Source organism: Bombina bombina, chromosome 1 (genome assembly GCF_027579735.1).
Source record: "Bombina bombina isolate aBomBom1 chromosome 1, aBomBom1.pri, whole genome shotgun sequence".
Taxonomy (NCBI): Eukaryota; Metazoa; Chordata; class Amphibia; order Anura; family Bombinatoridae; genus Bombina; species Bombina bombina.
In genome coordinates, this window is record NC_069499.1 from 783,457,276 (window position 1) to 783,601,454 (window position 144,179).

The following is a 144,179-nucleotide window of genomic DNA, read 5'->3' on the forward strand; positions in this document are numbered from 1 at the left end:
GTGCAAACATAAATTTAGTTTCCCCTTAGGAATCAATGGGGCTGCGTTACGGAGCTTTACACTGCTTTTTTGCAGGTGTTAGACTTTTTTTCAGCTGGCTCTCCCCATTGATGTCTATGGGGAAAATCGTGAACAAGCATGTAAAACCAGCTCACCGCGGCTTTCAGCAGCGCTGGTATTGGAGTGCAGTATGGAGCTCAATTTTGCTCTACGCTCACTTCTTGCCTCATAACACCAGGTTTATGAAAACCTGTAATACCAGTGCTGTAGGGAAGTGAGCGGTGACAATAACATGCAAGTAAGTACCACACCCGTCATACCGCAAAACTCGCATCTAGCCATTTGTTTATTATGTATGTATATATATATATATATATATATATATATATATATATTGTGTGTAAGGGATACACCTTATTTATTTATACAATTATATACTGTTGTTAGTCACTGGTATTCTGGCAATTATTTGGTTGCCATGAATACTGGTTTTGGCGCAATTTATTGCACTGTTTGATGGGAGGGGGTTATGTTGCTTAAAAGTCACAATTTTCATTTGCACTGTGTTTGGTCTGAGGAAGGGGTCTGCGAACCCCGAAACGTCACCACATAATAAATAACTAATATTTTTGCCTAAATCCAGCGATTGCAGTCCTTGATTGAAGAAACATATATATATATATATATATATATATAAAACACACTCCCAAAAAGTGAATACACCCTCCTGGGACATCAGCCTGGGTGCAAAAATGAAATAGATATGGAAGCAAACAAATGGACTCTCAGGTCTTCTTTGTAGTGGGTCAACAAAAATGTATTGATGTTTCGGGGTTCACACAGACCCCTTCATCAGATGAAGGGGTCTCTGTGAACCCCGAAACATCAATACATTTTTGTTGAGCCACTACAAAGAAGACCTGAGAGTGCATTTGTTTGCTTATATATATATATATATATATATATATATATATATATATATATATATATATATATATATATATATATATATATATATATATATATATGCTGTATATATTTTTAACTATGCATTAACTGTAAATATTTCACATTTCAATTTTCTGTACAAAGCAGAATATGTGTAATCTATCCTTATATCTTATATGCTTATTAATGGAACCTAAAAGTAGTTTTGTATAATTTTTAATACCTTTCCATTACAATACTGTAAACAGAAAGGTAACATTTGTTGTTTAAAATAACTCTAGACTAGTATTTGTATTTTAGAACACAAAAAATGTACATATATATATATATATATATATATATATATATATATATATATATATATATATATATATATATATATATATATATATATATATATATATATATATATAGGCTTCTGGATATATTTTTAACTTGAATAGCTAAACAAACCAGTTCTAAATGACTGCACAGTTATCAAATGTGATCCCTTCTTATTATAATTAAACAGCTGTCCTAACTAAATCATGGCCGGAGGGATTGGAGCTTCTGGGTTAATACTAAGCAATATTCCTTCTATGAAATGTTTTCTTTCAGAATCACAGAAATAGACTATTATACCATAAAGGTACATTTCTCTCATTGCAATTCCTTGACCAGAAAAGTCAGATATACATTTAAATTATTGTCTTAATTCACACAACAGAGCTAATAAAACAAACGCAAATATAATTGTAGCAAATGCAACAAATCGTATTATTTTATTTCACTATAACCTCAGGCTGACTGTGCTAATAATGCATATATTATTATATTATGAACTTCAACGTCATTATATTAATTAACAAGCGATCATTTGTATACCTTCTATTGATATGCTGGCATTTTGTATTACAACTATTTTATAAGTTGTTCTCACATATCTATCTTGGCCTAATTTATTTTCTTCTTTTATTATATTGTTATATTTTCAGCAATATATATCATCTATCTATCTATCTATCTATCTATCTATCTATCTATCTATCTACTCCAGCCTGCCCACTAGGTTCCAACAATGACCTGCTCCTCGCATCTTTGATTATCACCTCTTCTCATGCTAGACTGCAGTACTTCTCTCATGCTTCAACTACCCTCTGGGCCCTCAATTTTTTGTTTTCTAAAATACAAATACTGTATTTGTTTATCAAGATTTATCTTCTCTCTTACTTGTTTTTTTGTTTTTTTTTTATCATGGATTTATTTAAAATAATTGTACCCATGGACATCAGCGGATGACCCATAAACACACGTACAGCCAAGCGCAGTATGTGGCACAAATATGAATGATAAAAATACACTATTATGCAATCAAAAGCCTGTAACACCAAGACAGATGTCTACATTCAAAGGAGCATGTTGCATACTAGAAAACACAAAAATCGTAACAGTCCCATTGTACAAAGTTACGTTACCAGTGCTGAGTCCGGGCAATTTTCTGTTAATCCAGTAAGAGAACTATGTGTATGCATCAGCTGTGTGTACAAGTAGGGCAAGTGTCAACTCACAGTATCCCATTGGTAGGAAGGGACATGCCTCCTGATGTGCATGCTTCAACATGTGCTACAAAGTTTACCATATATATGGAGTGTACTACGGACTTCAAAAGGCAAAATGTAGCAAAGAGAGCTGTGTGCAACTATGATGTGTAAAGTAGATGGCCTGGCATGTGTCAGACGTAATACGCTGTAGCGAGTAATGCAAGCGTACCGAACACAGCATCTCATTGGTGAGGAAGGACACACCTCCTAGAGTGAGTGAGTTCGGAATGAGTAATGTTATGTACAAACCAATAAGGGCACAGAAATTGCCTAAATATGACTTGTAAAAATGTGTGTTGCTAATCGGACTAGCTGCATAGGTATACTCTATCATGAGTAGCAGGTACCTGCGTGCAGAAGAGTGCAACAGTAATCAAACACGTTGAAAGCATAGATGTTAAAGAAGTAACATAATGTCAACAATGCACAGGGAAGTTCCATCCAATACTATAAATTGCCTCCTATGATAAACAATGAAATATAGACCGCTAATATATATATATATATATATATATATATATATATATATATATATATATATGTATATATATATATATATATATATGTATATATATATATGTATATATATATATATATATATATATGTATATATATATATATATATATGTATATATATATATATGTATATATGTATATATATATATATATATATATATATATATATATATATATATATATATATATATATATATATATATATATATATATATATATATATATATATATATATATATATATATATATATATATATATATATATATATATATATGTATATATATATATATATATATATATATATATATATATATACATCATGAGAACAAAAGTACTAAACAAATCGAGCTTAATAACATCAGTAATAAAAAAAAGACGGATTGCAAGGGAATCAACAGTATAAAACCAAACTCTGTAAGGAGCCTAACTGTGTTTCCATAAGGGATACTATGACAGGTAGCTGAAACAACAGGGCCATTAGAAGAGGACATAGCTAAGGACAAAAATAGTCTATGTACCGTAGTAACCTTATATGTAATTCATATATGCCAAGGGGCAAAGTCTTATTACCAAACTAGTGTCATTAATCTAGAGTGCTTTTGAAAGGTGGTAGGCCATTACAGATAGTAATTCCAATCAATGCCCATATTGAGCTCTTTGGGGTGTATGGTATCGAGTTTGTAGATCCATTCAGTTTCCCTTTGTAATAAACATTTTTCTATGTCACCACCTCTTCTTAGAGGTGGAATGTGACCAATGATCATAAATCTAAGGTCTTTCACCGTATGTCCATACTCCAAAAAATGTCTCGCAACAGGTTGGTCACTCTCGCCTTTGTCAATGGCTGTCCGTATTGCACTACGGTGATTGGCCATGTGTTTTTTTATGTCTTCTGAAGTCTTGCCAATGTAAAAGAGGCCACAAATACAGCTCAACATATAGATAACGTATTTCGTGGAACAGGTGTCTGAAGTTGACCCATTGTAGCAAGCAGTTGTATGTAATGCAACTAGGACACTTAAATGTGCCCAATCATGTAGACAAGGTTCTAGTGTCAGTGCTTTAGCTTCTGACTGGGTCAGTGATCATCAGAACATCCCTGAGGTTCCTTCCCCGGTTGAATCCAATCTTTGGTGGCCCGTGTTCTTTATAGGGTAGTTATTCATCTGATTTTACTATATCCCAATGTTCTCTAAGGGTCACTCCCAAGGAACTGGTTTTGGGGGTGTACATGGTGATAAAATTGGCCATCTGTGGTTTCGCCACTGTCACATCACTGGAGAGGGGTCCCTTCAACCCTAGACACTGCAATTCTTAATCTCGATATTGTTTCATTGTCATTCCCCCTGGCTGCAAATCTCAGTTTCATCTCATCCAATTGTTGTCCACATCGTACCCCAGAGGTGTTGTTGCGTACCACTCGGGAGCATTTGTGCTTTGGTTATAGCCTGAATGAGAGACCATGGGTGGCAACTTGTGGCATGAAGTATGGAGTTTCGGTAAGTCTCCTTTTTGTAGAGAGTGGTCCCCAGTGCTGTTCCATCCTTGAAAATCCTGAGATTGAGGAAATCAACCTGCTGGCTACTTGATATAACTTTGAGTTTGACAGGTCCTGTAGAAGTATTAAGGGTACTGGTCCAATCCTTCAGTGTTTCTTCTGTGCCACTCCAAATCAGCAGAATGTCATTGATGTAGCGTTTGTAAAAGAAGACCTGTGTATGTTCATAGACCTTGAAAATCCTCTCCTCAATGTGCTCCATGAACAAATTGGCAAATGCCGGTTCCATGTTTGAGCCCATGGCTGTTCCTGTTAGTTGGATGTAAAATCCCTTCTCAAATTTAAAGTAGTTACGTTTGAGGCATACTGTGACCAATTCAAGGATGAACTCAGGTGGTGGTACTATGTAGGGATACCTGCTCAGACATTCAGACACAACATTAATGCCCATCTGATGTGGGATGATGGTGTACAGGCTAGTGACATCTATACTAGCCAAGACTTTGTCAGGTCCAATGTCTGTGATCCAAGAAAGAATCTGTGCGAGTGCAAAGGAGTCACAAAGGTATGATTGCATATTCAGGACAAAAGGTTGTAATAGGTAGTCAATATAGGTAGCAACCGCTTGCAGCAATGATCCCTGAGCAGAGACATAACACGATGGCACCGCCTTTATCAGGTAGGCATATGACGATAGATGTATCATCTGTTAGGGATTTATGGCTGCCCAGTCTTCAGATATCATGTTGTTCCTAAATCTCAGGACACTGGTGTCCAAGGCTTTCTGTTTTGCAATCCTAGTAAAAGTATGTATACTAGGATTGGTACTAAGGGGATCAAATGTGCTGGGTTTCTTAAACAAGTGTCCTTTATCTGCAATTGCCTTCTCCTGGAAAAAATCTCCCAATTTCAGCTGTCTATGAAATGTCATGGTATCGATAAAGGTGTTAAAGTTATTAGGGGTAGTGGTGGGGACAAATGATAGTCCTCTATTGAGGATCTTATGTTCCTGGTCACTCAAGATATGTTGGCTGAGGTTCACTGCTACATCCTCCTCCGCCTTGGATGGAATGGGGGTCTTCTTCCATAAGCCCCCTCCCCTCCTGGTGTGTGGTCTCTGCCTCTCCCACTTGCGACTGACCTGGAAGTAATGCCTAAAAAAGGCTGGGGTGTATTGGTTCTTTGGGTTCCCTGTCTCTGATGCTCCATACAATCAGTGTCAGACCATGAGATGGTGTCTACTGTGTTTAGATGTCGGTTAGTGTAGACCCTCTGTCTTCTCTGGCATCTTGGTTGGTAATAAGCTTGTTCCTCTGGTCCCAGAGTCCACCTGTACAGTTTCTTATCTTTGTAGTCATTAGTTACATATCCCAGTTTTTTGTTTTTGAATGCAATCAATGCATTGTTCTATTCCTTCAATTATGTGGAAATTCTCTCTGTCCAGTTCTCAGTATTGTCCTGTATTAGAAAACCACCCTTCAGTCAGTGTAATATCCACCTTGATCTTTTGCAATAGGCTCCTAACCTCTTCCTCAAAATTAAATGTAAAGCTACCATTTATCAAAATAGATGAGATATTAAAATATTAGCAACACTTTTTGATGCTGATTTCTTACACGTCAGGATATATACATAAAGTAATGATATAGTTTGAATCTACTGAGTCTTCTGAAAAAAAGATATATAATATGTGTAGTGTAATGCACGTGGGATAGTCTTCTATCAGACTAAACTCGGTTAGTAGTCTTGTTATCCCGGCATCAAGCCGGAATGATAGGGAATATCCCAGAGCAGAGAAAGTTAGTAAGATGAGGAGGACGGCACTCACCACAAGCAGGACAGTCCCCAGCGGCAACAGCAGAGCAGTCCAAGGAGAATCACTAGAATGGTCAGACAGGCAGGAATTGGCAACAGTAAAGCAGTCCAAGGGCAAACCACTAGAATGGTCAGGCAGGCAGGGTTTGGCAACTGTAAAGCAGTCCAAGGGCACACTACTAGAATGGTCAGGCAGTCAGGGTTAGGCATCAAAGGGGCAATCCAGAACAACAGGGGTTAAACAGGCAGAGTAGTCAGACAGGCAGGGTTTAGCAGCAGTATATCAATCCAGCAATTTAGGGGTTAAACAGGCAGAGTAGTCAGACAGGCAAAGTTCAGCAGCAGTATATCAATCCAGCAATTCAGGGGTATAACAGGCAGAGAAGTAAGACAGGCAGGGTTCAACAATACATAAAGGCAATACAGAGTAACAATCTATAATACCCAGTAGAACACAAAGTAACACCTATACTTGGGCAGTGATAGATCATTATTGAGCGACTTACATAGGCGCAGGATTTGCACCAGAGGAATCTGAACCTGCATCTGAGAGAGAGGAGGTTGCGGACCCGACACAGCCTTTGGCAACCAGTAGGGAAGGAGACGCCGTGCCCCTAGCAAAGGCTAGAGCGGCGCTGCGTGACATGTAGGTTTCCCAATGAAAAATGACCTACAGTGGGGTTTAAATGAGAGCAGCATCCAAAAACTACACAACGGCTCAACACAGGGGTGGAAATGTTTCAGCAGTTAAAGGGTTAATTTTCTATCTTTTAAAGCTGTCTAGAGTTATGTATTTATCCTTTGTTCTTTTGTAGTGGATATTAAAATCGACTGATATAATTAAAGGAGCAGGACAGTAATATAAGGTAATGCTACAAATCTAGAAACATAGAAAAATGGGGTTTATGACAATCTTTGGCTTGATTTCAACAGATACGAATTTCTTAATGTTGGCTGATAATGGGGTCTATTCCCTTCCTTCTGCTTTTGTTTTCTTTTTATATATGTAAAATAAGAATGGACATTTTCTTGTTACCAATGCGCTCACATTCTTTCCTAGTCAAAAACTGCCAAGCAGGGTGCTATCAATGAGATTTAAACGCCATTTTACCACAATTTCATCCTGAACAACTGATAATGGATGTCGATCACCAAAAACCAAGTTGAATTATTGGGTTTAATGATGTCAATGTTTGTGTTTGGTATTTGGCTAGGGTTGTGTTTATGATAAGTGTCAAATAAACAGAAAAGCATTTTTTATTTTTTTTTTACATTTATTTTAAAATTATTTTTAAAGCTTTTTATTTGTTGAAAAAACCTAGTTTTCTGTTTTAGCAATTTATATCATCTTCTATATAGGGATTTTTAAAGTTCTCACACAAATGATAAAACCGCTGAGTGATGAGGTTTAATTAATTTAGACGATATATTCAAACATGCATCTAAAATTGTGTCTGTGGCCATTTTAGAGTGTATTGCACATGCGTAAAATAATAAAATGATTCCAAAACTCACAAATGAGTCAAAAAAGGACATTATTAAACTTTACCAATACCCCTTGACTGCAGAATTTGATGCGTCCATTATTTTGTTGATATAAAGTTCAACACCCATGGTCAGATGAATTGTGATTGCTGATGTTGATGCCATCCATGCATTGTATGGGTAAATTTTCTGATATCTACTCATATACATTACAATTCTTTTCTATCTTTTAAATAGTGTTATTGTTTGGATTGTGATGGCTCTGATAATGAAAAGGCATATCTGGTGACAAAAAACATCCAATAAACTTGATTGGAACCAAACCCATTGTCTGTGTTTTTTCCAGTGATCACAATCACAAACTGCATTTATCATTAATACCCCTCAGCAAGAAATCATTATTTCCTGAAAACTTCAAGAATCATTGTTTGCCTCATTAATTTCCTTATCCAAACACATAATGGCAAGGATTAAGGACAAACAGAATGATGAACAGGGGGGGGTTTAGTGATTACATCACACGTTGAATAGCCTCTATGTTGTTTGATCCAGTTTAATAGTGTTAAATAATGGTATTAGGTTACATTTGCGTATTATAGTGGCTTGGTGGGTTATTGATTATACTTTTTTATTATTGTAAAAGAGTGTATTATTAATGTTTTACTTTATTTTCTTGAGTAGACAGTGTTTGTACTGTATATGTTTGGTGATGTTGCTTCCTAAGTTTATACTGATCTATCTACAGTGCCCTCCTCTAATATTGGCATCTTTGTTAAATATATGTGTGGCACAATTATTGGCACCCTTTTAGTTAATACTTTGTGCTACCTCCCTATGCCAAGATAACAGCTCTGAGTCTTCTCCTATAATGCCTGATGAGGTTGGAGAACACATGGCAAGAGATCTGAGACCATTCCTCTATACAGAATATCTCCAGATTCTTCAGATTTTGAGGTCAATGCTGGTAGGTTCAAGTCAGGGGATTGGGATGGCCATGGCAGGACCTTGATTTTGTGGTCAGTAAACCATTTTTGTGTTAATTTTGATGTATGTTTTGTATCATCTGCTGGAAGATCCAATCATGGCCTATTTTAAGCTTTCTGGCAGAGGCATTCAGAAGATGTATTTTTTTTTTATAAACCTGTGTTGTGTTTTCATTCATTTTATATCCATGAAAGCAGAGTGTTTTTGTGTATTTATAACAAAAAGATCAAAATGTTAAACAATAAATACACATTTCACATCCTTCTTTGCTCATATTTACCAAGGGTGCCAATTTTGGGTGGCGGACACTGTATCTATCTAAGAAGACATTTTTCAAGGTCACCATTCTGCAAATAGAATGATGAAGAAAACTCCACAGAGAACCACACATTTATAAAAAGTCCTTTATTAAAGCATCTTAGAAATCTCATGAAATAAATGCAAGGGGAACTCAACCTGTGCTCATCACTCAGCAAAGCAAATTCACTTTTCAATATTAATGCACTCACCTGTCAATTAGACAACAAGTTTAGATTGTATACAATAATCATGGTAATAAATTGGTTTGAATTAATAAAATTAGATTATATTGCAAAAAGTAGTTATTGTCAATAATTGGCTATAAAAATACATTGTTTGCTTTATTCCATTTATTTTAAACATAAGTAGATATGGTTGTTAGAGGGTTAGTAAAATGAGGTTTATGATTGATTGCAGTGACTGTAATATGTAAGATAGCATTGAATATTTGTAATATTAATACCTTTTTATTCTGATTTTTCCCAAAACAGTCAGATACATTTTATTTATTTAGATCTTTGAAAAAATGGATTTTTGTGACATATGAAATACAATGATCCATGATGGTGAAGGAGAATAGGAAATAAGCAATGTTTGCAAAGATCTGTAGTGATATATTTTTGTCTCAATTTTACAGATTTATCTCTATGTGATTACATAATTTATTAACTTGTAATCAGTGATGTGACTGATTATATCATCTATGATACCTTGTCTGATAAAAGATACCTTTACAAGATTTGGTTGTGCTGGGAGTCATAGCGCTTAACTTGCAGTGAAGGGTTTCACTGTTTATTAAGGAATAATTGAAGTTTGGGGTATTTGAACTAGGGTATTATAAGAGATACCCTGCACATAGCTGGTCTTTCTACGGGGCTTGTTTTTTCAATGGCATGGTTATGTTTTTTTACAGTGGGAGGTCACCTTTACTTTTAAGTAACAATGACACTATTATCTATTTAACATAGGTCCAATGTCATAGCAACTGGGGTCATAGTGACTAACTGTTGAGTCAATGCAGAAACTAATTTAGTCACTAAAATGGAGCTGTATAAAAAAAATGCAGCTACTTTTTTTACCTTGTTAATCTATTCTAATGTATTGCATGGATCTTATTCTGATTTCATCAAGAATTTAACATTCAGTTAACCAAGGTCATATGAAAAATCAATAAATGGAAGTATATTTTATTTGGTCACGAAACACATGGCCAATGTTTTTTTGTACTGTCATGTTAGATCTAAAATATAAATACAGTATCTTACAAAAGTGAGTACACTCCTCACATTTTTGTAAATATTTTATTATATCTTTTCATGTGACAACACTGAAAAAATGACACTTTGCTACAATGTAAAGTAGTGAGTGTACAGCCTGTATAACAGTGTATCAGCTAGATTACGAGTTGTGCGTTATGAGTGAAAAAGCATTGTTATGGCTCTTTTTCCACTTCCGCTGGTATTAAATGTGTTGTAGGTATAGCTGTACCGCACACCTTTTTGGCCGTCACGCAACGTAAGTACCTCACTTTTTAAAAAGTCCTTTTTCAACGGGACCTCCACAGCGCCGGTATTATGAGTTTTGCATGGAAGGCCAAAAAAGTGAGCGGTACAGCCTATAACTACAAGACCCGTGCCGCCATCTAAAGTCAGTAGTTATGAGTTTTACGTTACAAATCTGTACCATAAAACTCATAACTAAAGTGTTACAAAGTAAACTAGCACCCATAAACTACCTATTAACCCTTAAACCGAGGCCCTCCCGCATCACAAATACTAAAATAAAATTATTAACCCCTAATCTGCCGCTCCGGACATCGCCGCCACTATAATAAACATATTAACCCGTAACCCGCTGCACTCCCGCATTGCAAACACTAGTTAAATATTATTAACCCCTAATCTGCTGCCCTCAATGTTGTCGCCACCTACATACACTTATTAACCCCTAAATGATAGCAAGAGAATGAAACAAATTAGATAACAGAAGTAAATTAGAAAGTTGTTTAAAATTGTATTCTCTATCATCTGGAAGAAAAAAATTGGGTTTCATGTCCCTTTAAAATAAATACACATTTACCTGTAAAATAAAACCTAACCTGTCTTACAGTAAAACCTAACATTACACTAAAATTAAAAAAAATTACATTAATCAAATATAATTAACTAAATTACAAAAAATAAACACTAAATTACACAAAATAAAATAAGAAATTATCAAATATTTAAACTAATTACTCCTAATCTAATAGCCCTATCAAAATAAAAAGCCGCCGAAAATAATAAAACCCCTAGCCTAAACTAAACTGCCAATAGCCCTTAAAAGGGCCTTTTGCAGGGCATTGCCCTAAATATATCAGCTCTTTTACCTGTCAAATAAAAATACAAACATCCCCCCCAACAGTAAAACCCACCACTCACACAACCAACCCCCCCAAATAAAATTCTATCTAAAAAACCTAAGCTACCCTTTGCCCTGAAAAGTGCATTTGGATGGGCATCGCCCTTAAAAGGACATTCAGCTCTTTTACATTGCCCAAACCCCCTAAGCTAAAAATAAAACCCACCCAATAAACCCTTAATAAAACCTAACACTAACCAATTTTGAATGACCGGACATCCATCCGCATCCAGCTGGCGAAGTCCTCATCCAAGTGGCAAGAAGTATTCAACGAAGCCAGGAGAAGTCTTCATCCAAGCGGCAAGAAGTCATCATCCAGGCGGGTAGAAGTCTTCATCCAGATGGAATCTTCTATCTTCATCCTTCAGCCGTACACTGAAGGTTCCCTGGCTGATAGAATTCTATCAGCCAATAGCAATTAAAGGGTAAAAAATCCTATTGGCTGATGCAATCAGCCAATAGGATTGAGCTTTAATCCTATTGGCTGATCCAATCAGCCAATAGGATTGAGCTCACATTCTATTGGCTGATTGGAACATTCTCTGAGGATCTGAAAAAAAGAATTGTTGCTCTACATAAAGATGACCTAGGCTATAAGAAGACTGCCAAGCTCCTGAAACTGAGCTGCAGCACAGGGGGCAAGACCATACAGTGGTTTCACAGGACAGGTTCTACTAAGAACAGGCCTTGCCATGGTCAACAAAAAACAAACATGCTCAGCATCATATCCAGAGGTTGTCTTTGGGAAATAGAGTGCTGTCAGCATTGCTGCAAGGCTTGAAGGGGTGGGGGGGGGGTCAGCCTGTCAGTGCTCAGACCATACGCCGCACACTGCATGAAATTGGTATGCATGGCTGTCATCCCAGAAGGAAGCCTCTTCTAAAGATGATGCACAAGAAAGCCTGCAGTTTGCTGAAGACAAGCAGACTAAGGACATGGATTACTGAAACCATATCCTGTGGTCCGATGAGACCAAGATAAACTTATTTGGTTCAGATGGTGTCAAGCGTGTGTGGGGGCAACCAGGTGAGAAATACAAAGACAAGTTTGTCTTGCCTACAGTCAAGCATGGTTGTGGGGGTGTCATGGTCTGGGCCTGCATGAGTGCTGCCAGCACTGGGGAGCTACAGTTCATTGAGGGAACCATAAATGCCAATATGTACTGTAACATACTGAAGCAGAGCATGATCCCCTCCCTTCAGAGACTGGGTCGCAGGGCAGTATTCCAACATGTTAGCGACCCCAAACACACCTCCAAGACGAACACTGCCTTGCTAAAGAAGCTGAGGGTAAAGGTAATGGACTGGCCAAGCATGTCTCCACACCTAAACCCTATTGAGCATCTGTGGGGCATCCTGTAAACGGAATGTGGGGGAGCACAAGGTCTCTAGCATCCACCAGCACTGTGATGTCGTCAGTGGCAACCTTTGAAGCTCTGATGAACTTCATGCCCAAAAGGGTTAAGGCAGTGATGGAAAATAATGGTGGCGACACAAAATATTGACACTTTGGGCCCAATTTTGACATTTCCTATTAGGGGTGTACTCACTTTTATTACTAACGGTTTAGACATTAATGGCTGTCTGTTGAGTTATTTTTAGGGGACATTAAATATACACTGTTAAACAGGCTGTACACTCACTACTTTACATTGTATCAAAGTGTAATTTCTTTATTGTTGTCACATGAAAAGTTATATAACATATTTACAAAAATGTGAGGGGTGTACTCACTTTTGTGAGATACTGTATATTATTTCTAATTTTTTTCATAAGAATTATATCACACCATCATTGTACTTTTAGATTAACGTGAAATTACTAACGGTGCAGACCTAATGAACTCTATAAACTCTTAGAAGGATTGTAGTGGTTAATCTATTCACGTGTGAAGTACTTTTGCAGGATGTACTCAATAGTCTGTGAATGAGTCACAATTAATATTACATTAAGGTAAAATGTGAATAATAGAATTAATGGACCCTTTCCCTCATGTCCAGATACAAATATGATATAGATAATACTCTGATAACTTTAAAAGCACTAACATTAATAAAAAAAGCTTGAATAAAAAGACACTCGGATAAAAAAAAAAAAAAAATAAAGGAAAAAAATAAAGCTATAAAAAAAAATAGAAGCCAAAATATACAGTGGCAAAACTAAAAATGAGATTCTGTGTCAATAATAAATTCCAACATTATAGTAAACTCTTTTCTGTCTGTCATTGTGGTTTCTGCTGCAAATATTATTGATTTCTGGCTGCTCATTCGTAAAGAATGTTAAAATAAAGTACATAAGAAAAAAAAAATTCTGTTTATTTCTAGAAAAATGCGTCATTAGCCAGCTGCATGTAATGAATGACCTGTTTGTAAAAATTAAATACTACAAAAATACTGCAACAGTTTTATTGTTTAAAAGGTCAATTAAAGGAATATTATAGCAATCCTTTCATTGTTTCTAAAAGAGGGAATTTCAAAATAAATGTATTTTTTTTATTTTTTTGCCCAGCCAATCAAATCTGATACAGCAGCATAACATTAGTTTTAAATATTAGATCCCCCCAACTCCTAATTTACAGGCTCACTAAAATATGTCTATTTGCCCCCCAAAAATATAGTATAGTTTTTGTCACCATGGCGTAACTAAGATTGGTATTACCAATAAATATGAAATAATTACTGCTTATTATTATATTTATCCAGGAAAGATTTAGATGGTTTGATGTGTAAAGTGGTAAAGAATACCGAGATTGACTTAAAGATCAACTGAATACATCCAATAAATTCAGAACCCAATGTACAACCATTAAAACTACCCAATTCATTATAATTAAAGGGTTATGTGCTGCTTTTAAACATATAGATGCACAGAACTACTACAGAGAAGTGTTTTAGCACGGATATATTGTGTTTCTGTGCACTGGGTGGATGCACATTACAATGAAAGTGCTTTATGAGCATACTTGAAATAAATTGAATAGTTACATATCTATTTATTGTCTAGAGTGTTCTTTTTGATATTTCTGTAACAAAACTACAGAAGTAAACATTAGTCCCAAAATGTTGTACCCAACCTTAATCCATGAGTTTGTTCCTTGACAGAACCCACCAGGCTGATTATCAATTAACTTGATACAGCTAAGAGGCAGGTGATGATGGCACAGAAAGTAAGAGGTCAGACAAGCCAGTGGTCAAACACAGGTGACATGTTGAGGTGCAATTAGCTCATCCAAAATCAAAGTAACAATTAAGGCACAGCCTAGAAGCAAACACAGGTCGGTAAGAATAATCAGAGGTTCGGAAAGAATAAGAGCTGTCAATGTACAGGCAAAAAGTCAAAAAGAATCTCATGAAATCCAGCCAAAGTAACATTGCCCTCAGACAGCACCAAGTCTATACTAGGCCATAATATACAGGGAGTGCAGAATTATTAGGCAAGTTGTATTTTTGAGGATTAATTTTATTATTGAACAACAACCATGTTCTCAATGAACCCAAAAAACTCATTAATATCAAAGCTGAATATTTTTGGAAGTAGTTTTTAGTTTGTTTTTAGTTTTAGCTATTTTAGGGGGATATCTGTGTGTGCAGGTGACTATTACTGTGCATAATTATTAGGCAACTTAACAAAAAACAAATATATACCCATTTCAATTATTTATTTTTACCAGTGAAACCAATATAACATCTCAACATTCACAAATATACATTTCTGACATTCAAAAACAAAACAAAAACAAATCAGTGACCAATATAGCCACCTTTCTTTGCAAGGACACTCAAAAGCCTGCCATCCATGGATTCTGTCAGTGTTTTGATCTGTTCACCATCAACATTGCGTGCAGCAGCAACCACAGCCTCCCAGACACTGTTCAGAGAGGTGTACTGTTTTTCCTCCTTGTAAATCTCCAATTTGATGTTGGACCACAGGTTCTCAATGGGGTTCAGATCAGGTGAACAAGGAGGCCATGTCATTAGATTTTCTTCTTTTATACCCTTTCTTGCCAGCCACGCTGTGGAGTACTTGGACGCGTGTGATGGAGCATTGTCCTGCATGAAAATCATGTTTTTCTTGAAGGATACAGACTTCTTCCTGTACCACTGCTTGAAGAAGGTGTCTTCCAGAAACTGGCAGTAGGACTGGGAGTTGAGCTTGACTCCATCCTCAACCCGAAAAGGCCCCACAAGCTCATCTTTGATGATACCAGCCCAAACCAGTACTCCACCTCCACCTTGCTGGCGTCTGAGTCGGACTGGAGCTCTCTGCCCTTTACCAATCCAGCCACGGGCCCATCCATCTGGCCCATCAAGACTCACTCTCATTTCATCAGTCCATAAAACCTTAGAAAAATCAGTCTTGAGATATTTCTTGGCCCAGTCTTGACATTTCAGCTTGTGTGTCTTGTTCAGTGGTGGTCGTCTTTCAGCCTTTCTTACCTTGGCCATGTCTCTGAGTATTGCACACCTTGTGCTTTTGGGCACTCCAGTGATGTTGCAGCTCTGAAATATGGCCAAACTGGTGGCAAGTGGCATCTTGGCAGCTGCACGCTTGACTTTTCTCAGTTCATGGGCAGTTATTTTGCGCCTTGGTTTTTCCACACGCTTCTTGCAACCCTGTTGACTATTTTGAATGAAATGATTGATTGTTCGATGATCACGCTTCAGAAGCTTTGCAATTTTAAGAGTGCTGCATCCCTCTGCAAGATATCTCACTATTTTTGACTTTTCTGAGCCTGTCAAGTCCTTCTTTTGACCCATTTTGCCAAAGGAAAGGAAGTTGCCTAATAATTATGCACACCTGATATAGGGTGTTGATGTCATTAGACCACACCCCTTCTCATTACAGAGATGCACATCACCTAATATGCTTAATTGGTAGTAGGCTTTCGAGCCTATACAGCTTGGAGTAAGACAACATGCATAAAGAGGATGATGTGGTCAAAATACTCATTTGCCTAATAATTCTGCACTCCTTGTAATGTGATGGGACATTTTATATGAAAAGGAACATAAAATATTTTAGTGTCAATCTCAATGCAACTTATAAATAGAATGGTGATGCAAGGATCCATGACTAATTAACAATAATAAAAACAATGTATTTTAAGATTGAGAACTAAGGATATAGTGTGCAAATGTAATCTGTAATTAGACTCAATCTAAAAAGACAATATTACTGTACAAAATAATCCAGATAATTGAAGAGAAATACAAACAATAAAAAATAATTAATCACAAGGTTATTTGCAGAACTAGAAAAAGTTCAGAGAAGGGCCACAAAGCTAATAAGGGGATTGGAGAAATTAACCTATGAGGAGAGGCTAGCCAAACTGGGTCTGTTTTTCTTTAGAAAAAAGGCGCTTGAGAGGTGACATGATTACTTTATATAAATATATTCAAGGCCCATATACAGAGATGGCAGAAGCTCTGTTTATTCCAAGAAAATTGTTTCTGACAAGAGGTCATAATTTAAGGTTGGAGGAAAGGAGATTTAATCTCCTGCAACGGAAACGTTTTTTCACTGTAAGAGCAATACAATTGTGGAACACATTACCAAAGGAGGTAGTGAATGCCAATACCATAGATACATTTAAAAATAGTCTGGATAAATTTCTGTATATAAACAAAATTCATGGATATGATTGCTAGTATTAAATGGGTCACATTTTAATGGGGTTATTTAAGCTTAACTGGAGCTTTTTGAAAGTATTTTAGATTTGTATAGGTTGAACTTGATGGACTTCAGTCTTTTTTCAACCTTATCTACTATGTTACTATGTTACTATGTTATAAACTTAAGATGATGTATGCGTGAAAACTAAAAACGCTCACAGCCCTCCTGTGGCTTGGTAAGTCCAAAGTGCAAAGTGCAAGTGAAAAGCTTTCCAATAGTTTTGAAACTAGAATATTCAAAAATCATCCAAAAATATATATATATACATATATCGATAATCAAATAAAAAGTGTTTGATGTGCAAAAATAAAAAGAAACTTCCAAAATAAGTCCAAAAACACAAAAACAAGAAGTGTAAAAATCCAATGTGTTACCAAATGATGTGTCACCAAAAAAACGTCAAGTGTATTATGTGATGATCAAATAAAAAATATATAAAACATTTTATTATTGCAAAAATGGGCGAATCTTCAAATCCTGTAATTAAAAGAAAATAACATAGCACAGTATTGTTTTAAATAAAATCACAAATGATTGAAAAAGAGCTCACCATATATCTGCCAACGCGTTTCGGCCCACTGTGGGGCCTTTTTCAAGACTAAGGTATGGTTGTGAGTGTGCTCTTAAATACACCTATTTGGCCTATCACAGTGTACAAATTTTGGCGCCATTCATTTGGATTGATACCGAAAGTAATATGCCGGTTTGTGTGTCATTTTTGACCCGGATATATATTTACCGTTATTTGTGTAACAGTTCATTCCCTGGGTATGTGTCAGGATTTTCTACTGGCATTTCCCTGAGTTTGTGTCAGGATTTCCCACTAGCATTTCGTATATCTAGGTGTTAGAGTTGTACCTCATCCTTTAATATCGGGGGTTGATATGTTGCAAACGGATGTTGTTTGTTTCGTCAAACCGGAAGTTGTGGCCGGAAGTGGCTAGTTTCGTCAAACCGGAAGTAAGTTTGTTACGCACTTCCGGTTATTGACAAACGAGACATATGTATATACCGGTCCTAGAATGGGGTTCAGGGATTTCAGCAATTGTTATACATAAAGTCATCAACAGATCTATTATGGTTTATACCGGAATCACTAAATATTTGAGATAGGGAAACGATCATATGTATCCAATTAGGTATTAATAGTAAGAGATTGTTATAATGTGGAATTCTTATATCCACTTAAAATTATTGGCTATGTCAGTAGGTTGTATTCACAATGAATCCCTAATTCTGTAAAGGTTTCTTACATATTGTGTTGTTACCTTTTGTAACATAGAATTAGAGGGGTCATTGTATAATTCCTTAGTAGTATACATTCCTGACATAGTCTTTACAAGTGGCAAAATAAATCATAGAAAGGTTAGTATATGTATACTTTTATAAGAGGTCTCCATCTGTAAAGTGCCTATCGAAATATGATTAAGAGAATGGGTAAGAACATACAAATCAAAATGCATTAGATATAGAAAACCTATAAATCAATTATATTGATATCTAAACAACCTTATATTTAGAAAGGAAAAACAAAGAACGTTAAGGATTGCGTGGTTCAATGTACAGTGCAAGTAGAGTAAAATAAAGTAAAATAAAATAAAGTCAAGTAATATCGACATAAAATGAGGAATCATTTTATATTGGTCATGTGACTAGTTGTTGTGTATATACTGGAGTTATTCATGGATATCTATATGTATCTAACTCACCTCTTAATTGTCGAAGGTGATGTATATATATTTTTGTAATAGCATCAGATCTCTCTGTTGGTTTCTGTCTAGCTGTACTCCATATGTTATTTAGAGTGTATGAGATGTTGATTGCTCCATCTGTGGTTCATATAGATCTTTCTGAATAACATAAATTAAAAACCTATTATTATTAACAGTTGATTAAACTCAAAAACTGTATTAGCACTGTTACCGTTGATTGGGGGATTAAATGAGAATTAATTCAACTATAATTCCTTCTTATACATTAATAAGTCATTTTAATAGTATTGCTCCTTTTTGTGATGCTGATTGCTAATTGTTAGTGGTTCAATTATGTCTCAATTAGAGGATTTGTTATTGGTTGTTCAGTTATGTATCAGTTGGAAGAGGGTTATGTAGAAGAACATTGTCATCTGAAATTCAACAGATGGGAAAGGTCTTCCTTATTATTGAGACTCTTGGGATAGAGGCAGTCTAGTTCGAATAACCATTTGGATTCTGTTATGAGTAGTTTTTGATCATAGTCGCCCCCCCTCCAGTTGGGTTTAACTAACTGGATCCCAAAGTAGCTAAAATCTTTTAGACTGCCCTTATGGTAAGTGGAAAAATGGCTATACAAAGATGTTTCGGTGTTACCATGCTCGATCTGAAGTATGTGCTCTCGGATTCTATCCCTCAAACATCTTGATGTTTGGCCGACATATTGTAAGCCATAGCTGCATTGTACCACATATATAACACCTTTACTGCTGCATCTAATCAAATCTTTGATTTCATGTTTGATGTTAGAATTGTGTGATGAGAAGTGTTTGATCTTTAAACCTCTCTTACACGCCTTGCAGCTAGGGCAAGGGAAAAAACCTTTGGTGGTTCTTCCAAACACATCTTTTATTCTGGTTGATTTCACACGTGGAATGCTTGGAGAAAGAATTCTTTTTAGGTTTTCAGTTTTCCGATAAATGAATTTCGTTTTTTCAGCCAATGTCTCTCCTATAACATCATCATTTTTTAACAGGTGCCAATGTTTTTCTATAATTTTTTCTATTAGCCTTCTGTTTTCGCTGTATTGAGTAATAAATGCGACGTTTATGGATGTGTCCTCATTAGTGTTCTTTGTTTTCTTATTTTTGTATCTCAGGAGATCTTTCCTGTCTTTTCCCCTAACTTCTTCGATGTCTTTGTTCAATTTGTCTTTTTCATAACCTCTATTCAAGAAGCGTGTTTTCAGTACTATTGCCTGTTCTTCCCATTGGTTTATATCTGAACAATTTTTCTTCAGTCTGAGTAACTGGCCTTTAGGTATGTTCTGTTTCCATTTCAGGTGATGGCAGCTGTTGCTGTGTATGTAATTGTTACAATCCACAGGTTTAAAAAAGGTTGAGGTCTTCAATTTGCCATTCTCAATCTCTATTTTTAAATCTAGAAACGTTATCTCTGTACTGCTAATCTCGTAAGTAAAATATAGATTGCAGATATTGTTGTTCATGACCCTGATGGTATGTTCTAGATCTTCTTTCGAGCCCTTCCATATCATGAGAATATCATCAATATATCTATGGTATGCGACCAGGTCCATGCCTGCTGGGCAAGAATCCCAAAAGATTAGCTCCCATCTACCCATATATAGGTTTGCATAGCTAGGCGCGAACCTGGTCCCCATGGCGGTGCCACATAGTTGCCTGTAATATTTCCCATCGTGATAAAAGTAGTTGTGGGACAGTATGTAGCTAATACTATCCAGTATAAACCTTTTCTGTGGATCTGGTACAGTTGGATCTTTCTGTAAAAAATACTCTACAGCTTCTATACCTCCCTCGTGTGGTATGCTGGTATAGAGGGAGGTTACGTCGCACGTGACTAGAAGATAACCCTCTGCCCATTCCATATCTTCTAAGATGTTGAGTATCTGGGTAGAGTCTCGTATATATGATGGTAAGCCGGTCACATATTTCTGTAGGTTTTTATCCAGGTATTCGGACAAATTGCTTGAGAGAGATCCAATTCCGGAAATAATCGGTCTTCCCGGGGGGGTTGTGGAGTGATTTATGGATCGCGGGGAGGTAGTAGAATACGGGGGTGATGGAGTGTTCGACCTTTATGTATCTAAATTCTTTGCAATTTAGAATTCCCTTGTTGTTTGCTTCACCCAAGATCCAATCCAATTCCTTCTTATAATCCACCACCGGGTTATTTCTAAGAACCTCATAGGTTTCCTTCTCCGATAGGATCCTATTACACTCATGATCGTAGTCCTCTTTGTTTAGGATTACTATGCCACCTCCCTTGTCGGCAGGTTTGATGACAAGGCCCTTGTTGCTTTCTAGGGCTTTTATAGTTTGTAGTTGAGATTTGGACAGATTGTGTTTATATTTGTCCAACTTATTGTGATTGATGTTCCTTAGATCGTTACATACAACAGTCTTGAAGGATTCTATTGCATTACCCTTGCTAGTTGTCGGGTAAAAAGTTTATCTAGGCTTTAGGTCGGAGTGGAGATACATATCTGTGTTTGGTTGTGTGCTATTCCTTATTGTCGTAGTTCTTTGATCATACTCAAGGGGTAATTTCATGACATGTCGTTTTAGCGTAAGCTTTCTAAAAAATTCTTTCACATTAATGAATGTATCAAATTTATTAAGACCCTTGGATGGGGCAAAAGAGAAACCATAACTTAGAACTGATTGTTCTTTGTCTGTTAGGTTTGTTGTACTCAGATTGTAGATCCCCTTGTTTGAGACTTCCTTGTCCAGTGATTTAGAGTGATCTCTTTTCTTGTTTATGTTTAGTCTCCTTCCACCTCTGTTCCCTCTGTGGTTTTTCTTTTTTCCATTGGGATCTGTAGATCGTCAGTGTTTGAGTTTTTCCTTTTTGTAGATGTCCTGTCTAGCTCCTTGGTGGTTATATGATGCACCTCTAAAAAAGGATGCTCAGAGGTGGAAGCTGATGCAACATCATTGGTGCTCCGATTTGTGCCCTTGTTTTCAGGGTTTGATTGCGGTGTAGCCCGATTGGGTATTGCATCCATTGGTCTCTCTCTGTGTGATTGTGATGTACTGTTATATCCTTGGTGGTGTCTGTTGTTATAGTTACCACCAGCATTGTGGTTCTGATTACCATAGGCCTGATGTTGTTGAGGTCTGTATTGATTCTTTGGAGTTGATGGTTCTCCATTGAATCGTTCATTTGGATGTCTTCCATAGTATTGTTGATTATAGTTGTTACCATATGTGGGTCTCTTGTGATGGTTCCAGCTTGGGGACTGATTATTGCCATATATAAACCTGTTGTTGGCATTCCATCGTGGGGATTGTACATTTTCTCTTGGATTGAATGATCTATCAGCGATTTCATTCTGCCAATATGGTTCCTGGCTTCTATTAGTATGTCTGAACCTCTCTTGGTAATTTCTTCTTCTGTCCCCTTCCCATCCATAATCTTGTCTGGAGAATTGATGTCCCTTCCACTGGACTCTGTTGTTTTTCCTGTGTATATAGTTATAATTATCTGTTCCCCATCTATGGTTATAATTTGATGGTCTATAGTTGTATTGGTTATAATTCTCTTTTTGTGATGGTACAAGTGTTGTCTCTAATTTGATCATTTGGTTTGGGTCTGTTTTTTTTGTATGTTACCTTAGTCAACTCCCCTTCACTGTTGGGTGGTCTTAGGTTTGAGTTATCTGTTGCTGGGTTATCAGTTTTGTGGTCAGTTATGTTATTAGTCTCATTGTTTCTCATAATGTTTAGTTCCCTATTCAGTTTTTGCTTTTCTTGTTAGTGATGTCTTCCCTGATTTTAGTTACCTTCTTGTCTGGATTATCTTTTTTGTCCAGAATCTCTTTGGTTTCTAAGATAAGACCATCTGGACCAATTAGATAGTCTTCATTCTTTTTAATTTCTATGTCTACTTGTTTAAGTATAGACTCCCTATGTGCAATGATTGCTTGCATCAGTGACTTAGATGCCGATACAAGTATATCTGACCATTTCGAGATGAAATCTGGATCATCTGATTGGAAGGCACACTCTTTTTTTATGATTAGCCCTTTGGGGATAAGGTTTAGCTGTAAGCATTTTCTGAGGAATGTAATTTCAGCTTTATATTTAACTTCTTGAATCAATAATTTCTCTAAATTTTTGAATATAGATACATAGTCTACCGTTCCTGAACTGTTACAGTTATCTTTTGTTAAGGTGTCATTGATATCTAATGTGATATCTTTTCTCATAGAGTAGGTTATGTTAAACATCTTTAGATTGTGTGTCAAACAAATATAAATGGAAACTTTTAGCAAGGCAAGGTCTATAGTTAGGATAAGAGTATAGATATGTTTGATAGGTATATGTAAAAAGTATATCAATGTTACATATGTTTAAAAGGTTATAGCATAACTTATTTAATAATATAAATTAAAACAGATAAGTATATAAAATATAAAACAACTTTACTACAATCTATTGCATGGATCCATGACTAATTAACAATAATAAAAACAAAGTATTTTAAGATTGAGAACTAAGGATATAGTGTGCAAATGTAATCTGTAATTAGACTCAATCTAAAAAGACAATATTACTGTACAAAATAATCCAGATAATTGAAGAGAAATACAAACAATAAAAAATAATTAATCACAAGGTTATAAACTTAAGATGATGTATGCGTGAAAACTAAAAACGCTCACAGCCCTCCTGTGGCTTGGTAAGTCCAAAGTGCAAAGTGCAAGTGATAACGTTCTGTGAAAAGGTTTCCAATAGTTTTGAAACTAGAATATCCAAAAAATATATATATATATCGATAATCAAATCAAAAGTGTTTGATGTGCAAAAATAAAAAGAAACTTCCAAAATAAGTCCAAAAACACAAAAACAAGAAGTGTAAAAATCCAATGTGTTATCAAATGATGTGTCACCAAAAAAACGTCAAGTGTATTATGTGATGATCAAATAAAAAATATATAAAAAATTTAATTATTGCAAAAATGGGCGAATATTCAAATCCTGTAATTAAAAGAAAATAACATAGCACAGTATTGTTTTAAATAAAATCACAAATGATTGAAATAGAGCTCACCATATATCTGCCAATGCGTTTTGGTCCACTGTGGGGCCTTTTTCAAGACTAAGGTATGGTTGTGGTGAGTGTGCTCTTAAATACACCTATTTGGCCTATCACTGTGTACAAATTTTGGTGCCATTCTTTATTTTACTCTACTTGAACTGTATATTGAACCACGCAATCCTTAACGTTCTTTGTTTTTCATTTCTAAATATAAGGTTGTTTAGATATCAATATAATTGATTTATATGTTTTCTATATCTAATGCATTTTGATTTGTATGTTCTTACCCATTCTCTTAATCATATTTCGATAGGCACTTTACAGATAGAGACCTCTTATAAAAGTATACATATACTAACCTATCTATGGTTTATTTTGCCACTTGTAAAGACTATGTCAGGAATGTATACTACTAAGGAATTATACAATGACCCCTCTAATTCTATGTTACAAAAGGTAACATCACAATATGTAAGAAACCTTTACAGAATTAGGGATTCATGGTGAATACAACCTACTGACATAGCCAATAATTTTAAGTGGATATAAGAATTAATTATATACATTATAACAATCTCTTACTATTAATACCTAATTGGATACATATGATCGTTTCCCTATCTCAAATATATAGTGATTCTGGTATAAACCATAATAGATCTGTTGATGACTTTATGTATAACAATTGCTGAAATCCCTGAACCCCATTCTAGGACCGGTATATACATATGTTTCATTTGTCAATAACCGGAAGTGCGTAACAAACTTACTTCTGGTTTGACGAAATTAGCCACTTCCGGCCACAACTTCCGGTTTGACGAAACAAACAACATCCGGTTGCAACATATCAACCCCCGATATTAAAGGATGAGGTACAATTCTAACACCTAGATATACGAAATGCTAGTGGGAAATCCTGACACAAACTCAGGGAAATGCCAGTAGAAAATCCTGACACATACCCAGTTAATGAACTGTTACACAAATAACGGTAAATATATATCCGGGTCAAAAATGACACACAAACCGGCATACTACTTCAGGTATCAATCCAAACGAATGGCGCCAAAATTTGTACACTGTGATAGGCCAAATAGGTGTATTTAAGAGCACACTCACCACAACCATACCTTAGTCTTGATAAAGGCCCCACAGTGGGCCGAAACGCGTTGGCAGATATATGGTGAGCTCTATTTCAATCATTTGTGATTTTATTTAAAACAATACTGTGCTATGTTATTTTCTTTTAATTACAGGATTTGAAGATTCGCCCATTTTTGCAATAATAACATTTTTTATATATTTTTTATTTGATCATCACATAATACACTTGACGTTTTTTTGGTGACACATCATTTGATAATACATTGGATTTTTACACTTCTTGTTTTTGTGTTTTTGGACTTATTTTGGAAGTTTCTTTTTATTTTTGCACATCAAACATTTTTGATTTGATTATCGATATATATATTTATTTTTTTTTGATGATTTTTGGATATTCTAGTTTCAAAACTATTGGAAACCTTATCACAGAACGTTATCACTTGCACTTTGCACTTTGGACTTACCAAGCCACAGGAGGGCTGTGAGCATTTTTAGTTTTCACGCATACATCATCTTAAGTTTATAACCTTGTGATTAATTATTTTTTATTGTTTGTATTTCTCTTCAATTATCTGGATTATTTTGTACAGTAATATTGTCTTTTTAGATTGAGTCTAATTACAGATTACATTTGCACACTATATCCTTAGTTCTCAATCTTAAAATACATTGTATTTATTATTGTTAATTAGTCATGGATCCATGCAATAGATTGTAGTAAAGTTGTTTTATATTTTATATACTTATCTGTTTTAATTTATATTATTAAATAAGCTATGCTATAACCTTTTAAACATATGTAACATTGATATACTTTTTACATATACCTATCAAACATATCTATACTCTTATCCTAACTATAGACCTTGCATTGCTGGCGCTCCTTCAGATTATTATTTTGTTAATTTCACACTTTGTGGGCAGCTAGGGGCCCATCCTGTTAAGGAGCCACAGGTCCATTTCAGCACTGTTTGATATCCATATCCATCTAGAATGGTGATGCAAGCACAGAACATTTTTATAGAATGACAGAAAAGTTGAAACAAAGCTTTTCATTCAGTTGACCCACTCCACCTTCATTTACGTGTTATATTTAAAGGAAGCATCCTAAGGAACTAATACATTTTAAGAAGTAGCATATAGACTAACCACAGTAAGTCCAGCCCCTACTGTGACCACTTTAGGTTACTTATGAAGCATTTTACAGAATAGTGGGGCAGCATGCATAAGCTTAACATGCAGAGTAGGGACAAACAGAGTGATGAAATAGTGAATATTATGGCACAGAGATGGAGGCAGCTTCAACCCTCAACAAACACCTTGATATTGAAGGGCGGATTGCACAGATAGTTGCATCAGTTGATGACTCTCCAGATTATGGACCCAATAAAAGTGAGCCCTTATAAGTGAGCAACAACAAATATGCTGGCCCAGATGGGTGTATCTGAATTGCAACTGGTTCAGGGGTAACAAGGACATCAGCGGGCTACTTAGATTTTTTGTTTAAACATCTGGGTCCCTTCATTTTTTTGGATAGTAAGCATGAGGTTACACTTTTGTCGAGATCTAGCAGATTATGCTGATATTTTATATTGCTACTGGATCATCCACCATACAGGCAGTAACAGGAGGATCTCTGGCTAATTTTATAAGCACTAATTGCTACTGCAATATCGTGTTAGCAATAACCATCCACTTATAGAGACCTATTAATCAAGACGTCAACTATGCTGCATTCGCCAGCACTAATACGCTTGCCTAACATCGCCGCCGCAGACCTGAATATGATCTCCATATTTATTAAAAAAGCCATCAAAAAGCCACGCACCAAGTACGGTGGCAATGAGCAGTGGATTGTTGTTAACTAGCAGTCATCGATCTCGCTGCTATTCGGCTTTTTACCAACTTTATTTATACCCTGTCACTAAACACTGCCACCTTACTAAAATTATTAACCACTATCCTGCTTCTCCCAGACCCCACCGCAACTTTAATAATGCTATTAACCCCTATCCTGCCGCTCCCAGGCCCCACCGCAACTAAATAAAAGTATTAACCCCTATCCCACCACTCCCAGACCCCACCGCCACTAAATACATGTATTAAACAATAAAACCAGAACCCCCTCACAGTCGTGTGTTCTCAAAGTGTGACTGATGCCCGTTGTGCTGCTGTGCCGTAATGTGCAACCCTAGATAACATATGCATGCGGTGTCAGACCCGGCTGACAAGTGTCCCTTTATAACAAATTATGCATTGCTTTGGTAATTCCAGGTATGCACTCAGTAACCACAATATCCCCCTCACCTCTCTTCGTCCGGTCCTAGGGACAACTTTGGCCACATCCGGTTAGGACGCCAGTGCCATCAGCGGTAATCCCCGGTTCTATCTTGTAGTATACCGGTCTCCTTCATCCGGCCACTTCTGCTGACCCTCCTCAGACTCGTTCCGAGGTGGGGGGCATGGTTGGCATGTGTGCGTGTTCCTTGCACTCCAACTTCCGGTAGGGGCTTGCGGTTTGATTGGCAGCTGCACGGACCAATCCAGCAAATGATGCGCCAGGTAAGGGCTGTCTGGGACCTTTAGCTCAGATGAGCCGTGCTCAACATCCGTAGGTCAAAATCCACAACAAAAAAGAAAGAATTGGATGGAGCACCAACAATTAAAATGTCATATTCTTTATTTGAAAATCCTTAAAACAGAGAAAGGATTAAAAAGGATAACAAGATGGTATGTCCTAAAAAGAGTCAGCTCATACAGCTGACATGTTTCGGCTAGATGCCGTTCTCAAAACTGCTAACCTGTGTGGGTTTAGTCCCACCCTTAAAAACACAGTACATGACTCTTATTGGACAGTAGTAAATCGCACTGTTTAACACATTCAGTGCACATTAACCCTTGAAAGTTGCCTATTTGCATGTAAGTAGAGTATAATGTCGATCTGTATCCTGGCCAGAACATTAACACTCTTATTTATTCAGCACACCCTGTAGTCTATGTAACTAACTAAGTCGGTGGACACTCATTTAAGATAACTTCATTTACTGGACCATGGACTCTTACTAGCAATGACATACTAATAAATTTGGAAAATAGTTCGTGTGGCTCACTCATCATATGTAGGGAATTACTAGCCTGAACCACTTATTAACTATATATCTAATGATCACTATGCTCAAAATTGTTTTAATCAGTGGTTATCTGCTATTTTCCTTGTGAAGTATTACTCCTCCAACCTTTACAGACACTGAGCTTCTTACGCTGTACTCTAAACTTATTTTTTTGGGGGGGGGCATAGTTACTCTAGTTCTGCAGTAACCTCCCTTGTATGTCTAGCTATAGTCTTCACATATTTCAGATTATAAAGAATTTAACCATAATACTGTGGTGACCTGGAATATAAACACTCGAATAGTGTAGCAGATCCAAACAAAGGGAGCTATCTTAGCAAAATTCTAGAGACCAATTTCCTGGACAATGAGCAAATCAGTCAGTCCAAACTGTAATGAAAGTTGAATACCCCTGACACATGTTATATAAATATATAACCGTTGTTACTAGTGTCACTAGGACAGTAGTCAAGAAGTGTAAACTACTACTTGCACTTAGTGGAATACCAAGTATGGATATTAGTAAATATTGGATACAGATGTAGTGTGTTACATCACCGATTGTAGTAACCACCTGCTACTCCCAATAGTTAATTAGGTCATACATTGAGTTCAGACCTTGGGGGTGTCTCGTTTTTAACGTGAAGATCCAAAAGATCTCCCGTTTGGCTAGCAGTCTATCACTATCACCCCCCTCGGTGGTGTAAGCACCTTCTCAATGCATGTCCAGCGGAAGGTATCTGCACTTTTCCCATGAACATTAGCAAAATGCTGGACCAAGGGAGTGCTTGCTTTTCCTATCCTGATGCTAGAGAGGTGCTCCCTGATACGAGACCTAACCTCCCTTGTAGTGAGGCCCACATATTGTACTCTGCAAATTTCACAGGAGGCAAGATATATTGTGTACGTTGATCTGCAATTCAAACACATATTCTTAGTGAATACCTCCCGTGTAACTAATGAAATAAACTGGCTTCCTGTCTGTACCTTCGCACAAGCAACACACTCCCTATTATGGCATTTGAACATCCCTTTTTGGGTAAGCCAAGAAGATTCCTGTACTTCATTTTTGCTGATTTTTGTCGGCGCTACTAAGTTACCTAAGGTTTTATTCCGCCTGTAGGAGAAGTGGCATGACTTGAACGACAGGTCTGCCAAGGGATGAACTCTACTTTGTCACTGACTATTCGGAACAGTACACACAAATTTGTGATGTAATCAAAAAGCACTTACCAATGCTTAAGGCTGACGAGGGTTTGGCAGACCTGTCGTTCAAGTCATGCCACTTCTCCTACAGGCGGAATAAAACCTTAGGTAACTTAGTAGCGCCGACAAAAATCAGCAAAAATGAAGTACAGGAATCTTCTTGGCTTACCCAAAAAGGGATGTTCAAATGCCATAATAGGGAGTGTGTTGCTTGCGAGAAGGTACAGACAGGAAGCCAGTTTATTTCATTGGTTACATGGGAGGTAATCACTAAGAATATGTGTTTGAATTGCAGATCAACGTACACAATATATCTTGCCTCCTGTGAAATTTGCAGAGTACAATATGTGGGCCTCACTACAAGGGAGGTAAGGTCTCGTATCAGGGAGCACATCTCTAGCATCAGGATAGGAAAAGCAAGCACTCCCTTGGTCCAGCATTTTGCTAATGTTCATGGGAAAAGTGCAGATACCTTCCGCTGGACATGCATTGAGAAGGTGCTTACACCACCAAGGGGGGTGATAGAGATAGACTGCTAGCCAAACGGGAGATCTTTTGGATCTTCACGTTAAAAACGAGACACCCCAAGGTCTGAACTCAATGTATGACCTAATTAACTATTGGGAGTAACAGGTGGTTACTACAATTGGTGATGTAACACACTACATTTGTATCCAATATTTACTAATATCCATACTTGGTATTCCACTAAGTGCAAGTAGTAGTTTACACTTCTTGACTACTGTCCTAGTGACACTAGTAACAACGGTTATATATTTATATAACACGTGTCAGGGGTATTCAACTTCCATTACGGTTTGGACTGACTGATTTGCTCATTGTCCAGGAAATTGGTCTCTAGAATTTTGCTAAGATAGCTCCCTTTGTTTGGATCTGCTACACTATTCGAGTGTTTATATTCCAGGTCACCACAGTATTACGGTTAAATTCTTTATAATCTGAAATATGTGAAGACTATAGCTAGACATACAAGGGAGGTTACTGCAGAACTAGAGTAACTATGCCCCCCCCAAAAAAAATAAGTTTAGAGTACAGCGTAAGAAGCTCAGTGTCTGTAAAGGTTGGAGGAGTAATACCTCACAAGGAAAATAGCAGATAACCACTGATTAAAACAATTTTGAGCATAGTGATCATTAGATATATAGTTAATAAGTGGTTCAGGCTAGTAATTCCCTACATATGATGAGTGAGCCGCACAAACTATTTTCCAAATTTATTAGTATGTCATTGCTAGTAAGAGTCCATGGTCCAGTAAATGAAGTTATCTTAAATGAGTGTCCACCGACTTAGTTAGTTACATAGACTACAGGGTGTGCTGAATAAATAAGAGTGTTAATGTTCTGGCCAGGATACAGATCGACATTATACTCTACTTACATGCAAATAGGCAACTTTCAAGGGTTAATGTGCACTGAATGTGTTAAACAGTGGGATTTACTACTGTCCAATAAGAGTCATGTACTGTGTTTTTAAGGGTGGGACTAAACCCACACAGGTTAGCAGCTTTGAGAACGGCATCTAGCCGAAACATGTCAGCTGTATGAGCTGACTCTTTTTAGGACATACCATCCTGCTATCCTTTTTAATCCTTTCTCTGTTTTAAGGATTTTCAAATAAAGAATATGACATTTTAATTGTTTGTGCTCCATCCAATTCTTTCCTTTTAACCAATAAAACCCCTGGCCTCCCACATCACTACCACTTACTAAACCTATTAACCCCTAAACTGCCAACCCCCCACATCGCCATAAACTAAATTAAGCTATTAACCCCTAAACCTAACAACCCGCTAACTTTACATTAAAATTACCTCATGCCTATCTTATAATAAATTAAAACTTACCTGTAGAATTAAATTAAACTATATTAAACTATTAATTAACCTACCCTAACTATTATACTAAAATTACATTAAACTATATTAAACTATTAATTAACCTACACTAATTATTATACTAAAATTACATTAAACTATATTAAACTATTAATTAACCTACCCTAACTATTATACTAAAATTACATTAAACTATATTAAACTATTAATTAATCTACCCTAACTATTATACTAAAATTACATTAAAATACCAATTAAATTAACTATATTACATATTTAAAAACCTAACCCTACTCAAATTATTGAAATCTACAATTAAAAATGACTAAATTACGGGGGCGGAGCCGGCCAGCAATCCTGATGGTCGCATCAAGTTAGAGCGCCGACAAACATCCGCTCTAATGGGCAATAAATAACATATAATCGCTCAGAACTGGGATATGCCCTACTAGATATCACTTAAGAAAGTTGGATAAACGTCAGACACTGGAGAAAAGAGATCCATATGACCGAAAAAACGGAATTAGACGAAGTCTGAATACGGCCTGTAGCAGAAGGACGACGCAGCACAGAGTGAGCCACGCTATCAGCACACACGCCGCGGTGAGTCATTACATAGAGGCACTAGCTAACAAGCCGGAGACACAGCTTGTTTATAAACCTCCTGAGAAGATCATTACTTCAAGACCCTGCAGACCGGCTAAATTATGGACCTAAGGTAAAACGTCATACATATAAAAAGAGACTGCGCCATACACATATCACCGGGCTATTAAGACTGAGCAGGCCCTATATAACAGCCCTATAAGGCGCTTTGCTTCTACATGTGACCACTCATTGTTCGGGCTGATATTCATACCAACCTGAACAGAAAAGGCCTTAGAGTATTTGAAAGTGTGCAATACAGGATTATACAGCGTGAAAATCGTGCGGCCTATCAATTTCTAAATACTGCGGGACAGAAAACGATCCCTTATATCAAACTGCATAGATCCTAGACTTAAGATGGCCTCAAAGAGTAAAACCAAAGGAGATAAGCTTTTAAAGGGGCATACAAACACTGGAGGCAAATTGAATGCCTATTTCAAGAGCCATGACACTTCTCTGAATACAGAGCCTGACCTACATCTCTCTGACCCTACAGAACACACCTCACAAGCTCCTACATCAATAGAGGATAAGACACCTATAACACGCTCAGATCTAAAAGCTCTATCCACTAAAGCGGACCTCTCTAGTATAATGCAACAAGTGAGTAAAGCTATAAAAGATGGTCTTGCAGAAGTTAAGAGAGATATTAGGGAGCTGGGTGACAGAGTATTGGAGTTAGAAGACCAAATGGAGGAGACAAATAAAGCCTCAGATAATACTACACAAGCTTTTCATTTTCAATCCGAAGCCATTGAACGTTTACAGATCCAAATGGAAGACCTTGATAACAGAGGCCGAAGGCAGAACCTTCGGATTCGAGGCATACCAGAAAAAATTCTACCACAACAACTACCCTCTTACTTACAAAATTTGTTCAAGTTTTTATTAGATCCTGAAAAAGAACCTATTGCCTTGGACAGAGCCCACAGAGCCCTAAGGCCAAAACCCCCAGACAGCATGCCACCACGGGATGTAATTCTGTGCTGTCACAAGTTTAAGGATAAAGAAAACCTTTTACAAGCATCCAGGAAGAAATCCCCACTTTATTTTGGCGAAGATGCCATTCAGATCTATCCTGACCTTAGCCCGATCACCTTGGCCAAACGTAAGGAAGCCAGATATTTAACTTTACATTTACAAGATCTTGGAATAGCATACCGATGGGGCTTCCCTTTTGCCATCAAGGTCCTGAAGGACAAAAAAACATTTGTATACCGAAACCCAGATGATTTGGAACAGTTCTGCAGGCAGCTGAATATTGCACCACCATCTCTACCCAAGCTGACAGAGACCTCAGGAAAAGGAGGCCAAGAGAGATCTTCATCACCTAAACCACAAAGAAGAAGCTGGTCAACTAGACCCACAAAGAGGAGAAACACAATGGCGTCAGACTCCCCTGCAAGATCATCGGACATAACATGACAAAAATGACAGTAACTCTTAACTCCTTTTCTCTTTTTGATATCTTTGCTCTGCTAAAGGGCATTATATAGAGATTATCCAGCTTTCTACCAGCAAACCCAGTCAAATGAGTCTTATATCATTGTTTGACATGTTTGAAAAATAAATAATTTGTACCCAAAATAGAGTGGACAGGCACAACCATCAGCCTACTTTCCCCCACCCACTCACTGTTTAGTTAGAACTACAGACCTAGTTTATCTCTGTCTATAATCCTATGATGAGTAATTTTAGGAATGTTAGTAAGGTATTCCTTTTGTTTGATTGTTTTTGTTTGTCTTTTATACTGATTGACTGTAATTTCATAACTAACACTGTTGGTTTTTTATTTCAGAATCCAGGTTGTCTTTTATTACTTGAAACATCGATACCTCTCTATAGCTCTATCAAAACACTAAGACCCCGGGGGATACCTCCGAACTCCATGTCTTCCCTACTCTCAGGTGAGACGAAATTGACTGACACTTACCGCCCCCCATGACCATGACAGTCCCATGAATTCAGATTATTTCACAAAATGTGAAGGGCCTCAATTCCCCAAATAAGCGGTCTGTTGCTCTTAAACACTTTGCCGTCCACTCTCATTCTATTATCTTTTTACAAGAGACCCACTTTATTGCAGGTGCAGAGCCTTCTCTAACTTCAAAAGACTTCCCCACAAACTACCATAACGCATACCACGCCAAGAAGCAGGGTGTTAGCATACTACTCCATAAACTCCTCCATTTCCAGCTACATAACAAAATCACAGACACAGAGGGACGGATCCTTATTCTCACAGGTCTCCTGTTTAACAAACCAATCACTCTAGTTAACATCTATGCCCCACTTAGTCGTAGACAAAAAAATTTCCAAAAAGTTCTCTCCCTGGTCTTAGAACACAAGAAAGGTCTGGTTGTGATGGGAGGGGACCTTAACACTGTACTAGACCCAATCATGGACTCGTCTACAAAACACGGACAGGCGAAATCTAGAGCACCGAACACAACCCTATCATGTATAAAAGAACTGGGCCTTATAGACACCTGGCGCATACAGCATCCAACACAATACAACTATACCTTTTATTCACATCCCTGGGCAACATACACCCGAATTGATTACCTATTTATTGACAGACATCACTTATCCCTCCTGAGGGACTCAGATATTCGACCTACGGCGTGGTCTGACCACTCAGCGGTATATTTAGAGTTAGACTGGCCCGAGATTCCAACAATTCCCTACACCTGGAGATTAGAGGACTCACTCCTTCATTACCCCCCAACACAAGAAACACTACAAAAAGCATTGACTGAATATTTCCAATTTAACTGTACTAGTGACTCACTTCCGGGAACTATCTGGGAGGCACACAAGGCGTTCATCAGAGGGGAATGTATAAAGCAAAGAGCTAAAATGAAAAAGCAATATCGCTCCTCAGTGACTAATTTAACGACACAGTTATACACACTAGAGGCACAACACAAGAATAACCCATCAAATAAAACACTTCTATCACAGACAACTAAAATTAGACAGGATATAAACACTATTCTTTCTAAAGAGGCACAGAGAAAGGCCCTAGCATTGAAAAAAAAATATTTCTTTGAAGGTAATAGAGCAGGACCCAGATTAGCCAGATTACTTAACCAACAAACCACAAAATCCCACATCCACGAATTAGTGACACCAGCGGGCCAACATCTCATTGAAAGCAGAGAAATAGCAGAACAATTCAAAAGTTATTATTCAGAGTTATATAATCTACCATCAGATAAATCCCCAAACAGGCTGACTGAGCTCCAGACATACATAAAAGAGGCCAACCTCCCGAAAATACAGACGACATTAAAAGAAAATTTTGAGGCACCTATCTCACTACATGAAATCCTCTCAGTGATTGCTAAACTACCCTCTGGGAAGAGCCCAGGCCCAGATGGGTTCACTAACATTTACTATAAAACATTTAGAACCTCCCTGGCCCCGCACCTTCTAAACCTATTTAAAACTATAGATTATGGGAAAGTGCTTCCTAGAGAAATGCAACAAGCCCATATTTCAGTTATCCTAAAACAGGGGAAAACACCATCAGATACTAAAAGTTACAGACCTATATCACTTTTAAATGCGGACCTTAAAATTCTAGGCAAGATCTTAGCTAAAAGACTGAACAGGTTGCTAGAAGATATTATCCATACAGACCAGGTTGGGTTTGTACCCCATAGGGAGGCCAGGGATAATACCATAAGAGCCCTGACCCTTATGTCCTACTCCAAACACTATAAGGTGCCGACGGTCTTCTTGGCAACAGATGCCGAGAAGGCCTTCGACAGGCTAGATTGGTAGTTCCTCAAAGACACACTTATTGAGATAGGGATAGGGCACCGAATGTGCAACAGAATATTCAGTCTTTATGCCCACCCCATAGCAAAAGTCAAAACTAATGGTATATTGTCCCACCCTTTTACAATTAAAAACGGCACAAGGCAGGGATGCCCCCATCCCCCCTCCTATTCATACTTACCATGGAGGTCATGGCCGCCCACATACGTAACAACCACACCATAAAAGGTATAGAAATTGGCCCACATAGCTTTAAAGTAGCACTTTACGCGGACGATGTCCTCTTTACTGTTACAGATCCGGCCCAATCCTTGAAAGAAATTATGCTTGAGCTCAACAAATTTGGGAGGTTCTCCAATTTTGCTGTAAACACGACTAAATCAGAATTACTAAACATATCCCTTAGACGAGAAGAATTTTCTAAATTAGCAGAGATCTGCCCACTTGCACTCAAAACAGACGCTATAAAATACCTGGGTATTTTCCTGTCCCCAAACTCTACCACTCTCTTTAAAAAGAACTTTGAAGCCCTCATGTTATCAACTCAGAAAGACCTAAACACTTGGGCGACAAAACCTTTGTCCTGGTGGGGCAAAATACAATGTATAAAAATGACAACCCTCCCAAGAATCCTATATACGCTACAAGCCCTACCTATAGCCTTACCAGGCTGGTTCCCTCTGAGACTTCAGAACCATATAAATAGATTCATATGGGGTAATTGCAAACCACGAATAAATAAAGCTACACTATACAGGCCTACTTCAACGGGAGGCTTAGGCCTGCCGGACATACGGCTATACTTAGACGCAATAGTACTCCAGAGAGTCTACGATTGGCATAACACATCAGGACACAAAGCTTGGATTTCCATTGACTCTCAAATATTGAAAGTGCCATTTGTGGGAGCCCTTTGTTGGGTCCCTAAACCCTTAAGACCCTTGCAATGCACAACACTCCCGATACACCAACACTTCTTTGACTCATGGGAAACAATCGAACACAAAAGAAGGGACATCTCTGGACCTAGATCTCCCCTTTTTCCTATCCCATTAAATGCAGAACTAACGGGTGGGTTGGACAGAAACTTTCAGAGAAAAACGGAATGGGGATATACCACTCCTTTAAAAGAGTTTGTTCGAGAGGGGAAACTCATACGTAGAGAAGAAATGCGGGAAGTAGCACAGGGGGCATACTATCCATGGCTAAAGTATAGTCAACTCACACACTTTGTCAATACAACACCATTTCAAACAGACTATCTAAGGCAATTGACCCCTTTTGAGAACATCTGCTCGGCCAATACACCGATACCACACTCACTTTCCAAAATACGTAGTATATTACAGACTCATATGAAGACAGAACTACCTGCTTATACTAACAACTGGCATAAGGAACTTGGAACCACTTTAAGCGGGGAGGAATGGGGGGGCATATTCCAAAACACGAAAAAGTCCGCAACCTCTCCGAAACTCCTTGAATTAAATTTTAAAGTGCTCACATGCTGGTATTTGACTCCAGCGAGATTACGCTCTATTTACCCATCCTCCAGCGATCAATGTTGGAGAGGTTGCAAAAAGAGAGGCAGTTATCTACACATGTGGTGGGACTGCAAGCTATTAACACAATTATGGCAATTTATGGAAACTCATTTTAGGAAAGGGTTAATCAAAGACCTCCGCCTGACACCCCATATTACCCTTCTGAATAGACTTCCCCAAATACCATGTAGACTTAGAAGACAACTGCTACAAATTGGTATTAATGAAGCTAAAGCTCTAATAGCTTTACACTGGAAAATGCCCATATCCCTGACAGGACAGATGTGGCTAGCAAAAGTAAACGAACTGTTAGGCCTAGAAGAATTTGGATACTTAAAAAGAATGAGACTAGACTTTTTCCAGAATGTGAGATTCCTCTGGGAAGACTCATTACCCCCAACTGAACATTAACTCACACTGGTCCTCATGCAACTTCCCTTTGACTGACTTTTAGACATGGAGTCGGGGGATCCCCTCGGCAAGGTAAGATTTATGAGGAACATATCCTACACAGGTTCATTAGCAACATATCCCTGAATTTGGGTGACACTTTAGAGATTATTTCATATTGAGCTATACAACCCGGACTTTAATAAATTTAGTATAAAGAAACACTAACTATTCCCAACGCAAAGATGATGAAAATGATCAGTAATGTTTAGTTTTGTTTTTGTTATTTTATTTGTTTTGTTGTGTGTTATTTACAGATATATATGCCTGCATCCCATATTGAGATTTACTTCTTTACATGAATGCACAGATTGTAATATGTAAACCTTTACGGTGAGTGCACCGTTGTTTGTGACTTTTTCTTTATGTGCTTTTGATCAATAAATGATGGAAAAAAAAAAAAGACTAAATTACAAAAAATAAAAAACACTAAGTTACAAAAAAAAACAAAACCACAGTATCAAAAATAAAAAACAATTACACCTAATCTAATAGCCCTATCAAAATAAAAAAAGCCCCCCCCCAAATAAAAAAACCCTAGCCTACAGTAAACTACCAATGGCCCTTAAAGGGGCCTTTTGCGGGGCATTGCCTCAAAGAAATCAGTTCTTTAACCTGTAAAAAAAAATACAAACACCCCCCTAACAGTAAAACCCACCACCCACACAACTCCCCATTGCCCTGAAAAGGGTATTTGTATAGGCATTGCCCTTACAAGGGCATTTAGCTCTTTTATTGCCCAGACCCTACTCTAAAAATAAAACCCACCCAATAAACCCTTAATAAATCCTAACCTCCGACGATCCACTTACAGTTTTTGAAGACCGGACATCCATCCACATCCAAGCGGCAGAAGTCCTCATCGAAGCTGGAAGACGTCTTCATCCAGATGACATCTTCTATCTTCATCCATCCGGCACAGAGCGATCCATCTTTAAGACATCCAGCGCGGAGCATCCTCTTCTTATGATGGTCAACGTAGTATGAAGTTTCCCTTTAAGGTACGTCATCCAATATGGTGTCCCTTACATTCTATCAGCCAATAGGAATTAAAGGGGAAAAAATCCTATTGGCTGTTGCAATTAGCCAATAGGATTGAGCTTTCATCCTATTAGCTGATCCAATCAGCCAATAGGATTGAGCTCACATTCTATTGGCTGATTGGAACAGCCAATAGAATGAGAGCTCAATCGTATTGGCTGATTGGATCAGCCAATAGGATTGAAGCTCAATCCTATTAGCTTATTGCATCAGCCAATAGGATTTTTTACCCTTTAATGCCGATTGGCTGATAGAATTCTATCAGCCAATCGGAATTCAAGGGACGCCATCTTGGATGACGTAATTTAAAGGAAACTTCATTCTTCAATAGCCATCGAAAGAAGAGGATGCTCTGCACTGGATGTCTTGAAGATGGAGCCGCTCTGCGTTGGAAGGATGAAGATAGAAGATGCCGTCTGGATGAAGACTTCTGCCCGCCTTGAGGACGACTTCTTGTCGCTTGGATGAAGACTTCTCCTGGATTCGTTGAGGACTTCGTGCCGCTTGGATGAAGACTTCTCCCGGCTGGATGAGGATGGATGTCCAGTCTTCAAAAACTGTAAGTGGATCTTCGGGGGTTAGTGTTAGGTTTAAAGGGACATTAAACACTTGACTGCAAAAAATCATTTAAACTAACTTCTACTGAATAATAATAAAAAACCGAGTACAGCTCTTTATGCTGTAGCTTCAGCTTACACAAAATATTTCAAGAAAATTGTTTCTAATAGTATACATATCCAGGGCTTGATGCAGCTATGTATGCCGCCATATTTTACCAGCACAGGAGCAGGGTCGGCTCCAAGGGGGGGCATTGGGGGGCAATGCCCAACCAAATGGAATGCTGTGCCCCCTCAAAAAATATTGATATGATTATACGCTTGAAAAATAATAAATAAAATAATGAATTTTTATGTAATGATGCATAGCTAAATCTAATCTACAAAATGACCAGTACCTGAAAACCTAGTATCCTCACTGCTATTGCAAACAAAGGGGTTAATTGCATGAGGGGGGGTTGGGATGCATGGCTGTTTAGGGGACATGATTAAGATTTGAGAATGAGTTTAAGGGTTTTGGATCATGGTGATTAAGGGGTGAGTTGTTTTTAAGGAGCTATTGTACTGGGGGTCTGAATTTTAAAGGCTCTGTTTTAGTGCACTGCATAGGATTTAGACTTCATTCTTTTACCTAGTGATTAAGCACATATTCTCCAAATGTTAATAGTGGGGGATAAGCCAGCCAGAAGCTACACTTTCCTGCAGAATATGTAGGTCTGCTCTTATTTTGACTCTCATACATGCTTTGTAAATGTGTGCCCCCTCGTGAAAAAAAAATGCCCCTTCGTTCTGGAGCCGTCCCTGCACAGGAGTCACATGACACGCTTTTGATACTGTATCTCAATATAATGTATGCATTAAAAAAGCACAGCAGCAGCACTCAATATTATGCAGACAGAGCTTGTGCTGCAGTTTCGTTACTGAAATAAAACATTTTATTATTATGCTTTTCTATGTAAAAAAAGCTTACTTTTCAAACATTACCACTCTGACATTCCTAAGTGTGCACTGTAAATGCACGGCACTCGGCAGGGTTATAAATGTAAATCTGACAAGCTCCGGTCTGGAGAGGGGCCGAGGGGGGAGAGAGAGCTGAGAGACTCCAGTCCATGGGAGAAAAGACTGAATAACTCATGCTGTAAATACTTTTTCCTGGTGATTTGTTCAATACAATTTTTAGTTTTATTTTCATACATCTACATTACAAATATACATATATTACTGTAAATTTGTAATGTAGATGTATGAAAATAAAATATTGTATTGAACAAATCTCCAGGAAAAAGTATTTGCCTCATGAGTTATTCAGTCTTTTCTCCCACGGACTGGAGTCTCTCTGCTCTCTCTCCCCCCTCGGCCCCTCCCTCTCCAGACCGGAGACCGGAGCTTGTCAGATTTACATTTATAACCCTGTCAGAGTGGTAATGTTTGAAAAGTAAGCTTTTTTTTTACATAGAAAAGCATAATAATAAAATATTTTATTTCAGTAACTAAACTGCAGCACAAGCTCTGTCTGCATAATATTGAGTGCTGCTGCTGCTGTGTTTCCTATGCATGTATACATTATAGGGAGATATGAAGTGCGTGCCATGTGACTCTGTATTGAGTCACATGACTGTTGTGCCCCAGTGTAACGTGCGTTCTAATATGGCACCTTACATGGGACAATCAAGCACCTTATTAGCATTCATCTACAAATCAATTATTTTCAACACTTTGGGGTAAGCTGAACAAATAAAGCAGACAGTAGTGGTTACTTGATTTGAATTCATAAGAAAACATTCTTTTAAATTATTTTTATCAGGTGTTAAGTGTCCCTTTAAGGGTTTATTGGGTGGGTTTTATTTTTAGATTAGGGACTTTGGGCACCGTAAAAGAGTTAAATGCCCTTTTAAGGGCAATGCCCATCCAAATTACCTTTTCAGGGCAATGGGGAGCTTAGGTTTTTTAGGTAGGTTTTTATTTGGGGGGGTTGGTTGTGTGGGTGGTGGGTTTTACTGTTGTGGGGTTGTTTGTATTATTTTTTATAGGTAAAAGAGCTGATTTCTTTGGGGCAATGCCCCGCAAAAGGCCCTTTTAAGGGCCATTGGCAGTTTAATGTAGGCTAGGGTATTTTTTATTTTGGGGGGGCTTTTTTATTTTGATAGGGCTATTAGATTAGGTGTAATTAGTTTAAATATTTTATACTTTCTTTTTTATTTTGTGTGATTTAGTGTTTATTATTTTTTGTAATTTAGATAAATGTTTTTAGTTTTTATTTAATTTCTTTAATTTTAGTGTAATGGTAGGTTTTAGTGTAAGACAGGTTAGGTTTTATTTTACAGGTAACTTTGTATTTATTTTAACTAAGTAGTCTGCCTAGTTAAAATAAATACAAACTTACCTGTGAAATAAAAATAAAACCTAAGATAGCTACAATGTAACTATTAGTTATATTGTAGCTACCTTAGGTATTATTTTACAGGTAAGTATTTATATAGTTTTAAATAGGAATAATTTAGGTATTAATTGAAATTTTAATTTGGACTTATTTTAATTATGTTAAAGTTAGTGGGTGTTAGGGTTACGGTAGGCTTAGGGTTAGACTTAGGGTTAGGTTTATTGGTTAATAACTTTAGTATAGTGGCAGCGACATTGGGGGCAGAAGATTAGGGGTTAATAAGTGTAGTTAGCTGGCGGCAATTTTGGGGGTAGCAGATTAGGGGTTAATAACAGTAATGTAGGTTGCGGCGATGTTAGAGACAGCAGATTAGGGGTTAATAAGTGTATGTAGGTGGCAACGCCATTGGGGGCAGCAGATTAGGGGTTAATAATATTTAACTAATGTTTATGATGCGGGAGTGCAGCAGTTTAGGGGTTAATATGTTTATTATAGTGGTGGCGATGTCCGGAGTGGCAGATTAGGGGTTAATAATTTTATTTTAGTGTTCGTAATGTGGGAGGCCCTCGGTTTAGTGGTTAATAGGTAGTTTATGGGTGTTAGTGTACTTTGTAACACTTTAGTTATGAGTTTTATGCTACAGCTCTGTAACGTAAAACCCATAACTACTGACTTTTAGATGACGGTATGGATCTTGTTGTTATAGGCTGTACCGCTCACTTTTTGGCTGGACAGGCAAACTCGTAATACCGGCGCTATGGAGGTCCCATTGAAAAAAGGACTTTTTGAAAGGTGTAGTAGTTACGTTGCGTGACGGGCAAAAAAGTGTGCGGTACAGCTGTACCTACAAGACTCGTAATACCGGGGGGGGTAGGGAAAAAGCAGCGTTATACTAATAACGCAAAACTCGTAATCTAGCCGCATGTTATTAATATAAAACATGTTTGTTACAGGGCGGTCATCATAAGTTCTCAATGTTATACTTGTAATATTGAGACCGCCCTGTAACAAACATGTTATATATTAATAACACATTTGTTACAGTATGGTCACAATATAATAAGTATAACAAGTTCAGAACAGTGAGGACTGATATCGTCAATAAATAAATAAAACTTGAAAGTTGTGGCTACTGTCTTCTAAGAAATATTAATATCATGGACACAAAATCTTCTTTAAAAAAAAAAGAAGAAAAAAACCATGCCATTTTTAAAATCACACAACATAATTAAATAAATATTATATCATTATACAATCAAATACATATAAATAAAATATTTTATACACACATATAATAAATCCAGAATCCCCCAGCTCCTAGTTTATTTACATTATTGATGGGTTAGTTTAACTATTGTATTATAACAATAGAGGCTGAGCTTCGGTTGACACGTACATTGTAATGCCAAACAATACTGTCTAAAGTGATCATTTTCATTACACATTCAATGTAGGTGGCAATGCAGCTTTAGAATCATTGCCAGTATCAGAGAAGCATCACACCACAGAGATGTGTAATAAAATCACTCTCATGAGACTGCCTTCAAACACTAATTTCAGCCCTTTTGTAAATTTCACAGGAAATCTCGATCCCGCAACAGACTCCTTTTGAATATATTGCTACTTAAATGATGCTTCAATCATGCAGGCTATCTTATGCTGTGTAAGCACATTGTTATTCAAACATTGCCTTAATAAAGAAATGTATGATAACCTAATTGTACCTTTAAAAAAAAAAAAATAACATTACTAAAAAAACACCCGCTAAAAAAAAAAAAACATTAGAAAGAATTAAAAAAAAAGTCTAACATTACAGAAAATAAAAAAGTAATTACAAAAAAAAAAATATCCTTTTCTACTACCCCCACAAAAAACACCCAAAAATAAAAAATAAACCCTATTATAAAACTAAACTAACAATAGCCCTTAAAATGACCTTTTGTAGGGCATTGCCCTAAAGAGATCAAGCTCTTTTAAAAAAAAACATTGAACCCTCTAACATTACACCCCCCCCAAAAAAAAAACTAACTTAAAAATCCTAAACTACAGGGGGCGGAGTCTAGCCACGCTGGAAGATGGCTGATAGTTAGAAGGGCTCCCATCTCCCAAACCGTCAAAAAGCAATTTCTGAGAGCAGGATTTCCCTACCCTTCTTCCCTCTACCTCTGCACGCAAGCTAAATGTGCCCCTGACCTACCGGATCACTTTCCTGACAGATTGGATCAACAGTGGACTTGCTTACAAACGGAGGCCTACTACGGAGTGAAAATTGCTTACTGAGAGGAGAAAGCATTGCACCTGCCGCCATCAGATGACACTGTAGATCCGCTGCACTCCCGACCTGTCTGCTAGTAGCGGATCCGTTCCGCCAGACGAGCCATCAGTCTTGTGGGACATCCCGAGGCAGCTGATACTTGGAGCTGCAGCCATGATAACGAGGCGGTCAGGTAACGCCATACACGCTAACCACGTGGGGGCTATACATTTCACTAAGCCACACAATATAAAACCGCAGCCTTTTGAATGTTGGGGAACTGCGATTGAAAGCTTAGGCAATTAGACAAAGCTTTTGCTACTGCCCTGATCTAGGATGCTGACACTTATAACTGGTCTATATCACTATATTATCTAGGTCCCCAAAGCTGGCACATAACATTATGGTGCAGGAGGCCGTTACATTCCCACATGTACTATTCCATCCCCTCAAGCCCTGATCCTAATCCCAATATCTGTGCAAATTATAAGTGAATAATTTACTGGTATATCGGGAAAGGGAGTTAGGAGACAAAATCTTGTGGCCACTACACTGCAGAAACCAAGGTGTAGATTTACAGACAAATAAGCGACTCCACAGTGTTACAAGTGACTGATGTGCATAGTGGCTCTTAAAGTGTGAGCTTATTACAAGATAGAGGGAAAGTGATTTGGATACTAACTGGCCTTTTCATCTGGGTCAGACTTTGCTTTTATAAATAGAGTACATAGGGTGATGCCTTGCAAGAGGCAGAATAAGGGTGTGTGAAGAACGTGCCCGCAAAAACCCTCACTCAGTACCTCAAACCCCGCGAGACGCCTAATATCTCACCTGAGATGGAGTCTGTGTTTACACCCGCAGAACAGTCAGACTCAGCACAACCCAAGGACTCTGACATTAGCTCCTTCATAACTAAGAAAGACATTTCACACCTTTCTTCTAAGGACGATATCAAAGTCGTTTTGCACGAAATACGAACTCTCTTTGGAGACCTTAGAAAAGATCTAGGAGCAATAGATAAAAGAGTCTCCTCTCTGGAAACAAAACAATCAACTATAGTAGCAGAAATTCACTCCATTTCATCATCCACTCAAAGGCATGACAGAAAGATGCAAGAGTTATCTGAGAAAATGGAAGACTTGGAAAATCGCTGTCACCGAAATAATTTGAGGATAAGAGGAGTATCTGAGTCTATTCACCCCCCTGCGATTGAGGGATACCTTCAGGCCCTTTTTAGGGTGATTAAAAATAACCCCTCAGGAGAAGAGATTCAAATAGAAAGAGCTCATAGGGCTCTGAGAGCTAAACCACCTCCTAAGACTCCTCCACGCGACATAATTGTTAAATTCCTCAGATTCAAAGATAGAGAAGATCTTTTGCGATGTGCGAGAGAGAAAAACCCAATTTTACATGCTGGCGAAGAAATTCAACTTTTCTCGGATTTGTCTCCTATAACTCTGCAGAAAAGAAGGGATTTATCCCACATCACATCTATCCTGAAAAACAACAAAGTTCCATACCGATGGGGCTTCCCAGTCTTTTTGATTGCCACCCGCAATAACAAGACAGCAATATTTAAACCGGACTCAGACCCTATCCTCTTCTATAAAGAATTATCCCTGCCGTGTATGGATGACGGTGGCTCCTCCCCACATGACTCTACAGAAGGGACTACCAGCAGAGTGAATATGCCCCTTGGCAACTTACATACCTGAATACCTGCCCTTGCAGGACTCAGATTAGCTCGCTTCGAGATGATCCACACTTCTTTTCTGGCTGTTTTATCAAGATATGAGTTATAAAGAGGGGCCTAAGGGTCCTACCTAGTCACACAACATCAAGATCATAAACTGTGTAACTATAAGGACTAAGAATTGACTACAAATTATCCTGCTTACACAGAAAAAGTATCCTTTCATATAATTAAAACTTAGTTTTCATTTTTTTCTTCATAATAGTTTATAAGCATAGGTTGAATGTTATACATGCTTTTTGTTACATGTTATCTGGTTACAAGAGTTTTCTTCCAATTAGAACGAGTTTAACTCACTCTAAATCTAATATCACTAGTCATTACGGTTTATTCCAGTAGATAACATTGACTACTCTGTTGAAATTGTACTCCTGGACCTATACCGATTTATCTCAAAACGAAAGGTTAAGAAGTACACTTGTGAGGTCCTGACTTATTTATCGTTAGCCTCTCAGATGATTATATAAGTAATGTCTTAGAGTTATATAATTATAATGCATTTTCTATAGCATTGTTCTGTGTTTTATTTTTCTTTCTGCAATAGAGTTCTGACTTTAAGGGTAACCGTTAACAATGTCTTTTTGAAATCCCTAAGAAAACCATCATGCCAGGAGAGTGAGTACCCCAATTAGCCTAAAGATTCACCCCCTTTAATTGTATCTTTGGTCCAGCAATGGATCTACAAATAAACATTTTATAACTAAATGCCTATTTCCACGACAATCAGACAAGTTGAAGTTTTTTATATTAATTATTTCCTCTGCTCTTTACTCCCAGACACTTCCCTCCCCACCCCCCTTCTTTCCCCTCCCCCTCTTGTATCCCCTCTTGGGAACGGGCCTTCTAACTGCTCCCTACTCCTTCCTCCCCTTCTCCTTCCTCCCCTTCCCTTCTCCCCCCTCCTCATGACCCTCCCTGCTCTCGGGAGTCAAATTGATTTATTCTGTTTTATATATATTCCTTGCCGGTGAGAGAGATACTTCTCCCCCTTTGAATTCTCTCACACAAACTTTTCGCCCTGAAATAGATTTGTACTAACACAAATACATTTCTTCTTCTTTTTTCTTTTCTTCTTATTCCTCTCTTCTTTCCTCTTTACTGTTCTAATCGACCTTCTCGCTCTTCTTCTCTGGAACCTTTTCTAAGCCCCAGTAAGTAACTTTTTGCTTTTACCTCCCCCTCCCCCCTCTTTTTTTTTAATTTTTTTTTTATTTTCCTCTTCCCTATCCGGCATCTCTCATAACTGACACAATGCCGATGAGACTTAGTAGATTCCAAGAACACGCCTTCAGGCTAACATCCATTAATGTAAAGGGACTTAATAGCCCAGGCAAACGATCTATAGTGCTAAACGAGTTGAATAAACTTAGTAGTCATGCAAGAAACCCACTTTAGGAGGGGAAGGGAGCCCCGGTGGTCCCCATTACTTTATCCAATATCTTGCTTTGCCTCGGGAGCAAGTAAAAGAGGGGGTGTGGGGATACTAGTGCACAAATCACTACCGATACAAATAGCAACCACACTCAAAGACCCAGAGGGTCGCTATGTATTATTAGTCGGCCTACTCTTTGGGCAACATATTACACTCCTTAATATCTATGCACCAAATCTCAACCAAAGTAGTTTCATTAAAAAAGTCACAAACTTACTCCTGGACCATGCTAAAGGGGTAATATTTATGGCGGGTGATTTTAACGTAGCACTCGACCCATTGATTGATACCTCTAGAGGCACCACCAACGTCCCCAAGGCCACTATCAAAAAGATTAGGGGCTCCTTGTCTGCAGTCTCACTACATGACACCTGGAGATCCTTAAACCCTAGGGGAAAGGACTACACTTTGTACTCTGCCCCTCACGACTGCTACACTCGAATAGACTACATATTCTCAGACTCCAGTGGCCTCTCTTTAATCACCCAATGCGACGTAGGAAATATCACATGGTCGGACCACGCCCCTGTCACCTGTTCTATCTCTTGGCCAGACCTCCCCATAATTTCTAGGACTTGGAAGCTAGATGACGCCCTCCTTGACAACCCCCTTATATTTGATGAACTGAGGACAAACTTAACTGAATATTTTACACTCAACGATAATTCCACCTCCTCACCCATAATAGAATGGGAAGCCCATAAAACAGTAATGAGGGGATTGTTAATTAAACACAAAGCAAACATAAACAGAAAATCAAGAGAACTTTATGCAAATTTGCTCTCAAAAATTGACAAACTTGAAACTCGTCATAAAGCCGATTTAAATAATCATTCTATCAGACAAGACCTTATCCAAGCAAGGTTGGACCTTAAGCAGTACCTAACCGAAACTTATCAATGAAACGCCCTTCATCTTAGGCAATATTACTATGAGGGGGGCAATAAGCCTGGTAAGATCCTAGAGAGAGGGCTACGCAGGAAGCAACTCTCAACGTACACCCACTCACTACTGACGAAAGACGGCTGGACGGTCCACGACAGTAAACTTATAGCCTCCACCTTTAGAGAGTTCTATAATTCACTATACAACATAGACAAACCAGACACCCAATCAAAACTCCAGGAAACGCTAACACAAACTGTAGATAACACTGATGACTATTTTAAAGACTTGAACCTTCCTGTCCTAAACAGGGAAGCTGTGTCCCATCTGGAGTCACCCATAACGATAGAGGAAATAGCTCAGGCAATAAAAAATACCCCTCCTGGTAAGAGTCCTGGCCCGGACAGCTTCTCCTCTAGATACTATAAGAAGTTCAAAGATATTCTGTCCCCTCCCCTCCTCAAGATTTTCAATGGGTTAAGGAGTAATCCTCACCTGTCCAAATCTCTCTTAGAGGCACACATCTCAGTCATCCCCAAACCTGGAAAACCTACTACGAAACCAGAGAATTATCGACCTATTTCATTAATAAACAATGATATGAAACTGTTAGCCAAGATCTTGGCCACTAGGTTAAATAAATTCTTACCTGAGCTTATTGATAAAGACCAGGTTGGTTTTGTGCCCGGGTGGGAAACTCGGGACAATACCATCAAAGTAATCCAATTAATTAATCATGCGCAAGCCACAAAAACCCCCATGGTCCTTTTGGGAACAGACGCGGAAAAGGCCTTTGATAGGGTCAAGTGGTCCTTCCTACGACGAACCATGGTAGAGATGGGATTCCCAGAACCTTACTTGAACATGACCATGGCACTTTACTCGTTTCCAAATGCCAGGATTAGAATTAATGGTACCCTCTCTGACTCCTTTACTATAAGCAACGGCACAAGGCAGGGGTGCCCCCTGTCCCCATTGCTCTTTGCTATCTCTATGGAGGTACTGGCACAAAAAGTTAGAGGTAATGAGGGAATAAAAGGACTAACTGTGGGAAATAAAGAACACCAACAAGCACTGTTTGCAGACGATGCCCTTTTCACCCTTACTAATGCTGCAATATCTATCCCGGAGTTGCTAGCAGAATTAGAACAATATGGTAAGGTATCAAATTTTAAATGGAACATAACTAAATCTGAATTAATGAACATAGGGACTCCCTCTGATGTGATCCAACACCTTAGAATCGAATATACTATCCCTATAGCAAGGGATAAATTGAAATATCTAGGTATATTCCTAACCCCCTCCCCACAGGACCTATTTAGACATAACTACAATAAAGTAAAGGATGACATTGTACGAGACCTTTCAGGGTGGAGAAACAAACACATATCATGGCTCGGTAGGATAGGGGTTTTAAAAATGAACGCACTCCCAAGACTCTTATATCTTCTGCAGACAGTACCCATAGCTCTTCCAAAGGGCTACATAAATCAGATCCAGAGAGCATTTGAGCAGTTCATTTGGGGAGGTTCTAAACCGAGAATACCAAAAAAAACTATGTACCTTCCTAGAGAGCGAGGTGGACTGGGGGTTCCCAACCTAATGGCATACAAACAGGCTATAACGTTACAGCACATTACTGAGTGGTCTCATAACGCTGACAATAAAGCATGGGTACACATGGACAGGCAAATTTTTAAAGTAAACAACGTTGCATCCCTAGCTTGGACCCCTACTCATAAAAGACCCAAAATACTGCAGCGATACCATATCGCAGCAGATACTCTGTCAGATTGGGACAGAATCATAGCATCAACCACACATATTTCCTCGATTCCTGCCCCACTCTCTTCCACTTGTTGAGCATGTAGACCTTCCTTACAGATATAAGAGCTCATATGTCAAAAAGCCCTATAGTCTTAAAATAGGCTCTATTCATTTTGCCACTGAAAATGGCATTTTCAAGTCTCAAGCCGCCTTAGCAGAGGCTCATGAGGAGATTTTCTCCTCCTGGATACATTATCACCAATTAAGACACTGTGTATCCTGCCACAAACAAAAGAAAGACCTAGGTAGAACTACTACAGATTTTGAGAAACTATGTATCCAGGGAACACCCCCCACACATCTAATCTCCAAATTATATAAAAATCTGAATAACCCCAGATACCTCTACTCTCCCATCTTATGTTTACACCTGGAGCCGGGATCTCGGGCTGGACCCGGATGTTGAATCCTGGACTAGGGCCTTCTACCTAACTAAAAAATCCTCTGTGTCAGCAGTAGTGCATGAAATCCACTTAAAGCTCTCATGCCGTTGGTATCTCACCCCCTCACGTCTCCACAAAATATTCCCTACACTCAGCAGTACTTGCTGGAGGGGCTGCGGTGAAGAAGGCTCTCTTCTTCACATTTGGTGGTCTTGCCCCAAATTGGAGGAATTTTGGAGAAACACATTTCTAGCAATCTCTGACATAATATTTACCCAAATTCTCCCAAGTCCAGAAGCTATCCTATTTCTTTCTATACCCAAACTGATAGAATTGGGGAAACAGCCACTACTACTAATTATGATCACAGCAGCCAAAAAACTTATTCCCAAACATTGGAAATCTCAAACGTTGCCCACTCTTGAAGAGTGGAGATCTATGGTCTCTGACCTGTTAACCATGGAACGCTATCATTACCTTAAAACACATAAACTGGACGTTTACGAAATGATGAGAGCAATCTGGAACAAAACAATTTGAAACGTCAAAACTATAAAATCCTACCCCTCAGCCACCCCTTGATCTCCTCCCCCTCCCTATATTACCCTTTCCTTACCCTCTCACCCCCCTTCCTATAACTCTCTCCCTCTGTTTTTTTTTTTTTTTTTCCCCACCCCTCTCTTTTGTTCTCCTTATCCTATCTCATTCTCAGCTCTGATCTCTGACTTTTTCTTTCTTCCTACTTTTTAAATGTAGCATCGGTATTCGACATTAGAAACATAACAGTCATTAATAAAACACTAGATTGTTAAGGGAAAGTTAAACCCTGTAATTTCTGTTGATTTTATATGGCATCTCTCCCTTGCCCTTCTTTATATTTGTCTGATGATGACAACACTTACATTGTTTCTGTTTATATAGATATATATTGTTGCACAACCTATATGATTTGCTTTGAACAGTAATATATATGACAAACTGTGTGTAACGATTTTATATGTTGTTATTCTGACTAATTATTCAATTAAAAAATATTAAAAAAAAAAAAAAATTCCTAAACTACAAAGTGGCCTGAAAGGGGCATTCAGCTCTTTTGCTGCCTATAAAAAAAAACTATTCTTAGAACCCCCCCCAAAAAAAAAAACCCAACTAAATAACACTAACCCCATAAAGGTACTCACCGATGATTATGATGGTGGCGGCAGTCCATCTTTATCCAGGTGGCGGTCCATCTTCATCGGAAGTGGTGGCGGCAGTGGTCCTCATCTTCTGATCTTGAGCACAGAGCTCCTCTTCATGCGGTCTCTAGTGTTAGTTTTTCTTTATTTTTATTTTTTTAAGAATATGGTTTTTGTATGGGCAGCACAAGAGTTGAATGCCCTTTTAAACACTGGAGAGCACATGAAGAGGAGCTCCGTGTTCAAGATCAGAAGATGAGGACCACTGCCACCACCACCTCTGCCTGGTTGTAGATGGACCACCGCCTGGATGAAGATGGACCACTGCGCCATCATCATCATTGGTGAATACCTTTATGGGGTAAGTGTTAGATCTTTTTTTTTTTTTGGGGGGGGGGGTATTAATATTATTTTTTTTATGGGAATCAAAAGAGCTAAATGTCCTTTTAATGGCAATGATCATCCAAAGGGCAATTTTTAACTTATGTTTATTTAAGATAGTTTTTTTTTTTTATATTATTTTGGGGGGTGGGGGTATAATGTTAGAGGGGTTATTTTTTTAAAAAATAGAGCTTAATCACTTTAGGGCAATGCACTGCAAAAGGCTTATAAGTTTTGTGCTACGGTGCGGTAAGGCTATACCACTGAAAAATTGGCCATTGCACGTGGAATGGCAGGTCTCCCGTATTACAAGTTGCTGCAGTATAGCTATACCACAAGCATTTTAGCCTGTAACGCAACAATCCATTCCGCAGATAAAAAATGACTTTTGAGTTGTGGGATTTTCATACCGCTGTATTACAGGTTTTGCGGTCCGCCTTAAATGCTTACGTTATGGTCTATACCGCCGCAATCCATTCCGCAATCTGAGACCAGTAGTTATGGACTTTGCAAAACAAAAATGTTTCACAAAACTCAAAACTAAATTGTTACAAAGTACACTAACACCAATAAACTACCTATTAACCCCTAAACTGTCACCCTACCACATAGCAAATACTATATAAAATCTATTAACCCCTAATCCGCCTCCCACCCACATCGCCAACACTATAAAAATGTATTAACCCCTAAACTGCCAGCCCCCCACATTGCTACTACTATAATAAAGTTATTAACCCCTAAACCGCCAGCCCCCACATCGCTAATACTAAACTAAACTTATCAACCCCTAACCCCCCCCCCACATCGCAAATCACTAAATTAAACTATTAACTCCTAAACAATTTACAATATAACTATTATTATTATTATTATACTTTATTTGTAAAGCGCCAACATATTCCGCAGCGCTGTCTATGGGTACAATTCATTCAAATAAAACAATGAAAACACAGGAGGTGAGGACTGCAAGATTGAGAAAGATGTTAAGAGTTAAAATGAGGGAAATGTTAGGTAGGTGAAATTAATTTATTACTGAGTTGGGTGGTAGGCTTCTCTGAACAAAAAAAGTCTTCAGGGAGCATTTAAAAGAATAAAGATTAGGGGAATGCCTGACAGGACGACAAAGAGTGTTCCAGAGGGTAGCATGAGAGCTGCTTAAATCCTATTGGCTGTCCAAATCAGACAATAGGATTTAAGCAGCTTTCATCCTATTGGCTGATTTTAAATTTTCAGCCAATAGGAAAGTAACAGTACCCCAATATAAAAGGGGTACCTTGCATTCAAGCTTCAGTGTGCGGCGGTCAATTACATGGAGAGGACGTTCCGGGCTGGATGTCACGCCAGTACTGGACAGCTCTGCTCCCCGCGGATGAAGACTTCTCGCTGCCTGGATCCAGATGGATGAATGCGCCTTTAGGGGTAATGGGTAGCTTAGGTTTTTTTTAGACTTAGGTTTTTTTATTATTAATCTTATTTTTTTTAATTTCACAGGTAAGTTTTTATTTATTTAAAGATAGTTATATTGTAAATGTAATTTAAAGTTAGGGGGGTGTTAGGTTTAGGGGTTAATAGTTTAATTTAGTGATTTGAGATGTGGGGGCAGCGGTTTAGGGGTTAATGGGTTTAGTTTAGTATTTTTGATGTGGGGGCTGGCAGTTTAGGGGTTAATAGCTTTATATAGTGTTGGCGATGTGGGTGGGTGGCAGTTTAAGGGTTAATCATTTTATCATAGTAGTAGCGAAGTGGGGGGCGGCGGTTTAGGGGTTAATAGGTCTATTTAGTGTCAGCGATGTCGGGGGCGGCGGTTTAGGGGTTAATAGGTTTATTTAGGGGGTTAGCGATGTGGGTGTGCTGCATATTAGGGGTTAATAAGTTTATTTAGTCTCTGCGATGTCAGGGGGGCGGTGGATTAGGGGTATTTAGACTAGGGGTTTCTGTTAGTTTGTTAGGTTTTAACATAACTTTTTTTTTCCCATAGACATCAATGGGGATTGCGTTACTTTGATCGCTAACTCCGCGATCGCAGGTTTTAGTTTTTTTCTAACACTTTCTCCCTATTGATGTCTATAGGGGAAAGTGTGCACGAGCACGTAAAGTCATGCCTTGGGTTTTGTGCAGTATGGAGCTTAACGCACCATACTGCACAACAAAAGAAGGTTTTGGGTTAACTTGTAATGGCAACCCTATGGAAAGTGCTATAACGCTCATTTGTTTGCGTTATTTATGCAACTGGTAAAGCACAAAACTTGTAATCTTGGCCATTGGTAATTTAGTCTTAGAACAGTTTTTTTCCGTATAGGATTAAATATTTTATTTTTTTGTAATTATTTTTTATTTTCTGTTAATGTTAGGGTATTTTTTATTTTCTTTAATGTTAGGGTTTTTTAGTGGTTACAAGTTTAATGATGTCCTTTGCGATGTGGGGGATGGCAGTTTTGGGGTTATTCATTTATTTATATAGTTTGTGTTGTGGGGGTTGTGGCGGATTAGGTGTTAGTAGTTTATTTAGATACTTTGTGATGCAGGGGTGTGGCAGTTTAGGGGTTAAGAGTGTAGTGGTGACTTTTCAGGGGGCTATATGATGGTTTAGGGGTTATTAGACTAGGGGCTAGTTAGCGCTCCACTTGTAATCTAGCCCTATATGTTTTCTATCAACCATCCTGCCTAAGGATGGGTGATGTAAAGAGGAAGTAACTGAGTAGTTTGTTGCCATGTGATATGTGAGTTTAGAAATTATTTTATCATGTATGGGGTATGTAGTAATATATTATAACATTATATTTTTTTGCTGTGTATGTATTAGTAATAATGTGTAGAGTTATAATGTTTAGATATATAAGATCTGAATTATCATATGTTTGTCAGATGTGCCTTTTTTCTAAGGAGAGCAGCATATCTCATAAATAATTTGTAAATAAACTCTGCAGCCTTATTCTCATAATGGGGTTATTTCTAGGGATGGGCGAATGTTTCTAAAAATTCAAAATTGAAAACAAATTTTGATACATTCGTTCGTTCGAATCGAATTCCAAATGTTTATATAACATTCTAACATTCTATTTTCGAATTTTCGTTTTCAAATTTTTCAATAAAATTCGAAAATATTCGTTCGAATAATAGAATGTTTAGCTATGTATTCATTCAATTTCGAAATGTAATATTTGAATTTGAATGTGACATTCGAATTTGAAATAGTATTTCTACACTACAACTGTGTTTAATAAATGTAATATTCGAATTTCAATGCTACATTCGAATTTGAAATAGTATTTCTAGTCTAATACTATGTTTTAAATGTGAAATTCGATTTGAATGTGACATTCGAATTCAAAATAGTATTTCTAGTCTAATACTGTGTTTTATAAATGTAAAATTCTAATTCGAATGCGACATTCGATTTGAATGTTGTATTCGATTAGAATGTGACATTCAAAATAGTGTTTCTAGTCTACAATTGTATTTTATAAATGTAATATTCGAATTCGAATGTGATATATTCGAATGTCACATTTGAATTCGAATGTGACATTCGAAAACTGTAAATAACATTCGAAAATCGAATTTTTAAGAATATTCGTTCTTATCAACATTCTATTATGTAAATCGAATTTCTACAATAACATTCGTTCTAACATTCGAATTCGGATATAAACACATTCGCCCATCCCTAGTTGTTTCCTTCATTGGTCAAATATAGAACGGTATTTTTACAGGGCAATCGAAAAACATCATAATGAATGTAACAAATTTGGTGGGCTCTAATAAATATTCATATACATATATTATTTGTACATTATGAATTAATATTTATATACACATTTAGATTATATTTATGTACATATTTACATCTAGGTGTACATTCTCTGTGATCTTTTGTTTTATTTAAATATATAATATTTAATTTAGATCCATGTATACATTTAGAACTAGGTATACACTCTTGGTGATGTGTTATTTTTTTGTTATATACCCTAATATATTTTTATAATTTGATATTATTTATATTATTAATATTTTTATATATATATATGTTTTCTATTTATATATATATATTTTTTTCACTTAGTCTAATTCTTAGTTGGCCCAGATTAGAGACTGCCAAATTTGTCACCTCATGATCTACAGAAGCATGGACAATGTGACTGGTGTGACTATGTATTGGAAGCTAAAGTTATAAGAGTGCCAAACTGGCTAGTGTATGTGTACAGGAAATAAACAGTTAGACAAAATGGCTGAAAACAAATGCACTAATATACCTGACAAGTGTGTACAATGTATAGAATGTGAAAGCCTATTTAAAGCATATCAACATATTTATTAGAACCAAATCATATAAATTAAAATTCTGAAAGTTAACAAAAATCAGAATCAGCTGAAAGTTATACTAAATAAATACTGTGATAAATAATGTGTTAAAGGTACAAGACTGGGAGTCCACAAAAAGAAAAATCAATCAATAAATTAATTAATATATGGTATGAAAGTGTCCAGAAAAATAGCCTAAAAAAGATATAGGGTACCTAGGTGATTACTAATGTGTACATGTGAAAAAAGCAAAAAATAAAAATAGTGTTCCTTGTAGTTATAATCCTAGTGTCCAGAGAAGTGATGAAAGTTCCCTTAAACCTTAAAGGGACACTGAACCCAAATTTTTTTATTTTGTGATTCAGATAGAGCATGGGATTTTAAGCAACTTTCTAATTTACTCCTATTATCAAATTTTCTTCATTCTCTTGGTATCTTTATTTGAAATGCAAGAATGTAAGTTTAGATGCCAACCCATTTTTGGTGAACAACCTGGGTTGTTCTTGCTGATTGGTGGATAAATTCATCCACCAATAATAAAGTGCTGTCCAGAGGTCTGAACCAAAAAAAAAAGCTTAGATACATTATTTTTCAAATAAAGATGGCAAAAGAACAAATAAAAATTGATAATAGGAGTAAACTAGAAAGTTGCTTAAAATTGCATGCTCTATCTGAACCACAAAAGAAAAAATGTGGGTTCAGTGTCCCTTTAACTCTTAGTCATGGTGTGACTATGTATCCCACAATCCTTTAAACTAGAACTGGCAATTACTATTTTTACCAAACCAGAATTGATGTTGCTTACCCAACGTGACATCATAACACTGCCAAATGGTAGAATCGTCATTTGAAACAATGTTTTTATTGCATACATTTACATTACAGATAAATAACGGTCAGGCATTAACAGTGATAGCTTTGGCACCTTTGCTCTAGCATGTTTTAAGGATGCAAAGTTTTGAACCCAAATAGTTCCTTTATTGGTCAATAACTGACTCAGCAGATGTTAGTCTTGAGAAAAGCCTTCATTTGGGTTCAAAAAGTGTTGACCACTAAGGACTATCTGCGCAAGTTCTTTTCATTTGCAATCATACACTTGACACAATTTTAGGCAATCCAGTAAGCCTTCATTTTTATTTTGAGGTTATTTTTTAATCTAGCATTCTGCACTATCAATCTTGTTTTAGGTACTACTGATATAACCCATCAGAGATATGGATACTATTACTTTTTTTTTTCTTTTTGGATTGTTTATTTGGATTTTTTTTATGGGCACTGTGATATCTGGACAGTAATAATATATGTGCATATTTCCATATTTTAACCTTTGTTTATATTATGCTTTTGATGTATATTTTATATATGCTAATACATTTATGTATCAGTTAATTGATTTTACTTTTGTACCACAAATCATGTTCTCATTGAATCCTTCAGATGCTCCCTTTCCAATTTTGTTGAATATGGATTGACCCGTATTCCCTGCTCGCTTTTATTATTGCACAAGCAATAACTTGTGCACTCATGCCCCCTGCTCTTGCACAACTAATTGTATGAGAGCAGGGATCCTCAATAGTCCTGGTTGGATATGACCTGGATTATTTAACTTTGCTATCCGTGAGAAATAAGAGGTTAACAAACTGATAATGTTTTAAAATTTGGCTAAACAGAATATCCTAATTAATTATTCTTGAATAACACAAAATAACTTTTGTTTCTGTGATTAATAATTTGTCTGAAACATATTTTTTTTTTACCTGTGCACATATCTACAGTGCACAATTTTCCAAAAGAAGTAATCTAAATGTTCCAGCCAAGATTAATTCTGATCTAATTGCAATTTTATAAACTAATATGATTAAGGTGATACATTCAAGAAGTGTAAAAATGTTGAGAATGATCACTGCATTTTGCTTATGCCCTGTAAGCGTTTCATGATGGAGGTAAAAAAATAATAATGTAAAAATACAGTAGTTTCAATGTGGGTTGTTTTCTATTGGTCTAAAACTGTGTTTATAGATTCATCAAATAGGTCAATATAATTTATAGGGAGTTTACAGTCAAGCTAATTATATTTTAACAGCAGAATCAATATACAATTTGCATATATATTAAGATTATTACATTCTTGGTATGTGAGGAAGAGACATTTGATGCCTTGTTAGCTAGCTCCTCTTTGGTATTCCCAATTATTTTGCAACATATAAAGGACAATATGAAAAATAGGTAATCAACATAAATTAGCACCATTTGGGCAGCCAATTATAGCTACAGTCTGCTAGTTTAATAAATCTTAATATCTACTAAAAAGCATTAAGTTAAGATGATGGCTTAAAATCTAATTACAAAACGGCATACAACTGCTTAGGAGTGGCTTTCCTCAAAAAGTATCTCATCGTCTTCTAATGTGATCACATTAGAAAATAAAAACCCTTTAATATTGAATTCTGCTTTCTTTACTCACAGCAGTCAGTACAACCAAATCAGAAATATTAAGAATTATAGTATATTTTTTTTACAAAAGTAAGCATATACAAGTTGATATCACTGAGTATAAGTAAGAAAAAAAAATATAATAAGACAGAATACGTCTATGTAACTAGTTTCTTTGGTGTCAACAGTGTATATCTGACACTACATCATAATATCATTATACAAGTATTTGCAATGAGGTACTGAGAGGGGTCACTGAGTGTCAGATCTTTCTACAAACCCCCACTAAAATCCTTCTGTGTGTTGGGAGCATTGCAGTTATAAATTGGTGCATACTGGGACCAGTGAAGGTGTAGCCATAGTTAGGAGTAATGTTTCATTGAATGATGAGTCACAGTTAGGATTTATGACAACATAATAGGAAGAAGTTATTAATAATTATCATAGAGGGCTGTGTCACAAAAGGTTTAGGGATAATTGTAGTGGATAAAAAGTTATGGGGGGTTAAATGCAGTGGAGGAAGGAAGATTAGCTAGTGAAAACTGCATTGGAGCAGGTCATGGAGAGAGTTTATGGGATTGGAAAGAAGTTATGGTTAGGGTTACTTGTCAGTGCAGCTAATGTACTGTCACTAAATAATAGCAATTTGAGTATGATACAGGCACTAATTTGGAGCTCGCAAGAAAACCCTTTTGAGATTCGATTATTTAATCTCATCTCCTCTATTAACATCTAAAAAATACTGTGAATACATAGTCACATTTTTAAACATCTATGGATAAAAATCATCTAAAACAACCAACAAATTTGCAAATAGAATATTCTGCCATGTATTGGAAAGAGCAGCATCTACCCGCATGGACAGTATTTTTTTTACCTGAAAAAGGACCAGATTAAGTTGAGAGCTAAATTATCGTGTGCCCGCAAATGGACAAATTTGCCTGTTTGCGGGCAAAAATTTGCTGGTTATTGCTTTCGCAAGCTCGTGGTGGTAGCAATTCGCCCTCAGAAAAATAACTAGAGATTCAATCTCTGGTTAATTTTCTACAGGTGCCCTAAATGCTCTGACGGCATCAGAACAAGGCTCACATTGGAGCCTACGAATGTGTGCTCTCATGAGTGCAATGCTTGGCAGCAATGCAAACGCGAGTTGCATTGCTGTTAACATTGGCGTGCGCTGGTATTACACAGTGGAGCACAAAAATTGCATTCATGAAAGCAATATTTAGCGCGCCACTTGTAATCTGGCCCAAAGTGTTAAAGGTACAGTCAATTCAAAATTAAACATTCATAATGCAGATCATGTAATTTCAAACATTTCCAGGGCTGGTCTGATTTCCCACTCCCTGCATGTGACTTAATTAGGACTGAGAGAAAATTTACAGGAGTTGTTATGATATTCTATTTAAATTTGTCAATATTTAAAACAAATATTATTTAAAGATTTGTTTATAAATCTGTATCCAATTTAGACAAATACCTGCTCATTAGGGCATTTTTAGGGGAACTATAGAACACCTCTCAGGTAAGTTACAGTTTAATAATACATTAAAAAAAACTTAATATGTGTGCAAGTTATCCACAAACCCTCCAGCTTATATAGTTTCAATATTTATGTACTAGTTTCACTGTTGTATTGTAACAAAAAGAGGTTGAGTTTTGGTTGACACATATAAATTGTTTCGTCATTCAATACATTCTAAATGAATAATTTACATTACACCTTCAATGCAATGATGATGCTGCTTTAAAATTCCACCAGTGTAAGAGAACCATTGCCTCTCACAGAGAAGTATAGTAAAATACATCTTGACAGAACTGAATTCAAACACTGATTTCAGCCCTGTATAAAATTTCAGAGCAATAAGGATCCCTTTATAAAATAGCGATATTGTAACAATGCGTTTATTATTAGTGTCTAAAGGAATTAAACAAGGTTTTCTAAATTTTTAAAGTAAGGCTTTGAGCATTTGGTCACACTGTCTTGCCAGTAGCCTACACAAACATGTAGTATATGCAATGTCAACAGTTTATTAGCATTTTGATATTTTATTGAATATCGCCTAGATTTAGAGTTTTGCGTTAGAAGGGGTGCGTTAGCTACGCGTGTTTTTTTTCCCTCGCACCTTTTAAACAACGCTGGTATTTAGAGTTCTCAGAAGGGCTGCATTAGGCTCCAAAAAGGGAGCGTACAGGCATATTTACCGCCACAGCAACTCTCAATACCAGCGTTGCTTACGGATGCGGCCAGCTTAAAAAACGTGCTCGTGCACGATTCCCCCATAGGAAACAATGGGGCAGTTTGAGCTGGAAAAAACCTAACACCTGAAAAAAGCAGCGTTCAGCTCCTAACGCAGCCCCATTGTTTCCTATGGGGAAACACTTCCTAAGTCTGCACCTAAAACCCTAACATGTACCCCGAGTCTAAACACCCCTAACCTTACACTTATTAACCCCTAATCTGCTGCCCCCGCTATCGTTGACTCCTGCATATTATTTTTAACCCCTAATCTGCCGCTTCGTACACCGACGCAACCTACGTTATCCCTATGTACCCCTAATCTGCTGCCTCTAACACCGCCGACCACTATATTACATTTATTAACCCCAAATCTGCCGCCCCCAACGTCGCCGCCACCTACCTACAATTATTAACCCCTAATATGCCGACCGGACCTCACCGCTACTATAATAAATGTATTAACCCCTAATCCGCCTCACTCCCGCCTCAAAAACCCTATAATAAATAGTATTAACCCCTAATCTGCCCTCCCTAACATCGCCGATACCTAACTTCAAGTATTAACCCCTAATCTGCTGACTGGACCTCGCCCCTACTCTAATAAATGTATTAACCCCTAAAGCTAAGTCTAACCCTAACACTAACACCCCCCTAAGTTAAATATAATTTAAATCTAACGAAATAAAATAATTCTTATTAAATAAAATAATCCTATTTAAAGCTAAATACTTACCTGTAAAATAAACCCTAATATAGCTACAATATAAATAATAATTATATTGTAGCTATTGTAGGATTAATATTTATTTTACAGGCAACTTTGTATTTATTTTAACCAGGTACAATAGCTATTAAATAGTTAATAACTATTTAATAGTTACCTAGTTAAAATAATTACAAAATTACCTGTAAAATAAATCCTAACCTAAGTTACAATTAAACCTAACACTACACTATCAATAAATTAATTAAATAAACTGTCTACAATTATCTACAATTAAATCAACTAAACTAAATTACAAAAAAAAACAAACACTAAATTACAAAAAAAAACCCCACTAAATTACAAAAAATAAAAAAAGATTACAAGAATTTTAAACTAATTACACCTACTCTAAGCCCCCTAAAAAAATAACAAAGCCCCCCAAAATAAAAAAATGCCCTACCCTATTCTAAAATAAATATTTTACAGCTCTTTTACCTTACCAGCCCTTAAAAGTGCCTTTTGCGGGGCATGCCCCAAAGAAAACAGCTCTTTTGCCTGTAAAAAAACATACAATACCCCCCAACATTACAAACCACCACCCACATACCCCTAATCTAATCCAACCCCCCCCTTAAAAAACCTAACACTAAGCCCCTGAAGATCTTCCTACCTTATCTTCACCATGCCGGGTATCACCGATCCGTCCAGGTGAGGGTCCAAAGTCTTCATCCTATCCGGCAATAAGAGGGCATCCGGACCGGTAGACATCTTCATCCAGACGGCATCTTCTATCTTCTTCCATCCGGCGCGGAGCGGGACCATCTTGAAGCAGCCAACACGGATCCATCCTCTTCTAACGACGTCCTAAGTCCGAATAAAGGTTCCTTTAAATGATGTCATCCAAGATGGCGTACCTCGAATTCCGATTGGCTAATAGGATTCTATCAGCCAATCGGAATTAAGATAGGAAAAATCTGATTGGCTGATTGAATCAGCCAATCAGATTCAAGTTCAATCGGATTGGCTGATCCAATCAGCCAATCAGATTGAGCTTGCATTCTATTGGCTGATCGGAACAGCCAATAGAATGCAAGCTCAATCTGATTGAACTTGAATCTGATTGGCTGATTCAATCAGCCAATCAGATTTTTCCTACCTTATTTCCGATTGGCTGATAGAATCCTATCAGCCAATCGGAATTCGAGGGACGCCATCTTGGATGACGTCATTTAAAGGAAACTTCATTCGGACTTAGGACGTTGTTAGAAGAGGATGGATCAGCGTCGGCTGCTTCAAGATGGTCCCACTCCGCGCCGGATGGAAGAAGATAGAAGATGCCGTCTGGATGAAGATGTCTACCGGTCCGGATGCCCTCTTCTTGCCGGATAGGATGAAGACTTCGTACCCTCTTCTATACCTCTTCTTGCCGGATAGGATGAAGACTTCGGACCCTCTTCTGGACAGATCTGTGATACCCGGCGTGGTGAAGATAAGGTAGGAAGATCTTCAGGGGCTTAGTGTTAGGTTTTTTAAGGGGGGTTTGGGTTAGATTAGGGGTATGTGGGTGGTGGGTTGTAATGTTGGGGGGGGGTATTGTATGTTTTTTTACAGGCAAAAGAGCTGTTTTCTTTGGAACGGTGTAAAAGCCGGAACGGAACGGAACAGGCCGGAACAGGCCTTTTATAAAGGAAATTGATTTAAAATATAATGGGATGTATTAGAGACTCTTGAGAACAATTTTAGGAACAAGAATATTTGTGATATAATAATTAATTAACCCTTTAACTACCAAAATAGTGTCCGGAACCAAACATAACAGCCCGGAACAGCACCTTCCCAGAAAACCAAATACACCAAATTCACAAGTCACATGTGACTAAATGTAATAAGTGTAATCACCCACAAACCATCCACAGAAACCACGTTCCAATACCCGTTCCGGCCTGTAAAACACTTTTTCATGAAAAGTGACGGAACAGCACCTTAGCAGCAAACCAGATACACCAAATTCACCAGTCACACATGAGTAAATGTTATAAGTGTAATCAGCCACAAACCATCCACAGAAACCACATTATGATATCTGTTCCGGCCTTTAAAACACTTTATTATAAAAAGTGACGGAACGGCACCTTCCTAGCAACATATACAGACCAAATTCATCAGTTACACATAACTAGATGTGATAAGTGTAATCAACCACAAACCATCCACAGAAACCACATTCCAATATCCGTTCCGGCCTGTAAAATGCTTTTTCATAAAAAGTGACGGAACAGCACCTCACCAGCTAACCAGATACACCAAATTCATCAGTCACACATGACTAAATGTTATAAATGTAATCAGCCAAACACCATCTACAGAAACCACATTATGATATCTCTTCCGGCCTTTAATACACTTTTTTATAAAAAGTGACGGAACGGCACCTACCAAGCAAAATATACAGACCAAATTCACCAGCCACAAATAACTAGATGTGGTAAGTGTAATCAACCACAAACCATCCACAGAAACCACGTTCCAATACCCGTTCCGGCCTGTAAAAAGCTTTTTCGTGAAAAGTGATGGAACAGCACCTTACCAGCAAACCAGATACACCAAATTCACCAATTACACATAACTAAATGTTATAAGTGTAATCAGCCACAAACCACCCACAGAAACCACGTTATGATATCTGTTCCAGCCTAAAATACACTTTTTTATAAAAAGTGATGGAACGGCACCTTTCCAGCAAAATATACAGACCAAATTCACCAGCCACACATAACTAGATGTGATAAGTGTAATCAACCAAAAACCATCCACAGAAACCACGTTCCAATACCTGTTCCGGCCTGTAAAACGCTTTTTCATGAAAAGTGACGGAACGGCACCTTACCAGCAAACCAGATACACCAAATTCACCAGTCACACATGACTAAATGTTATAAGTGTAATCAGCCACAAACCATCCACAGAAACCACATTATAATATCTGTTCCGGCCTTTAATACACTTTTTTTTATAAAAAGTGACGGAACGGCACCTTCCCAGCAAAATATACAGACCAAATTCACCAGCCACACATAACTAGATGTGATAAGTGTAATCAACCACAAACCATCCACAGAAACCACGTTCCAATACCTGTTCCGGCTTGTAAAACGCTTTTTAATGAAAAATGACGGAACAGCGCCTTACCAGCAAACCAGATACACCAAATTCACCAGTCACACATAACTAAATGTTATAAGTGTAATCAGCCACAAACCATCCACAGAAACCACATTATGATATCTGTTCCGGCCTTTAATACACTTCATTATAAAAAGTGACAGAACGGCACCTACCCAGCAAAATATACAGACCAAATTCACCAGCCACACATAACTAGATGTGATAAGTGTAATCAGCCACAAACCATCCACAGAAACCACATTATAATATCTGTTCCGGCCTTTAATACACTTTTTTTATAAAAAGTGACGGAACGGCACCTTCCCAGCAAAATATACAGACCAAATTCACCAGCCACACATAACTAGATGTGGTAAGTGTAATCAACCACAAACCATCCACAGAAACCACGTTCCAATACCCATTCCGGCCTGTAAAACGCTTTTTCATGAAAAGTGACGGAACGGCACCTTACCAGCAAACCAGATACACCAAATTCATCAGTCACACATGACTAAATGTTATAAGTGTAATCAGCCACAAACCATCCACAGAAACCACATTAAAATATCTGTTCCGGCCTTTAATACATTTTTTTTTATAAAAAGTGACGGAACGGCACCTTCCCAGCAAAATATACAGACCAAATTCACCAGCCACACATAACTAGATGTGATAAGTGTAATCAACCAAAAACCATCCACAGAAACCACGTTCCAATACCCGTTCTGGCCTGTAAAATGATTTTTCATGAAAAATGACGGAACGGCGCCTTACCAACAAACCAGATACACCAAATTCACCAGTCACACATAACTAAATGTTACAAGTGTAATCAGCCACAAACCACCCACAGAAACCACATTATGATATCTGTTCCGGCCTATAATACACTTTTTTTTATAAAAAGTGACGGAACGGCACCTACCCAGCAAAATATACAGACCAAATTCACCAGCCACACATAACTAGATGTGGTAAATGTAATCAACCACAAACCATCCACAGAAACCACGTTCCAATACCCGTTCCGGCCTGTAAAATGCTTTTTCATGAAAAGTGACGGAATGGCACCTTACCAGCAAACCAGATACACCAAATTTACCAGTTACACATAACTAAATGTTATAAGTGTAATCAGCCACAAACCATCCACAGAAACCACATTATGATATCTGTTCCGGCCTTTAATACACTTTTTTTTATAAAAAGTGACGGAACGGCAACTTCCTAGCAACATATACAGACCAAATTCACCAGCTACACATAACTAGATGTGATAAGTGTAATCAACCAAAAACCATCCACAGAAACCACGTTCCAATACCCGTTCCGGCCTGTAAAATGCTTTTTCATGAAAAGTGACGGAACGGCACCTTACCAGCAAACCAGATACACCAAATTCACCATTCACACATGACTAAATGTTATAAGTGTAATCAGCCACAAACCATCCACAGAAACCACATTATGATATCTGTTCTGGCCTTTAATACACTTTTTTTTATAAAAAGTGACGGAACGGCACCTTCCCAGCAAAATATACAGACCAAATTCACCAGCCACACATAACTAGATGTGGTAAGTGTAATCAACCACAAACCATCCACAGAAACCATGTTCCAATACCCGTTCCGGCCTGTAAAACGCTTTTTCATGAAAAGTGACGGAACGGCACCTTACCAGCAAACCAGATACACCAAATTCATCAGTCACACATGACTAAGGGCTCCATGTACTAAGCCGTCAATTCATCCGTCATTTTAGACGCGGCTAAACTCGCCGTTACTCGCCGCGGGCGAAATGGTGTCCGCTGTAGCTATGTACTAATAATCCCACAACAAATAGACACCTCTAGCCCGCCGCGAGCAGTGGCGGAATATTGATAAATTTGACGCCTCGCTCGCCGCGAATAAGCTGATGTACTTAACTTTCAGTTCAATTGTCTGGCCAATTGTTAACACGTGACATGTAAGGTGTCATGAACGTCATAGTAGACGCGGGAATAGAATTTTGCTCCTATAAATGGACAAGTTTTCTAAACAACTTTATTATTGTTCCAAAATTTTTGGAGAGTAATTACAGAGCGCTCGTTTTTGTGATCTTTATTTACTATTTCGATATGGCTTCATCTGGATCTGAAACCGCTTCAAAATCCAAGAATCCTCACTTTTCTCATCAGCAAAACGTCGTTTTGATTGATATGATTATTGACTCTTATGATTATTTGTTTGGATGTCGTGTCAAACAGACAAATTTTTCTAGAAGGAAGCAGATCTGGCAAAGGATCAGCGACGCTGTTAGTGCTCAGGGTCCAGGAAAAAAGGATGTCGATCAGCTGAAGAAGCGTTACAACGACATTAAACGCTTCGCCAAAGCTAAATTGGCCAGAGAGAAAAATTCGGCACGTGCTACCGGAGGTGGACCAGCATATGTGGCAGACCTCAATGACTATGAGCAGAAGCTTGTTCAGCGTCTGGGACCGGAGATCATCACTGGCATAACGGATGATTGTGACAGTGATTTAAGAGGTAAATGTACAACATAGTTGACTTAAATGTTCTTTTTAAAGTTATGATAGGTTATTGTCTCCAATATATATTTCTTTAAAATAACATTATCTGACTTCTTACGCTTCAGTATCCTATATGCCATCTAGGCCCTGAATACTGTAATCATTTATGTCGCATATATGTATAAGGGATTGTACAAGCCATTTAGGCCCGAAATACTGTAATAATTTATCTCGCATATATGTATAAGGGATTGTACAAGCCATTTAGGCCCCAAATACTGTAATCATTTATGTCTCATATATGTATAAGGGATTGTACAATAATAGTATTGTTATACTGCCTTTTTTTTAATGGTCTAACGGAACTAAAGATTTGTTGATTATTAATATAGTGATCCCTAAAGATAACACCCATGTGTTTATTTTCAAACCAGTATTGCATAGAAACCTTAAAGAGATAATGACAATAGAAATAATGTAATTTGAAACTATTAAAATAATATTGTATGTCCGACATTAATCATGAGACTAACCCCAGATCACATGCCTTCTTAAATTTCTGATCTATTGACTTCCATGTTGCGTTATTTCACTATAGAATATTATTGTTAACATCTTTCAAAATTGTTCTCCGCTTTATAAACATACATTTTTCAGATATAGCTATGCACATAGTTGACGCAGTCACATGAACCATCTATGTGCATCAACCAATGATCATTTACTGTGCCTGTATAGATTTGCTTTTCCTCAAAGTATAAAAATCCAATGAATGCAAAAACATAATACATTTAAATATTTTTAAAAAAGCATTTTCTTATGCAATTTGTAAAGGTAATTATTTTTTTTCATGTCCCTTTAAAGGGCCACTAAACCCAAAATCTTTTATTAATGATTCGGATAGAGAATTGAAATTTAAACAACATATTACTTCAATTTTCTAGATATTCTTAGTTGAAGAAAAATAAATACACATGTTGAGCCAATCACACGAGGCTTCTTTGTGCATCAATCAAATGCTTTTCAACAAAGAATATCTAGAGAATAAAACAAATTAGATAATATAAGTAAATTATAAAGATGTTTATAACTGCATTCTCTTTCCAAATCATAAAAAAAGGTGGTTGGCATGTCCCTTTAATGATTGAGCCTGCATTCACTGCTGTAATTATTATTATTAACACTTTTAACTTTCAGTTTCAAATATAAATAAAAATAAACCTAATTTTTTTTTTTATTTTTTTTTTTTAAGCGATGCCAACAACAGCAGAGCCTGTGAGGAGTAACGAAGTGCCCACTTGTTCTACTTCTTCTTCTGCGGTTTCGAGACCACCCGGTGCAGCTGTTTCAAGACCTTCGGACAGTTTTACACATGGACAATTTATACGCTCATCATCTAATGTTACACACACAACTTCCTCGGCGGACACACTTCCGGATCTAAGGACCAGCACTCCACAAACTGGTGTTGGTAGAGCAACTGGTAAGTACTTTACAAATGAATAATTTCAATGTTGTGTGTTTTATCTCTTTTATCTCTCAATTTTTATTTTATTTTTTATTTTTTTTAAATGTCAAATGTCATTATTGACATATTCTATTTCGAGATCTTGTACATATTTTTTTAAATGAGGATTCTTGTAGAGCATGCATGCTATTTTAATCAACTTTCTAATTTTTTTAAAATTTATCATTATTTTCTTTTTGAGAATTGATCATAGTATTACATAAGAAAGCTGATAGAAATTCCATGCAATATATCTTATTCTCAAAAAGATTATTTTTGCTTCAGTGTCCAGTTAATTGCAAAATACATTTCCATTAATAATTTTGAATATATCGTTACATTGACAAATTTATTTTTATGTTATTTATTTTTTTATAGGTGATTTGGAACGTCTTTTCCAGAGATTGACTGGACATTCATCTCCATTATTTGATGGTATGTATCATATATGTATATATATATAATGTAACTTAAATTGTTGTATGACGGTTGTATCTGCTCTCTCCTTCTATTCTATTTCTGCAAGTGTTTTTATAACATTTTATTTTTATTTACTAACAATTTGTTATGTCTTGATCTAGAAGAAGAAAACTCATCAAGGGAGATCACTATCAATCTCATGCCGATAGTGGAAAATCCCATTCAAGATGAACCACCAGGAGGGCATGATGGAAGTGAGACTCCAGATATTCTTGAAGATTTGGGAGATGCGCAACCGGATGAAATTCACACACCAGAAAACATTGATGAACCTGTTGAAACACAGGCACCACCAATTGAACTGCAAACAGGTGGTGTAAATATTGACAATACACCGGCAGAAGGACAATTTGGCGATGTTGCATTGAGGGAAATGTTGACACTGGCAAGGCAATACAGAGAGGACCACAGATAAATGCAGAATATTATTAACACTAATATTGAACGCTGGGCTGCTCTGTCAGAAAAAAATGTGGAAATCGAAAGGCAAAGGAATGAGATAGAGATGCAGAAATTACAGCTGCAAAGAGAGATGTTCCAGTGGCAGAGGCAGATGGATGAAGAGAAAAACCATCAAATTAACAGAGCTTTGAGCATCAGCGAAAGGACATTACAATCTCTGTTGGCTATTGTCAGTGAAAGGGAGGCGACAACAGACCCAAAGAGGCGACGTCTGGAGTGAACATTTTTTATTATCTAGTCACTGTTTATTTTTTTAATCTGTATATTGTTTACTAAGTTATTGTTTGTGTATTTTTAAGGGACACTGTACTCAATTTTTTTCTTTTGTGATTCAGATAGAGCATGCAAATTTGATAATAGGAGTACATTTGAAAGTTGCTTAAAATTGCATGCTCTATCTGAATCACAAAAGATAAAATTTGGATACAGTGTCCCTTTAAGTTTAAAATGTTAGTCACTGTTAATTTTTTTACTCTGTATATTGTGTACAAAGTTATTGTTAGTGTATTTTTAAGGGACACTGTACTCAAATTTTTTCTTTTGTGATTCAGATAGAGCATGCAAATTTGATAATAGGAGTACATTTGAAAGTTGCTTAAAATTGCATGCTCTATCTGAATCACAAAAGATAAAATTTGGATACAGTGTCCCTTTAAGTTTAAAATGTTAGTCACTGTTAATTTTTTTACTCTGTATATTGTGTACAAAGTTATTGTTTGTGTATTTTTAAGGGACACTGTACTCAAATTTTTTCTTTTGTGATTCAGATAGAGCATGCAAATTTGATAATAGGAGTACATTTGAAAGTTGCTTAAAATTGCATGCTCTATCTGAATCACAAAAGATAAAATTTGGATACAGTGTCCCTTTAAGTTTAAAATGTTATTATTTAATAAAGACAAATTGTTTTATGGCCAAAAAAAAAGTTTATTTACATAAATTCAAACTCACTTTTGATTCTTCAACACAAAACTTTTTCTCAGTTATTAATCATGACAAAACAAAAAATGAAATCAAATTACATATTTACGGTATAAAAAATCTACTTGCTCCATTAACATTCCCAAAGTTGCCCTAATTTTAGAAATTTTTTGTTTAACATGATCTTCTAGACAACTCTGAGTACTTTTGTCTGCAGTCTCAATAGTTTATGTTGAAGATAAATCTGTAGAAAAATAAATGAAAAGCAAAATTTAATTCAATTGTCATATACATATTCAATGTATGATAGGGTTTTTCATCACAAATATTACCTCCTGATGTGCTGTTATCTACGTTATCTACTATATTAGCTTCCACACTTATGTCCACTCCTTTAAAGCTTTCATCTGAGCCAACTCCTATTTGAAATATACAATATATGTATTAGTTAAAACTTGTATTTTCTTAGATTTAAGATTACTGAGTATGAAACATACCTTTATCTACCATCATTGTTGGTAAAACTTCTATCCTTGGTTGAGTATCATCTGAAGTTAATGCTTCAAATATTGTCACACTATCAGGACTTTGAAATTCTTCCATTTCCATACTAGTTTCCATTTCTTCCATGGTAATATCTATGAACGAAATTACAAAGATAGAAAACTATTAAATCAAAAACCTTGTATATATTATTGAAAACAATAATAATAATAATCATTAAAAGTGACATAGAAACCAATTTCTAAGTTTCATGATTCAGATAGTGCATGCAATTTAAATAAACTTTATATTTTACTTCATTCTTTTTGTATCTTTATTTGAAAAGCAAGAATCTAAGTTTAGATGCCAGCCCATTTTTGGTGAACCAACTGTGTTGTACTTGATAATTGGACAGAACCAATCAAAGAGTGCTGTCCATGGTGCTCAACCAAAAATTGGCTGGCTCCTTAGCTTAGATGCCCTCTTTTTCAAATAAAGATAGAAAGTTAATGAGGAAAAAAATGATAATAGAAGTAAATTAGCAACTTGATTAATATTGCATGCTAAAACTTTTTAAGCCAAAACCTAAAATATATGATTTAAAATTTAAATAATAAGTCATTACCTGTCTGTGTCTCTTTATGACAAATTTCATATGGATTTGGAGATAATTCAATATCCAATAGTGTTATTGGCAAAGGTGGAGAAAGAGCTTCACTTCTGGGTGTTTGCACCAACATTGACCTTAAGTAGCGTGGTGGGTGTGCACACTTCATTCTCCTACTTCTCATATCTATAAACATATATATAATAAAAAATTTTAATAAAAAAAATTGAAATAATTATTCAAATTAATTTGTGGTTTTCAAAACATTCAGTTCTGCATGCTTACTTTTCTAACATGTTTCAATGTTATATAGTAATATATTTATATTTTATTCTACTAACTCAGTTCTGCATGTTTCAATGTTATATACTAATATAGTTATATTTTACTCTACTAACTCATTTTTGTATGCTAAGTTTTCTAACCTTTTAAGTGTATATAGTTATATAGTTAAATTTTAATCTACTAACTCAGTTCTGCATGCTTACTTTTGTAACTTTTTGCAATTGTATATACTAATATAGTCAAAGTAACAGTCAGGAAATATTATTTTCCTGGATTCGTCAATGATGACGCAGTTCAAAAATAAACCCTTTTTTTATATTATTATAAATTATTTCATATATAATTTTGAAACTTACATGTCCTTATCAATCTTCGAATCGATTTATAGTACTTCGGTTCTCTTCTCTTCAAATCACTATATTTTCTAAGACACTGTCGTCTTGTTCTTTTAATTTTTGAAATACGATGCATTCTTCTCAGCATCTCGTATATAATTTTGTCTTGGCATTCCTGTCTCACTCCCCTCACACCACCAATCCGTTTAGGGAAATATTTATCCATGGCATAAACTAATATCACCAATTCTCCAGCACCAAAAGGTTCAGGACGCGACATGTTAGACGATGACGTGATTAATCGTTATGTCAATCATTAGCGCATTGATATAGATATGTATCCCCGAAAAATAGAGAAAAATATAATGTATATGTAGATTAATGTATTTTATGAAGGTTTGTAAATATCGATGTTTATAGTTATTACAAATGATATTTGTTTTATATACATTTTCTTTGTTTCAGATGTGTTGATATGTATTAACATTTATACTTTGGTTTACAATAGTTATTGTTTCTAAACATTTTATTTGTTTCAGATGTGTTTTTATGTATTAAAATTTAATTTGGTTTACAATTTTTATTTTGTTTATAAACATTTAATTATTTAAAGATGTGTTTATATGTATTAAAATGTTGTTTGGTTTACAATTGTTATTTTGTTTATAAACATTTTCTTTGTTTCATATGTGTTTAGATGTATTAGAATTTATTTTGGTTTACAATTGTTATTTGGTTTCTAAACATTTCCTTTTTTTTCATATGTGTTTATATGTTTAACAAGTTACTTTGGTTTGCAATTGTTAATATATAATGTTTAAAGATTATAATTTTGTAATAAAATAATTTATTTTGCCATTATTTTCTATATGCCACTATTCTTTTAACAAATCTTGAATGCAAAAATATATTATAAAGGTTAAGAAAATAAGTGCTAAGAGTAATCCCTTAAGGTATTTATTTGAATATGGGAAAACCTAGTAGCTGTTAAAAATAGAGGTTAGAATAAAACAAATAAAATTAGCAAGTCTTTTTTAACTCAAAAATCCAATCTGATAACATAAAGCACTGTTGAATATACTGTCGCTTGTTACAGCTACAATTCAATGACACAATACAATGAATTAGCATCAGCTATGGAGGGATTACATTACAATAATCACATATGTAAAAGAGTGAGAGCATCTGTAGACACTAGTGTGATGTCACAAAGACAATGTATTACCTATAATATATTGTCTGTAATAACTTTGATCATAAACTTTATTTATTTGAAACCTTTGATAATTGAAGAGCAACAACTGTTATGTATTTAACTGTTTATCATGAGTGATTTTTAATAACCTTAACTCTTAAAAAAAAATGGAGACAAGTTAATAAAGAAAGTTTTTTATTGATCAACTGAAACTTTAATCCTCAAACACAAAATATTGTTCTGAAACCATGTCCCTTGTTGCATTTCCACGCCTATTAGCTTGTTCGACACATATTTCTTCTGGTAAATCATCAGTATCTATTGGATCTTCATCTTCTAATGGACAGCCTCTTTTAATTGCAATATTGTGCAGTATGCAGCAAACCAATATAATTTTGGCAACTTTCTCTGGTGCATACTGCATAGCACCACCAGAACGATCAAGACATCGAAACCGCATTTTCAAAAGACCGAAAGTCCTCTCAATAATCCCCCTGGTAGATCGGTGAGCTTCATTGAAACGTACTTGACTTCTGGTCTGTGGGTTGTTATAGGGAGTCAACAGCCATTCTGTACATGAGTACCCTCCATCTCCTAATAGAAGATATAATAAATATAAATATTAATATAAGAATAATTATAAAGATTCGGAACTATACAATACAATTAAACTATACAGATTACAGTCGACAAATTGGGCGCAATTTTGGTACATTGAAATGAGAGACATATTAGACGCCAGTTATGCTTACCTAGAAGCCATCCGTCAGGCATATTTCCCTCCTCGAACTTCCGGTATAACCCAGTCTGCCTTAAAATGTAAGAATCATGACAGGAGCCAGGAAAGTTAGAACGGACACTGATAATCCTCATGTGGGGGTCACAGACCATCTGGACATTCAAGGAATGGAAATGCTTTCGATTCCTATAGATCTCCTCATGAGCTTGAAGTGGTCTTACAGCAACATGGGTACAGTCTATGGCACCTAGGACATTGGGCATCCCAGCCATCCTATAGAAATTTGACTTGATAGATTGCCATTCTTCAGGGGTAGATGGCAAACAAACATATCGATGAAAAATAACCATCATAGCCCCTATTACTTTGGATAAGTGGCGTGAAAAAGCAGATTGACTCATTCCAATAATGACGCTAGAAACTGCCTGAAAGGAGCCTGTTGCAAAAAAATGCAATGCCGCTAATAGTTTGAGAAGTCCCGGAATAGCTTGTGAACGAGCAGTCATCGGCTCCAAATGATCTTCAATCTCTCGATACAGGTGTAATATCGATTCACGATCAAGCCGGAATCTTTGTATGATCTCTCGGTCAGAAAGGCCGTGCAAACCAACCCGTGGAAGGAATACACGGGGGACTCGAACTCTCCTTCTTCTAACCAATCGATTAGCTACATTTCCAGTATTCTGTCTTCTAGCCCGGATTCGCATCAAACGGAGAATAAACAAAACAGAATTCTCTCCATAGCTGCTGAAATGAACAATGTAAGTACAATGCTGATATTACTGCCTTTTATATATGTCTAGACTGGCGTCTAGAGTGACTTTCCTATTGTTTTGTACCTTGCCCGCCACCTAAAAGGTGGCGAGGCAAAAATAACGAGGTGGGAGCGGAAATTGACGCGAGCGGACAAATAGATTTTTTAGTACATTCGTTTTTGGCGAGTTGGTGGTCAAATGTGTCTAATTACAGTAAAAAATGGAGAGGTAGCGAGGTATGGCGGATAAGTACGCTCGCTATTTTAAAGATGCGAGTTTTTACATAATTGACGGCTTTGTACATATCAGTTTGCGAGTTTGGGCGCGAGATTTGTTGCGGGTAGCTCGCTGACTGCTTAGTACATGGAGCCCTAAATGTTATAAGTGTAATCAGCCACAAACCATCCACAGAAACCACATTAAAATATCTGTTCCGGCCTTTAATACATTTTTTTTTATAAAAAGTGACGGAACGGCACCTTCCCAGCAAAATATACAGACCAAATTCACCAGCCACACATAACTAGATGTGATAAGTGTAATCAACCAAAAACCATCCACAGAAACCACGTTCCAATACCCGTTCCGGCCTGTAAAACGATTTTTCATGAAAAATGATGGAACGGCGCCTTACCAGCAAACCAGATACACCAAATTCACCAGTCACACATAACTAAATGTTACAAGTGTAATCAGCCACAAACCACCCACAGAAACCACATTATGATATCTGTTCCGGCCTATAATACACTTTTTTTTATAAAAAGTGACGGAACGGCACCTACCCAGCAAAATATACAGACCAAATTCACCAGCCACACATAACTAGATGTGGTAAATGTAATCAACCACAAACCATCCACAGAAACCACGTTCCAATACCCGTTCCGGCCTGTAAAATGCTTTTTCATGAAAAGTGACGGAATGGCACCTTACCAGCAAACCAGATACACCAAATTTACCAGTTACACATAACTAAATGTTATAAGTGTAATCAGCCACAAACCATCCACAGAAACCACATTATGATATCTGTTCCGGCCTTTAATACACTTTTTTTTATAAAAAGTGACGGAACGGCAACTTCCTAGCAACATATACAGACCAAATTCACCAGCTACACATAACTAGATGTGATAAGTGTAATCAACCACAAACCATCCACAGAAACCGCGTTCCAATATCCGTTCTAGCCTGTAAAATGCTTTTTCATGAAAAGTGACGGAACAGCACCTCAGCAGTAATCCAGATACACCAAATTCATCAGTGACACATGACTAAATGTTATAAGTGTAATCAGCCACAAACCATCCACAGAAACCACATTATTATATCTGTTCCGGCCATTAATACACTTTTTTATAAAAAGTGACGGAACGGCACCTTTCCAACAAAATATACAGACCAAATTCACCAGCCACACATAACTAGATGTGATAAGTGTAATCAACCAAAAACCATCCACAAAAACCACGTTCCAATACCCGTTCCGTTCTGTAAAATGCTTTTTCATGAAAAGTGACGGAACGGCACCTTACCAGCAAACCAGATACACCAAATTCACCATTCACACATGACTAAATGTTATAAGTGTAATCAGCCATAAACCATCCACAGAAACCACATTATAATATCTGTTCCGGCCTTTAATACACTTTTTTTTATAAAAAGTGACGGAACGGCACCTACCCAGCAAAATATACAGACCAAATTCACCAGCCACACATAACTAGATGTGGTAAATGTAATCAACCACAAACCATCCACAGAAACCACGTTCCAATACCCGTTCCGGCCTGTAAAATGCTTTTTCATGAAAAGTGACGGAATGGCACCTTACCAGCAAACCAGATACACCAAATTTACCAGTTACACATAACTAAATGTTATAAGTGTAATCAGCCACAAACCATCCACAGAAACCACATTATGATATCTGTTCCGGCCTTTAATACACTTTTTTTTATAAAAAGTGACGGAACGGCAACTTCCTAGCAACATATACAGACCAAATTCACCAGCCACACATAACTAGATGTGATAAGTGTAATCAACCAAAAACCATCCACAAAAACCACGTTCCAATACCCGTTCCGTTCTGTAAAATGCTTTTTCATGAAAAGTGACGGAACGGCACCTTACCAGCAAACCAGATACACCAAATTCACCATTCACACATGACTAAATGTTATAAGTGTAATCAGCCATAAACCATCCACAGAAACCACATTATAATATCTGTTCCGGCCTTTAATACACTTTTTTTTATAAAAAGTGACGGAACGGCACCTTCCCAGCAAAATATACAGACCAAATTCACCAGCCACACATAACTAGATGTGATAAGTGTAATCAACCAAAAACCATCCACAAAAACCACGTTCCAATACCCGTTCCGGCCTGTAAAACGCTTTTTCATGAAAAATGACGGAACAGCGCCTTACCAGCAAACCAGATACACCAAATTCACCAGTCACACATAACTAAATGTCACAAGTGTAATCAGCCACAAACCACCCACAGAAACCACATTATGATATCTGTTCCGGCCTTTAATACACTTCATTTTAAAAAGTGACGGAACGGCACCTACCCAGCAAAATATACAGACCAAATTCACCAGCCACACATAACTAGATGTGGTAAGTGTAATCAACCACAAACCATCCACAGAAACCACGTTCCAATACCTGTTCCGGCCTGTAAAACGCTTTTTCATGAAAAGTGACGGAACGGCACCTTACCAGCAAACCAGATACACCAAATTCACCAGTTACACATAACTAAATGTTATAAGTGTAATCAGCCACAAACCATCCACAGAAACAACATTATGGTATCTGTTCCGGCCTTTAATACACTTTTTTTTTATAAAAAGTGACGGAACGGCACCTTCCCAGCAAAATATACAGACCAAATTCCCCACCCACACATAACTATATGTTGGAACGTGGTTTTTGTGGATGGTTTGTGGTTGATTACACCTATCACATCTAGTTATGTGTGGCTGGTGAATTTGGTCTGTATATTTTGCTGGGAAGGTGCCGTTCCATCACTTTTTATAAAAAAGTGTATTAAAGGCCGGAACAGAGATCATAATGTGGTTTCTGTGGATGGTTTGTGGCTGATTACACTTATAACATTTAGTTATGTGTGACTGGTGAATTTGGTGTATCTGATTTGCTGGTAAAGTGCCGTTCCGTCATTTTTCATGATAAAGCATTTTACAGACCAGAACGGGTATTGGAACGTAGTTTATGTGGATGGTTTGTGGTTGATTACACTTATCACATCTAGTTATGTGTGGCTGGTGAATTTGGTCTGTATATTTTGCTGGGAAGGTGCCGTTCCGTCACTTTTTATAAAAAAGTGTATTAAAGGCCGGAACAGATATAATAATGTGGTTTCTGTGGATGGTTTGTGGCCAATTACACTTATAACATTTAGTCATGTGTGACTGGTGATTTTGGTGTATCTGGTTTGCTGGTAAGGTGCCGTTCCGTCACTTTTCATGCAAAAGCGTTTTACAAGCCTGAACGGGTATTGGAACGTGGTTTCTATGGATGGTTTGTGGTTGATTACACTTATCACATCTAGTTATTTGTGGCTGGTGAATTTGGTAAGTATATTTTGCTGGGAAGGTGCCGTTCCGTCACTTTTTATAAAAAAAAGTGTATTAAAGGCCAGAACAGATATCATAATGTGGTTTCTGTGGATGGTTTGTGGCTGATTACACTTATAACATTTAGTTATGTGTGACTGGTGAATTTGGTGTATCTGGTTTGCCGGTAAAGTGCCGTTCCGTCACTTTTCATGAAAAAGCGTTTTACAGGCCGGAACGGGTAATGGAATGTGGTTTCTGTGGATGGTTTGTGGTTGATTACACATTTCACATCTAGTTATGTGTGGCTGGTGAATTTGGTCTGTATATTTTGCTGGGAAGGTGCTGTTCCGTCACTTTTTATAAAAAAAGTGTATTAAAGGCCGGAACAGATATCATAATGTGGTTTCTGTGAATGGTTTGTGGCTGATTACACTTATAACATTTAGTTATGTGTGACTGGTGAATTTGGTGTATCTGGTTTGCTGGTAAAGTGCTGTTCCGTCACTTTTCATGAAAAAGCGTTTTACAGGCCGGAACGGGTATTGGAACGTGGTTTATGTGGATGGTTTGTGGTTGATTACACTTATCACATCTAGTTATGTGTTGCTGGTGAATTTGGTCTCTATATTTTGCTGGGAAGGTGCCGTTCCGTCACTTTTTTATAAAAAAGTGTATTATAGGCCGGAACAGATATCATAATGTGGTTTCTGTGGATGGTTTGTGGCTCATTACACTTATAACATTTAGTCATGTGTGACTGGTGAATTTGGTGTATCTGTTTGCTGGTAAGGTGCTGTTCCTTCACTTTTCATGAAAAAGCATTTTACAGGCCGGAACGGGTATTGGACCGTGGTTTCTGTGGATGGTTTGTGGTTGATTACACTTATCACATCTAGTTATGTGTGGCTGGTGAATTTGGTCTGTATATTTTGCTGGGAAGGTGCCGTTCCGTCACTTTTCTATCAAAAGTGTATTATAGGCCGGAACATATATCATAATGTTGTGGTTTCTGTGGATGGTTTGTGGCTGATTACACTTATAACATTTAGTTATGTGTGACTGGTGAATTTGGTGTATCTGGTTTGCTGGTAAAGTGCCGTTCTGTCACTTTTCATGAAAAAGCGTTTTACAGGCCGGAACGGGTATTGGAACGTGGTTTCTGTGGATGGTTTGTGGTTGATTACACTTATCACATCTAGTTATGTGTGGCTGGTGAATTTGGTCTGTATATTTTGCTGGGAAGGTGCCGTTCCGTCACTTTTCTATCAAAAGTGTATTATAGGCCGGAACATATATCATAATGTTGTGGTTTCTGTGGATGGTTTGTGGCTGATTACACTTATAACATTTAGTTATGTGTGACTGGTGAATTTGGTGTATCTGGTTTGCTGGTAAAGTGCCGTTCTGTCACTTTTCATGAAAAAGCGTTTTACAGGCCGGAACGGGTATTGGAACGTGGTTTCTGTGGATGGTTTGTGGTTGATTACACTTATCACATCTAGTTATGTGTGGCTGGTGAATTTGGTCTGTATATTTTGCTGGGAAGGTGACGTTCCGTCACTTTTTATAAAAAAGTGTATTAAAGGCTGGAACAGATATCATAATGTGGTTTCTGTGGATGGTTTGTGGCTGATTACACTTATAACATTTAGTCATGTGTGACTGGTGAATTTGGTGTATCTTGTTTGCTGGTAAGGTGCCGTTGCTGGGAAGGTGCTGTTCCGTCACTTTTTATAAAAAAGTGTATTAAAGGCCGGAACAGATAATATAATGTGGTTTCTGTGGATAGTTTGTGGCTGATTACACATATTACATTTAGTCACATGTGACTTGTGAATTTGGTGTATCTGGTTTTCTGGGAAGGTGCTGTTCCGGGCTGTTATGTTTGGTTCCGGACACTATTTTGGTAGTTAAAGGGTTAATTAATTATTATATCACAAATATTCTTGTTCCTAAAATTGTTCTCAAGAGTCTCTAACACATCCCATTATATTTAAAATCAATTTCCTACATAAAAGGCCTGTTCCGGCCTGTTCCGTTCCGGCTTTTACACCGTTCCGTTTTCTTTGGGGCATGCCCCGCAAAAGGCCCTTTTAAGGGCTGGTAAGGAAAAAGGGCTGTAAATTTTTTATTTTAGAATAGGGTAGGGCATTTTTTTTATTTTGGGGGGGCTTTGTTATTTTTTTAGGGGGCTTAGAGTAGGTGTAATTAGTTTAAAATTCTTGTAATCTTTTTTTTTTTTTTTAATTTAGTGTTTGTTTGTTTTGGTAATTTAGTTTAGTTGATTTAATTGTAGATAATTGTAGATAGTTTATTTAATTAATTTATTGATAGTGTAGTGTTAGGTTTAATTGTAACTTAGGTTAGGATTTATTTTACAGGTAATTTTGTAATTATTTTAACTAGGTAACTATTAAATAGTTATTAACTATTTAATAGCTATTGTACCTGGTTAAAATAAATACAAAGTTGCCTGTAAAATAAATATTAATCCTAAAATAGCTACAATATAATTATTATTTATATTGTAGCTATATTAGGGTTTATTTTACAGGTAAGTATTTAACTTTAAATAGGATTAATTTATTTAATAAGAATTATTTTATTTCGTTAGATTTAAATTATATTTAACTTAGGGGGGTGTTAGTGTTAGGGTTAGATTTAGCTTTAGGGGTTAATACATTTATTAGAGTAGCGGTGAGGTCCGGTCGGCAGATTAGGGGTTAATACTTGAAGTTAGGTGTCGGCGATGTTAGGGAGGGCAGATTAGGGGTTAATACTATTTATTATAGGGTTTTTGAGGCAGGAGTGAGGTGGATTAGGGGTTAATACATTTATTATAGTAGCGGTGAGGTCCGGTCAGCAGATTAGGGGTTAATAATTGTAGGTAGGTAGCGGCGACGTTGGGGGGGGGCAGATTAGGGGTAATAAATATTATGTAGGGGTCGGCGATGTTAGGGGCAGCAGATTAGGGGTACATAGGGATAATGTAGGTTGCGGCGGTGTGCGGTCGGCAGATTAGGGGTTAAAAAAATTTAATAGAGTGGCGGCGATGTGGGGGGGCCTCGGTTTAGGGGTTCATAGGTAGTTTATGGGTGCTAGTGTACTTTAGAGCACATTAGTTAAGATCTTTATGAACCGGCGTTAGCCCAGACAGCTCTTAACTCCTGGCTTTTTTCTGCGGCTGGAGTCTTGTCATTAGATTTCTAACGCTCACTTCAGCCAAGACTCTAAATACCGGCGTTAGAAAGATCCCATTGAAAAGATAGGATACGCAATTGACGTAAGGGGATCTGCGGTTTTGAAAAGTTGCGACTGGAAAGTGAGCGTTAGACCCTTACCTACAAGACTCTAAATACCAGCGGTAGGACAAAACCAGCGTTAGGACCCCCTAACGCTGGTTTTGACGGCTAATGCAGAACTCTAAATCTAGGCGTATATGTTTAACCATTTAAACAATAAAGAAATATGCAAAAGTCCCTCTGTACATCATTACTGAGGGCCTACTGAATAAAATAAGGGTTTACATTCTCATTTTAAACTTCATTTTATTTTAAATCTACAGTAATTAATTACAAACCTTTGTGTTCCCTCCTTTTCCCTAAAGTTGCAGTCAGTTTACTACAATTGGGTTTTTTATTTTTTTGGACATTTTTATGGTGAACAACAATAAGATACCTTCATCAAATCCTCCAAAATAGCTCTAGGGAGATTATCAACATCATTATTTTGTGAATACTCTATTATTTAATAAATTATCAGTAACAGAACTGAAAAAAGCACACACATTTAAAGTTCTTAATCTGATGTTAAAAATAAATTTATTTTATACGCGTAGCAGTTTGAAACTGCAGAATTAATTATTTATTCTTTCATTTATTTATTTTACTCTTCTCATGGGGCCATACTAAGGCCTTAGCCAATTCCAGTTTGGAAAAATAAAAGCCTGAATGATTGTAAGACTAAAACTGTAAAACATACATTTTTCTTCTAGTTTGCCAAGAATTCTTTCTGAGTTTCCACTAAAAAAATGTTTCAAATCTAGTATGTCATGTCAGGAAAAAGGCTATATCAAGCAGAGCTAACATGGATTAAACGTTTGCATTAAATAAGAGGGGTGTAATTGATTAACCTAGTATCCTGGGTTGTAAAATGTTCTATTAATCCTTAAAAAGTCTATACGTGCAATATAGTATAGAATACTATAATGCACGTTTGGTAAAAGTGCTGCATAGCTGTATTTTGTGTATTATGTTATTTTTTTGTAGTATTGTTTTATGTAGCCCATATACATATTGATCTCACATCCTCCTGTATTTGTCCCATATAGACTATGGGCTAGATTACAAGTGGAACCATGTAACATGAAACACAGCACTCACTGCACAGCCAGGAACAGGTTCACCAAACCCAGCAATCTGTTTCTAGATTACAAGTTGCACATTAATTTTTGTGTGCAAGCAATATATCTATATATTTTCTGTGGATTATTTAGAATTGTTTACAGTATGTATAAATATTTGTAATAATTAATTATATTTTGTAATATTTTAAATCTAATATTTAAATTATGCGTATTAAGGATAGCAATTCTTCATGTGCGCTAACCTCACACTGGGTTAGACCGAAAACGCAAGATACAAAGTGAGATATGCATATTTTACATTCCTATGTTCTTCACATATAATTTTTTTATTTTTATTATAATATCTATATTTCTATATATATCTGATGATGTTAATGTAAAATATATATCTATACCTATATATTAAATACAGATATACTTGCACAAAACAATAAGCACTCACCTGTCTTAAGACATCTAAATATCCTTTAATTGTGACATCTCGTGACAGCGCAATGTCCTTTCCTCAGACAAAACCTGAACTGAAGTGCAAACCAAACATATTTAGCTCAATACACACCATCATTAGCCAATCAGTGAACCCGTAATCACCCCTACCACACCTGTGTCAAAACACCAATATGCATACATAACAAATAGCACAGATAAAAAAACATAATTTATTTTCAAAATAACTCACTCTCTCCTATATAATAAGAACAGCCCTACAGGGAGTGCAGAATTATTAGGCAAATTAGTATTTTGACCACATCATCCTCTTTATGCATGTTGTCTTACTCCAAGCTGTATAGGCTCGAAAGCCTACTACCAATTAAGCATATTAGGTGATGTGCATCTCTGTAATGAGAAGGAGTATGATCTAATGACATCAACACCCTATATCAGGTGTGCATAATTATTAGGCAACTTCCTTTCCTTTGGCAAAATGGGTCAAAAGAAGGACTTGACAGGCTCAGAAAAGTAAAAAATAGTGAGATATCTTGCAGAGGGATGCAGCACTCTTAATATGGCAAAGCTTCTAAAGCGTGATCATCGAACAATCAAGCGTTTCATTCAAAATAGTCAACAGGGTCGCAAGAAGCGTGTGGAAAACCAAGGCGCAAAATAACTGCCCATGAACTGAGAAAAGTCAAGCGTGCAGCTGCCAAGATGCCACTTGCCACCAGTTTGGCCATATTTCAGAGCTGCAACATCACTGGAGTGCCCAAAAGCACAAGGTGTGCAATACTCAGAGACATGGCCAAGGTAAGAAAGGCTGAAAGACGACCACCACTGAACAAGACACACAAGCTGAAACGTCAAGACTGGGCCAAGAAATATCTCAAGACTGATTTTTCTAAGGTTTTATGGACTGATGAAATGAGAGTGAGTCTTGATGGGCCAGATGGATGGGCCCGTGGCTGGATTGGTAAAGGGCAGAGAGCTCCTGTCCAACTCTGACGCCAGCAAGATGGAGGTGGAGTACTGGTTTGGGCTGGTATCATCAAAGATGAGCTTGTGGGGCCTTTTCGGGTTGAGGATGGAGTCAAGCTCAACTCCCAGTCCTACTGCCAGTTTCTGGAAGACACCTTCTTCAAGCAGTGGTACAGGAAGAAGTCTGCATCCTTCAAGAAAAACATGATTTTTATGCAGGACAATGCTCCATCACACGCGTCCAAGTACTCCACAGCGTGGCTGGCAAGAAAGGGTATAAAAGAAGAAAATCTAATGACATGGCCTCCTTGTTCACCTGATCTGAACCCCATTGAGAACCTGTGGTCCATCATCAAATGTGAGATTTACAAGGAGGGAAAACAGTACACCTCTCTGAACAGTGTCTGGGAGGCTGTGGTTGCTGCTGCACTCAATGTTGATGGTGAACAGATCAAAACACTGAGCGAATCCATGGATGGCAGGCTTTTGAGTGTCCTTGCAAAGAAAGGTGGCTATATTGGTCACTGATTTGTTTTTGTTTTGTTTTTGAATGTCAGAAATGTATATTTGTGAATGTTGAGATGTTATATTGGTTTCACTGGTAAAAATAAATAATTGAAATGGGTATATATTTGTTTTTTGTTAAGTTGCCTAATAATTATGCACAGTAATAGTCACCTGCACACACAGATATCCCCCTAAAATAGCTATAACTAAAAACAAACTAAAAACTACTTCCAAAACTATTCAGCTTTGATATTAATGAGTTTTTTGGGTTCATTGAGAACATGGTTGTTGTTCAATAATAAAATTAATCCTCAAAAATACAACTTGCCTAATAATTCTGCACTCCCTGTATAGTTGATTCAGGGAACATCTAATTTGTACATGATCATACTCTACTAGTATATGTGCAATTTGATGTTTACTTAGGGATCCATGTACTAAAGCATCAATTTTTTCGCCGACAACGTGTCTTCTCGACTCGCTTGAACTCGCAGCTAGCGAGATGTTGCCCGCCCGCCATATGTACTAAAAACTATCCCAAAAAAGGCGCATCTAATCCGCATCGAGCACTGGCGAATGATTCATACATATGACGCCTCGCTATTTGCGAATGTACTATTAATCGCTTACAACCTGTCAGTCATGTTTGTCCCACGTGACTGCAAGGTGTCAGAAACGTCAGCTTTGTCGCGGGAACATATTGCAGCACTATATAAAGTCGATTTTATAAAGTTTTTCAGACTGCATATTTCAAGAACTTGAAGCTTTACTGACTGTTATTCTTATCGATAAATTAAGTATGGCTACTTCTCGATCTGATTCACAGTCCAAATCAAAGAATCCCCACTTTTCACATCAGCAGAACCTGGTTCTTGTCGATATGGTGCTAGACTCGTATGACTATTTATTTGGTTGTCGTGCGAAGCAAACTTCTAGTATCCGTAAAAAAAAGTATATGGACCCGGATAAGTGATGCTGTCAGTGCTCAGGGACCTGGGAAAAAGGACGTTGACCAAATAAAAAAACGGTACAACGACATCAAAAAATTTGCAAAAGCCAAATTGGCAAAAGAAAAAAATTCAACTCGTGCTACCGGAGGTGGAACAGCTTATGTCGCTGATCTTAATGATTATGAGCAGAGACTGGTGCAGCGTCTAGGCCCAGAATTAATCGTCGGGATCACAGATGATTGTGATAGCAACCTAAGAGGTAAAACATTTATCGAATTACTATTATTTAAATTGAATGATGATCATATTGTAATTATCCATTAGAGTTGGTTTATCCAAATATCTATCTTGTAAAGATATTTTGTCAAATCAATTTTTTGGTGCGTCAATTTTGATTACGTTAAATCAATGCAGATTACTGCTAGATTTTTGTATAGCTTAACCAATAACGTATGTAATGTAATATTCATGATCACAGATGATTGTGATAGCGACCGAAGATGTAAAACATTAATCGAATTACTATTATTTAAATTGACTGATGATCATATTGTAATTTTCCAGTGGAGTCGGTTTATAAAAATATTATAAATATAAATATTATATAGTAACCATTCAATTGTACACCTCTTTTAAATCAGTTGTAGGCGTTGATCTGATAAACCCTATTGTTTATTATGGTGCTCGCCACCTATTAGCTGGCGAGGGATTTTTAACGAGGTAGGTGCGGATAAATTCACGAGCGTATAAATAGATAGTTTAGTAATTACTGTTTTGTGCAAGATTTATGTTGAGCGAGTATTTTCTAGCTACAAAAAAGACGAGAATTCAAGATTTGCGGACAAGTTCGCTCGACGTTTGTTAATATAAGGTTTTCAATGGATTCGTCGCATAGTACATACGGTTATTGATCCGCACGCAGAAATTTAGACGGAAATAGTCACGAAGACCTCGCAGACAGCTTAGTACATGGAGCCCTTAGTCAACAATAAGATCGCCCTATTAATTTGCTAATTATTCTCCTAGGGTTGGGTACAGCCAATTACATCTGTTTGCACTTGTATGGTGCTATATGTCACTATGCACATGACACAATACCCGTATGCGCAATGGTTTTCCTAAAATGTGAGTAATGTACGTAAACAATAACACATGGCTAACACTAATATGAGCCTTAAGAGTGCTGCCTAAACCACCAACCTCCCACATTGCAAAGAAATTTACACTATTTACCCCTAAAACGCCAGCCCCCTAATACAAAGTAACCCAATAACATCTAAACCCCAAAAATCAAACACACCTTAAATTAATGCAAAATAAATTACCCCTTACTTTTCTAAAAAAAAAACTAACTACCTTTAAAAAATTAAAACATTTCTTAAATTCTACTATGACTGTAAAAATAAAAAAAATCTAACCTTACCATAAAAAACTAACATTACAAAAAAAAAACTAACATTACAAAAAAATATCAAACAAATTGCCAAAAATTACAAAATAGTTATGCCTAGTCTGCCCTCCCCCCCCCCAATACCATCTGCAAATAAAAAAAAAAACTATTTTAACACTAAAGTACAAATCTAGCCCTTAAAGGGACAGGAAACATCAACATTTTCTTTCAGAATTTGGTTAGAACATAACATTTTAAACAATTTTTTAAAGGGCCTTTTGTAGGGCATTGCCCTAAAGTTAATTATCTCCTTTTCTTTAAAAAACACTATAACCTTCTAACAATAACCCTCACCACCCTATCTATCTAAATAAAACTATTCTAAAAAGTGCTCTTAAAAGGACATTTGGCTGGGGAGTGCCCTTAAAATGACATTTAGCTCTTTTGCTGCCCATAACAAAAAAAACCCTAATCTAAAAAAAAAAAAACACCCACCCAAAAAATACCTAAAACTAAACCATGAAAATGGTTATCACAAAAGATTAATTCAGGCAGCAGTGCTGCATCTTCAACCCGACAGACATCAATGTTCTTATATTCATCACAGCGGCGGTCTTCATCGACCTTCTGCACATTGAATTTTGAATCTGAGGTATCTCCTTTATAAAGGGTTACTCTTGTATTACAATTGCCTGATTTTCATATTAAAATTAAAAATAAGCCAATTGAATTAAAGCTTTTTTGACTGGTGACCACATGAAGAGGACCACTCTGTTGAAGATCAGAAGATCAGCACCATGATGAAAGTAAGAAGACCCCCTCTGGAATGAAGATGGACGACCACTAAAGATGGAGTGGCACTTCCCAGCTTAATCTTTGGTGAGTACCATTTTCAGGGTTTCGTTTTAGTTTTTTTTTGTTTTTGTTTTTTTGTTATGGGCAGCAAAAGAGCTAAATGCCCTTTTAAGGAAATTGCCCAGCCTAATGCCATTTTCAGGGCATTTTTAGAGTAGCATTTTTAGAAAGATATTTTTTGGGGTGTGGGGGTTAATGTTAGAAGGTTATAGTGTGTTTTTTTTTTTTTCACAAAAAGAGCTGATTTACTTTAGGGCAATGCCCCACAAAATGCCCTTTCAAGGGCTATATTTGTACTTTAGTATTAGAATATTTATTTTTATTTTGGGGTCAGTTTTTTGGGGGTGGGTTTAGAATAGGCCTAACTCTTTTGTTATTTTTTGGTAATCTGTTTGTTATTTTTTGTAACTTTTTTTTGTAATGTAAGGTTTTTTATAGTAAGGTTAGATTTTTTTTATTTTTACAGTAATGTTATTTTTTTATTTATTAAAGGTAAGGTTATTTTTTTTTTTTTAAAGGTAGGGTTAGTCTATTTTGAGTTAACTTAGGGGGTTTGGATATTAGTGAGTTACTTTGCATTGGGGTTAATAGTGTAAATTACTCTGCAATGCTTGGTGGGGGGCTGGGGTCAATAGTACAGATAACTTTGGAATTTAGGGGGCTGACGGTTTATGGGTTAATAGTGTAGAGTGGTAGTTTGCAATGTGGGGGTGGTGGTTTAGGGGTTAATAGTGTAGTTTATTTCAACTGTTTCCTACGGACAAACTCTTTACGTCACTTTTCAGGTTGCATAAAAATTTGACCAGTAAATACAATTGCGTTTGCACGATTGCATTTACTTTCAACTTCTATGATGAGCGCACATTATCGCTCAATGCTACCAATTGAAAATATAGGGAACGTAAATAACAGAAAGTTTGTGTTAATTTAAACAGCGTGCCACTTGTAGTATGTATTTGAGCATAAAGAACACTGTGATCTCGCAATTATGTTTATGCTACTCACACAAATGATAGCACTCTACTCTTAATCTAGCCTTTAATTTATCAAAATGAAGGAGACATATAAACTGATGTAGGGTAGCCACAAAGAAAAGAGTAATAATAACTCATATATGTGGGTGACAAACTCCACCTCTTCACTACTCCATGGAGTACTACTCAGTGAAGTACAACCAATTAATAGAGGGAGAGGGTATATACACTTTCATTGCATAGATCCCCTGTCATAGAGTATACTATTACTCTCATATGTAAGGAGAGAAAAGTGGGTTCAAAGTAAGTTATGGCCATAGTATCCATTCCAAAGTTCAATTGTCAATGTTCTACAGGAAACATTGCCATCCATTGTGGACATTTATGCCTTTTGGTGTGACTGTGTTCATATATCTATCTATATTACTTTTGGAGAAGAACTTTCACTTGATCTCCTTTACACCTCAAGGGAGGAACATGGTAAATAAAGACAAATCTAAGGCCCTTGAGAGAATGGCCTGTCTCGAGCTTGTACCTTCTGATTAGTGATGTCGCGAACCTAAAAATTTCGGTTCGCGAATGGCGGACTCGAACTTCTGCTATTGTTCTCGAACCGGCCAACCACGCGAACCGCCATTGACTTCAATAGGCAGGCGAACTTTAAAACCCTCAAGGACTCTTTCTGGCCACAATAGTGATGGAAAAGTTGTTTCAAGGGTACTAACACCTGGACTGTGGCATGCTGGAGGGGGAACCATGTCAAAACTCCCATGGAAAATTACATAGTTGATGTAGAGTCTGCTTTTAACCCATAAATGGCCTAAATCACCTAACATTAATAAATTGTTTGCAATATGAGTGGTTGCACAGAGCAATTAATCACAGTATATGCTTACGGTGGGCCTGGCACACAGGCCTGATGGAAAATGAAATTAGATTAAACTTGCTATTAGCAAACTAATGTAAAAGTTGTTTTTAGTTTTTTTTAAATAATGTTAAACCAACAGGTATGAGTGGTTACACAGAGCAATTAATCACAGTATATGCTTGCGGTTGGCCTTGCACACAGGCCTGATGATAAATGAAATTAGATTAAACTTGCAATTAGCAAACTAATGTAAAAGTTTTTTTATTTTAATTTAAAATAATGTTAAACCACCAGGTATGAGTGGTTGCACAGAGCAATTAATAACAGTATATGCTTGCTGTAGGCCTGGCACACAGGCCTGATGGAAAATAAAGTTAGATTAAACTTGCAATTAGCAAACTAATGTAAAAGTTTTTTTTTTTTTAATTTAAAATAATGTAAAACCACCAGATATGAGTGGTGGCAGTGAGCAAGTTGGCACAATATATGCTGTGAGGCTCACACACAGGCTGGTGGCAGGCAGGCAAATGCAAAAAAAAAAAAAACGACTGGAGTTCTAGCCCTATGCAAAAAAAAAAAAAAAAAACATTTAGCCCTGAAAAGGGCTTTTTGGGGTGCTGTCCTTACAGCAGAGATCAGATGAGTCCTTCAGGACTTTAGTGGAGACTGAATAGACTAGCCTAGCTATCAATTTCCCTATAAAATCAGGAGCTGCAACAATAAACCTCCTCTCTCTTCAAAAGCTGCATCACAATGATTCTAAAATGGCTGCTGCCCGGGACCTGGGAGGGTCTGGAAGGGAGTGTCTGCTGCTGATTGGCTGTAATGTGTCTGCAGACTGTGAGATACAGGGTCAAAGTTTACTCAATGATGACTAATAGGGGGTGGATCGAACATCGCATATGTTCGTCCACGGCAGCGAACGCGAACAAGCTATGTTCGTAGTGAACCATTCGCCGGCGAACAGTTCGGGACATCACTTCTTCTGATACCACAAAATAAATGTATGGTGGCTATCTCCAATTGTCTGAACCGAATACCGTATATTGGTCTTTTAAAAGATACCATTCTACATCTATTGAATATGCTCCAAAAGAATTCAGTGGAGCAACTTTGTTAAAACATTGATCCCCAATGAAAGAAAGATTTTCTGTGCCAGTAACCAGGCTGACGTGTTTTGGCTGTTGCCTTACTCTTAGCTCTAATGTTGTTACACATATGCCTCTATTTCAAACCATAAGCACTTGCTAATTGGCAAAAAACATAATGACATCAGTGAAAACAGATTATACTCACTTTAAAGTGATACATTGTTACATACTTAACCATAGCTATAATATCATCACTTCCAGGAAAACGAATGTGTCAATGTTTGGGACAGGAGCACAACATTAGAGGTGTCCAGTCCACCCCATGTTTCTTTGACACTATAAAAGTATTAATTCATAGCCGCTCTGATTAAATAATAAATTCCCAATAGCCAATATCAGAGGGAATTGTTTGGAATACTATCTCTTGAATATGTGTCTCAGCATAAAAAACTTCAGATTTGAAAAGCAATACTATCTACATATAGCAGGTAAAGCAATGGGGCAATGTGGCCACAGCATTTTCAAAGCTTTACATAGCACGGTATGAAACTAAAGAGATTAAGATTTTTGAACATGCAGCAGTGAAGTTATACTGTAATTACATTGATGACCTGTTTTTGATATGGAGCGAAGGGGTTGACAATCGAAACCTATGTATTTAACAATATTCCAGGTAACATACATTTTAAATATACCTAAAGCCAGGAGTCTATTGATTTTTTTGACATTAGAGTATTCTGAGATTCTGGAGCTTTTGGAACAACTTTATTCTGGAAGTAGACGGATAGGGATAATATTCTATATGTCACTAGTTGCCATCCTCCCCTATTCATTAAAACATTCCTAAAGCCCAGTTCCAAAGAGTTATCCATAACAACACAGATGTATGCAAACGGTAATAACAATTAAGAAAGATGACAGATAGATTTTTTGGAGAGAGGCTACAAAAGGAAGCAATTAAACGAGGCATGCAAAGAAGCATTGTTGACTTTACAAACTCCAACTGAGACAAAGTTAGATAATGTGAGACTTACATTTGTCATGTGGATAATTTTATGCTGGATAAAGGTAGACAATGAAAGGACTCGTTTGGCAAATCATCATTCAGCCATATGCACTAGCACACTATTTCCTCATGTTCCTCCATTGAGGCATGTAGGAGATCGAGCAAACTTCTTCTGCAAAAGGAACCAAGATAGATATATGAGCTGGGCATGGTAACACCAAAAGGCATAAATGTCCACACAGGATAACAATGTTTCCTTTTGAAATTTGACCATTGAACTTGGAATGGATACTATGGCCATAAATTACTTTGGACTCCTTTGTCTCTCCTTAAATATGAGAGTAATAGTTTACTCAATGACAGGATGATCTATTCAGTGAAAGTGTATATACCCTCTCTCTCTATTAATTGTATGTACATCACTGAGTGGGGTTGGTCACTCACATATATGAGTAATTATTACTCTTCTTGGTGACTGCCCTATATCAGTTTATATGATGTCTCCTTATTTTTGATACATTACACAGATTGTTTTTAATATTTTTCCCCACAGATACTTAGTTATTATTTTAGATGTAGGGATGTGGGGATTGTCTTTTACGTACTAAAATATTGATTACTCTTACAATTTGGCTGACCCACTTAGGTTTAAAAGAAAGATATGTCTTAGCTTTTATGTTGATTGTTTAATGAACATCATTACCACAGAATTCTTATTGATGTGATAATAAATTTAGTTAGTTAAGTCTTCAGGATATACTTTCTTTACATTGTTGTTCAAATGGTTGTTTTAGGGGATAGATTAGTGACAGTAATATCCTAATAATTAGAGTTACAATAAGTCTAGGACTAAAAGGGAATACTGTAGTTTTCTAATAGATTAGGGATTTTGCATAATTTATATTTATAACAGCCGTGAGTTACAATACACACTCTGCTGGTGCATTGTTAAAGAAATGACCATATGATTTTAGGTAGAGGTAACAAGTCAGATATACAAGTACAAGGCATTCACCCCTAAGTCTTATTTGGCAGTGATCTATAGGTTCATATTGCTGTTAGCCATGTGTTATTGTTTACATACATTACCCACATTTTAGGAAGACCAATGAGCATACGGGTATTGGGTTACATGAGTAGTTATGTATAGCAACATACAAGCGCAAGTCGATGTATTTGGTTGTACCTACCCCTAGGAGATTACTTGCATATTAATAGGGTAATGTAGTAAACATCAAATTGCCTGAATACTAGTAGAGTATGATTGTGTACAAATTAGATGCACCCTGAAACAGCTATAGGGCTGTGCTTATATATAGGTGAAAGTGAGTTATTTTGAAAATAATTTGTTATGTTTTTTATCTGTGCTATTTGTTATATATACACTTTGACGTTTGACACAGGTGTGGTGGGGAGGATTACCAGTTCACTTATTGGATAATGATGGGATGGGGCTTTTGCATTGAGCTATATATGTTTGGTCTGTACTTCAGTTCAGTTTTTATCAATGGAAGGGACACTGAGCTGTAAAAAAACATCACAATTAATGCATATTAAGATGCCTCAAGACCAGTGAAACCTTATTGTTTTGTACAACTGAATGGAGTGTGCAGCACCCTGGCAGCTGGAACAGGTTGGTGAGAGAGCATCTTCATTTGAATGTATGTAAATATATATATATATATATATATATATATATATATATATATATATATATATATATATATAACTCAATACTATTGTTAGCCTGTTCTATGGTGATTTACCACCTGGGTGCAGCTTCTTTCAGCCCAGTAATGCTTTTCACAGAGAAGAACTTTCCTGTAGTATATCAGTCTGATCCCGCCTATTATGGTCAGTCCAGCGCCAAAATACCAGGCAATTCCTCTCTGAACAAGAAACACAGCAACCCCAGACGATAGTTTCAGCCTTCATTGGGCCTCGTCAGTGAGGTGTAGCCATATTCCTCTAAGCACACTGAGCAAGGAGTCCATGTCTGGTTTCCCCTTTTCCCATAGGGAGACTAAATACACACAGAGAGAAGCACACTCACAGGAATGAACAACTGGCTCAATACTATTGTTAGCCTGTTCTATGGCGATTTACCACCTGGGTGCAGCTTTTTTTTAGCCCAGTAATGCTTTTCAAAGAGAAGAACTTTCCTGTAGTATATAATTCCGATCCCGCCTATTACGGTCAGTCCAGCGCCAAAATACCAGGCAATTCCTCTCTGAACAAGGAACACAGCAACCCCAGATGATCGTTTCATAATTCTTTTATTAGAAAAATAATCATATATGCATATATACAAAATAAAATCATAATAACAATTGCAAACAAAATATCTCTTGTTACAAAACTGAAATATTGACCCAAATTTTTGTCATCAGAAAAAAATCAAAATGCAAATATTAAACTTAAATAATCACACAAAATAAAATTAAACATATTTCAAATACAGACAAAAACAAAATGGAGAAAAAAAAACTAAAAACTAAATAATCCAATCCTTTTACTTCTTTGTCTTCCAGATGCCTTCAGAATCTAATTCCCCATATCACCTCCTATCAAAAGAAAAATACAAAAACAACTTCCCACGGATCATACCCACACAATTACCTACAGTAACTACCTTTCTTAAAAATCAAAATATTACGCACATCCCACAACACCTCCTTCACACAACATGCCAACAACCATTTCAATCTTGCTTTCTCCTTTTCCACACCACTTCCACACATACCATACATCATCATATTAAAAGTAAAAAAAAATGCACTCCAGTCAAACCCTTAATCATCCTTTTCAAACTTCTCCAAACATCCCTAGCATACTCACAATTCCAAAACAAATGAATAACACTCTCGCTTTGAAAACAACCATCTCTAGGACACACTTCTGAAGCCACTAAACGATGCATTCTCTGAAAATCCCTTGTTGGCAAACACTTATGCACACTCATCCAACTAATATCTTTCTGCCTATTCATCAAATACTTATTATACACATTTTTCCATACCAACACACATTCATTTTCATTCAAACCCCCAATCAACTCAAGACCTTCCTTCTTCTCCAACATTTTCAACACCATTCTGTTTGCACACCACATCTCCCTACTATCATTCTCCAAACCATATTTTTTAATCCAACATTACACCCTTACATAAAACCACGGAACAGCTAAACATACCGGTTTCTTTCTATCAATCTCAAACAAACCATATCATCTTAAAACATTTCCACAAGCATACTTTACCGTACAACCAGCCATGCTATCCTTACCACTCAGAACCACACACCTACTAACATATTTCACAGTGAAAAATCTCTCCACATTTGGAAACCCTTACCATCAACATTCTTACTCTTAACAATGACATCTCTTTTCAAACGCTCCATACCAGAACTCCAGAAAAAAGAAAACAACACTCTCAAAATTCTCCGAAAAATCCTCTCAGGAGGCGGAAAAACTAACGCCAAATATAACATAATAGGATCAAAACCGATTTAATAACTAACATTTTTCCTTCCAAAGATAAAGTCCTTAAAGACCAAAACTGAAGTTTTCTACTCACTTTATCAAAAACATTCTCCCAAATTTCCAAGCCTTTCAAATCCACATCAAATTTCACACCCAACACCTCAATTGCACCGTCAGTCACAGGCCATCCACAGGAATCAATCTCCCTATCATTACCAAAAACTTTAACTTTACACTTATTCCAATTAACTCTGAAACCACTTGCCATACAAAAACATTCAACTAAGTTTTCACCCTCCTCAAACCAGACTGAGTCTCACATACCACACTCACATCATCCATATACCCAATCACTTTTAAACACCTTCCATTACTACCAGGAACACTCACACCTCTAACTAATTTATCCTTCCTCAAACTAGTTAACAATGGCTCAATGACACATACAAATAACACAGGAGACAAAGGACATCCTTGACGCACTCCAGATTTAACACAAAATTCCTCAGTCATAAAACCATTAACCTGAACTTGACTCACAATATCACAATACAAACATTTAAAGCATCCAATAATCTTACCAGAAAAACCTTAACGTTCTAAAACATGAAACATAAAATCATGCACTACCCTATCATACGCTTTTTCAAAATCCACAATAGCAACAGCAACAGACCTCATCCTCTCCCTCACATACCACAGTACATCACGTAGTAACAACAAACTTTCAGAAATCTGACACCCAGGAACAGCACGCACTTGCTCTTCACCCACAACCTTACCAATCACTCCATGCATTCTATTTGCCAACACCTTTGCAATAACCTTATAGTCAACATTCAACAGCGTAATCTGCCTCCAATTCCTCAAATCTCTCTTATCACCCTTTTTAAATAACAAAACAATCAAACCTTTCCTCATTGAAACAGGCAAAACATTCATTCTAAAATTAAACTTACAAACATCCAACATATCCACCCCAATCAAATTAAAAAAACAAGTATAAAATTCAACAGGCAAACCATCACAAACAGGTACCTTCCCATTCTTAAAACTACTAACAACCTCTACAATCTCATACAAACTTAGATCCCTTTCTAACAAATCATTATCATATTTTTCCAACTTAACCTCAATGTCTTCCAACAACTCCCTTTCCAATAAAACATCTCTTGTTTTTCTTTATACAGCTCACTGTAAAACTCATGAACTTCACGCAAAACACCATCCGTACCATTAATTTCACACTCAACCTTATCAAAAACACTAACAAAACCAGTCTTTCCTTCAAAAGCTTTCTTAAAAAAATATTTACTACAATATTTACTACATCCTTTTCCATTTTCTCCAATCTTGCCATAAAAACATTTTTCTTTCCTTTTTCATGCATACACTTTTTAATTATCTTTCTTGCTTCAGCAATTTCCTCATGCACATCAATACCACAATTTCTCAATTCATACAAATACAACAACCTCAGATACCATTTATCATACAACTCCCTTTCCATTCTACCTTTCTCACAGCCTTTCTTAATAAAAAACCCTTTTTATTTCCACCTTCAACCATTCCCACCACATAAGCACATTACTAAAATCACACTTTCACGCCACCTTTCATACATCCAAACAAACTGACCCTTAATCTTCTCATCTTCTAACAAATCCACATTCATCTTCCAAACACAATTCACCTTACACATCAAAAGTGCATGATCCGTAAAGGGCATCCGCTTTAAAGAAAAATCATCAACACATAGAAATTTAGATAAAAAACAAAAATCAATTCGTGATTTTATCCCACCACTATCCCTAAAGAAAGTAAAACCATCCCCTGAAAATGAAATGGACCCGAAGGCATCCTTCAAACCGAAATATTTAAGCAGATCAACTAAAAACTTCCCTGAGCTATCCACCCTACAATCACTCCCACCCTCTCTGTCCCCATTCTTAATAATAAAATTAAAATCCCCAACCAAAAAAGTTGGCTCTCGGCCTGGCTGAAAAAACTTTAATGTTTCAAAATTAAGCAAACGTTCTATCCTATTTGGAGAAGCATATACATTAAACAAATGAAAAACAGTCCCACAAAAACTAAAACTAACAAAAAGAACCCAACCTGGGACAATATGAACTACATTAAGGATAGATAAACAAAACCCCTTAAACAAAACTCCCACCCCCCATTCCTATCAGAAGAACAAGACCATACTTTAGGACCATATTCCCAGTCAGCACATTTAGGATGTTCAGAGAGACCACATTCCTCAAACAAAAAATATTAGCAGAAAATACAGATAATAACTTAAAAATTGCAGCTCTACTTGCTATAGTTTTCATACACCTGACATTAAGGGAAGAAATGGTCAGAAACATCATACATTTTTTTAAAGAAAAACAAACAAACAGGAAAAAAAATAACATCAGGACTTCTTCTTTTCTTTCTTTTTCTTAGGACTCAAAGGAGATCCTTTAAATCTGCCTCTGTGACGTGCCAACCTCCTAGGCTCCCCCTTGCCAGCCTCATAACCAGTAACTTCAGCAAGTTGGTTCACATCTCTTTTATCTAGATAACCAACAGAAGAGGTATCAGAAAAGTCACCTATACACTGGCTTGAGTCAGAGGGAATGTCTTTAGTAGAGACAGAATGAAACTCTGAAATTAAAGAGTCAGCATCACTTGCAGTATCTGGATCTACACTCTTAACTACTGGTAGATCCAAATCAGGACTCTCCCATCCATCAGAATCTGCACCATTTTTCCACTTGGAGGCAGATTTTTTTCCTGCAGTGTCCATATCCTCCTCAGAACCAGAGGACACAACAGCAGACCAATCAATGTTCTCCCCTTCACCAAGAACAGCATCAGGAGCAGGATCACAAGATGACTCAGTGAAGGAAAAATTCTCTGTCCCAGGAATAGCAGCAGTATCATCCACAGAATTGGGCAACAGGGCTTCAAGAACATCGGAAGCAGCTATCACATTAGATGTAGCAAGATCCACCTCCTGAAGATTAGATTGGGCTTCCTCCACCTTCTCAGCCACAGGAACCACCACAGGAGCATAAGACACCTCTCTGACAGGGACCCCAACTGCAGTTTTCTTAAACAAAGGAGGTAATATAGAGATCAATGCCTCATCAGAGACCTCCTCATTCACAGATGGCTCAACCACAACTGAAGATGTTTTTTTTTGCAACATCAGCCTAGGAAGGCTTCACTCTATCAAGCCCCTGCAACATCATCAAAGGACACATCCTGCACAGATGACTTGAAGAACCACACAGGTCACAGGTCCGGCATTTACTACAGTGGGCAACAAGATGATCCTCCTCACCGCAATTTCGACATCTGGCACCTGGGCAATTTTCAGCAATGTGACCAAACAGGTTGCAAGTTCAACTACGGCAAAACAGAGGCATGTCATCATAGTATAGGAAACCTCTATTTCCACCAGTGGCGAAAGTCTTCTGGCACAAACCGTACCCAGAACCTGCACTTTCCATTGAAAGTCCCAAATTGATTCTTCAGCTTGCTACCTCCTTGAACATTATCAAAGTAGCGAAAAAGAAACAGACAAATTTCCACATCAGTGACCCAAGGGTTGTACATATGTACTGTCACCGGGATTCTTCTCTCCCTCTGCACACAGGCAACAAATCTCATGCCCACCAACTCTGGAGCAGCAGCCATATCAATAGTCCGTTGATAGCAGGTCTGTAAATGATGCTCATCGGTGAAAGCCATTTAAAAAATCCCTCTTGAAGGGAAAGACTGAACACAATGCAAACTTGCTTTTGGCATCTTCAAAACACCCTCCAAAACAAACGCTGGACATGAGCCAAATCAATTGTCTCTCAGAAGTCCTCAGAAATCAACACCCGAAGTGTATGGGGAACGTTTGGCACATTGGTAGCCATAATTGTCCTATTGCCTCTTTAGGCTGGATTTCAGAGCGCCCCCCCAAAAGCAGCATGTGGCTGAAGTCTAGGGATGATGCCACAAGGCCAAGGGGACGGCCCTACTACCCAGTTGTTCTACGCCTAAGGAGTAGCCACCCCCCAATAGCAGCAGGAGCCCAAACCCCGAAAGGGAAAGGACCCCAGGCTGAAGGAGCAGGTCTCCAGGCAGCAAATCTTTCAACCAAGACCAAGCACAGAAAACTGCACTTGATCCCAGCCAAAGGCCCGAGAAGCGACCTCAGATGTACGTTTTGGCCTATTGTGGGCCTCGTCAGTGAGGTGCAGCCATATTCCTCTAAGCACACTGAACAAGGAGTCCACGTCTGGTTTCCCCTTTTTCCCATAGGGAGACTAAATACACACAGAGAGAAGCACACTCACAGGAATGAACAACTGGCTCAATACTATTGTTAGCCTGTTCTATGGCGATTTACCACCTGGGTGCAGCTTCTTTTAGCCCAGTAATGCTTTTCACAGAGAAGAACTTTCCTGTAGTATATGAGTTTGATCCCGCCTATTACGGTCAGTCCAGCACCAAAATACCAGGCAATTCCTCTCTGAACAAGGAACACAGCAACCCCAGACGATCGTTTCGGCCTTCATTGGGCCTCGTCAGTGAGGTGTAGCCATATTCCTCTAAGCACACTGAGCAAGGAGTCCACGTCTGGTTTCCCCTTTTTCCCATAGGGAGACTAATTACACACAGAGAGAAGCACACTACAGGAGAGTTCTTTTCTGTGAAAAGCATTACTGGGCTAAAAGAAGCTGCACCCAGGTGGTAAATCACCATAGAAAAGGCTAAAAATATTATTGAGCCAGTTGTTCGTTCCTGTGAGTGTGCTTCTCTCTGTGTGTATTTAGTCTCCCTATGGGAAAAAGGGGAAACCAGACGTGGACTCCTTGCTCAGTGTGCTTAAAGGAATATGGCTACACCTCACTGACAAGGCCCAATGAAGGCCGAAACGATCATCTGGGGTTGCTGTGTTCCTTGTTCAGAGAGGAATTGCATGGTATTTCGGCACTGGACTGACTGTAATAGGCGGGATCAGACTGATATACTACAGGAGAGTTCTTCTCTGTGAAAAGCATTACTGGGCTAAAAGAAGCTGCACCCAGGTGGTAAATTACCATAGAACAGGCTAACAATATTATTGATCCAGTTGTTTGTTCCTGTGAGTGTGCTTCTCTCTGTGTGTGTGTATATATATATATATATATTACATTGTTCTGTAAGTGAAGAACATTGAACAGTGAAATACTAATAACGTCTGATGGGTTAGCGTACAAGCGATAGGTGTCAAATTTGTCTTTTGCATTCTATACTGACTTCTATGAGTAGTACACTTTAAGGCGGTCGTGATATAGCAAAATACCTAATGCGCTCAAAAGACTTACTTCTTGCAAAGTTTACGCACGAGCAAAAGCTACCACCACTTATATTCCTGCCCAATATATACTGTGTTCTTTTTTTTTTTTTTTTTACAATACAATATCTTTATTGGAATGTAAAATATGTTATTTTTGTATTGCAGCCAGGGTTTGAATACAACATTAAAAAGTGCCAGATTATTTCTAATAGATACTGAGCATTTTGTCTGCTTATAAGAAGTGTTGCATACTGTAGGCATATTTCTATCAGTTTATTGATATTAGTAAGGTTATTATTTTTTAATTGTAGATTTTTTGAATGTGTTTATGTTAACAATGTGAATAGGGCTCTCATATCCTCCTCTACTTATCAACACAAGCAGTATATGTCATGCTCTATTCATGCTTTTATTTCTTTATTTGTAGGCTTTTTATGTTGATAATATTTTTTTTTTTGTGGACAATACAACAACTTTATATGACTATAAAATATGTTATTTTATCATTTGTAGCCAGTGTTTGAATATCACATAAAAGGTATAATTCCCTACATGAATTGCCAGCTTGTTTCCAAGTGAAACTGAACATTTTGCAGACTTGAGATTACTTCAATGTAAGTAGCAATATACTAAAAATTTCCTTTGCAATTAAACTCAGCAGTATTCTCAGAAATGTAATGTTTCTGAAAGAAAAAAAAAGTGACTGATATGTCCCAGAATGCATCATGTTTGCTCTGGAAAATTGAGTTACTATGGTTTTGATCATGAACATTTTCTAGTGCCATAATGTGCCAAAATGTAAACTTAAATGTTCTAATCAATAATATTATCTAGCACATTTGTAAGTTAAAAAATAACTTTTTATAGTGATTTGAACTTTCAAATGGACAATATGGATCTATTGGGATCTTAAAAGATTTAACTGTACGTTTAGATTTGGACAGCCTAACATATCATATAAAAGCAAAAATGGAAGAGTTATTTACATTTGACCCAACAGTTAAGCCCAGGACCACATCAAGATCTCTTCCCTCCTAGGTCCCTAAATACAGCCTCACAATGCATGCTTTCAATTTGACAAACTCAGAAACACACAAGGGTGGAAAGGCATTATGGAATTACCATAGACACATAGAATACACTGAAATGGGCTGCATTCTTAAACTAGACTGGGTACACATCCTATGTTACTGTAAAACTAACAGCTGTACATCTCCCAGCAACCAAGGCAGTTAACCACTGACCAGCCCATAGGGAAAATACAACACACAGAAAGTCTGGCACTATCTTGCAAGCACAAAGCATTTTTAAGGAAAAAATTGAAGATTTGGTTGCATTTGGCCAAATGTTTTTTAAGCCCCGAACCACATCAAAGTCTCTTCCCTCCTGGGTTCCTACCTACAGCCACACAATACATGCTTTAAATCAGACAAACTGAGACACACACACACAAGGGTGCAAAAACATTATGTTATTTCATATAGAAAACATGGAAATTGACTATATTTTCAAAACTGAAATGGGTACAGGTACACATCCTATGTCACTGTAAACTCACAGCTCTGGATACTCACAGACAGCTGTACAGCTCCCAGCAATCAAGTGTCTAGGGAAATTACATAAGGACTTTGAATCCTTGTGTTTCTCAGTAAAAAAAAAATATGATTACAAGTCAAATGTTTAAATTTACTGTATATAATTCGAAATATTGTTGTTCCTTAGAATTAGTGTTGAGAATTTATTTTTAAATTTAACATTATATTTTTATACTTTATGACTAAAACTGACAGCTTCAGAAAGTGGAAAGAGAAAGGGAGTTCCCTGGGCTGAACAGGGAAGTTCCCATGGTATGTCTGAAGCTCTCTCACAGTTCTAGTGAAATGCTGAAAGCATTTTACACATGCTGGTCTTACTGAATTATTTCTTATTTTCTATGCAGAAAAATTATTCTCAAAATTCACAATATGCTTATTTATCTGACAGAAAAGTAATATGTATAGTAGACTAGAGACAAAGGCAAGTTAAACTGTAGTGACATTATTTTAGTTTAATTTGTATTTGCTGCAAACAGACTTTATATCACTCCTAGGTGGTCTCTTGTTAACTTTTTTTCCCTCTGTGATATTCTGTTTCCAAGAGTGTTATGTCTGGAGAACAGGGCACACTCTCACCAATAATGCAGTATAACAGTAGCAGTGTTTATTATGAATGTATTACAATCATACAGTATACATAAGTAATCAGCTTATAAGAAAGGTAATGATTAAACCATAAATGCTACCTATCTTCGGATTTTTAATAATGCATTAAGATCAGCGTACAAGAGTGGGAAGAAGAATGCCTATGACCAGGTATAGCATCACAACACAGAAAATATGACAGAAATATATTTTATCAGATGTTGCCCAGAAACTTCTCCTGCCCCACTTGGCAAGTTTAATAATCAAAACTGTGTAACAGGTATGTGTAATATTATGTCAATCATATTTTGTAGCATTTGTGTTAGTCAACATAACAAGTGTTCTCAAAACAAAACAAAATGATTAATCCTTCTCACAGCAGTATTTCACATTGAAATGCTACCCCCTTTCTCCATCTAGCTAAGGACGCTGCTATGAGAGCAAGACAGTGAAAACAGAAATACATGTGAAATTTTGTAACTGAATTATTATTTTTTTTTTCAAACTATTTTTTATTAAGAGAATTTTGGAGCATTACAGCAAAAAAAATAATAATAAAAAAATAATTATACAGTCAATGTTATCGGACAGAGTTCAACAAGTTATGAAAATGTTCATAATATAATACATGTGTACAATTGCTGGATCTGTTCAGAAATTTGTAGTACACCACAACAACAGGACATTCTGCGTTTATACATTTATTTATCTGTCTCTGCATCTGTGACGCTATCGTACAGGGTTCAACAATTAATGGAAATGTTCAGAATATATTACATGCACACAATTGCTAGATGTGTTCCAAAACTTGTAGTGTACAACCATGACCAGACAATCTGCGTTTTATGCATCTACCTGTCTGTCTCTGCACCTAAGAATTATGATCACGTCAAACTCTGAATTCTCCAACAGTTTTCTGTTTTATTTGTTAACCATCCTAAACTAAACAATCCTAACTAACCTTAACTTGGTCCTCCTATGGTCTAAACTGTTAGTGTGTGAGGCATCTTTCACTCAGGGATACATCAGTTTTCCCTCAGTTGTTCCTCTAAGATATAAGGAGCCCTTACAAATGGTGCTACTACTTGCCTATGTAAGCCTGCAGTCAGGGTGAGTATATATTTCTCCCACTTCTTGAAAAATTGCCTGATGCAAACTGACACGTCTCCCTTAACATCTGCCTGTTCAATAAATAATTGCTTTTTCAATGATGTTTTGAGTTGCAGATGGGGCTTTGACACACCACTTCTTCAAAATAAGTTTCCTGGCCAATAACAATATATTGTTGACTAGTCTATTATGACTTGGGCCTTCCTCACCTCCCATCAATTGTAAAATCCCTTCCCAATCTAGCTAAACCTCTATTCCCAGCACCATCTGCAGCCAGTATTCAATTTGCTTCCAGAATCTTACTAACTTGGGGCAGCGCCAAAACAGATGCTCATAAGACGGATCTGGGTGTAAACACTTTCCACATATATTTGCCTCTGGTTCCGTCCACTTAGCCCATTGTCTTGGAGTGATGTATGCCCTATGCATTAATTTGTAATGCGACTCCCTTAGATCCGCTGAAATCATGGCGGCCCTAACTCCCTCAAAACTTAAAAACACATCCTCCTTTCTCAGGATAACCTGGTCTCCTTCCCTACACTGCTGTATCACCCTGTCTAACACTGCGTCTGACTTAGCCATCATCAGGAGATTGTACTGAAAGGTTATAGAGCTATACCCCTGCTTCGCTAGTGAGTGCAGCATGTCCCAGTGTGAAGTGTCCCAGATGGAGTCTTCTAATCTGATCATAGAATTGACAAAATGTCAAACCTGTAGATACGCAAAGTATTGCTGTTGTGGTATCTGGTATTTTTCCTTAATCTGATTAAAAGATAAAATGCATTTGTTTACCTTATCAAGTAATTGCTCAACCAGCCTGAGACCTTTTAACTCCCATTGTCTGTACGGCCCCCTGTGATTCCCAGAATGAATTCCATGTTTCCTCTAATTGGCTTTAGTTTGGTGCCTGAACCCTTCTTACCCCATTCTTTTGACATTTTCCTCCAAGCTATAATTGGTCCCCTGAAAATTAAATTATTCCTATCCTGGTCTGGGTGTTGTGCCTGCTTAAGGAGCGGGAGTGATGCTAGTGTAATTGGGGAGGTGATCCCCTCTTCCAGTCCCTTGTATGTGAATTTACCTACCCCTGTCAGCCAGTCTAATGCTATTTTAGAGAGCTCTGCCCAGTTGTACCACTTTGTGTTAGGCAGTTTTAATCCTCATTGGTGTTTGGGATTGAAGAGTTTATACATTCCTATTAGTTTCTTTTTATCTTGCCACAGGAATCTCGAGTATGCCGAGTGTAGGATAGTGATATCCCTGCGATTGAGTAACAAAGGAAGCGCTTGTAACACAAACAGCAAATGGGGAAAGACTACCATTTTTATTATGCTCACCCTACCCATCAGAGACAGTGGCAAATGCAGCCATTTTCTCAAGGTCTCTTCTGTGTTGCAAAATACAGGGGTAATGTTAAGCGTGTACCACTGAGAGGGATTTGCAGCAATATGAATCCCCAAGTATCTGAATGAACGTGTCACTATCTAAAACTGCAAGTCTAGTGGTGATTCCGCTTTTCCCCGTCACAGCCAAAGCAGCTCTGATTTATCCACGTTTATTTTAAACCCTGAGAAACTACCAAATCTTTCTAAATCTGCCATTATTAACGGAATGGCTGCTTCTGGGTTGTGAACAAATAACCAGCGTATCATCCGCATACAGCGAGATCTTTACTTTCTCAGAATACACCTCGATACCCTCTAACAACTCCCTTAGGTGGATAGCCATTGGCTCTATGGCCAAAGCAAATAACAGGGGCAACAATGGGCTGTCTGGTACCCCTCGCTAGCAAAAAGGGAGCAGACAGCTGTCAGTTTACTATTAATGAGGCTTTTGGGTTGTTGTATAATTTGTGTAACAAACGTATGAAATTTCCTTGAAAACCAAATCTCTCCAAGGCGTCAAACAGGTTGGACGACTCAACTCTGTCGAATGCCTTCTCCATGTCTAATGACAGGAGACAGGCGTCCGACAGTTCCTCCCCCCTTCCCCCCTTGTTCCCCTCCCAGTAATGATTAGTAACCACCAGCACCTTCCTGATATTATTGGTCAATGTCCTATTTTAATGAACCCTGTTTGGTCCAGGTGTATCACGTGGGGGAGTATGTTTGCTAGTCTGTCTGCCATTATCTTTGCCAGCAATTTATAGTCTCTGTTAAGCAGTGAGATATGCCTGTATAAGCCCGGTAATTCCTGGTCTTTCTCTGGTTTGAGTGTCAGGCATATATGCATGTCAGTGAATTGAGAGCTAGGAATATTGTCCTTGCGTAGGTATTGGTTTTATAAATCCCTGAGAACAGGTGAGACCTCCGCAGTCAGCAGTTTATAATACTCCACGGGTAGTCCATCAGGGCCAGCCGCCTTTCCCCCTGGAGAGTTTAAATAGCCTGTCTTACCTCCTGCAGCCCTATTGGTGAATTAATTTGCTCTGTCTGTTCGCTCATGATTCGTGGCAATTTTATATGTTCCCAGAATTGCTCCTGTGCCTGTGTGTCTACCTCCTGTTTCTTATATAATGTGTGGAAATATTCCCTCAGTATACCCATAATCTCAGATGTAGTCATTGCCCTGGCTTCCCCCTTTCGCATAGCTTGTATGTATGTTCTAGGTGTGCATGTTTTCACTACGTTGGAAAGCAATTTACCCAACTTGTTACCCATCCTGTAAAATATCCCCTGTCTATGTGTGTTATATGTTTCCTCTAGAGAGTGTAAATAGGTAATCTTCTCTTCTTTATTTTCATAATAGGCATTTCTCGTTTCATTAGTGGGGTTGTTTAAATAATTACAGTATGTGGTTGTCACCTAATTAGTCAGTCCCACTAGCATTTTTTCCCTACAGTAATTAGCAGTGTAAGATGTTATCTCGCCCCTCATAACCGCTTTAGAAGTGTGCCAGTATAAGTCCTCTCTACAACTCGCATCTACATTATGTGTAGCGTAATCATTCCACGCAGTCTGCAAGTGTGTTTTGAAATCGTGGCTATGGGCTAAGAACTTAGGGAATTTCCAGGATGCCTTGTGTGATCTACCTGGGGTCTCCTCTATTGTCAACCATATTGGGGCATGATCCAAAATCATTATTGTGGATATACCTATATCTACCACATTAGCATTGACCATTGGGGATGTGAGAAAGAAATCTATCCTCGATAATGAATAAAATGACTTGGCTAAACATGTATAATCCCTGTTGTCTGGGTTATGAACCCTCCAACTGTCTATTAAATAATATTTTTTTGAGATTAGTAATGGTGGATTGACCTGTGCGCTCATTTTTGCTTTTTCTTGTCACTCCACCCTGGGGCCTAGTAGGATCCCTAAATCTAATGGTGTCTCCTGTGCTACATTAAAGTCCCCTCCAATTATAATTGGTGAATCTGCTGTCACCAGTAGTGTATCTTGCAGGTGTCGCCAAAAGTTTTTTTACAATTATTGGGGCCATACACATTGCACAAATGATATTTATTGCCTAAAAACACTCACCTAGATTACGAGTTTTGCGTTAACAGGGATGTGGTGCTAATGAGCAGTTTAAGCTCACCACTCACTTACAGACAGCGCTGGTATTATGGGTTTTTACAAACCTGGCGTTAGCCGCAAAAAAGTGAGCGAAGAGCAAAATTTAGCTCGACATCTCGCCTCAATACCAGCGCTGCTTACGTTAGCGGTGAGCAGGTAAAACATGCTTGTGCATGATTTCCCCATAGGAATCAATGGGGGAGAGCGGGCTGAAAAAAAACCTAACACCTGCAAAAAAGCAGCATTCAGCAACTAACGCAGCCCCATTGATTCATATGGGGAAAAACATTTTATGTCTACACCTAACACCCTAACATGAACCCCAAGTCTAAACACCCCTAATCTTACACTTATTAACCCCTAATCTGCTGCCCCCGACATCGCCGACACCTGCATTATATTATTAACCCCTAATCTGCCGCTCCGGACACTGCCGCCACCTACAATATAGTTATGAACCTCTAATCTACTGCCCCCAACATCGCCGACACCTACATTATATTTATTAACCCCTAATCTGCTGCCCCCAATGTCGCCGCAACATAAATGCATTTTTTAACCCCTAATCTGCCGCCCACAACATCGCCAACACTATAATAAAGTTATTAACCCTTAAACCTAAGTCTAACCCTAACCCCCCTAACTTAAATATAATTGCAATAAATCTAAATAAAATTACTACAATTACCTAAATAATTCCTATTTAAAACTAAATACTTACCTATAAAATAATCCATAAAATAGCTACAATATAACTAATAGTTACATTATATCTAGCTTAGGGTTTATTTTTATTTTACAGGCAACTTTGTATTTATTTTAACTATGTACAAAAGTTATTAAATAGTTATTAACTATTTAATAACTACCTAGTTAAAATAAATACAAATATACCTGTAAAATAAAACCTAACCTAAGTTACAATAACACCTAACACTACACTATAATTAAATTAATTACCTAAACTAAATTAATTACAATTAATTACAATTTAAAAAAATTATCTAAAGTATGAAAAAAACCCCACTAAATTACAGAAAATAATAAAATAATTACAAGATTTTTAAACTAATTACACCTAATCTAATCCCCCTAACAAAATAAAAAGCCCCCCAAAATAAAAAGCCCTAACCTACACTAAATTACAAATAGCCCTTAAAAGAGCCTTTTGTGGGGCATTGCCCCAATGTAATCAGCTCTTTTATCTGTAAAAAAAAAATACAATTCCCCCCAACATTAAAACCCACCACCCACACAACCAACCCTACTCTAAAACCCACCTACTCCCCCCTTAAAAAAAACTAACACTAACCCCTTAAAGATCACCCTACCATGATACATCTTCACCCAACCGGGCAGAAGTGGTCCTCCAGACGGGCAGAAGTCTTCATTCAAGCCGGGCAGAAGAGATCCTCCAGACGGGCAGAAGTCTTCATCCAGACGGTATCTTCTATCTTCATCCATCCGGCGTGGAAAATCCTCTTCATCCGGAGTCTTCTTCAGATAGAATTCTATCAGCCAATCGGAATTAAGGTAGGAAAAATCCTATTGGCTGATGCAATCAGCCAATAGGATTGAAGTTCAATCCTATTGGCTGATCCAATCAGCCAATAGGATTGAGCTTGCATTCTATTGGCTGTTCCAATCAGCCAATAGAATGCGAGCTCAATCCTATTCTCTGATTGCATCAGCCAATAGGATTTTTCCTACCTTAATTCCGCTTGGCTGATAGAATTCTATCAGCCAGTCGGAATTTAAGGGACGCCATCTTGGATGACGTCACTTAAAGGAACCGTCATTGTTGAAGAAGACTCCGGATGAAGAGGATGCTCTGCATCGGATGTCTTGAAGATGGAGCCGCTCCGCGCCGGATGGATGAAGATACAAGATGCCATCTGGATGAAGACTTATGCCCGTCTGGAGGACCACTTCTGCCCGGTTGAGTGACATCTCACGATAGGGTGATCTTCAAGGGGTTAGTGTTAGGTTTTAAGGGGGGATTTGGTGGGTTTTAGAGTAGGGTTGGTTGTGTGGGTGGTGGGTTTTAATGTTGGGGGGGAATTGTATTTTTTTTTACAGGTAAAAGAGCTGATTACTTTGGGGCAATGCCCCGCAAAAGGCCCTTTTAAGGGCTATTTGTAAATTAGTGTAGGGTGGGGCTTTTATATTTTGGGGGGATTTTTTATTTTGTTAGGGGGGTTAGAGTAGGTGTAAATAGTTTAAAAATCTTGTAATTATTTTATTATTTTCTGTAATTTAGTGTTTTATTTTTTTCGTACTTAAAATTGTAATTAATTGTATTTAGTTTAGGTAATTAATTTAATTATAGTGTAGTGTTAGGTGTAATTGTAACTTAGGTTAGGTTTTATTTTACAGGTAAATTTGTATTTATTTTAACTAGGTAGTTATTAAATAGTTAATAACTATTCTACCTAGTTAAAATAAATACAAAGTTGCCTGAAAAATAAAAATAAACCCTAAGATAGCTACAATGTAACTATTAGTTATATTGTAGCTATTTTACGGCTAGATTTGGAGTTTTGTCGGTAACGACCCGAAAAACTAACGCCGGCTTTTTTCTGGCTGCACCATAAAAATAACTCTGGTTTTGAGAGTCCACATAATGGCTGCGTTAGGCTCCAAAAAAGGAGCGTAGAGCATTTTTAACGCAGCTTCAACTCTCGATACCAGAGTTGCTTACGGACGCGGCCAGCCTCAAAAACGTGCTCGTGCACGATTCCCCCATAGGAAACAATGGGGCTGTTTGAGTTGAAAAAAAACCTAACACCTGCAAAAAAGCCGCGTTCAGCTCCTAACGCAGCCCAATTGTTTGCTATGCGGTAACCCTTCCTACGTCTGCACTTAACACTCTAACATGTACCCCGAGTCTAAACACCCCTAACCTTACACTTATTAACCCCTAATCTGCCGCCCCCGCTATTGCTAACCCTTGAATATTATTATTAACCCCTAATCTGCCGCTCCGTAAACCGCCGCTACTTACATTATCCCTATGTACCCCTAATCTGCTTCCCTAACATCGCCGACCCCTATATTATATTTATTAACCCCTAATCTGCCTCCCACAATGTCGCCTCCACCTACCTACAATAATTAACCCCTAATCTGCCGACCGCAAAGCGCCGCCACCTACGTTATCCTTATGTACCCCTAATCTGCTGCCCCTAACACCGCCGACCCCTGTATTATATTTATTAACCCCTAATCTGCCCCCCTCAACATCGCCTCCACCTGCCTACACTTATTAACCCCTAATCTGCCGACCGGACCTGAGCGCTACTATAATAAAGTTATTAACCCCTAATCCGCCTCACTAACCCTATCATAAATAGTATTAACCCCTAATCTGCCCTCCCTAACATCGCCGACACCTAACTTCAATTATTAACCCCTAATCTGCCGACCGGAGCTCACCGCTATTCTAATAAATGTATTAACCCCTAAAGCTAAGTCTAACCCTAACACTAACACCCCCCTAAATTAAATATAATTTACATCTAACAAAATAAATTAACTCTTATTAAATAAATTATTCCTATTTAAAGCTAAATACTTACCTGTAAAATAAATCCTAATATAGCTACAATATAAATTATATCAATATTATAGCTATTTTAGGATTTATGTTTATTTTACAGGTAACTTTGTATTTATTTTAACCAGGTACAATAGCTATTAAATAGTTAAGAACTATTTAATAGCTAAAATAGTTAAAATAATTACAAATTTACCTGTAAAATAAATCCTAACCTAAGTTACAATTAAAACTAACACTATACTATCAATAAATTAATTAAATAAACTACCTACAATTACCTACAATTAACCTAACACTACACTATCAATAAATTAATTAAATAAACTACCTACAATTAACCTAACACTACACTATCAATAAATTAATTAAATATAATTCCTACAAATAAATACAATTAAATAAACTTGCTAAAGTACAAAAAATAAAAAAGAACTAAGTTACAAAAAATAAAAAAATATCTACAAACATAAGAAAAAAATTACAACAATTTTAAACTAATTACACCTACTATAAGCGCCCTAATAAAACAACAAAGCCCCCCAAAATAAAAAATGCCCTACCCTATTCTAAATTACTAAAGTTAAAAGCTCTTTTACCTTACCAGCCCTGAACAGGGCCCTTTGCGGGACATGCCCCAAGAAGTTCAGCTCTTTTGCCTGTAAAAAAAAAACATACAATACCCCCCCAACATTACAACCCACCACCCACATACCCCTAATCTAACCCAAACCCCCCTTAAATAAACCTAACACTAAGCCCCTGAAGATCTTCCTACCTTGTTTTCACCCTACCAGGTTCACCGATCCGTCCTGGCTCCAAAATCTTCATCCAACCCAAGCGGGGGTTGGTGATCCATCATCCGGTGCCTGAAGAGGTCCAGAAGAGGCTCCAAAGTCTTCATCCTATCCAGAAAGAAGAGGCGATCCGGACCGGCAACCATCTTGATCCAAGCGGCATCTTCTATCTTCATCCGATGACGACCGGCTCCATCCTGAAGACCTCCACCGCGGACCCATCTTCTTCCGGCGACGTCCAACTGAAGAATGACGGTTCCTTTAAGGGACGTCATCCAAGATGGCGTCCCTCGAATTCTGATTGGCTGGTAGGATTCTATCAGCCAATCGGAATTAAGGTAGGAATATTCTGATTGGCTGATGGAACAGCCAATAGAATGCGAGCTCAATCTGATTGGCTGATTGGATCAGCCAATCGGATTGAACTTGATTCTGATTGGCTGATTCCATCAGCCAATCAGAATATTCCTACCTTAATTCCGATTGGCTGATAGAATCCTATCAGCCAATCGGAATTCGAGGGACGCCATCTTGGATGACGTCCCATAAAGGAACCGTCATTCTTCAGTTGGACGTCGCCGGAAGAAGATGGGTCCGCGGTGGAGGTCTTCAGGATGGAGCCGGTCGTCATCGGATGAAGATAGAAGATGCCGCTTGGATCAAGATGGTTGCCGGTCCGGATCGCCTCTTCTTCCCGGATAGGATGAAGACTTTGGAGCCTCTTCTGGACCTCTTCAGGCACCGGATGATGGATCGCCAACCCCCGCTTGGGTTGGATGAAGATTTTGGAGCCAGGACGGATCGGTGAACCTGGTAGGGTGAAGACAAGGTAGGAAGATCTTCAGGGGCTTAGTGTTAGGTTTATTTAAGGGGGGTTTGGGTTAGATTAGGGGTATGTGGGTGGTGGGTTGTAATGTTGGGGGGGTATTGTATGTTTTTTTTTACAGGCAAAAGAGCTGAACTTCTTGGGGCATGCCCCGCAAAGGGCCCTGTTCAGGGCTGGTAAGGTAAAAGAGCTTTTAACTTTAGTAATTTAGAATAGGGTAGGGCATTTTTTATTTTGGGGGGCTTTGTTGTTTTATTAGGGGGCTTATAGTAGGTGTAATTATTAGGGGGCTTATAGTAGGTGTAATTAGTTTAAAATTGTTGTAATTTTTTTCTTATGTTTGTAGATATTTTTTTATTTTTTGTAACTTAGTTCTTTTTTATTTTTTGTACTTTAGCAAGTTTATTTAATTGTATTTATTTGTAGGAATTGTATTTAATTAATTTATTGATAGTGTAGTGTTAGGTTAATTGTAGGTAGTTTATTTAATTAATTTATTGATAGTGTAGTGTTAGGTTAATTGTAGGTAATTGTAGGTAGTTTATTTAATTAATTTATTGATAGTATAGTGTTAGTTTTAATTGTAACTTAGGTTAAGATTTATTTTACAGGTAAATTTGTAATTATTTTAACTATTTTAGCTATTAAATAGTTCTTAACTATTTAATAGCTATTGTACCTGGTTAAAATAAATACAAAGTTACCTGTAAAATAAATTTAAATCCTAAAATAGCTATAATATAAATATAATTTATATTGTAGCTATATTAGGATTTATTTTACAGGTAAGTATTTAGCTTTAAATAGGAATAATTTATTTAATAAGAGTTAATTTATTTCGTTAGATGTAAATTATATTTAACTTAGGGGGGTGTTAGTGTTAGGGTTAGACTTAGCTTTAGGGGTTAATACATTTATTATAATAGCGGTGAGCTCCGGTCGGCAGATTAGGGATTAATAATTGAAGTTAGGTGTCGGCGATGTTAGGGAGGGCAGATTAGGGGTTAATACTATTTATGATAGGGTTAGTGAGGTGGATTAGGGGTTAATAACTTTATTATAGTAGCGCTCAGGTCCGCTTGGCAGATTAGGGGTTAATAAGTGTAGGCAGGTGGAGGCGACGTTGTGGGGGGCAGGTTAGGGGTTAATAAATATAATACAGGGGTCGGCGGTGTTAGGGGCAGCAGATTAGGGGTACATAAGGATAATGTAGGTGGCGGTCGGCAGATTAGGGGTTAAAAAAATTTAATCGAGTTGCGGCGATGTGGGGGGACCTCGGTTTAGGGGTACATAGGTAGTTTATGGGTGTTAGTGTACTTTAGAGTACAGTAGTTAAGAGCTTTATAAACCGGCGTTAGCCCAGAAAGCTCTTAACTACTGACTTTTTTCCTGCAGCTGGAGTTTTGTCGTTAGATGTCTAACGCTCACTTCAGACACGACTCTAAATACCGGAGTTAGAAAGATCTCATTGAAAAGATAGGATACGCAATTTACGTAAGGGGATCTGCGGTATGGAAAAGTCGCGGCTGAAAAGTGAGCGTTAGACCCTATTTTGAGTGACTCCAAATACCGGCGGTAGCCTAAAACCAGCGTTAAGAGCCTCTAATGCTGGTTTTCACGGCTAACGCCAAACTCCAAATCTACGTCTTAGGGTTTATTTTATAAGTAAGTATTTAGTTTTAAATAGGAATAATTTAGTGAATTGTAGTGATTTTATTTATATTTATTTTAATTATATTTAAGTTAGAGGGTGTTAGGGTTAGGGTTAGACTTAGGTTTAGGGGTTAATAACTTTATTATAGTGGCGGCGATGTTGGGGGCAACAGATAAGGGGTTAATAAATGTAGGTAGGTGTTGGCGATGTTAGGGCCGGCAGATTAGGGGTTAATAATATTTAACTAGTGTTTGTGATGCGGGAGTGCGGTGGTTTAGGGGTTAATATGTTTATGATAGTGGCAGCGATGTCCGGTTCGGCAGATTAGGGGTTTAAAATGTATTTTAGTGTTTGCGATGTGGGGGGGCATCGGTTTAGGGGTTAATAGGTAGTTTATGGGTGTTAGTGTACTTTTTAGCACTTTAGTTAAGAGTTTTATGCTACAGCGTTGTAGTGTAAAACTCTTAACTACTGACTTAAAAATGCGGTACCAGGCTTGACAGGAGAGGATCTACTGCTCACTTTTTGGCAGACTTGTAATACCGGCGCTATGCAAGTCCCATTGAAAAAAAGAGGATACGCAATTGACGTAAGTGGATTTGCGGTATTTCCGAGTATGGCCAAAAAAGTGAGCGTTGAGCCTGTCATTTCAAGACTCATAACACCAGCGGGCGTTAAAAAGCAGCGTTGGGACCGGCCAACACTGCTTTTTAACCCTAACGCAAGACTCGTAATCTAGGCGACTATCTCTAGCAAGATTTATCTACCTTCGGTGTCTATAATTTATTTGGTTACAGTGACATTAAGACCCTTTCTAAACAAGATCGCTACTTCCCTCTTCCTTCCCGCGTCTGGTGTGTAAATCACCCTCTCCACCCAAGCTCTCTGCAGTTTAGCATGCTCCAACTCAGTTAAGTGCGTTTCTTGCAGGAGGGCCACGTCTGCCTGAAGAGCTTTGAGGTGTGTTGAGATCATAGATCTCTTAGCAGGAGACGTGATCCCCATCACATTCCACGCCACTATCTTCAATTTAAAGTCTGCCTGGGATATACATACAAATTCCCCTGAGCATCAGGGCTACAAGCAGCAAAAACTTAGAGCAATACATTGTATAAACTGTACATAAACATTAGTGACATACATCTCATACTTTCCACCCAGCATCTCCTCCTACACCATGAGGAAACTTTGGGCCTGTTCAGATGGGGATACATAAGCAGTGTCTTGAGTGGACTAGGGTCATATGTACGCAGAACAACCAAACAGCAGAATATGAAACAAACATAAATACAAATGAAACAGCTATTATACATTACCACCTTGTGTCCCTTCCAATACCTCGGGCCAGTAACTGAATTCTTAAAGGGAAAGTTTACCCCAAAAAATGATCCCCTTTAAATTTTTCTCAATGATCCATTTTACCTTCTTAAGAGCATTCAATTGTTTACAAGTAGCTACTTTACCCCTATTTCGGCATTTTAAATAGTTGATTTAGCTTGTGGTATCCACATCTATACTGAACATTTCTATACAGGAGTCTAAGCTATTGATAAGACTAAGTAAACACAGACAGCAGAAGAAATTACACTCTCAGTAGTGCACAGGATAGTTAAGTAATAAAATGTTAATTTTCCATTGTTCTCTCTAAGTATTGAGCTTAGGTTTACAGACAAATATAAGACAAGGAAGCAAATCTGTGTACAGAAAATGATAACATAATGAGATCTGATATTACCTACAAGCTCAATGCACTGTAATAGGCTGTGGTTTCAAAGCAGAAAACTAGATATTTCATATACACAAAAAAAAACTGAAAATGCAATTTATCATACATTTTATTCTCTGCAGCTGGTATAACAAGTCATTGAGAACACATTAACCCAGTCAGGTGCAAACAATGACTCAGAGCCATCACTAGCACTCACTCACCCACCTTGATGGAGATCTGGGGACCTCCATCCACTCCCAACCCAGCGATCTGGCTTGTATTATGTGACAGGCATCGCTGGGGCTTCACTTTACATGCAGTGACGTCACGCGCAATAATGAAATGACGTCATTGCACAACTTTATTTAAAACTGACAATTTTCAGGCATCTAAGCAGCTACAGACCACCAAGACCCACCATTGGAAAGGTAATAGTCTACAATAAAAAAAGAGTAAAATATTTGTTTTTAGCACAAATGTAGTATAAACAGCAATATTTCAAAAGGGAATATATGGTATTGAAATTTTAATTTTGGAAAACTTTTTTTAAGCAATAATTGAGCATTTATGCATCAAACTGCAGCTGGGGAAGTGAGAGATCTCTTCTAATTTTGATAGTAAAAGAGATTGCTTTAAAGGCAGGCAAGTTCCTTAGAAACTGTGTAACAAAACAAAAAAACTACACTGCTATATTTTAAGACTCATCTGTAGTATGTATAAACTCTTAATAAACAAACCATTTCTGACTCAGTGTTTGGACTCTGAAGTCACAGCTTATTTCAAAAGCATTTTCTTTCTCCCAGATCCACCTTTAACAAAGCGTAATCAAAAATATAGTCCAGTCCAGCAAGTTTATCTTTTTAAAGCACACAAATAGCAATGCACTCACTGCTACTACTAGAACCTACACATTCCTTTAAGTGTACTTTAAGAAGATAAGCTCAAAAACATTGCAGATTATTCTTACAAAATGGTAGTTTTAAATGCTTTTATAAATTTATTTTGTACAGAGATTTTTACCCTGCAATTCAGTTATTAAAGGGGCATTTAACAGCTGGCTACTACTCACCCTGCTATTGTTTTTCTTCCTATGTCTGCAGCTCTTTTCTAATCCATTCTCTTATTTTAACCCTTTACAAGTGCTGCTTTGTGAAGTTCTTTAGAATGGGAGCTGCTATCTTGGAGCAAGATTACAAGTCACGCGGCAAATCAGTTGCGAAAACACAGCGCACGTTACTTTTTTGCATTTGGGGTTGCACAGCTATTACAAGTTGCAAAACAACTTAACGTATCCCCATAGAAGTCAATTGAGAAGACAAATAAAAAAAAATAAACACAAAAACCCTAATATGTTGCACAAAGCCCATGACGTATTCTCCTCGAAAAGTGTACATGAAAATGCAAATATTTCATATTGCGAAAATGTTTTTCCAAAAAAATATGTTCTATTTATTTATAAATAAATATTTCTCTCTTGATCCATCATTCCCATCCAACTACCGCCCTATTTCCCTACTCACCCTTGCTTCAAAACTTGGAAAGGCTCGTATATAAACGTTTATCACATTTTCTCAAATTAAACTCTCTCCTTGATCCATTGCAATCTGTATATCGCCCGCAACACTCCACCTAAACAGCAATCATTAAGGTTACTAATGACCTAATTACAACAAAAATCTAAAGGCCACTTTTCTTTGTTAATCCTTCTTGATCTGTCTGCAGTCTTTGACATGGTCGACCACACTACCACACTGCTCCAAACCCACCAATTCTTCGGCATCTGTGACACAGCTCTCTCATGGCTCTCCTCTTACCTGTCTATCCGGACATTTAGTGTTACCTTTTCTGGCATATCCTCCTACCCTTTACCACTTTCTGTTGGGGTACTGCAAGGCTCTGTCCATGGTCCCCTTTTCTTCTCAATTTATACCTCATCCTTAGGTTCCTTAATACAGTCCCATGGGTTTCAATACCATTTGTATGCTGATGATACCCAACTCTACATCTCTGCACCAGACCTATCCTTACTAACTCATGTCAATAACTGTCTTTCTAATATTTCATCCTTGATGTCATCTTGATACTGAGCTCCTTATTTTCCCCCCTTCTTCCAAAATCCCTACCCCTCAACTTTCTCTAACTGTTGATAATATTATCATTACCCCAACCCCGGGATGCCTGATGTCTTGGGGTCACATTTGTCTCACACAAGACACAACTAATTTAATCCACTCTCTAATCATTTCCCGCCTTGACTATTGCAACTCCATCCCCTCTGTCCTCCCTAGCTGCCATCTATCTCCCTTACAATCCATAATAAATGTTTCTGCCAGGCTGATCTTCCATACGCGTTGCTTCTCATCTGCTGCACCTCTCTGCCAATCCCTTCACTGGCTTCCTCTAACTTCCATAATAAAACATATAATCCTGACTATAACTTTTTAAGCTCTAAATAACACTGCTCCATCCTATGGGGTAGATTTAACAAGCAGTGAATGCTGGAATCTACCCCCCATAGTTTCCAGATTGCTGGAAACAAGAGTTAAGAAGCAGCGGTCATAAGATGGCTGCTCCTTAACTCCTCCACCACCTCTGAGACGGTGGATAGTAATCATCCTGATTGGATACGATCAGGATGATTGACATCCCCTGCTTGCCCTTAGCATGAAAAGTGAAGGCAAGGTTTAGTCAGTGGGACGTATTTAACAAGCTCCGTAGGGAGCTTGTGGGCCCGTGTTTCTGGCGAGTCTTCAGACTCGCCAGAAACACAAGTTATGGAGCTGCAGTCTAAAGACCACTGCTCCATAACCCTGTCCGCCTGCTCTGAGCAGGCGGACAGGAATCACCAGAAATCAACCCGATCTAGTACAATTGGGTTGATTGACACCCCCCTGCTGGCGGACGATTGGCTGCGAGTCTGCAGGGGGCGGCATTGCACCAGCAGCTCTTGTGAGCTGCTGGTGCAATGCTGAATACGGAGAGCGTATTGCTCTCCACATTCAGCGATGTCTTGCAGACCTGATCCTCAGTGTCGGATCAGGTCTGCAAGACCTTTCTTAAATAGGGGCCAGTATCTTTTTGTAAATTTGCCCTTCAATGATTAAAAAAAAAAAAAAAAGATAATAGCAACACCTGGGAATAACCAACATTCCTACATGGTTGAGGTAAACCTGAGTGTAAAGAATAACCTGTAGGTTATAACTGGCAGCTGGCAAGTGTGTAGGCTATTCCTAAGGAGTGTACAAAGCAAAAGTGGGAACAAAAAGCATTTTTTAACAGTCATGACAAAAGTTCCAATTTGCACAATGAGGTAACTGTGATAGACTAGGGATATCAAGCACAGATTAGTAGCCCCAGAGCAAGTACTGGAGTTAAAGTTTAAGGAACTTGTTAACCCTTTAAGGACCAAGCATTTCAGACTAAAACTTCCCCAAAAGACCAGAGCATTTTTAGCATTTTTGCCATTACTACATTTAAACAGAAATAGTTGTTTTGTTTTTACCTATCAAAACTATATATATTTTTTTTAGTAGACAGCCCAAAGTATTTATCTAGGCCCATGATGGTATATTTCATGCCACAATTTCACCGCCAAATGCGATCAGATATTATTTACAAACAGCTTGTGCAATCATGGCACACATTGTTGTAAAAGCTTTTCTGGGATCCCTTTGTTCAGAAATAGCAGACATATATAGATTTACCATTGCTTTTTGGTAATTAGAGGGTCGCTAATTGCAGATGTGCACCATATTTTAATTATTCCCAGCAGTGAAAGGGTTAATTAGGTAGCTTGTAAGGTTAAGTTTAGCTTTAGTGTAGAGATTAGCTTCTCACCTGACACTTTCCACCCCCTGATCTCTCTCAAACAGCTCTCTTTCCTCCCCCACCCCACCAATGGTCATCCCCATATGTCTGCCAGTCTGCGGTTTTAGACTTTTTTTATTATTATTATTATTAATATTATTATTATTATTATTATTATTATTATTATTATCTTCAGTGTAGGATTACCCCCTTATCTTCCCACCTCCCTGATCCCATCCAAAAAGTTCTCTAACCCTCCCCCCTCTAACTAACTTCCACCATCTTAGGTACTGGCAGCTGTCTGCCAGTACCCAGTTTTCCAAAATTTTAAAATTTTATAAAATAATAAAACACACTTTTTTTCTGTACTGTAGCTGTCCCCTACTCATTTACAATCCTCCCCCTCCCAGATTGATTTCCCACCCTCTAATCCCACCCCCACTGTATGATCCCCCTCTCCCTGCTTCCTCCTCCCTCCTTCCCTCTTCCTGATGCTCTGAGTTTTTTTATTTCTTGTAGTATAGCTGTCCCACCCATTCCTGCCCCTTCCGCCGCCCTCCAGCTATGGGCCACCCACCCGCTTCCCTCCTACCCTCCCACGCAACTTACAATAGGCACCACCACTGCCCAATGCAGAGAGGGGCAAGAGTGTCCGGGGGTCAAGTTCAGTGGGAACGCATGGGAACTGAGTTCCTGTACTATTTTTGAAGGAGGAACTAAGTTCCCCCTGGACAGAAAAAAAAATGCTTCTGTAAACACTGCTGCTCCTGGTCATATCCTCTAGTAATGGACAGTAACACTTCCTACAATACACTAAATGCAAGCCTGTCAGTGGTCCTGCTGTGTGATCAACCCGCACTGTATGGAACACATGGTACTTACATTTCTGTGTGGCTGGCTTTGTGGATAGTTAGCTCCCCTCAGCATAAATACAACTATTGCACCTTAAGTGGGTGAGACTCTGTGACACAAGAGGAGTCTGGAGTTGCTGCCAGACATGGAGGTCTCATCCTTCCCTAGAAAGGAAGGATAGGGCAGGAAGGAGGGTGTGAGGAACTGAAGCTAACTATGCACCATGTGAGTTAAAAACAAAGTATGAACATCCTGGACCTTGACATTAAACAGGCATTCATGTGTGTCTAGTTTAGTTATTTTAAAGTTGTTCAGTGTTTCACCATAGAAAAAATGTGCTCATCAAGCAGGGAAGAATCTTGTCCTTCCAGTTTCCTGCTTTCTCCCTGATTAGAATTACTTTTAGTTCTTCCAGAGATAGCTGGGATAAGGTTTGCAAAGGAAATACATGTTTAGACACAAAGGAAAATGGTCCTTGCAATCAAAAGTGGTTTTGAAACATCTTGAAGTAGGATAAGTCTGTTTATCTATGTTAGTGCCTGTATGTCTATCAGTTTATGGTCAGCAGGCCAGATTCTCTGCAGAATGCTGACCTGTGCAAGATATTGCATTTGCTGCAGATTCAACCTTGCCAGGTTTTTCCCAAAGTGCAAGGTGACCTGTTTTGCTTTCAATGTTACAGTGCCCTCATGCCTCCTGCTTCCTCTGCAAGTGTTACTTGCTTCACATTTACTTGTTATAAGTGTTAATGGTAAAAGAAAATGACAAACAGTCACCTTGTGACCATAATTTTGCTTTAAATCCCATTTCCAGTGTTTTTACTACAGAATGAGAGCACACACAAATCTTATCAAGATCATGATATCAGATGTTTACATTACAGTGCCTTACTAACCTGATGGCCAGGGAATAACATCTCCTAAAATTTGACTAAGGCTCTTAGCTTTTTGGATTATTCAACTATGAACAAATGTCCCTTCATGTATTCTAAAAAGTGTGTGTCTGGTTTCTCAGTATTTAGTATAAGTATCAGTTGAATCCTAAATTTTCTTTCATTAACCAGAATGTAAAGGTTATATACATATAAATACTGTGTGTGTGTGTGTGTGTGTGTGTGTGTGTGTATGTCAGTGTGTGTGTGTATATATAAAACAATATTTATTGTGAAGGTATTGGAAGTCTTGGTGAGTTCCCACACTTTATTTTGTAGGACTTGACTCGTTTCCGTCTATGCATGGGTACCTCTGCACATCTATTTCTGCACTGCCCCACTCGTACAGGGTACAACGCTGGTCCTTAAGGGCTTAATGACTAGCGTCCTACAGGGTACAGTGCTGGTCATTAAGGGGTTAAGCAACTCATCGTAATTTAGTTATTCTGGCCTTTCATTGTTAATAGCTAAGTGTTTTTTCTTGTTTGGAGGCAATATCTCCAGAAGGATACAAATAAAATATTACTATAATCTGTTCAAAAGGCTGCTACAAAAATGGTGCATGGCGTAAAAAATAAAAGTTACAGGGAAAAGCTCAGTGACCTAAATAAGTATAACTTAAAGGAGATAATGGAAAGGCATATAATACATACTTTAAAGTATATGGGACTTAATAAAGCTGAGGAGGTAAGCATATTTCACAAAAAAGTAAAACACCAGAACAAAGGTTGAAGTTGAAGGGTAGTAGGTTCAAGAGTAATTTGCAGAAGCACTTCTTCCGAGAAAGATTGGTATATTCATGAAAAAAAATGTAATCAGAAGTGGTAAAGACAAACACTGTGGAGGAATTTAGGAATACCTGGGACAAGCATCAGGCTATCCAATGAATTAACAAAACTTACATTTTATAGGAAGTATGGGCAAAAATGTGGGGTTTCTTATCAGCCATCACAATTGATGTTTCTATGTATCTATGTTAAATGTGAACACTTTGGATAAGTAGACAATGTAATACTTACTTCCATTTTGGGTTTAAATTTACCAGACTTAGGCCTAGTTTCCATTGAGGTGGTAAAGTTTGGAAACTGGTGGTAACATAAAAAAAATTCCATAGACTTAACCACCAATTTCTAAACTTTACCACCTCAATGGAAACTGGCTTGGAACTCAATATTTTTCTTTCATGACTCAGATAGAGCATTCAATGTTAACAACTTTTCAGTTTACTTCTATTAGCTATTTTTGTTCTCTTGTTATCTTTTGTTGAAAAGCATGCCTAGGTAGGTTCAGGAGCAGCATTTCACTACTGGGAGCTAGCTGCTGATTGATGGCTGTACATAGATGCCTTTTGCCATTGGCTCAACTGATGTGATCAGCTATCTATAGTGTATTGCTGCTCCTTTAATTAAATGGAAATTTGTTTAAAATTATTTGTTTGGGTTTCATGATCCTTAAATAGCTCTTGGATGAGATTATTTAGTTACATTTATGAAAAAATTTTGGAACATGTTACCTTATCTGTCACCAGTGAGACATTCAGTCATTGAGTAAGCTGCTATGCCATGCCGTTTTTCCTAACTTGGCCATGTCGGCTGTTTCCTGTTTTAAAAATTAGTTGCAGTGATGCAATAAAGTACAGAGCTAGACGGGCATCCTAAAGCCGTGAGCTGGCCTTGCTTGCAAGTTTTAACACCGCAATTATTATGAAACTAGTATTTTTTAAAAAAATCTTTTATTGAGGTTGTTAGTGGGTACAGCATTAAATGAACAAATTACATAAATGGGGGTCAATTTATTAAGCTCCGTACGGTGCTTGATGCCATATGTTCCCTGACAGCCTTCAGGCGTGGAAATACCGCTGCTCCATAACCTGTCTGCCTGCTCTGAGGTGGCGGACAGAAATCAACCCGCTCGGATACGATCGGGTTGATTGACACCCCCTGCTAGCGGCCGATTGTCCACGAATCTGCATGGGGTGGTATTGCAGCAGTAGTTCACAAGAACTGCTGGTGCAATGATAAATGCTGACAGCATATGCTACATCGTATCATGTCCGCTCGCACATTAGTAAATTGACCCCATGGTATACAACACATTAGCGAATATATTGTTATGACATTAGGAAATGTACATGTGTTCTCCTTATACATATAACAACATTTTGTGATAAAAAACAGAAATTTACACATTAATGTTTACACTTGACAAAATAATATGGAACATCTTTTTTCACATTATAACTTCCTCTTGCTCTTTAGAGGTTAACTCTTGTACACAGGGAAACTAAGGTCTCATATAGAGGAAAACTAATGATAAAAACGGTCACTCTTGGACATTGATAAAGTAACAGTATTATCTTATGAAATGTTAATGCAGCTTTATAGAAATATGTATGAAGTGAATTGTCTGCAAATATAACTAGACTACAAGAACATAACCTCTGTTTTATCTAAATAGGTTCCCCCAAAGAATAGGAGGGGACTTTTGGTCCTCAAGGGAATCATGCTAATAGTATATAGGGGGTTTAGTAAACCTGATAGGTTATATAGCATGTTAACATAAATAGCTGCTTAAAAGTATGAGAAAATTATCATTAGAACTTGTAACAGCTGTAGCAGGTTATATGACAAAGTTTTGAAATGATGAAGGGAATGGTTCTCCAACTAAACCATGGAGGAGATGGATTGTAAGTTATGGTCTGTAGGATGATAACTATAAATGAGTGGTTATTGCAGCAATATATATTCTAAACACATTGAAAGAGGTGGTAGCTGGTACTGAGATTGCGACCGATCATAGACGCTGCCCGAACATGCCCCCGTAATTTTTGTTTTTAATTAATTCAAAGTTTATTTTAAACTATTTATTTATAGTAACACATTTTAAAATGACATTGTTTATATGGTTGGAATTAAACACATTCAATAAACCAACACATCTGGAATCATTTGCATTTGCAAATGGAAAATAATGATTTTTCCAAAGATAAAGTGCTTCTCCTACATAAATTGATGCCTAGAAAGCTGATTGGATTAGAGGTGAAAATGTCATCTCAAGAAAAAAAGAGTTTAAGTTGGTGTCTGGAAGGGGGATAATATATATAGAACAGAATAAAAAAACTTGATTTAAAACAGCTCCAATTACATTTGATAAATTAAACTATATATAAAAAACACAGATTCAGAATCTAATGTCAATCTATTGAAAGTTTATTATCACTTTATTCATCCTTTTTGTTACAACATTTCTAACATGAAAATATTATGTTGAGTGAATTTTCATATTAAACATGGTCTGTGTACATTTTCTGACTTATATATGCTACAAAACGCTTTTTTGTACACTTCTAAACAATGAAAATGTTTCCATTTCCCTTTAACAATGACAACTGATATAAGCTACTATTTATTGATCTTCCAATAACTTGCACATATCAAAAAAGTGAACGCCCAATGCCAAGAATAACGTTACTCATAAAATTGGTATTGCTGTAAAATTATCATTTATATGGGTTTGTGCCCATTTTGGAGGAAAAATAAAACAATGTAAAAAGAAGGTTAGTCCCTCTCATTTCCATATAATTGTAGAAGACCGGAAAGAAAAAATGCTAAAGTTTTCATAGCACAACTGAATATATAGCTTATTCTTCATTCCTTTAATATATTAATATATCTATGTACTTTTTATAACATTAAACTAAAGATCACTAATCTGATATTTTGTTGTTACATGTTTGTTGATTTCACTATATAAATATGAATTCAGTCAAATGTTCATTGTTCATCCAAGTGGGTACATGAAAAATTGTTACACAAATCTACAACCTTGATAGATTTGCTTTGAAGATATAATTCTTGAGGTTTTAGTTCCTTAAAAAATAATGACATTCAAGCAGTACTTGCAGTGATATTTCTATTAATAAACTTAATATATATATTTTGTGTGTGCATGTGCAGTATTATATATGTATAATGCTGTTTTTTTATATGTGTAGTCAGTTTTGTAGTCTTATTACTATAGTTTTGGTGAAGTTAATGTGGTATATTTACTACGCAGCTCCTTAACTCATTTTAGGTGGCGAACTGCAATTGTCCCAATCCGATCGGGATGATTGACACCGCCTGCTAGCGGCCCATTGGCTGCAAATGTGAAGGGGCGGCATTGCACAAGCACTTCTTGTGAAATGCTTGTGCAATGTTAAATGCTGACAGCGTATATGCTGTTTGATAAATCTACCAAAATATATATGCATTTTTTTAAATTAAACGTCACTTCAATTTGTATTTCTTCTTTGCTCTAGCAGTAACAAATATTATATATGTATGTTGACAGGCATAAAAACTGAATGGCAGACAAACCCAAACTTTTTTTTTTTTTTTTAAATGTGAAAATCTCTTACATGTATAAAAGAAGGTAAATTGCTGTTTAAGTGTTTTAAAAAGACAACTTAAATGGACATGAAGCCCAATAATATTCTTTCATGATTCAGTTAGAGCAGTGATAGCTAACCTTGGCACCCCAGATGTTTGAGAACTACATTTCCCATGATGCATAGACATGCTGTGCACTTGTTGAGCATCATGGGAAATGTAGTTCCAAAACATCAGGGGTGCCAAGGTTAGCCACCACTGAGATAGAGCACGGAATTTTAACAACTTTCTTATTTACTTCTATAATCAAATTTTCTTTGTTGTCTTTTGATGAAGAAAGCTAAGAAGCAGGCAGGTGTCTGGAGCACTACATGGCAGAAGTTTTGCAAGAGTGGTATCCATTTGCAAGAGCCCTAGATGGCAGCACTATTTTCTGCCATGTAGTGCTCCACATACCTACCTATGTATCTCTGCAACAAAGGATATCATATGAACAAAGCAAATTTGATAATAGAAGTAAATAAGAAAGTTTTTTTGTCTGCATTACAAAAGCAAATTTTTTGGTTTCCATATCCCTTTAATATTTCTTATTCTAACCCCCATCCAGAAAAATATGTGTTAAGGTAAAATAACAATAGTTGGGTTCACAGCACCAAACTGGTAATCACTGTTAGTGCACGGTTAGGCTGAGTACTACTGCCTTACTCCAAATCCATATGTGTATCACAAAGAGCCACCAGCACTGTATTCTTTTCAAAACTTTATTGGAACAATCAGCAACGTTTCGAGGTTTTCACCTCTTAGTCATGCATAAGTAGAGCATGACTAAGAGGTGAAAACCTAGAAACGTTGCTAATTGTTCCAATAAAGTTTTGAAAAGAATACAGTGCTGGTGGCTCTTTGTGATACACTTAAGGTAAAATGAAGGGGACATGGGATAAGTAATTATAACATAGTACTTTAATTGTCTTGGGATAAAGAGTTTATGCTTTGAATTTTAATTAAAAATTCTTTTTATATCATTCCCATGTTTTTTTTGTTGTTGTTTAAATATAAACATTGACATTAACAAAAAAATTATGTTTTTTCATTGAATATATTTCATTTTAAATCAGTTGTCTTCTTATATTTTTGTCTGTAGTTATTTGATGATGAAATAAAACATTTACATGCTAATAAATACCCAACTTCATTTTCCATGATAATTAACGAACCACAAGAAAGATAACTAGTAAAATAAATACTCAGCTCATGACATATTGTGAAATTAGCACTGTCTTTTATCTGAAGGTCTCTAGATATTTTTCATGGCCTGTTTTAGACTTTTAATCAGTGCAGCCATCTGTATCCGATAAAAGTGTAACAAAGGAGAGGGTGGAACAAAATGATGACTGTTTACTTATGTTTGCACCTAAAGCAAAATGAGTTCAAGGAAAATCATTGTTTTGGCAGTATGTTAAAGAAATTAGCTTGCCTTGTTTTACAGGTGCTCAGATATTAAAGATAGCAATAGTGACAAAATTAAATAAAAATAAATCAGCACAAAACCAGCTTAGATTTAAGAAAAAAAGACAAGGCATGCAAAAAAAGTTATTTTGCTTGAGCAATTATCTATGAACGAAAGCATTGCTGGTGTTTGCTGACCACTCTAGAGATTCAAACATCTTTTTTAAATACCAAGAACATTAAGTCAATGACAGTATGATTGATGATTATAATACTCCCAAATTGGCTGTATAATATAATAGCACTGATAGACACAGATGTTGGGGATAATTTCAAACTATAAACTATAAATGACAATATTTATTTACTGAAAAAATATTAATATTTATTGGCACAGAAAAAAATATTTAACTTTTTATATATATTTATAATTTAACATATACAAAAAAATTATCAACTATTCAATGTGCTTTAAATTAAGTATACAGTAGGATTGATATCATATACTGTATGTAACACTAAGGCTCTGATTCTAAAAAATTTGAAGGTCAAGAAGTGGTTTGCCAACCCAAAACTTGCAGGAGCAGCACTCATGGAATTCTATAAAAAAAGGGGGCTGTCCCTGTGAGTGGCGAGATTTCTCCCACATAAATAATGAGAGCTCTCTTCTATGTAAAAGTTTGTAATAGAGGGCTAAGTACAGAGGAGGAAACCGGATTACGCTTAATACAAATCAAAGCACGCTGTTTTCCATGCATGGTACGTTAAAACCAATGTCATTTTCCTATGCATAGATTTTCTTTTGAGAATACTTAGAGTTTGAAATATTTTGGTGAAAATATGTCACTTTTTAACTGGCGAGAAAAAACAGTGAGAACTGTAATGCGGAAATGTTTATAGAATTACGTTGGGATTTGACAGAAAATTTCATATATGTCCATGGAACACCTATGCTCAGCCTATGTTACGAAATAAAACAACAATTACCCTTTGTATTTTGTCATTTTGAATATGAATTTCTAGCTTTTTTTGCACATCCAGTGTTCTTAAAGGGACAGTCTACACTAAAATTGTTATAGTTTTAAAAGATTGATAATGCCTTTACTTCCCATTCCCCAGCTTTGCACAACCAACATTGTTATATTAATATACTTTATAACATTCAAACCTCTAAATATCTGACTGTTTCTAAGCCACTACAGACAGCCTCTTATCACATGCATTTTTATTAGCTTTTCACAACAGACGACTACTGGTTCATGTGGGCCATATAGATAACATTGTGTTCATACCCAGGGAGTTATTTAAGAGTCAGCACAACACCGCACTAATTGGCTAAAATGCAAGTCAATAGATAATAAGTAAAAAGTCATGTGATCAGGGGGATGTCAGAAGATTCCTAGATACAAGGTAATCACAGAGGTGAAAAGTATATTAATATAACTGTGTTGGTTATGCAAAACTGGGGAATGGGTAATACAGGGATTATCTATCTTTTAAAACAATAAAAAATATATTGTAGACTGTCCCTTTAAATTATGATTTACTCTGTGCATAGGTAATACGATTTATTCCTGTGTAATTTACCTACAAATGTTACATTTTTGATCAAATACGATTTTTGGTTAACAATTTTGTTACAAATTTTGATGTACCTTAGCAAAACAATTTTTCCCTGGTACTTTTGTATTATTGGTTCAGTTATTGATTTTGTAAGATTTTTAAATTACTAATTTTATTGTACACTTTAGTAATGTATGCATCTCCTTCCAATAAACAAAATGCAGTTTACACCCCTGAGATACCCTCTTTTCAGGGTAAAAAGTGTATCATTCCACCAGTAAAATAGAAGGGCTGGCAAGCATTCATATAGAATCTCACCAGCCCAGGGATCTTTTTAGAATCTGGGCTCTAGTGAATATCTTTTCCCAAATAAATCAATTTAGCAACATTCTTATTTTGTGTTGACCAAGGAAAAAAATATTATTAAATAATAAAGAATTGGTTAAATAATTATAATGTTGATTTTTGTTATTATTATTAATATATTTTATAAATTTTATGCAGAATAAATCATTTTTCAACATAAAGTGCTGCATTCCTCATTATTTTTTAAATAGAATACATAATAGTTAAAAAATGGAATAAAACGTGGGGACTTCCGGGCGGCGGCCATCTATGGACGCAAAACTGTTGGCTGCTCACACCTTCCTGCTGTGATCGCTGAATAGCGCAAGAAATAGCCATCTCTGGGGCTTCAAACCGTCAGAATTAGGACTATCCTTAGTTCAGCTCTCATTTGATGCCCCCCTCCTTAGGATTGTGTGACGCTTACGTTTACCGGAGCTACTCTGAGGCTGAGGCCTTCTCAAACCCCCCCCCAGTGACTTTCCTAAGGGTAATCACTGCCGCGCAGCCCCCATTGTGGGCTGTTCAATACATCAGTACTTAACTCTCCCAACATGGAATCGTATACCAGTAAGGGCTTTCTTGAGGAGCTACGCTGCCTACTCTCTGACCACCTCGTGGCATTTGATGACTTTCTATCAGAAACGCTGGGCGCTAATGTCAGCTGCTCTGCTTTGACACCTATCCTACCTAAGCCTGGCGCCACGGTGAACATGAGAGAGGCTGACACAGAGCCTCAGCGTTCACCTCCCAACATTCAGATCAAGCCAGGACCAGAAGAGCAATCTCCAACCAGGCCTGTCCGGCGGAGTGTCCGTGAAGGCACCGGAGATGCACGCAGACCCTCCTTCATACCGCTCCAGGAGCTCAATGGCCTTATATCTACAGAGAGCACGGAGGGAGTCTATGCTTAAGTTACAGAAGCTTTACCACTGCGGGAATTACACTCGGTGCCCACACTCATACCGACGATCTTGCCAAGTATCCTACCTGCAGGAGGTTCATTACCAATAGACTGGCAGGAAAAGCAGAGGTGGGTGAGACATCCAGTGTGTGCACTGGACAGGTCCTACGCAGCAGTTATGGACTTATGGAGTGAGTACCCCTCTTGTTTGGGACTTCAGATGCATCCTCCTCCTACAGATCTTAAAGTAACTGGAGCTGAACGACATGGTGTGGGGTAGTTATATTCTGAGAGCCAGGACTGCCTCTTATCCCTAATAAAACCACACTGGTCCTAAGGACAGCAATTATATGTCAACAAACATTTTACTATGCGCACCTATATACCTACTTATTGGGCAGATCATTTTACATGCCCCCCAGGTTATATCACTTATTCTATAGGCGTTACTCCCACAATATACAATGCCCTCTACTATTAGGTAGTCTTTGAAGACTAACAAGATGGTTCCACGTAACAATATATAAAATAGTAATATCCAGTTGTTTTTACAAGTTGAGTACTTTTTCACCCTAGTAGAAGGTTAGCTCATCGCTGTTTATATTATTCTCTAAGGACCAAAAGCCTTCTTATTAGTTCTGTTTTTGTTTCTTTGTCTCCACTCCAAAAACCCCCATTAAGTTAAATATACAATTAGAGAGGTCCAAGAGTGGCCTCCACAGATCAAAAGGGAGGATCATTTATAGTTCATAATCTATTGTTCAAGGGGTGATTCATATTATTTCATATTAGAAAATGAGGTTTTATTTAACTGGTTGCAATTAGATGTTTTGATAGTACAGTATTGATAAAGTAACTTTGATGTATGCTAGATAGGTATGCTGATTTATTGACTTGTGACTTACCAGCATTATCTGTATATTTATGTCCTTATTGAAGCTGTCTAATGCACCCTTCTTGTTATGTTTTTGCTGAATACCTCAATAAAAATAATAATTAAAAAAAAAAATGGAATAAAAAAAAGTAATAATTAACAAAGAAATGTTCTTCAGCAATAAATTGTGATGAATTTTGCTTTGGTATGGAGAGTTCCTTAATTATGTGCCCTTGAATAAAAGTCGTTAGTTAGTAATAGCTTTTAATATAAAGAGCAGTCACAGTCATTTTCTGTAGAGTGTTATCCATTTGTAAATATCCCTGCCAGGGCAGTATGCAAACATGAGTTAAGTTTTCATTATTAGACATAATCATGCTGAGCGGCAATGAGATTCCCTGCAAATAATGACACTACCTGATGGCAACTTGTTCCTAATTATAATGATTCCAATCCAATGTAAAATGTTCATCCATGCATGTGTTATAAAATCTGGATGTATGCAATGTGTTTATCTGTTTCCTGTAACAATTCAGAGAGAAGAATTTGCTACAGCAATAATATATTGTATGTGTGCAGATTTTCTTTTGGGAAAAAAAAAGAAAATGTAATTTATAGGATTTATACAACAAAATATATGTATGTTTTCAATAAATATTGTAATGCATTCCACAAGTCAGTGACTAAGGTATTAAATCAACAGAGTCAGCAAAGTTATGCTTTACATAGAATATATGTACCATAGTTTTTGTCATACTCTGAATCTTTAATCAGGCTCTAACGTCCAACAATTAAGATATAGCAAATGTTTGCTGTTTTTTTTTTTTTTGCATCAGAAGCATTTATGTTAAAGTGTAGCAACATTAATATGTGTAATGTAGCTCTATATGATTCTCTACAAGAATGTTTAACACCCTGGTATGTGCCAGCTCTCACCTGAAGGTGTCATACTACATTTGAGCTAAGGATGTAAAGATACAAAAAACAAATACTCCCTGCAGGACTGTTGGTAGATTGTTAAAGGGACAAAATTAAACTTTTATTATTCATTTAGAGCATGCAATTTTAATCAACTTTCTATTTTACCTCCATTAATAATGTGTTCTCAGTATTTTTATATTCACAGTTTTTGAGGCACCAGTTTCTATTGAGCATGTGCAAGAGTTCAAAGTATATATGTATATAAGTCGGCAGTAGGTTGATGGCTATTACAGGATAAAGTGGGCGCAGGGAAAATGAAACAATCTTTGAAATATGTATTATTTGTCAAAGAAACATGTTTTAAGATAAAAAAACTGATTCATATTTCCCAATTCATTTATTAAGGATCAGATAATGAATGGTGCACTAACTGTTGCACATAAGTGGTATCAGGTTTATTGGGGGTGTTTGCGTACATCAGAAGTAGCTTGCATATTACAAGTTGAAAGTAAACACGTTCACTCAAGTGCAATTAAATGTAATGCTCGCCAGGTTAGCACAACAACTGAACGATGGTTAACTGTTAGGCTTGAATAAAACTCATACCACGTGTATGTAATGCTCAAGCATGTCTTGCACATACCTGGTGTAATAGACCTTTTTTTTAAAGCAGTCATTTTGACATGAAATAGTAGGACAAATACAGGTGTTAGCAATGACATTAGAGTTCCCTTCCATTTAGGTTTACAAGAGCTAGGTTCCTGCTATTGCTCAAGTGTAAGGGGAGGTCACACTAAATTCTTGACACTTTAGCCAATAGAAGCTGCTTTTTTATGATTTTCTTTCTGTTTTTTAATACTGCATACAAATACCCTGTATTTTCTGATTGTATTCTAATAAAGCGAGTGATAAATAATCATGTATGGTCATTATACCATTGCTAAAACAATGGTGCCCTTTGACTTTTCCACAGTACTGTATATCTGTAAATACATTTACACACTTGTAATATATAAATACATATGTACAGTCATGGTACCCTAGGATTGGTGTAAAGCAGATATGGTGCCACTCTTAAAAAATGGAAGCAGGGATGATCCAGGAAACTATAGACCAGTTAGTCTTACATCAATAGTGGGGAAGATATTTGAAGCAATTATAAGGGATTATATTAAGGAGTACATTCGTGTAAACAAGATTATGAGTTCAAATCAGCATGGTTTTATGAGAAATAGATCATGTCAAACTAATCTAATTAGATTCTATGAGGAAGTAAGCAAAAATATAGATAAAATACAGTTGATGTGATATACTTAGATTTTGCAAAGGCATTTGATACAGTGCCACATGAGAGATTAATGCACAACATTTAGGCACTGGGAATATATGAAAATGTTAGCATGGATAAATAACTGGATAAAAGATAGGGAGCAACGAGAAGTAGTGAATTGATCATACTCGGGTTGGACAAAGGTAATCAGTGGAGTCCCCCAGGTATCAGTACTGGGCCCTGTTCTTTTTAAAAAAAATTATAAATAACTTGGAGCAAGGATTAAAATAAATAACTGGATAAAAGATAGGGAGCAACGAGAAGTAGTGAATTGATCATACTCGGGTTGGACAAAGGTAATCAGTGGAGTCCCCCAGGTATCAGTACTGGGCCCTGTTCTTTTTTTAAAAAAATTATAAATAACTTGGAGCAAGGATTAAATAGCAACATCTCTGTTTTTGCAGATGATACTAAATTAAGTAAGGTCATTAGGTCAGAGCAGGATAAACTTTCGTTACAAAGGGATCTGCAAAAATTAGAATTATGCACAGGTAAATGGAAAATGAGATTTAATATGGAAAAATGCAAGGTTCTACATTTTGGAAGTAAAAATAAGCAGGCAACATATTATTTACATGAGACAAGACTGAACCAGAGGAGGAAAGGGATTTGGGAGTAGTAATAGATAACGAGCTAAAGATGGGTGCACAATGCAGGGCAGTGGCTACAAAGGCTAATAAGATACTAGCATGTATTAAAAGAGGCATTAATTCAAGGAAGGAAAGCATAATTCTGTCACTATATAAATAAAAAAAGATATTGCAGAACTAGAAAAACATCAGAGAAGGGCCACAAAGCTAAAAAGGGGAATGGAGAATTTAAGCTATTAGGAGAGGCTAGCCAAACTGGTTCTGTTTTCTTTAGAACAAATGCGCTTGAGAGGTGACATGATTACTTTATATAAATATATTCAAGGCCCATATACAGAGATGGCAGAAGCTCTGTTTATTACTAGAAAATTGTTTGTGACAAGAGGTCACAGTTTTAGGTTGGAGGAGAGGAGATGCAACGGAAACGTTTTTAGAACTGTAAGAGCAATACAATTGTAGAACTAATTGCCAAAGGAGGTAGTGAATGCCAATACCCTAGATTCATTTAAAACTGTTTGGATACATTTCTGTCTAGAAACAAAATACATGGATATGATTGCTAGTATTAAATGGATCACCTGTTAGTGGGATTATTTAAGCTTAACTGGAGCTTTTTGTAAGTATTTTAGATTTGTATAGGTTGAACTTGATGGACGTTGGTCTTCTTTCAACCTCATCTACTATGTTAGCATGTTACATATATATATATATATATATATATTTATGTATATATAACCAAACAAAATCTACACTCACTGGATTTAGCTCAAGGTGAAAACAATCCTTTTTTATTGCATGAACAGTGACATTTCTGGGTATTCACCCCTTCATCAGACCCCTGAAGGGATAAATACCCCAAAATGCCACTGTTCAAGCCATAAATAAGGTTTGTTTTAACCTTGATTTTAAATCCAATGAGTGGCACCCTGGTATGTGGACATTGGTTTTGTAAGTTATAATTATTTAAGTTTTGTCACTTATCAGGTTGTTAAGAGCTTAGAAGCAGCAAAATAGCTTCTTAAATGAACACTGTCTTATAAAATGTGTTTCCTTCAGTGTGTTTATAATTACTTTTTAAGCTAGCTGCAGGGTATTAAGCATATAGGTCCCAGTTACTATGCTGGGGGGGAACAAGGTTCCCAACTTAGGATCCTGTCCATGCAGCTTCACAGTGAATGAGCAATGAACACTGTACATCTGCTGCCCATATGTGCTATTGCAAAAGTACTATCGTGTTCAATACAGCCCTTTGCTTGGGCACGGCCAGGGCCTGTCAGTCACCCAGAACAAATTAGTTTGGCGTGATTTATCTTTTCCAACTCAGAGTTGGGGGAGAGAATAAGATGCAATGGTTGGATGACTGCTGCTTCTTACATTATAGAGACTAGGCTCACATGACAAGCCTGCCTTGCAAGGGATTTTTATAGCAGCATTTTCTGCTTAGTACACGGAGCCCAATCTGTTAAAAACATACCCACTTTTGATGGGAAATTGGTTTCACTCAACAGTAATTTATGGCACAGATCGAAAATGAGAGACACAAATGGTTGGACAAGATATGGGGACAAAATATGAAGATATTGCTCATATATTATAACACGCTCTTGTAAAATGATATGACCTTAAGGAGATCTAATATTTTTTTGGTGCTGTAAAATTCAGGTCTAGATGTAAATTTCCCAAATGAATCTTTCTCATAACATTTTCTCCCTAATCTGCTTAGCATTAAAATAACCAACTCATTCATTATAGTTTAAAACTGCAAGTCCACTTCCAACATTAAAATGAGCTTAGGATGACTATCTAACTTTACCCATGCTCTAAAGACTGGTAACTTAATAAACCATGACTCTAGCTTTGCCAACAAAACCCTGAACAGTGGACATAAATTCTCATGATAGTTGTATATCAAAAAGCGCCTAACTGGAGGCTATGGGACATGGGTCTAGGCAATGTCTGATTTGCCTAACTTTCTACTGTGAACAATTTTCTGTATAATGTTCAGTTAAAATGTAAGACAGATCTGTCAGTTTAAAAATGTAATGGTGATATAAAATCAAACAATACAATAAATATAATAAAAAACATGGATCCATGTAAAAATACAATTACAATAAATGACAGTAGATAATCGTAATCGTAATAAAAACACAATATGCTGACATAGATATATCAGAATTACTAGTAAAATCACAGGTCTAAATTTCTAATGTCACCAACCGGTTAAGGTGATTGGATTGTTTAAAAGAGTCTCTAGTCCCTTACTAGATGTGCCCTCTTCTGGTGAGAAGTGAAAAGAGATGAAAAAACAAAAACAAAAAGTGAATAAAACTATCTCTGGATATGAAAAATGTAAAAAATTGTGTGAAAAAATCAAATTATGTCAAATAAAATTAAAAATTCAAATTCAAAAATCAAAATTCTCTGTGTCTTAAATCCAAAAATGTGTTTTTAGTGATTGTGAAATACCCAAATTGTGAAAAATATTTTATCCAAATATTTGTATCCAATGAGTTGCTCTGTGTTTAATTGTTGTATGTAATATAAATAGTGACTGATGAAAATCCTCCTTCTGAGAGTCTCCTTAATAGGTGGTTTGTTGCTGGGGTTTTGTTTGTAAGGTATTCGGTCTGTGACAAAGACTCAATCCTTATAAAAAACCTGCAAACAACAAAATGACATAGTGCAATAATGCTACAAATGTGAAAGAAATATTAAAAAGTTGCTCACCAATTTCTGTCAACGTGTTTCGGCCTCTTTGTTAGTCCTTTCTCAAGACTATATTTCAGGGTGAGCTATGGTGGCTATTTAAAGTGCTTTGTGCCAATCAAGAGATCGTAATTTTGGCACCAAAAAGGCTGTACTAGCGTAACCCGGAAGTGTTTTTTGTATCCCTTTTACCATTTTTTTTATTATTATACCTATTTTCGGATGTGTTTACATGTTATCCAAATTACCATTATGTTAGATGCCCTTGTTTGAATATTCAGTTCATATGATTCGTTGGTTTAAATTATTGGGCTTGTTGTGATCGTTAGACCGGATGTTTGTGTATAAGCGCAAAAGCGGAAGTGACGTCATTACATATTGCGTCACTTCCGGTACACTCATTGTTTACTAACAAAGCCGGTTTCTATGCCAATACTTCCAGTGTTTATTTATTAGCGGTGCGATGGCTTATGTTGCATAACATACCTAAGCCCCTTATGTAGGATGTGTAATTAAGGTCTGGAAGAATGTTCATTAATGGAGTTGTTATTTCGTTGGATAACATTTATGTGAACCATGATTTGTGATTACGTTGGGTAACATAATAATGGTTACAATGAAACCAAGTTAAATATAATAAAAGAGCTCATACATGTATATGAAATAGCAAGGATGTTTTAAAATCAAATGCAATAAAACATATTAATAATCTATGTTAATAATAACAATACTAAAAATATTAAAAGTAATGCTAAAAACACTCCAAAGGACAATACTAGAAATAGTTTGGTCTGTTAAGTGCTTAAGAGTCCTAATTTATAAGACTCTAATCATACTAAAATCTATTATTGGAAAATATTAGTCTGTGTTATAAAATTAATCTTAGAAATGATTGATTATAATCTATCATTAATAGGTGTTCTGATCCATTAATTTATATAATCCCAGTATCCGAGTGGAGGAGGTTAAGGCAAAAGAAGAAATAACTTCTATTATCTATTATCCCATTTGAGTAAATTGTAAAAATACAAAATTACACTTATTTTAAAAAATAAAAAATACACTTATTCTTAAATATACTGTGGATAAGGTGAGGTTACTGCCCTTTCGTAATCTGTCTTTATAGAATTTGATTTAGACATATATGTTCTCTTAATCTGGGTTTAAATGTCAAATGAATTTGTTCCCCTTTTCTGCTATTCTTGTTTTCTGATCTAAGTTTATATAAGATTCTTGTCAAAAAATTGAGAATAGTAGGAGGTCGCTACTTGGCCTTACTTTCTACCATTATCCCCGCATTCGTGATAAAGTGTCTAGTGATAAATAACTCTATGAGGTAGTATGAGAATACATGCTGTTTGGTTATATATAATCCTAAACAAAATTATATGCAGGTTATTACTTTAGATTTAGTAGGTGTGAGAGATCTTCCCTATTATTCAATCCCCTAGGGTATAGACTATCAATATCGAAAATCCATCTGGATTCGGCAGTTAGTAGACTCTTCTCATAATTCCCTCCTCTCCAATTGGGTGTTACTATTTGTACCCCTATATAGTGGAAATCTTTCTTGTTTCCCTGATGGTAGTTAGTGAAGTGTCTATAAAGTGCAGTCTCAGTGCTTTTATGTTTGACCTTCAATAGATGTTCCCTGATTCTGTCTATGAGGACTCGGGATGTTTGTCCTACATACTGGAGCCCACAGCTGCACCATATCAGATAGATAACTCCTTTGCTGGTACATCTTATCAGGTCATTGATCTTATATTTGACCTTAGTATTATATGAGACAAATTCTTTCATCTTAATGCCTCTTTTACAGGCTTTACAATTTAAACAAGGAAAAAAAACTTTGATTTCTTTACCAAACACATCTCTGGTCTTATTTACTATTTTTCTAGGTATACTGGGTGATAGTTTACTTTTCAGGTTCTCTGTTTTCCTATATATAAAAATTGGTCGAGTTGTTAGTTTGTCTCCTATCACCTCATCGTTTTTCAAAAGTGGCCAGTGCTTTTCTATAATCTTCTCCACAGTACGTCTGTTTTCACTGAACTCTGTAATGAAAGGAATAATGAGTTGATCTTTTTCGGGGTTAATGTTCACTTTCTTGGATTTGTATACCAAGAGATCCTTTCTGTCTTTTTGTCTTACTTCTTCGATGTTCTGGTTAAGAGTATCTTCATCATAACCCCTTTCCAAATATTTCTCTTTTAGGGTAGTGGCTTGCTCTTCCCATTTGTTTGGGTCAAAGCAATTCTTTTTCAGCCTTAAAAATTGTCCTTTAGGTATGTTTGTCTTCCATCTTTTAAGATGACAACTTTCTTTGTGAATATAGTTGTTGCAGTCCACTTCCTTAAAGAAAGTGGACGTCTCTAATTTACCATTGACAATCTCAATTCTGAGATCCAAAAAATTAATTTCTTTTTTGCTCATTTCATACGAGAATCTGAGATTGTTGGTATTGTTATTCATAACGTTTATTGTATGTTTCAGATCATCCATGGAACCTTTCCATATCATAATGATATCATCTATATACCTATTGTAGAGGACCAGGTCCGCGCTCGCTAGGCATGACTCCCAAAAGATGAGTTCCCAGTGGCCCATGCATAAATTAGCATAGCTAGGCGTGAACCTGGTCCCCATGGCTGTACCGCATATTTGTTTGTAAAATGTATTGTCGTTAGAGAAATAATAGGACCCCAAGAACATCATTCCATCATTATAGACAGAGAAGAGGCTGGGAATATAAAGGGTATCATAGACATCAGAGCAGAGATAACCAACAGCAATATAATCAAAGACATTTTTCCAATACACCATTTAAGGGGGATTATTATGCTAGAAACAATAACCAAGAGTTTTTTTCACCCCCACATCAATACAATAACAGAGTACCCACAGTATAGACATTACCAGAGACCAAATAGGAGGTACAATGACGATTATAAAGAAGCTCCTAACACATTTTGGGGGCAAGAGAGACCTCAAAGACATTACGATCAGAATCAGACTCATGAGTACAACAGAGGAGAATATAGGCGACATCCACAACAAAACAACACTAATAATCACTCCCTGACGAATCATGTACAATCTAGAACCAACACAATCAGAGCAATCCCCCAAGTGAAACAAGGAGAAAAACATCCAGATAATGAAACAACGAACTCAAGTAGTAATGAACAACCAAGAGCATCAACCTCAGGGCACTCTTTTTTAGGGGTAGCACCAAAAGCAACCAAAGATTTAGAAAGAGGCTCAACAAAGAGAAAGAACTCATATCAAGATGAGTTTCACACACCAATAGAAAAAAGAAAACCCATAGGGGCAAGAGAGGAGGAAGAAAACTGAATAAGAAAAAAGTTCAATACCTTTATAAATGCAAAGGAGTTTGTCAGGAGACTGACACTTAAAAGACACTTTATGAAGTCTCCGCTAGAGATGCATACATCTCAATATGGAAATACCTATCAAAGGGCGCAAACTAGCATTAATAGCCCCTATTTACACACAGATCTAAAACCTAGATCTAATTTCTTTCCGGTCGCCAGTAAAGGCAACACCATAGAGACCTTCGATACAATGATATGCAATGAGATTAGAGACATCAAACAAAAAAGTTTAAACAACCATAAACATAATCTTTCGAAGGAACAGATGAACACCATCAAGTCCCTTGAGAAAAATCACAATTTGGTTATAAAACCAGCTGACAAAGGCATTGTCATTTTAAACAAAATAGACTATGAAAAAGAATGCAACAGAATTTATCAGATCGAGACACCTACGAGATTTTAAAAAAGAACCCCATTGAAAATTTCAAGAGGGAATTGGACGTAATTTAGGGAGACGCACACAGTATTGGGATACTAAATGACAAGGAGTTTAAGTATAATAGCATTAAACATCCTATAACCCCAGTATTTTACTACCTCCCAAAAGTCCACAAATCCCTTGAACAGCCTCCAGGTCGACCGATAATTTCGGGGATAGGGAGCCTCTCAAGCAACCTATCTGAATATGTAGATAGGAAGTTACAAAAATACGTAACCGAACTGCCATCGTATCTGAGGGACTCTACCCAGATATTAAACATACTAGAGGGTATCGAATGGGAAGACAACTACACACTGGTTACATGTGACGTTGCCTCCCTCTATACCAGTATACCCCATGAAGGTGGGATAGAGGCAGTAAATTTCTTCCTGAAAAAAGATTGTGATCTACCTGAATTACAGAGACATTTTATCCTGGATGGAATACAGTATATCCTTACGCACAATTATTTCTCTAACGACAGTACATTTTACAAACAAATATGCGGTACAGCCATGGGGACCAGGTTCGCGCCTAGCTATGCTAATTTATACATGGGCCACTGGGAACTCATCTTTTTGGAGTCATGCCCAGCGAGCGCGGACCTGGTCCTCTACAATAGGTATATAGATGATATCATTATGATATGGAAAGGTTCCATGGATGATCTGAAACATACAATAAATGTTATGAATAACAATACCAACAATCTCAGATTCACGTATGAAATGAGCAAAAAAGAAATTACTTTTTTGGATCTCAGAATTGAGATTGTCAATGGTAAATTAGAGACGTCCACTTTCTTTAAGGAAGTGGACTGCAACAATTATATTCACAAAGAAAGTTGTCATCTCAACAGATGGAAGACAAACATACCTAAAGGACAATTTTAAAGGCTGAAAAAGAATTGCTCTGACCCAAACAAATGGGAAGAGCAAGCCACTACCCTAAAATAGAAATTTTTGGAAAGGGGTTATAATGAAAATACACTTAACCAGAACATCGAAGAAGTAAGACAAAAAGACAGAAAGGATCTCTTGGTATACAAATCCAAGAAAGTGAACATTAACCCCGAGAAAGATCAACTCATTATTCCTTTCATTACAGAGTTCAGTGAAAACAGACGTACTGTGGAGAAGATTATAGAAAAGCACTGGCCACTTTTGAAAAACGATGAGGTGATAGGAGACAAACTAACAACTCATCCAATTTTTATATATAGGAAAACAGAGAACCTGAAAAGTAAACTATCACCCAGTATACCTAGAAAAATAGTAAATAAGACCAGAGATGTGTTTGGTAAAGAAATCAAAGTTTTTTTTCCTTGTTTAAATTGTAAAGCCTGTAAAAGAGGCATTAAGACGAAAGAATTTGTCTCATATAATACTAAGGTCAAATATAAGATCAATGACCTGATAAGATGTACCAGCAAAGGAGTCATCTATCTGATATGGTGCAGCTGTGGGCTCCAGTATGTAGGACAAACATCCCGAGTCCTCATAGACAGAATCAGGGAACATCTATTGAAGGTCAAACATAAAAGCACTGAGACTGCACTTTATAGACACTTCACTAACTACCATCAGGGAAACAAGAAAGATTTCCACTATATAGGGGTACAAATAGTAACACCCAATTGGAGAGGAGGGAATTATGAGAAGAGTCTACTAACTGCCGAATCCAGATGGATTTTCGATATTGATAGTCTATACCCTAGGGGATTGAATAATAGGGAAGATCTCTCACACCTACTAAATCTAAAGTAATAACCTGCATATAATTTTGTTTAGGATTATATTATAACCAAACAGCATGTATTCTCATACTAGCTCATAGAGTTATTTATCACTAGACACTTTATCACGAATGCGGGGATAATGGTAGAAAGTAAGGCCAAGTAGCGACCTCCTACTATTCTCAATTTGTTGACAAGAATCTTATATAAACTTAGATCACAAAACAAGAATAGCAGAAAAGGGGAACAAATTAATTTGACATTTAAACCCAGATTAAGAGAACATATATGTCTAAATCAAATTCTATAAAGACAGATTACGAAAGGGCAGAAACCTCACCTTATCCACAGTATTTTTAAAAATAAGTGTATTTTAGAAATAAGTGTATTTTTTTTTAAATAAGTGTAATTTCGTATTTTTACAATTTACTCAAATGGGATAATAGATAATAGAAGTTATTTCTTCTTTTGCCTTAACCTCCTCCACTCGGATACTGGGATTATATAAATTAATGGATCAGAACACCCATTAATGATAGATTATAATCAATCATTTCTAAGATTAATTTTATAACACAGACTAATATTTTCCAATAATATATTTTAGTATGATTAGAGTCTTATAAATTAGGACTCTTAAGCACTTAACAGACCAAACTATTTCTAGTATTGTCAGTTCCTAAGGGTACAACGTATTGTATCTGAAGAAGATAGATTGCAAAAAAGATTACACAACATGGCAAAAAAGTTTGAGAGTAGGGGTTATCTTGCAGCGCTGGTTCAGAATGAATTAACTAAAGTGCAATCCAAAAAAGATCCAACACCAAAAAAGGAGGATAAACGTATGGTAATGGTTATGGATCATAATAATCATGGTAGCAAAATTATGAATGTACTAAAAAAACACTGGTGTATCCTACAGGGTTGCCACCCAGGTGTTGCTGAATTTGCAGTACCCCCCATGCCTGCCTATAGAATAATCAGAAATCTCAGAGATGAGCTTATACATACTGATATTGGAAGTGCAAACAAAAAACAGCAAAGCTACATATCTGATAAAAATGATGGGTGTTATCCCTGTTTGGGATGTGGCAACTGCAATTCGATGATCAAAGGCCCTCAATTTGTACATCCTCTCACTGGTAACATTTTTTTGATAAAAGGCTTTTACACATGTGATACTGCTTTTGCTATCTATCTCATAAAATGTCCATGTGGAAAAATTTACATTGGCGAGACGACACACCGTGTCCGTGATAGGATAGTACAACACAAAAGCAATATCAGATGTGGAAACTTGGAGGCACCAGTGTCAGGACATTTTATCCAATGTGGCCACAACATTAGTCAGGTCCGTTTTCAAATCATTGATGCAGTGCCACGTCCCAGACGGGGGGGGGGGGGTAATCGAGAATTAATGCTAAAAAAGAAAGAGGCATTTTGGATCTACAAACTCAATGCAATGCAACCCCTGGGTTTAAATAAATAATTGGATTACACTCTATTTTTATAATCATTTTTATATTCATCTTTGTAATTATTTTTGGAATCATTTTGAGTCATGAAATGTCTAATTTGCTGCAATTATTTTTCATTTAACTTGATGCAACTGTTTTTCATCAAACTTGCTGCAATTGTTTTTCAACAAAAACAATTCTTAAAATTTTCAATAATTTGTCTATCAATAATTTATTTGGTTGAAATTACATTGGTATCTGTATATGTCATTTTTCTGCATATGTATATATTTTTTCTGTTTTAATTTTAATTCTATCTGGCACTAAGGTGAAATAAGAACATTAAGTTCTACCATAGATGTAATGAAGTGAGTATCCACTAGGTGGAAGTGCTGAGAAATGTTAATTGAACACCTGTGTACAGGTAGGCCTTTATAAGGTTTG